The sequence below is a fragment of the Danio aesculapii genome, chromosome 8, assembly GCF_903798145.1.
Source record: "Danio aesculapii chromosome 8, fDanAes4.1, whole genome shotgun sequence".
Taxonomy (NCBI): domain Eukaryota; kingdom Metazoa; phylum Chordata; class Actinopteri; order Cypriniformes; family Danionidae; genus Danio; species Danio aesculapii.
The window spans coordinates 36,070,619-36,214,797 of NC_079442.1; the positions used below are offsets into that span (position 1 = coordinate 36,070,619).

General features: G+C 36.0%; 6 protein-coding genes and 1 long non-coding RNA gene across 10 annotated transcripts; 3 read left to right on the top strand and 4 right to left on the bottom strand.

Moving 5' to 3' along the window:
- Positions 1–29,778: 29,778 nt before the first annotated feature.
- On the bottom strand, positions 29,779–36,633 carry dimt1l (DIM1 dimethyladenosine transferase 1-like (S. cerevisiae)). Its single transcript, XM_056463853.1, has 12 exons — positions 36,455–36,633; positions 34,756–34,829; positions 34,530–34,616; positions 34,378–34,439; positions 34,197–34,290; positions 33,368–33,417; positions 32,917–33,040; positions 32,476–32,568; positions 32,333–32,397; positions 32,148–32,211; positions 30,946–31,052; positions 29,779–30,856 (listed from the first exon to the last, which is right to left on the bottom strand). Exons 1-12 carry the CDS (start codon positions 36,510–36,512, stop codon positions 30,814–30,816), a joined length of 921 nt encoding a protein of 306 aa, XP_056319828.1. The 5' UTR covers positions 36,513–36,633; the 3' UTR covers positions 29,779–30,813.
- A 93-nt stretch (positions 36,634–36,726) lies between these two features.
- pola2 (polymerase (DNA directed), alpha 2) lies at positions 36,727–50,113 on the top strand. Of its 2 annotated transcripts, none has more exons than XM_056463855.1 (19): positions 36,727–36,807; positions 37,020–37,161; positions 39,331–39,455; positions 39,573–39,658; positions 39,757–39,814; positions 41,615–41,724; positions 41,811–42,004; positions 44,702–44,790; positions 44,941–45,093; positions 45,642–45,704; positions 45,785–45,839; positions 45,918–46,042; positions 46,162–46,200; positions 48,717–48,790; positions 48,880–48,988; positions 49,191–49,297; positions 49,459–49,515; positions 49,628–49,754; positions 49,842–50,113. In XM_056463855.1, exons 2-19 carry the CDS (start codon positions 37,080–37,082, stop codon positions 49,992–49,994), a joined length of 1,806 nt encoding a protein of 601 aa, XP_056319830.1. In that variant the 5' UTR covers positions 36,727–36,807; positions 37,020–37,079; the 3' UTR covers positions 49,995–50,113. The 2 variants fall into 2 exon arrangements, with proteins under 2 accessions (XP_056319830.1, XP_056319829.1); XM_056463854.1 differs by having other exon boundaries at positions 37,035–37,161.
- A 1,280-nt stretch (positions 50,114–51,393) lies between these two features.
- On the bottom strand, positions 51,394–56,443 carry cenph (centromere protein H). Its single transcript, XM_056464410.1, has 10 exons — positions 56,364–56,443; positions 55,995–56,126; positions 54,294–54,349; positions 54,173–54,209; positions 53,993–54,061; positions 53,858–53,914; positions 53,708–53,771; positions 52,145–52,196; positions 51,794–51,951; positions 51,394–51,715 (listed from the first exon to the last, which is right to left on the bottom strand). The coding sequence occupies exons 2-10, from the start codon at positions 56,114–56,116 to the stop codon at positions 51,629–51,631; spliced, it is 702 nt and encodes a 233-aa protein (XP_056320385.1). The 5' UTR covers positions 56,117–56,126; positions 56,364–56,443; the 3' UTR covers positions 51,394–51,628.
- Positions 56,444–56,503: 60 nt separating this feature from the next.
- mrps36 (mitochondrial ribosomal protein S36) lies at positions 56,504–60,619 on the top strand. 2 transcript variants are annotated; one of them, XM_056464411.1, is made up of 5 exons: positions 56,504–56,632; positions 57,904–57,972; positions 58,353–58,416; positions 59,798–60,006; positions 60,231–60,619. In XM_056464411.1, the coding sequence occupies exons 2-5, from the start codon at positions 57,922–57,924 to the stop codon at positions 60,246–60,248; spliced, it is 342 nt and encodes a 113-aa protein (XP_056320386.1). In that variant the 5' UTR covers positions 56,504–56,632; positions 57,904–57,921; the 3' UTR covers positions 60,249–60,619. The 2 variants fall into 2 exon arrangements, with proteins under 2 accessions (XP_056320386.1, XP_056320387.1); XM_056464412.1 differs by having other exon boundaries at positions 57,907–57,972.
- Positions 60,620–65,123: 4,504 nt separating this feature from the next.
- Positions 65,124–106,630, bottom strand: mier3b (mesoderm induction early response 1, family member 3 b). Of its 2 annotated transcripts, none has more exons than XM_056463858.1 (13): positions 106,510–106,630; positions 76,275–76,299; positions 75,599–75,744; positions 74,394–74,528; positions 73,669–73,792; positions 73,381–73,454; positions 72,655–72,727; positions 72,416–72,561; positions 71,779–71,860; positions 71,607–71,698; positions 70,244–70,371; positions 70,016–70,167; positions 65,124–67,828 (listed from the first exon to the last, which is right to left on the bottom strand). In XM_056463858.1, the coding sequence occupies exons 1-13, from the start codon at positions 106,510–106,512 to the stop codon at positions 67,401–67,403; spliced, it is 1,608 nt and encodes a 535-aa protein (XP_056319833.1). In that variant the 5' UTR covers positions 106,513–106,630; the 3' UTR covers positions 65,124–67,400. The 2 variants fall into 2 exon arrangements, with proteins under 2 accessions (XP_056319833.1, XP_056319831.1); XM_056463856.1 differs by lacking the exon at positions 106,510–106,630 and adding an exon at positions 77,032–77,045.
- LOC130233969 (probable serine/threonine-protein kinase MARK-A) lies at positions 96,295–100,040 on the top strand. Its single transcript, XM_056464245.1, has 7 exons — positions 96,295–97,474; positions 98,377–98,471; positions 98,574–98,624; positions 98,716–99,094; positions 99,213–99,386; positions 99,501–99,589; positions 99,867–100,040. Exons 1-7 carry the CDS (start codon positions 96,415–96,417, stop codon positions 100,038–100,040), a joined length of 2,022 nt encoding a protein of 673 aa, XP_056320220.1. The 5' UTR covers positions 96,295–96,414.
- On the bottom strand, positions 100,343–102,949 carry LOC130233697 (uncharacterized). The gene is made up of 6 exons (XR_008838231.1): positions 102,913–102,949; positions 102,716–102,817; positions 102,369–102,510; positions 101,478–102,285; positions 100,940–101,203; positions 100,343–100,458 (listed from the first exon to the last, which is right to left on the bottom strand). It is a non-coding gene; the product is annotated as an uncharacterized LOC130233697 (long non-coding RNA).
- Positions 106,631–144,179: the final 37,549 nt, after the last annotated feature.

A 144,179-nucleotide genomic window follows, 5' to 3' on the forward strand; every position in this document is an offset into this window, starting at 1 on the left:
TGGTTGGTAATTCAGGGGTAATTTTTTACAAAAAATTATGGTGGACAAGAGGGCTTAACACGCTGCAATTTAAGAAAAGACATGCAATTACAAAACACCAGTAAATTAAAAAAAGATCTTGAGTGGTTTAACAGCAAACATGTTGCAAATCCTCACAACGGCAAAACATTGGGAACACTCGCTGCAAATTCTTGCATGCAAACAAATTAAGAAAACGCACTGCAATTTCTCACAACACATGCAAATTAAGGTGACGCAAATACGTGACGGACGCAGCTATGGGATCAAAATCCTGATAAATGTACGGTGGTCGCGGATTGAAAAATAAAAAGCGGAAATCAATAAATTGACATGGTACGTAAAATTATAACATGCAAAAGTGAAACTAAACGCAAAACAACCTGTATATAATGTTCATAGTACATCCATCTGTAAATATCACCATAGTTTTTCTATAACTGCACTTTATAACTTATACCTGTATCCTGCACTCGCTGCTATTGCACTGCTGGTTAGACCTAAACTGCATTTCATTGCCTTGTACATGTGTAATGACAATAAAGTTGAATCTAATCTAAATCTAAAAATAGAAAGAATAGGAAACTACGAAGACGAGTTCCGAAAGATAATGAGAAAAATGAAAACGTGTTTAGACAAAATCAGTTTTTCCGCTTTTATTTGAATGCTTTGTGTGCTTACGGTCTTTTCCCCTTCACTCTTGTTCCGACATTCTGCACTTGTGTTTTCAAAAGATGCGAGGTTCATTTAAATCAGGCGTGCTTCAGCGTCATCATTGGTCCACTTGTCGAGATTGACAGTTCTCCACTAGCCAGTCAGACGAAGGGGGAGTTGACATAACGCCAATGCAACTTGTTGCTGCTCTGGGGTAACAACGAAGTAACTAGTGGCTGAACTTTCATTGTACGATGCATCGTTTGGAAAAAGAACTATGTAGTGACGAGTGTTTCCCAAAACCCATAGTTTCTCTGTCGCAGATCCAAAGCTTGAACCATGTTAGTTTTAACGTAAAACACCCATTATGACACTCAAAACGGGGTGGAGTAACTACTTCTTTAGAGAAGAACCCCATCATTTCTTTGTGCAAATTATATTGTTTTACACAAACACGCATTTAAAATAAAATCCAATATTAGATTTGCTTTATAAATCCCTTATAAATCCAGCTGGTGGATTTACTCAAGAAGAGCAGGTGCGAATGGCACTCGAGAGAGATATTTGAGATCCCGAAAAGCGTACACAGCCATCTCTGGTGGATTCGCGAAAACAAAAACGGCAAACAAACATAGCTCCTGGGATGTATTTGGCACTCTACAGAAATGTATGTAGGGGTATGTTTTCAGAATGAGCCTGGGTTGTAACAAACAGTGTTCCCAACCCTGTTCCTGGAGGCACACCAACAGTAGACATTTTCAACAATAGTACATATTTTGGATGTCTCCCTTATCTGCCCCATTCATTTTAGGTTTTGGAGTTGATTCAGGTGTGTTTGATTAGGAAGAGGTTAAAAATGTCTACTGTTGGTGTGCCTTCAGGAACAGGGTTGGGAAACGCTGCTATAGAACTGATGCATGTTTATCTTTAGAACACCTATATTGTTATTAGCTCTGTTGATTTATTATAAAACATCAACATATTATAACAGAAGTAAATAGACATTTAACAATATACTGTAGGTCAAAATCTAAACATGTGGCAGTGTTTTTACAGTAAAGGCATTATTAGGCATTATTGGGCTAAATTATCTATAATAATTCAACTATGAAATAAATTTCTTCCCCTGCCTCATATTAGTAGCCCAATTAAATGCAATGTGTAACTCACGAATAGAAAAATACCTTTAAAATGATTTCCCAGATACGTTTTGTCATTGTGTGCCTGTACACGACAGCTTTCGGGTGTAAGTTGAGATTTTGTGTTTTGAATTTGCTTCTTTAGCTGTTGTGCAACCGCACGAGCACCAAAGGAGAGTCCGTAAGAGCAGTATGACCAAATAATGACTGACGTTAGAATTAGCCAGAAGCCTGTGTTTTTTTCGACCAGCACAGAGGATGACTAAACACTTCAAAACTGCAAAGACTCTTTCTCTCCGTGTGGCAAATAGTCGTCGTTATACCTTGACATCTATGATCTATTTTCAGCATGTATTATCAATAGTACAGAGACCTCTGAATACTTGTGTTACTCACAAGGACAGTGACTGTAATGAGATTTGCTATTGTGTTCAAAAAGAGCGAGAACATTCTCTTTTTTCCCCCATCATGTACCAGGTATTTTAGATTTGTGTGCAATGATTATATGCTAGATCTGTCTTCTCTTTCGGTCAGCGTACATTTTGTAAAGAAAGATTCGAGAAAGAGCTCTGAGATTTGACATTTCTATAATAATACTGGGGAAAAAATATTTTTGAGAACTTAAAAAAAGAACACTTTCAAAGGCTGTACATTGGAGTTGAGCAGAAGCTAAAGACCCACTGCTCACATTCATAATTCATTTATAGCCAAAAATGAAGGAGAAAAAAAAAAAATAAATAAAAAAGAAAATGGATGAAGGAATATGGTTGCTGTTTATTTGACCATATTTTGTTCTGGATCAATCCCTGTGAAATTCACACTGAATTTGAATTTTTTTTTTGTATGAAAAAAAGATTTAATGCACCAACAGAACATGTCAAAATGTTCTATAATAACAATGACATAAACAACAAATGTAATAAAACAAAACATTCAGGGGTGCATTTGCCGAACAACGGTGTAACTCGCAGCTGAACTATCACACGATGCATCATCTAGTAAAAGAACAATGTAGTGATGAGTGTTTCCCAAAACGCATAGTTTCTCTGTCGCAGATCCATCGTTTGAACCACGTTAGTTTTAACGTAAAATGCATATAATGACACTCTAAACGGGGTGGTAACAATTTCTTTAGAGAAGAACCTCATAATTTCTTTGTGCAAATTATATTGTTTTACACACACGCATTTAAAAAAAATCTAACATTAGTTTTGGCAAAAACATGCACTCGTTTTCCATATTAATTGAAATATATGTAAATGGCACAGATAGAGCCTATGTTTCCTTTACAAAGATTATTGGGAACATTACATATTCTATTCTAAAACATAAAATTACATTCAAAAGCTAACACGTATTCTAATTTCATATATAAATTATATAAATAAATAAATAAATTAATTAATTGATTAATTAAAATAAATAAATAAATAAATAAATATTGAGGCTATTTTTTAAGAAATGAAATTTAATAGTTATTATTAGGAAATGAAAAAATCATACTTTAATAATAATATTAATGATGATGATGATTATTATTATTAATTTTTTTTTAAGTCTACTTTTACAACATGCAAACCACTGCAGAAATGTTCTAACCAACAGGCCCAAGTCATACACTACAGATACGTAATAAATAACCAACTATAACTTAAAAGCATTAACGTATGCTATGTTTTTTGTTTTCACAAGCTTTGTAGATGTAAATTCCGCTTTTAAATAATAGGTCACCTATAGCTTTCGTCATGAGCCACGGCTGTGCTCAAAATGGCATAAATGTTTTCAAAGTGCACTACGAAGGGAACGCAACTGTAAACATGAAGATCGCCAAAACTGAACTGTACTTTTAAAGCAAATTACACCTAAGAGTGCTGACTTTAATGGGTTTTTTTTATGTTAGAATGTTCTAAATGAATAGGGCATAGTGGGGATAGTTGGGAATAGAACACAGCCAGGAACTAAATAGATGAAGGACAGAACAACTGATAAAGTGTTGGAGGAATTAACAAACAAACAAAAAGAATAGTAGATCAACAGTATGCACTAGAGAACAGACAACAGAACAAATACACATCATCAGACTAGTTATAAAACAAACAAATGAGAAAAGGAATGGATGGATGGACAGAAGGAAAAGAAAAAAGAACAAACAATAATACAAACAAAAAGAATGGTAAATCAACATTATGCACTATAGTACAGACAACAGAACAAATACACAAGAATAAACTAGTGATAGAACAAATAAAAGAAAAGGAACGGATGATGGACAGAAGGGAAACAAAAATGCATAAACAATAACGCAAACAAAAAAATGGAATGGTAGATTGATCAAAACATAAGATAAAATGAACAACAAAACAAATGATAACAATCAATAACAGACAGAAAGACAGAGTGATCAACAGAACCAACAACAGATGGAAAAACATATGGACAACAGCATGGATAATGAACCAACAATAGAAAGAGCTATAAAACAAACAACAAACAAACACACAATAAAATACTGAAAAGAATAGAATGATGGATATCAACAGAACGAACGGCAAAATGCATTAAAAAAAATGACAGATAAATATACTGTATGCATAGTCACATTGATGATTAGTTGATTTTACCTAAAGTGAGTAAACATGTTGCCTTAAAATTATGTAAATGAATTATGGGCATAATTATAAAAATTAAGTCAACTAAACAGTTCCAAGTTAGAATGGGTTTACTCACTTTTGTGTGTAGTCAGTTTGCCGCTTTTATGGCAACTAAAGTAACCCATTTACAGTGTAGTAAATGTACATCTATTTACTATATAGATAGATACAATCACCGGTCACTTTATTAGCTACACCTGCTCAACTGTTCGTTAACGTAAATTTATAATCAGTCAATCACATTGCAGCAATGTGCATGAGAATGGGGAAGAAAGGTGATTTATATGACTTTGAATGTGGCGTGGTTGTTGGAGCCAGACGGGCTGGTCTGAGTATTTAAGAAACTGCTGATCTACTGGGATTTTCACGCATAAACTTCCCTAGAGTGTACAGAGAATGGTCCGAAAAAGAAAAAATATCCAGTGAGTGGCTGTTCTGAGTGCGCAAATGCCTTGTTGATGCCAGAGGATAGAGGAGAATGGTCAGACTGGCTCGAGCTGATAAAAAGGCAACAGTAACTGAAATAACCACTCGTTACAACCGAGGTATGCAGAAGAGCATCTCTGAATGCACAACACATCCATCCTTGAGGCAGACGGGCTACAGCAGCAGAAGACCAACCCGGGTGCCACTCCTGTCAGCTAAAAACAGGTAACAGAGCCTACTATTCGCATAGGCTCACTAAAATTGGACAATAGAAAATTGGAAAAATGTTGCCTGGTCTGATGAGTCTCGATTTCTGCTGCGACATTTGGATGGTAGGGTCAGAATTTGGCATCAACAACATGAAAGCATGGATCCATCCTGCCTCATATCAATGGTTAGGCTGGTGGTGGTGTAATGCTTTGGGGGCTATTTTCTTGGCACACTTTGGGCCCATTAGTACCAAGCATCATGTCAACGTCACAGCCAACCTGAGTATTGTTGCTGACCATGTCCATCCCTTTATGACCACAGTTTACCTATCTTCTGATGGCTACTTCCAGCAGAATAACTCACCATGTCAAAGCGCGAATCATCTCAGACTGGTTTCATGAACATGACAATGAGTTCACTGTACTCAAATGACCTCCACAGTCACCAGATCCCAATCCAATAGAGCACCTTTGGGATGTGGTGGAACAGGAGATTCACATCATGGATGTTCAGCAGACAAATCAGCAGCCACTGGATGATGCTATCATGTCAATATGGACCAGAATCTCTGAGGAATATTTCCAGTACCTTGTTGAATCTATAACATGAAGGATTAAAGCAGTTCTGAAGACAAAAGTGGGTCCAACCCGGTACTAGTAAGGTGTACCTAATAAAGTATAGATAGATAGACGAACAGATAGACGGACAGATAGACGGACAGATGGACAGACAGATAGACAGATGGACAGACAGATAGACAGATAGACAGATAGATAGACAGATAGATAGATAGATAGATAGATAGATAGATAGATAGATAGATAGATAGATAGATAGATAGATAGATAGATAGATAGATAGATAGATAGATAGATAGATAGATAGATAGATAGATAGATAGATAGATAGATAGAGAAGACAGACAGACAGACAGACAGACAGACAGACAGACAGACAGACAGACAGACAGACAGACAGACAGACAGACAGACAGACAGACAGATAGATAGATAGATAGATAGATAGATAGATAGATAGATAGATAGATAGATAGATAGATAGATCTTTATTGGACACATGCTGTCAGTATGTGCATTAAAACATATGGGCGGATTAATAAGTCATGAAGGGAAGCTGGTAAGCAGAGTTCTGAGGGCAACCATCTGGCTCTCCTATTTTATCAACTCGTGAACGAAACATTTTACAAGCTTTAAATGCACGTTATGCTGATGCACGTCGCACCTCATTTGCAACAAGGGCATTTGAGTGATGAATCAAAGCTGATCTTCCAGCCAAAGCCAGGTAAAGAACAAGCAGAGGCAGGTCAGTGTGATGATGGGTGCTCAGTGTCTTAAATGGCAAGGGGAAAAAAACATGGCCCATTAATTTTCATATTACATATCAGCTTTACTGGAACTGCTTTTGTCCTTAGCGATAAAAGAAGTCAAATTTATGGCTTCTGTGTGGTCTCACTTTCTCCAACACACACACTCTCTAATTCTTTTTTTGACTTTCGCTCTCTCTGTCTTTTTCCCCACAGATTAAATGCCATTAACACACAGCCAATTACGGTTGGAAAGTTGTGAACGAGACTTCACCGGTATCTGCCCCAACCTGCCTGCTCATCCCAACCAGTTTATCTGAGCGTCACGCGAGGGCAAATGTGTTTGTGCTGAGTCCACGACACTTAACAACATCAACGCTTCCTTCATGCAAATTGTCTTGACAATGCAAAAACACACTGGCTAATTCAAACACAGCTGAGTCCAAGGAATTGTGCAGAACTCCAATTTGCTGGAGTTATAGTCTAAAATGAACGCTGGAGGCTGTAAAATGCTCGTTTATCTTCCTTTTCATGCAAATTATGAGAATGGTGGAGATTTTTAGCGAATGAAGACTTACCTCTGAGTGGTTTCTTGCTCAGTTGCTTTAAAAATTCATATTTATTGCATACCAAATAATTCAATTCATCTTTATTTCTATAGTACTTTTACAATGTAGATTGTGTCAAAGCAGCTTAACATAGAAGTTCTAGTAAATTGAAACCGTGTCAGTTCAGTTTTCAGAGTTGAAGTTCAGTTTAGTTCAGTGTTGTTTAAATTTCACCTCTGGAACTACAAACATTGAAGAGCAAATCCATCAATGAGCAGCTCCACAAGTTCCAAACATACTATACAAAAAATGATAACACAAAAATCACCAATTAATAGAAGTCCCCAGTGAAATGAATGAGCATGCCAACTTGCTTGATTGCTAATCTAGCATCCGTTTAAGTCATGACGCATGGAGTACCGTTTCCAGGTCCAAGTCGATACACATTCGAATTGAGAAAATATTAGTTTATGGTTTGACAAAGAGCTGGGCGATAATATCGGTATCAATATTTATTGACCGAACACCACTGTCAATATCATTTAAAAAAAAAAAGTCAGTATGTAGTTTCCAAATGAAGCGCTATAGTTTTATTAAATTGTGGCAGCTAAGCGCACCTTGGAAGCAGTGCCAATAAGCTTAGAGTGTATGTTTGTCATTTCCAGTGAAAGTCCACAACTTGCACGACGTGCATATGGGATCGACACGCACATGTTGTGCAAGCAGCACGCAGGTGAACCGTGTGCATTTTCCAGCCACACCTAGTTGAAAACATCAGAACTTTTCATTGCGATTCATGCAAGTAGAATTAACCAATCTGCTCAGTAATAACGGCAGACTAATTACCTCAGACAAACACAGCGCACCCAAACACTGCAGCGCTTTTTACTTAACTCCATAAACTTGCAATGGAGCTGCAGCAATGATTGTTTGTCATGCTCTGAGAAAATGGTTGATGGTCACCTTGTTACAAGAGACGCCAGGGGAATAACAACACATGCGAAAATGAGTGCCGTATAGCAGCAGTGAAAAGATTGTAAATAAAACAGGATGTTACCAGAGTGGCTTTTTGGTTTCTTTTCTTGTGCATCCCAGCCACTAGCTCCCCAAAAAGAATGATTTTTTTTAGCATAGGGGTATTGTAGTCATTCAACTTCACAATTTGTAATGTTGCAATATGTATTTGAATAATGATTGTTGGTTTCTTTACTTGAAAGCTCAGATTTGATTGTCGTAATTTGTGTTGTTTCCAGAGTTGGCGGTTTACTGTATCATTATATTGACACCTTAATTTTCTTTCATTGTTCAGTATTTACGCTTTACCATTGCACACACTTTGTAACATTTAATTATCAAGTTTAAGAGTCCCTTTAACACTTATTTTTATTTTATTATAAAGTGATCAGAAATTTTGTTTAAATATTTTTGTTTTTGACTATTAAAGTGGTTTGCCTTAGTAATGTTGGTAAATTTAAGTGGTTAAATAAAATATCCTAATATTCCTAAATGTATTGTTAAAAAATATTCAATAATTATCAATATTAAATTATATAAAACATGATATCGTGATAATTTTTTTTGCAATATCACCCAGCCCTAGTTCGACAAGCTCAAAACCAGGTGAAATAATAAATAAAGTAAAACGGCATGGTTTATCAAACAAATGACAAGGTAAAATGGCATGGTTGCTTCAACAAATGTTTATTTATTGCAATTTTTTGTGTAGGTGGCATTTAATTTTCAAGAGTGATAAAGTATTTAATCTTTTATCCTCACTCGTCATTTGAAAACTGAAAATTATTTCAAAACTGCTGCAGTTTGTTTAGTTTAACTCATACCTGACAACATATGTCTCTGAAATTCCAGGAGAAACACAGTTGAGAACCGGGTTAGTAACTGTACTGTGGTGTTAGTAACTGCACTATGAAACGGGTTTCGGTCGGCCGTTGCGATTGGACACTATACCAAAGTTGGCGACCCAGGGTTGTTACAGACTGTACCACAAAGGAGAACCGGGGGTGGGGTGAAATTGCGGAAGTTTTCAGGGAGAAATAACAAAATGGGAAGGTAGAAAGAGATGGGTCTGAAATACGGGAGCCTTCCGGGAATTATGGCAGTGTTGGCAGGTATCGCTTAACTTTGCAGGGACACTTTTGTATAAAAATTAATGGCAAAAAGTCAAGACAACAAATATTTTTTATGTTGCTTTAACTTATTTTAATAAGTTAATCAGTACGATCAGGTTTCTTAAAAATAACTTAAAAAAATTAAGCTATACCAAGTTTAAACTAAGCAATCTAAGGCAGCAAGAATTTTTTTTACAGTGACACTTTGCTTTTAAAGAACTGTGAACCGTGCAATAAGCAACGTAATATAATTTTGGTAAAAACACACCATGCTAACTTTTCTAGAAGACTGGGTTGCAACAACATGCTTGCAGAATCACAGCAAGGTGTTTTAAATTCAGAGTTTGTAATCCAGCATTTGAGTTGGACTGCAGCTCTGTGTCGGGGGAAAGAAAGGTGAAGGAGAAGATGAGAAGAGTCTACAGATGAGACGGGGTGACCTTGATGTTCTTGGAGGGGATCCTGTCCACACCCAGCTCATAAATTCAAGGCTGGGGCCTCCAGATAGTTTTGATGATCAATAAAACATAATTGAATTTCTTCACAGATTTTACTAAAACTGTTATTAAACCCAATGGAAACAGTAAATTCCGGGTTTTAATGCCGGTCAATGACACCTATGCTAAAATCAATCTTCTAAAGTAGGTGCAAATATTCTCACATGTGAAATTTTTGATTATTAAAAGTTGCTGAAGCTTACTATTGATTTTCCTTCATGATACTTTAAAAAAAGTGCTATAAGCAATTTCACACAAACTGCTACCATTGATCTGAGAAATCACATAAAGTGTGCAGTGATGGCCTTGTAAACAGTCAGAACACCAGGCAATCATAGACGTTCTGTGTCTGTCAATGATTTTGTGCATTAGGGAATGCTAACATGTATTTGGAGGTAGGGTGGATTACATTCCTGTAGCTTAGGTCATGGGTTCAATTCCCAGGGAGTCCATGAACTGAAAATAATTATACCTTGAATGCAATGAACTTTGTATGGAATAAAAGTGTCTGCCACCTGCAATAATTTATACTACAGTTTTGTAGTGTTGACTGCTTCATTCTGACTGGTTGATAAAAGGTGCGCAATTGCTTTCAGGGAAATGCAGATTATGACCGACTTACTATTCCACATAAATCTGCCAAATTATTTCATTTAATTGGAATCTCTTACAACCAAACAACCACATAATAAACACAAAAACACCAAGATGCTAATCTGTTTTCGTGTTTTTCCTTCAAAATATCTACTAAATATGCATTCATTCATTTTCTTTTCAGCTTAGTCCCTTTATTAATCAGGGGTCGCCACAGCGGAATGAACCGCCAACTTATCCAGCATGTGTTTTACGCCCTTCCAGCCGCAACCCAACACAGGGAAACACGCATACGCTCTTGCATTCGCACAAACTCACTACAGCAAATCTAGCTTATTCAATTTTCCTATAACGCATGTCTTTGGACTGCGGAGGAAACCGGAGCACCTGGAGGAAACCCACGCAAACACGAGGAGAACATGCAAACTCCACACAGAAATGCCAACTGACCCAGCCGGGGCTGGAACAAGCGACCTTCTTGCTGTGAGGCAATCGTGTTACCCACTGTGCCACTGTGCTGACTACTACTAAATATAATGCTCAAAAAAAATAAAGGAAACACTTAAACAATACAATGTAACTCTAAGTGTTCCCTTTATTTTTTTTGAGCATTATATTTAGACAGAAGACATGTAAAAACTGCTTATCAGTGAGCCATGTCTCCCTTACTAGCTCTAATCAATTACATATCGGGATTAGCGATGGAGGCTTGGGATGATATGTATAAGAAACATTTCTGAACATATACAGTGCTCAGCATAATTGAGTACATCGAATTTTGAAAATGAATATTTTTCACCATTTCTCAGTGAATACAGGCAATGTATTTTGGTCCATTCAAACAAAACTGATTTATTAAACAGATATATTTATTAAATTAATATTATAGTCACCAAAAATATTTAGAAAATAAAGGAAATAGCAATTAAACTCAAGGAAAATATTGCTAAATAAATTACAACATACTAAATTTCTAAAAAAATGTTCATTGTTTTGCTTGATTTTCCCTCTTTTTTAAATTTGTTTTTAGTATTTTTCTAAAAAATAAATTTGAGTGTATTAGTTTTTGGGTGTTATCATAAGTTATTTTGTTAGATTAGCTCCAGATTTGGCTTCAGTACTGATTAATCTAATATGCACAAATATATTATTGTATATTAACAATATGAATTTAATATAGATTTGTGAGGGGAGTACACAAATATATTGAGTACTGTATGTACAAACTGGACTTAAAACATCCAAAGAATGTATATGAATTATTATTATTATTACATTTATTAATCAATAACAATATAAGCATTAATATATTGTATATCTGTACTAAAATGTCAGATTGAAAGCCATCGAATTAAAGTGTTTTACTTAAAATAAATAATTCTCATCATGGCTCAAGATATAAAGAAGATCCGAGAGGTACTTTTTTATTCTGCTTGCTTTGGTACACTAATATCATTAGTTGCTGTCACATTTAAATGAGTTTAGTTTAGCTTAGTTTACTGCGATAAGCATTCTCCTCAATTCTTATCTGCAGCGTGTGCACTTTCTTAAATCATCTTACTGAATAAATTCACAATTTCATCCATGAAAAAAGTAGATAAATAGTTAAAATTTAATTCCAGTCCACAATATAGTCAAATCAATTTTTACTACTTCACAAACTTTTAAATTCATATTTAGACCATAAGCAACCGCAGCCAAGACAGACAGAGCTTAGCTAATGGATCATCTTCTAAGTTCACACTGCTTACGCCACACATTGGGCCTCAGTGTTTTTTGAACCTCAGAAAAGGTTAAAAAGCACTGCTCAAAAACTAGTAAACCCCTGCCGACAGTGAGAAAGAGGAAAAGCAGCTCTGGAAATCACGTCTGACAGAATTTGCTGACGGAACACAGTGATCAGAGACAGTAACGCCGTCTGCGCGTGGCGGCACGCTTTGTGTTTGCTTGCATGCTTGAGCGTGGGTTGAGACGCGCTTTAATGAAGCACCCCTGTGGGACAGACATCCTTCAGAAGTGGCAGCTGTCTGCATGTCATTAAAATAAAAAAGTCAGTGCAGGCAAGAGGAAATTAGCCTGAGGTCAACATGCACACAGTCGTGGGCCGATGGTGCGCAGTGATGGAGAGTTAACGAGGCGGCGGAGCAGGAGTTTGACCTTCACTCTTTGAACCTTCGGAGAAAACCTCCGATACGAGGCTTAGCAACCAAACACCTCTGCCTGATGAACGCCTGCCTTTGAACTCACAGAGGCCCAGACCACAGGCCTGACTCTAGCAGAGCCACCTTGAAGTGACATATGGGAAGTCTAAAGAGTCCAGCTGCAATAATTTTACCTGTATTATGAAGACCTTGGATACAAACTATGGTTGGAGAGCACACTGGATTTTATATGGAGTATAATAGCAAATTAAAGTGTGTTAAAGTGACTTTTGCGCACTTATATTGATGTGTCCGAGAAATCAAAATATGCATCTCAGCTCTCAGAACTACATGGAGTAAACAAAAACAAAGACTGTGTATTTATGCACCTTTAAATATGGTTATAATGGAAGTCAATGGGGCAAAAACAGCCACCAACAGTAAAAAAAAAAAAAGGAAAAAAAAACGAAAATCTAAAACTGCATCAAAGCCACTGTTGTTACTAAACGTTCAGATGTGCAAGACTGATAAAAGGTAAAAAAAATCCAGTCCACAACTACTTTTTATTTTGAAAATACGTCATTTTGTGTGCTTTTTCACCAAATCAGTGACATCGTTGATGAACTTGGCAATTAAAGAGTTCAAATCTTTTTTTTTTTACTTTAGTAGTTTTTAATCAGGACAGAGGTTGATTAACAGATATGCAAAAAAATAAAAAATATATATTTATCTGATGTATTTTTACAGCAGTTTAATTCAGTGGATGTGTTCATTCCTATAATAACAAATGGTAAAAGGGGTCCAACCTGGTACTAGTAAGGTGTACCTAAAAAAAGTGGCCGGTAAGTGTAAGTAAACATTAGCAAAGATAATGTAAAGCTGAACGAAGTTGTCGTTCACCATTAGTTCATATTAACTAAGGATTAACATGTTAATATGTTGTTTACAGTAACAAAAGTTAAGTAATGCTTATCAGATGAGTTGTTCTGCATTGTTAAATAATGCATTAACTAATCTTACCTTGTACAACCTTATTGTAAAGTGTTACCATTTTAATGATTTCTAAAGAATGCTTGAAGAAATGGCTGAAGAAAATGTATATTTCTTTAAATAATTAAATGTCGTTAAATATGAAAAGTATGAAAATTTTATTCATAAAAATGTAAATATAAAAAAGTCCCAATTTTTCGTTTATACTGACTTTATTTAAAAGATTCTCACCTAAATGGTTTTTTTAGATGTACTACAAACTTAGTCAACTTTTAGCACATTAATGGCCGCAGTGCTAATATACAAGAAGCAAAAGCCACATGGAGTAATTGGCGAAATTTACCTTGAACCATCCCACTCACGATTTTGTGAGATGTGGAACCGGTCCGATTACAGTAAGCACCCGCGCCACTATAGCAGCCTGACAGTCAATTAAATGAGCGAGATTCCTTTCCACTTGCTCTTCCGGAGACATAATTGGTAACTAACAGCCTAGACCTTGGCACTCAGCACTCCTGGAGTGGCTTTAATGGTGTTATTCAAGAAAAGAGCTGACATTCCTTCACACCTGAATTTTAAATTATTAAGAAGATGGCCCTGGCGCTCGTACAGACGAGGAAAAATGACAGCATTTGCATGTTTGCTCAAGTAAACTTACGTCAAAACAGAAGATTAATATCCTAGGATAAATAGCACGAGTAAAACACTATGGTGAGAAATCTTTTTATGCAGCATTGTAAATATACAATCAATATCATATTTATCTACTGTAATACTCTTAAAAAAAAAATGATTTACTATTTTTTTAAGGTAAGTGGTTGCAAATCATTTATATGGGCTAAATTTAAACTAACAAATGAAGTTGAACATTACTAAATTTTATTTGTTTATTTACATTCAGCCTACATATGGCTGAAATGGTTTGCAACCACTTAAATTCAAGGTTAAATTCATTGAATCTTTTTTTTCTCAGTGTAAGATGTGCTTTTTATTGAAAAAATTCAGTAAATAGCCTACACTGTAAATAGCCTAGTCTGTCTTATTTGACACGAAGCTTAAAAATCAAAGGAATTCTGGCTATAATGTGTCTGCATGTTCTGGTTTTACTAAATGGTTAATGTCCTGAATCAATATTTTGTACAGATTTTGTTTTGACTTTAATTTGAGAACAGTAAGACAGTAAAAACTCTCACATTACACTACCTGGCAAAAGTCTTGTCTTATCCAAGTTTTAGGAACAACAAATAATAACTTGACTTCTGGTTGATCATTTGGTATCAGAAGTGGCTAATATGAAAAGCAAAGGCCTCTAGATTATGCTTATTTTAGCAAAATAAAATATGCCTTTTACTTATTTAATTAGGACAGTAAGGTCTCACTTTGCTTAGACAAAAGTCTTGTCACTTAACAGAAATAATGTACATTATAGAATATAAAGTCATGGTACAGTAGAAAAAAGAATATATATTGTGAATGACTCCATGAGTTTGGAGGACTGCATCCATACATCTCTGCAATGACTCAAATAACTTATTAAGAAGTCATCTGATATGGCAAAGAAAGCGTTCTTGCCGGACACCCAGAGTTCATCAAGGTTCTTTGGATTCATCTTCAATGTTTTCTTAATCTTACCCCAGACATGCTCAATAAATGTTCATTTCTGGTGACTGGGCTGGCCAATCCTGGAGCACCTTGACCTTCTTTGCTTTTAGGAACTTTGATGTGGAGGCTGAAGTATGAGAAGGAGCGCTATCCTGCTGAAGAATTTGCCCTTTCCTGTGGTTTGTAATGTAATGGGCAGCACAAATGTCTTGATACCTTAGACTGTTGATGGTGTAGGTCCATGTAAGTTCCAATAGGTCTTCTGCAGTATTTGGGATGATTAGGATGCTGTTTAACAGATGATTCGCCAGAAAAATCTTTTCCAAATGATCAACTAGAAGTCAAGTTATTATTCATTGCTTTTACAACTGTGATCGACGACAAGACTTTTGTCAGGGGGTGTATTACTTCAACATAATCTCTTAGCCTCTTGAAGATCTCTTGAAGTCCAACTAAGATGTGTCCCAGTTTTGAATGAGCTGGAAATACCATGAGCATAAATTACATTTTACTTTAAATATGAATATAAAATTACCTAGTCTTTGCCATAGGGGAGAGATTACGCCCCTTAGATTTGCATTAAATGCATCTGATTCTGTATCAGATTCAACCCTGTGGCATTCCACAGTATTCTAGAACTTTTATTAGAGTGAGCGGTGTTCCGGCTGGTAGCGCAGGCCATTTCCCCAGACGTCTGTCCAGGCCCCTTAGAGGTACAGAGGAGGCCTGCACTGCAGCAGGATTTAACCACAGCTGGAGGCAGCTGGGCATCTAGAGGACAAGCTTTTAAAGCTCCTCGCCATCAAAGACGCAGCTCATTCATTCAAAACCACAGTGTGAAGAAGAGAAGAGAGGCAGGAGAGAGGAGTTTGCATGGCAGGTTAAATTTTACAGCTATTATTAAACGCTGCATGGAAGAGGGAATTAAGCTAAATGAAAAAAGCAGGGAAATTGTATGTTGTAGTCAAGTTATTAGGAATCACCCTCAATCCTTTGTCAAACATTTACAACTATAACAATTTAGCTCCGTACCACTGTAAAATCTTAGTAAATTATAATGGAATCTTTTAAAACATTAAAAAAAAAAGAATGAAACAATGCTAGATGTCAAAGTCAAGGAGCACAGACTTTGGGCAGTCATGATCACCACTGACCTTTTCAGGTTTTCAGATGATGATTTCAGGACACGTTTGATATTTAGGGGTGATTTTAGAAGACAAAACATTGTTTTTTGTATCATGTGTCTCCTAGCAACAAGGCAGACATTTCTGCATGCATTTGTTGTGTTTGAACCTGCTTAAAGGGCACCTATTTACCCACTTTTTAAGATTTAAGATGAGTCTTTTGTGTCTCCAGAATGTATCTGTAAAGTTTCAGCTCAAAACACCCATCAGACTATTATAGCTTTCAGAATATTGGATTTTTCTGCTCTCGACAACCATAGCGGTTTTTGTGGCCTATACCTTTAATGCTAGTTTTCCCTGCCCACTTGGGTGTGTGCCTCAATCTCCGCCTCAGCTGCGTCGGATAAACAGCACAGTGACAGGCATGAAAAAGGCAGATCTCACATAACGTTTGTGAGAAATACCACACAGTAAGAACTTGCCCAATGATTATTTGATGTATTTGTTTTGGAGTTAATGAGTTGATGAAAATGATGAGTCACACACAATGTCCTTACAAAATTCATATACACACACACACACACACACAGCACGTGTTTTTGCACACAAATGTAACAGGGTACATGTTAATATCCACTGCTGTATGGATATCCATTATGTTAATGTACAAAATAAACCTGATTTAATGTCCACAAACCGGGATTGAAGCATCTTATACAATTGTACTGACATTCGGCTGTGGTGATAAGTAAAGCTAAAGTATATTGCTGTAATTCATTACAAACATGCACTGTTTAAAAATGATTTAAACTTGTAAAACTCATTCTTGATCCCATTTGATGATGATTGATCATCACAGAGAGCTCAACTGATCTTGTAATCTCAGTTGCTTTGCGCACATCCTGTCTTGTTGATGTGATTATACACATTACTATGAAGGCATGTTAATACGTGGATGTGAATCAATTCGCTGGGCAGGGAAACCACACTCCTACGTCACGTTGTGGTCAAAATGGGAGGGATTTGGATCCTATTTTAATGTCAGGACTTATTGTGTTTCTACCACTCCAATATGACTGTGGACACACTATACCAACACACAGTTCTGTCCAAACAGATTCCAAAAGACGATTTTCATCATAGGTGCCCTTCAAAAGTCTATTAATTTGTCTATTAGATTGTGAGTGTCCACACTTAAAAATGCTTGGTTAACATGTTGGGTCAAACCCAACAGCTGGGTTAAAAAAAATTTATTTCCATTTTATTTGAAAAAGTTTACCCAATTTGTCCATATTTGACCCAACATTGGGTTAATACAACTGATGCCAGTTTCTCTCTAGCCATTTACAAACCAATAGGTTTAATATGGCAATGTAAAAAAAAAGAAAAGTTTTGTGATAATTCACCCAAAACCTTCACTCCTTTTGAGGAAAGATGGAAAATAGCAACTATTGACTTCAATAGTATTTGTTTTTCTTGTATGGACGGCAATGGTTTGCAGCTTTCTTTAAAAATACTTTTTAGGTTCAACATAATAAAGAAACTCAAAGGTTTAGGATAATTTAAGGGTGAATAAATAATGAGCACATTTTAATTTTTGGGTAAACTATCCCTTTAAAAAGGCATGTTGTGCATTCCAGCCTTTACTATGGACAATTTTCTACATTTTCAAACTTAATATCAAGTTATAACAACCCTGACCCAACTGTGATGATCTGATCAAATAATCAAAATCAAAAATGTCACTGCAAGTTGTATTTCTGGTACTGGAATGCTGGGGTCAAGTTGAACACAACAATATTACCATACACTACAAATGCATCCAGGTACTGGAGGTTTCCCCAAAACGACTTTACACGGCTACAGATAGTCTGCCTAAAGGTGAGCGATATTTAAATGATGAAAATGAAAGCTGCAGAATGCATTAAGTTAAGACCTGAAAACATTCTTTCTAAGGAGCGCAAGTATGTGTGTGTGCTAAGCTTCTCTGTCTCATATAAACCGTGCCTGTTCTAGTCAGAGGGGCGAGCGCAGGAAATACAGCTCTCCATTCAATCTGTCTTTCCCTCTCCCTCCCCCTGCGAGAGACGGCCATGCCACAGCCTCATGACATCCCTCAAACCTGCTTGAAAGGGGCTGCCCTGACAGGCTGCTGTGGAGAGGCCTGTCACAGCAAGGCTGGCTCTCAAAAACTCCAGATCATCGTCTCCCATGGGGAAGATCTTTCACACACATACACACTCTCACACACACACACACCTGTCAGGATCTCTTAACTGGTGTCTGGCTAACCTTGGGCAGCTGAAAAGGCTGAACAGCATTTTTTTCTCCCTCTCTCTCATGCCTCCCTGCGGACCATCAATAATGCAGCGTGAATCCCTCCCTTATATGATTTATCAGGAGCAGGAGGGGATGAGGCTGCCCTTTCTGTACATGAACATCTGCAGACATCAATATCCGACGGGGGGCCCGGGTCAGACCCCAGCCGCGCTCCTGTGCCACGTCCCGCTGCGCACGCAGGGAATACCTCAACATACATCCTCGCCCTGCGTTTCAAACAACCATCGGGCTGCAAGAGTCCGATAGGAAATATATGAAGAGCAGGCAGACTGTTGCAGGTTTAAGGCTCATACACACTATGAATGAAAATGTTACATAAACCGATAACAATATTTGTGTCTGTTTTTCAATTAAATTCATCTTAATTTCTACAGCGATTTTATAATGTAGATTGTGTTAAAGCAGTTCAACATAGAAGTTCATAGAATTGAAACTGTGTCAGTCCAGTTTAAGCCTGTTTATGCACTGCAGTATTCAAGTAAATGAATATAGATTTATAGTATGGGGCTGTTGAATGTTTGATTCTGATTAGATGAACATACTAATGGCCAATTTATACTTCTTTGTAAATTGCATGTGGCAGGTTTCCACTATAAAATAATATCTGTTAATTAACAGCTTCCGTATTTAAGGGTTCACAAGTGCTTTGTTTATTTTTGGTTGTGAATTGCATTATGGGAGCTTTATCTCTGCTCTGTACACTTTTGATGTTGAAAATTTAACTCTATGGTTTAACAAAGTGAATTTTATAGACTTTTTAGTAGTTTGAAATTAGACTTTGAGAAATAATATAGAGAAAAATAAGATAGAAAATGTTATAATAATAGATAAAAATAAATAATAGAAAATGTTTTTGTTTTCACAGGCCCGGTTCTTGTCAGCAATAGCAGAGTGGGTTGACAGATATTTCCGGTGGGCAATTGTTGGGGGACGAGTTTTACATTTAATTTTACATTCATGATAAAATTTTTATTTTATTATAATTTTTTTATTAAATATTATTATTATTATTATATTGTTCTGACAAAATCTTTTTACAGTTCACAAAAAAAAAAAAACAGAAAAACTCCCAAACGTGAATTTTCATCAAGCTGTTAGAGCAACTGGTTGTGGTATTGGTAACCTAGTAACAAAAAGTAAACAACGCAAGCATAATAGAGACAGCTACTTAGTCAGGTGGGTGTAATGTTTGCTACATCAGAGTTTATTTAGAAAATGTGTTTTCATCTCTCATTATTCACATTAAAGGTGCAGTAGGTGATTGTCTTCAGAAACATTTCTTGTTTCATCTAAATGTATTTATATGTATTTTATATTCTGGACAAGGCATAAGACTAAAAAAAAAATGTTCATCCAATTTAAATTTCCTGAGCCGACAGTTAAATCAATATTGGAGTTACTTTTGCACGCTGGAGGAAAGATGACGCCACGGCTGAAGTATTTCTGTTAGACAGGTAAGGTTCTGTTTTAAAAGTATTTTAGTCAGGCAAAGTTAATGTAGATTGTGTTTTTATGAATGGGTTATATGCACAGAAGTGTTGTTCAGCCACTGAAATCTTCCGGCGAAAGATTGATGTGTATTTTCAAGGGACCTTTTACAGCATCGATAACATAGATTTTTATTTATATTAACAACAAATTATAAGTAAATAGCACTATTCCGCCTAGCCTGTTTTACTGAGGTGAAGTTGTTTTTTTATTCACATTGGTTTATTTTTGAACAATGACAACATGTGACGCGCTCATTATTTTGTTTACCATGCTACTCTGAATATTCGGTCTGAAATCGCATCCAAGTATGGCTTAGTAATAAGTGTAATTCCTGTACCCCGCCAGCCAACCACTAAGCATACAGTAGTCGCTTTAGGACAAAGTGCGTAATTTTGCTCCAGCGATCCTTGCATGCAAGAAATATTGTACATTATGACAAGTTTTGCTTGCTACACAACTGAAAACTTACTAGATATAATACAGTTTTTTCGTTGTAATTGTAGTATTATAAAGTACTATAAAGTTTTCTAACTGGCAAATGACATGATCTAGTGTCATCTTTAATGTGTGCGTTCATGTTTTTCAGGAGACGTGGCTTTGGACGGCAGGGGAGCTACAGTGTTTTCTAAGCTATTATGCTATCAGTTAGCATTTTGGCAGATCATCTACTGCAACTAACCCAAGTCCAAGACCACCTCAAGTGAATGTAAAAACTTTATTGGAAATGAATGGATTTTTAAAAAAAACTCATTTACATCACTCTTTTCTTATGCGATACTTAATGTGCATTAACACAGAGTAATAGAAACCCAGCTAGTGCTTTATTGTTTATAAGCTGAAAAAAAACTCCTGAAATTGATCCCAAAAATATTGTTTCTCTACGCTTTTATCATTACAGCGGGGGTCTGAACTTTGCTGATGTTTTATATTTAGGATAATTTTAGGTATCATATCGTCATCTTTATAGTTATCGTTCCTGGTGTGAACGTCCTTTAATCATCAGTGTGAAAGCGGTTCAGAAATGTACTTGTACCAGGGGTATCATTAATTCAGGTCTAGCGTGAGATCACATCAAATTAACAGGGGAGTAACGTCAACAGCATTTAATATTAAAAATATATATTAAATATGTAGAAAGATGATAGCTACTCAATTTTTTTAGATACTGCAAAAAAAGACTTTGAGATGAGGTTTTAATGAGTCTTGTGTGACTGAATTTAAATTAAAAATAGTGAAACTCTTAAAAAAAAAAAAAAGACTTGAGAGGTAATACTGCACAGGGTATTTAGGCCTGTTCTTATATCTTAATACTCAGTGTGTTTAAGTCTGGCTGCACTGACATTCACACACTTGTTATTGGTAAAAAATGCTGTAAGAAAAACAAGTGTGTTATAGATCAGTTTTGTGAAAATGTTATAAGTATATTTTTGCTAGACAAATATGTAAATAAGTGTTAAGTGATTTATAGTGTATAAAATATATTTTGTTACACATTTTTAGTTTTTCAGTAAAATACCTGCTAAATCCTAAATAAAATTCCTACATTTACAGTGAAAAAAAATATATTTTTTTGTTAATAAAATACATTGTATTAATAACATTTAAACTAAAATCACGAAATGTATTTGCAAAAACTCTCTAGAAAGTCTTAAGTTCCATGAGGAATCTTTAACATCCACACAAATTTTATATTCCACAACATGATCTTTAGATTATTAAAGAGTTTTTCCACACCATGAAAAAATAAGGTTCACTAAAATGCTATTTAGGAAACCCAGAGTGCATGGTTGCTCTATGGAATCACTTCAAAAACTTTCAATTTTATAAATATTATATTATAGGTTTTAATTTAATGCCATGTCAGCAAAGGACATTTACTTGGCAGACAATTCATAAAAAACAAATGCAATTAAAGCTGCAAGCAGCGTTGAAAGGGTCTTCGTGTTCAGGCTCACCACCGCCCCAAAGACATTAGGATGATTGTGAACACTGAGCAATATTATTCTATTATATAAATATTTTTTAAACTTGACATCAGCAGTTTGTGCCATACTTTCTTCTCTCAGCAGGTGGCACTATGACTGTAACAATCTTCATTCATTAATTTTCCTTCGGCTCAGTCTTTATTTCAGAGGTTGCCACAGTTGAATGAACCGCCAACTACTCCACCATATGTTTTACACAGCCGCATCCCAGTATCGGGAAACACCCCCCCCCCCACCCCACACACACACATTCATACACTACTGACAATTTTAGCTCATCCAATTCATCTACTTTATAGCACATGTCTTTAGACTCTGGGGGACCTGAGCACCCAGAGGAAACCCATAAGAATACAGGGAGAACATCGTTTTTCACACCAAAAAAAAAAAAAAACAAGTTCACTAAAAGGTTCTTCAGGAAACATAGAGTGGTTCCTATGGCATCACCACGAAAACTTTTAATATTCTAAATATCATATCATACATGTATATATATATTCATTTAATGCCACGTCAACAAAGGGCTACTTTCTTGGCAAAGACAATTCATTAAAAACAAATGCAAATAAAGCTGCAAGAAGCATTACAGGGGACCTCGAATTCAGGCCTGGAGGCATAAGGATGACCGAGAACAGTCGGCAATATTATTATATTTTATAAATATTTAAAAAACCATGATGTCCATACCTTCTTCTGTCAGCAGGTGGCGCAATGACTGTAACTGAATATTGTCATGTAGATAACTTCAGGACAGTAGTCTTATCAAACTAGAATTTTAGGGTGAATCTGACATTTAATGCTCAACTTTGAACTTTGTCGGGTCGCCACAGACATGCCCTTTGGCAAAAACTCTTGAGATTTTTACAATTTGAAAAAAAAAATAAATAAATTTAAAAAAAAAATAATCACAAAGACCTTTGGAACACACTGACAAAACTAGGTTTAGATCTGACTTAAAGCAGGGGTGTCCAAACTCGGTCCTGGAGGGCCGGTAAGCTGGAGAGTTTAGCTCCAACCCAATCAAACACACCTGAACCAGCTTACCAAGCTCTTTCTAGATATACTAGAGACTTGCTAGCAGGTGTGTTGAAGCCAAACTATGCAGGACACCAGCCTTCCAGGACAGAGTTTGGACACTCCTGAGTAAAATGTTTGTTATCGATTAAAACATTTCATTTTATGTTGCCAGCCGGTGGCGCTATGACTAACTGAATATTGGCATGCAAATGGCTTCACGGGAGGACTCTTATTAAACGTGATTTTATTCAGGCAGATCTATATAAACACTTCATGTTTCTTGGGCGCTCAGCGCCCAATAAATATAATTAAAAACAACAAACAAACACAAGACAAATTAGTGAATATATGATAAAGGTAATATATGATAAATATTCTAAAATGTTTCCTTTAAGTGCATCTGCATTAATAAAAAATCTGCAGAAATTAAAAGTGGGAACATGTTTTACATTAAGAATTTTGTAAAACAGACACTTAGTGGGGTCGTCAATTTATATAAAACATATAAAAGTATAATATCATTAGTTGCGCAAATCTACAAAAGCACCCTTACGTTTTTTGAAGTACCCAATATGACTGAAGTAAAACATCACTGCCAAGCAGGAAATAAATTCAATACTGTGATGAGCTCCTCACCATGACCTTCTCGGTGAAGGACCTCATGATGAGCCACCGCAAGACAAGCTTATCACGGCATCAGTGTCTGAGGGTCATTAAAATGAGCCCCGCACCATTGACCCTGACAGCAGCTAAACGCTACACTGAGTATTTATAGGATACTTCCATGGTCTGCCGCAACCAGCCAATCAGAAACAGCCACCACGTTCAGCTAGACAACAAAACACAGAGGTCAGCGAAGGCAAGATGAACTTCAACTACAGCAGTCAGCAAAAGAAATGTCTCTATCTACATATTTTTTTAATAGTGGGGTTTTGCATTATAGGGGTTCTATTTTGATTTTTACACTACACAGTTTTTAGTGTGTAATGTTGTTTGTTCGTGAAAAAACACCGGCAAACTACAATGTCTCAAGTGTAGTCCTACTCTTTTTCCATCACAATATCCCAAATTTTCAGAGTCTACTTGAGTTGTGTTAGCAGTTACTCAAACTGATTTGAATGCATTTTCTTTCTCCATCTGTTCACATTCACCAACACAGTGAATGTGTGTTTTGTGAGTGCGCACGCCTTTGACATAACCTTGTGTGAATTTAAATGACAGCTCATATGCATCTAAAGTGACACGCATCAAAACTGTGCTTTTGGTTCCACCCAAAAAAAGAGGCGTTTACGGCTGTGGTTCCCTATTTCAGTCCTCCGGACCCCCCACCCTGCACATTTTGTATGACTTCCTTAATTAACACACCTGATTCAGATCATCAGCTTGTTAACAGAGGGATCCATGAACTTATCCTTGTGTGTCAAATAAGGAAGACAGACATCCAAAATGTGCAGGGAAGGGAGTACAGAGGACTGGAATTGGGAACCACTGGTTTACAACATGGCATGTAAATGAAGAGATTTGCGCTGAAATTATAGGACCACTTAAAAAAATAAAATGTACAAAAAGACCAGATGGAGCAAGACGACATGCAAACAAACTGCAATGGAAATAATTTTTTAAAAATCTCAATATACATCTTATGACTTGAACGGGGGTGGAATATTGTGGTTTTCCAGGTTACCAAATATAGAGGCCCAAACATGCACAAATAAAAGTGTGTAATTTATTTTATCTCTATCTATCTATCTATCTATCTATCTATCTATCTATCTATCTATCTATCTATCTATCTATCTATCTACATATATATATATATATATATATATATATATATATATATATATACACACACACAAATGCATACATATATACTGGCCACTTTATTAGGTACACCTTTCTACTATTGGGTTGGATTTCTTTTTGCCATGAGAACTGCCTTGATGCCTCATGGCACAGATTCAACAAGACACTGGAAATATTCGGCTGCACATCCATGATGTGAATCTCACATTCCACTACATCCCAAAGGTGCTCTATTGGATTGAGTACTGGTGACTGTGGAGGCCATTTGAGTACAGTAAACTCATTGTCATGTTCAAGAAACCAGTGTGAGATGATTCGCGCTTTATGACATGGCACTTTATTCTGCTGGAAGCAGCCATCAGAAGATGGGTACACTGTGGTCATAAAGGGATGGACATTGTCAGTAACAATACACAGGTAGGCTGTGGCATTAACATGATTCTCAATTGGTACTAATGGGTCCAAAGTGTGCCAAGAAAATATCCCCCACACCATTACACCACCACCGTGCCATGTGATTGGCTGATTAGAGATTTGTGTTAATGAGCAGATGACTATGAGTGTGTGTGTGTGTATTATATATATATATATATATATATATATATATATATATATATATATATATATATATATATATATATATATGTATGAATAAAAAATTAAGTAATACATGACTTGACATAATATATCTGTTTTACTTTCTTATTACCACAACCCATAGTAGCACTTGAGGCTATGAATTTGTGCTCGCAGCTATTATTATCTTAGAAAACTGTATTGTTCAGAGGAGCGGACTCTTCTATTCATGGGCCCTCAACCAATAATGTGCTGAAGCCACACAAAAACGGTCTCCCTCATTTCCATATTATAGACAGAAAAGTAAAAAGAAATCCAAGCAAGAATAAATAAGAAAATAAATTCAGAAATAAGTGCAGTAATAAACTTAATTTAAAAAATGAAAATTACATGCAGAAAATAAAGGAAAAAAATAATTAATTAATTTAGGTTTAAAGTTCAAATAGAATACATCTCATTTCTTAACTCAAATATTATTTTATCCATCCATGTATGCCTGTATACATTTATGCATTTATTTTTTATTTCAGGTTTGGTCGTCCTTTGCCTCCACTTTTTATAACTGATCATTAGCAGCAGTTGCTTAGTAAGTGACAGATCACATTGTGAAAACTTTGCTTTATTTTCCCTGACTATTTATGCAGTAATCTTATTTAATTTAAACTAAAATTCACAACTTTGCACACGAGTATCTAATGAACCATCAAATTAATCCTTGCAAAGGATGTCTGACCTGCAGGTTAAATATATGCCACGGCCTCTAGACTCTCACAGTCTCACAGAGAAACTAAGAACCCACAGAATCAGATACAGTAGATAAATAAATCCCAAAGTCAAACATGTTTGGCAGGATCAATGTGTAGATTCGGTTGGCTTGTCCTCCGGGTGCCAGACTCAAAAGCTCTCTCACTTTACTTCAAAGAAAAAAAGACATTTGAATTTCTAATCTCGATCCTATCAGCAGGCCCGAGGCACAGCGGCTGGCAAGAACCTGCATTTACAGGAAAACTAGGACAGTATCTGGGCACCATGAGAGGGATTCACACCTAAAGCCCAATTAATTATTTTCATCATGACTTCAGGAGCCAAACAGAGATTCTGCGCGAGGATAATTGAGCATTTGTGACTCAGCTGGAAAGTTTGTAATACTGCTGAAAGCATTTTGCTGTAAGGCCACATTCATTTCTCAGACAATTTCTTTCACACCTGCCACAAGATAAAGCGATAGGTCGCAAAACAGTTAGACAAGGTTGTGTTCAAATGAGCAGGTGTTGTGCAGAAAAAAAAAAAGCTGCACTGCAGGACGTCCTGCAATAAGAGATACACCTGTTCAGGTGACATTTAGCTCTGGAAATGTCAAATATGGCTGTTTGTGCTTCATAATTGCATGTATTATGCATCATTTTAAAATGTGCTATTTGTGAAAAAAAGTCAATGTGGGGAGTGTCATGAAATAGAAAATTGATCTGCATCTCCATGCAACTGATGAAAAAATAAAAAGGAACAAAATACTTTGACATTCGCCACTAAAGATTTCCTTTTTATACATACTGATTTATTGCAACCTTCTGCATGATTCCCACTTTAAGGCAAATATCAAATCCCTTGACTTTCACTGACTTACAAGCTGAATTTCCCTGACATTCAATTCATGTTTATTTCTATAGCACATTTACAATAGATTGTGCCAAAGTAGCTTAACATAGAAGTTTTAGTACATTAAACTGTATCCCAGAAACTCCATCACCCATGGAAACCCTGCTTGTTATTTTAAAATATCTGAACGAAAAACAAGCCAGGAGAGTCCAATGATATCAATCCATCAAATCAGCCTCATACTGTGCACGAGTGCTATCAGGCAGTCAACACACACTCAAGCATTGACTGACAGAAGAGGCCATTGTCACTCCTGCGAGGCTGTAAGCCTGTGGCGCTCCAACTCAAATCAATCCTTTCCAGTTCAGCATAGAGCAAGACACTTCACCCCAATATATACTGTATGAGTTCCTGCCATCTATCAGCCAGAGTGTCAATACAAACAAAACTTCAGCTCTTGCAGTGAGTTTTTGTTAGCAGAAGTGAAGAGTAAAAAAAAAAAAAAGTTTAACAACAACAAAACTGTCTAATGATATCCATGTCTAGATATCTGAATATATTAACATTATGCAAAGAAAGAGGTGGTGAAAGAACAACAAAGTAAAAGAAAAACATAAGGAAAGAAGATTTTTTTTTTAACTGAAGTAAAAAAAAAGATGAATATGAGAAAGAAAGTAAAACAAAAGGTTGACTGAAGGAACAGCTGCCTTGTTAACTAAACACAAAATAGTTGTCACGGTACTTGAGAGCCATCTAGTGCTCAAATAACGCAAGGGCAACGAGCGTTTGGGATGCAACGACTACAGGAACAATCCACTCAATTCATCCAACAATAACCATAACAGATTTTCCACTCATTTGGTCGTGTCATGTAAATAGCTAAATTACCATTTGATTCTGGAGAGTGTACTGAAAGAAAATAAGAGCAGAGCAGAGAAAAATATAATAAAATCTTGCCAGTGATCAGATCTTAAATTGGTTTAACTTTTTTTTTTCATTCAGGGTTTTAGTCAGTATCTGAAAGATGGTTTGGCAAGCAAAGGGGCCACACTGAAGTCATTTGTGTTCACTGAACCACTGCACAAAGGATAAGACAGATTTAAGGATTTCTTTAAAAAGCATACTATGATCAGTGGTAAATTTAAGTTTGTCAACAGAAGCATGAGTTTTTAATCAATTTAAATTCAATAATTCAAACTCCCATCTTCAATCTTCCTCTCACATCAAAAGATGAAGATCTGCTTCCCTGACAGCATTTAAAGGAACTCTCCAGATTGTTTTTAATGGGGGTGGGGGGGCTATAGTCTCATTAGAGGGCCCTAGAGTTAAACACATCAACATGGAAAAAGCAACTTTAGTACACGATGTAACTACAGAAGAGTCAAGCTTTAAACAGGAAAATTATTGAAACTTTTGAGCAAGCTAATAGTCTATTTAGATTCAATGATTCATGCTTAGCGAAGCTAAAAGTGCTCCCGCCAGACCTGGAGATTGGCTGAATGGATTCAAAAATTGTTAAAAACTGTTTAACTGTAGGCTACTAGTAAAAGGAGTAAAAAAAAGTGGTGTTACTGAGTAAAATAATTCAAGTGCAAGTAAATCATATTAGGAAAAACTAGACTCATCTCATAAAAAAAAAAAAGAACAAAGCAGTTTATTTTATAGCAGATCGGCTATAAAATAGCCACTGTACTGTACTGAACTGTACTGTACGACTTTTTGGGTTCCCTTTCGAAAGGGTACCTAGCACAACAAAAGGGTACCAAAAGGCAGGCAGCAAGACGAGCAGATGAACGTTATTGGTTTACAGAGATACATCAGCTTGTGCACAGGCCAGGAAAATTAAAACAAAGGAAGTGCCATTATTAAAAACACAGCTGAGACACTACATAATACTAATAATAATAATAATAATAATAATAATAATGAGCCATGGTCGACCAGAGCTTAAACAAACCTTGTCGTTGTCTTAATGAACAGCCACAAAGCCAAGAGCAGAATCTACCGTGCCCCGTTGTTGTTGTTTTACGAGGTCATCTAAAATCGCGAGCGGCTTCACTTTCTCCAGAGAGCTCGCCAGCGTCTATATTTGAAATAACGAACTTCTTGAGCTGATGATAATAACATGCATGTGCTTATTGAAGTGCTACTGACATCCTTTCAGAAACAGACAAACGCGAGAGTAAAGTGTGAGATAAAGATTAGATTTGTTTTTTTCAGAAAAAAACCAAAGGAGCAAATGACTCTTTCAGCAACCTAAAAGATGAACAAACTGCCATGTTTAACTATTATCATCACCTTTTGGACTATTATGAACTTGGAATGGTGGAATTACTTTCTAACAAGAGAACTGAAGATTAAAGATGCAGATGGGAGGTTACTGTGGGCTATATGTTGCGTGTTGTTTTTGAACCCAATTAAGGACTGAATGTATACTGTGTGTAGTTTTTCTGTAATTGGTAACATATTGGAGGGTCTGTATGTGTTCAAATATGTTGCATTTATTTATTTAATTTATATAAATGCAGACGTTACTGTAGGCTATTTTGCATCAGCAGATATAATCAAATCATGTTCATAGAAAGGTTAGTAATGAACATTTATACATAAGTATTTGTGGGTATAAAGCATCTGTTTTGTAAGTAGTGCTTCTCATAAGGTGTACGACCTGTACAGCTTTCCTTTGACATGTCCACAAGCTAGAATGATGTCAATTGAAACTTTGTTGTACACCACGCCCAAAAAAAGGGTACCATTTGTACCCTTTAGGCAGTGGAAACACAAGTCTGATGAAGGTGAACGGTAACGACCGTACTACTCAGTGGAAACGGGCCATTAAAGCCAGAAGACTTGTATTCAGATTTATGAAGAATCTGTTCTTAATTACTCTAAATAATAAGTCAACACATTTTCACACAAAACATTTTCTTTAAGATTTATTGACCTTGTACAACTAAGCCTTTCAAGGAAACGTGCCCTAAACGAATCGAGAGAATAGGTCAATAGTTTGCAATTATATTTACACACTTTACAAAGTACAGTTGTAATAACTGTATAAAGAATCCTAATAAAATTGTGTTTAATATATATATATTTGATATACTTACACATTTATTAAAGTTGATGGTCAATACTATAGATTCAATAATACATGTTTGACATCCAAGTTCTATAAATGAACTTAAAGTTTTGCTATTATTTTGCTAATACGTTTATCACCCTAGGCAAAATGTTCTGCTCATTGTTTGTATTTAAAGGGATAGTTCACCTAAAAATTAAAATTGACATCATTTACTCACCCTTCACCAGTTTCAAGTAGATATTTTGAAAAAAAGCTGAAAACCTGTAACCACTGACTTCCATAGTATTTGTTTTTCCTACTATAGAAGTCAATGGTTTAACTTTTCCTGATTTCTTCAAATATCTACTTTTGTGTTCAACAGAAGAAACTCACAAACATTGTAGAACAACTTGAGGGTGAGCAAATAGCAAGTCAATTAAGATTTTTGTGTGAATTATCCCTTTAATAATTTGTTCATGGCATTCCTTTACATTAACTAATGTAGATAAAAAAGCAACCTTGCTATAAAGTGTTAACAGCAATCATTTCTCACCTTGACAGTTCAGTAATGAGAAGTAAACAGCGCACAAGATGATGTTCGGTGCTGAGATTGACGGTAATGAAAACCCTCTTTTCTGTTAAGACAGCCTAATGTTGAGAGTAAAATCTCTTACCACACACATCCAAAGCTTTACCTCGCAAAAGAAGTCCATAATTATTTCCCCAATACAGGAAAGGCACAAAACATCCCAGCCTGAGTGATTAAGTGTCCCATTGCTTGTCCATTGAAAAGAAATGTCATTCATTTCTTCGCATGTATGAAAGCATCAACCACAATACGAGAAGACTGTGACATCACTTCTGTAAAGCTAGTAGCCGTTCCCCGTTCCTTAAATTTTAAGAGAAGTGTATCCCAGCAGAGTTGAACGCGTGAAGAAGCCTAGCGTAAAATATGGATGCAGAAAAAAAATGCTTAACAAAACACCCCCAAAAAACAATTGTACATGAAGTGAAGCGAGTTATACTTACACCATGAAATCATCTATGTCCATGGAACGTGCCCTTTTATCACTGATTTTGGACTCTTGAAGGATGCTTTCGATTTTCGGAGCAATGTTGAAATCCTCTGGTATTTCCTGCAATTCAATTTGGAAATGCATTTGAATATAATTGCATCTCAAGAAAAGTGCAATGAAAAGGTGCAGTTTACATCTGATAGCACAAGCTGATAAAGCTAAATACAGGTGTGAAAGGGGTCTAAAGAGTTTTGAGCTTTCCAGTTTAAGAGATGTTTGAAAATGATTTTGATTAGACTTCTTTTGTAGCATAAAAAGCTATAAAAGACACCCTCTCTCCACTTACTGACCAAAGAATGACTCCGATCAAGCTTGTATATACTAGTGGTGTTACGGATCACAAATCTCACGGTTCAGATCACGTTATGGTTTTTTTAGTCACACAACGGACCATTTTTCAGATCAGCCAAAAAGGAGACGACAAATGTCAGTTGCTTTCCATTTATTACAAAAACAGTTCTGCAAGACACTTTTGCTTTTAACAAACAGAACTTAGAACCTGTAATTTTTTTAAATAAATAAATAAATAATAATAATAAATAAATAAATAGTAAAATATTCAGTACTGTGTAAAATTTACTGTTACTATTACTGTTGCTGATAACGCTAAATGTAGAAATCTAACATTATAATTTGTACAACACAGATTTATTTTTGGTCTCATTTTCATTGCTAGTCGTATCATTTTTAAAGAATTATTCAGCTGCATATTTTTGATGACTGGTTGTCGCCACCTATAGTATAAATAATGTAATTGCTGGCTACAAATTTCATTTGAGCATCATTAAATGCATTAGATGGTTATTTTAATCTTTACCATAAACATCAGTAGTTTTTATCTAAACTATAAACTGTTATCCCTGTACCTCTGTGTTATTTGACTGTTTGTAACTAACTCATAAGACTAAAGACTCAATCTCTTTCTTGATTTTGCGTTTTCTTCGAATTGCTGCATTCAAATCTGGATTAATAAACATATGCAAATCACCATCATTTATAATGCACGTTGCATGGTTGTTGAGATCCTGATCTTTTAATAATTAATCGTGCAGCTTACATTGATGCAGGCTAAACAGGGAGTGACATAACCCCTAGTTACACCGCTAGTACATACCAAGTGTAAACAGGGCTGAAACCAATGTAAAGCAGACTTACTATATTGTGGATGGAGCAGTGGATTTTGTAGTTCTTCTCTAAAAGTTTCTCAACTGCAGTAGACCTGCGTTGACAAAAGCAACAATGTAAATTCCATATCATAAAGAACCAGATTGCTTAAAATATGTTTACAATGCTATATGTTTATACTTGCTCAACATAAAGAGCATTTAAAAAGGTCTTACTTGAAGGCAGCACTGAGCATTTTGTTCTTTCGAACAAATGCAATTCTGACCAGACCATCCCATTCCTATGAATGTAGGAAAACAGTGTTATATTATTTACAATAACCATACAGCCAGTTTATCATTTCATTGAGGACACATGCCTGAAAGTTGACAGGTGGAGGAGGATTTTTGGGCTCTATCCTCACCACACTGGACTCGACTTTTGGAGGTGGTCTAAAATTGTTCTTTCCCACCTGCAAAAAATAATAATAATAATAATAGTAGTAGTAATAATAATAATAATCATAATAATAATAATAATTTTACAGATGATGGTGTCAAACTATACTGGGGATTTATCCATTCAAGCAAGATTCATAACTTGACTGTGTATTTTAATATTCATAATAATAATAGTAATGGAAACTTGAGATATTAGAAATGTGTTTATCTCCATGTATCTCAGTTTCGATTTTTAAATGTAACGTGTTACAAATGTAAGGTGTGATCTCATTAGTCCAAAAGAGATCTAATTTTTCCCCTATAAGAAAAACAGAAATGGGTTTCCATGATCAGCTGGTGAACTGAGGGACTTTCCAAACCTTCATGAGGTGGTCCACACGGGCCAGCAGCTGTGTGTTTATGGACAGTCTGCAGTACAGCTTGTCTCCTGGTTTAGCCACCAAGCGCATAGCAAACTCCCTCTGAAACATCAACACAGCACACCTACACACACACAATAAAACTCAAACTGGGTCAAAGCACTAATAATACTGATATTGTGATAAACTTATCTACATCTAGTGTCATTTTCCACCAATTATGCTTCATTGTAAGTGTTTTGCATATTCATACACAGTACAAAACAGGCAAAAATGAGGCCTTATCTAACTTGTGTGAACATAAGACATCAATGATAAATAACAATTTAAAATATAATTAACTAAAAAAATAATGCTTCATCTTTTGTTTAAAGAATGAATCAACTTTGTGTTTTCTTCATCCTGCACTCACATTTACTAACACATCCTACAAAAAAAGCCAATTTCTTACCTAAAAAACGGCCTGTGGAGTAACAACTTAAACACAAAAGGTGATGAAATCTAAGGGAAAAATAAAGTCTGTGTGAATATCAGTGATTTTGTAACAATCTGCAGTAAACTTCAACTAACATGACCAACTAACATTTCTCTGAAGTTCTTTGTTACTCTGAGTTAAAAGGGCAATGAACAATTGAAATGAAATTGAATGCATTATTTAACAAAAATCCAGACCTGCTGACCATTCATACTGTAGAAAAGCACTGTTAGCACCACATTTTCTTTTAACTTGACCAGAAAAAGCCCACAAGTGGTGGGAAATCAAAGCAAATTAAAACACGACATAAAATTCAATGCCTGTACGTTCAAGTTATTGCATTCATCTGACAACCAGAGTTCCCATCTAGAGGAATTCATCTCAGTAAAAAAAACTATGCATATATTTTCAGGGATTTTCTTGGTATTGCGTATAATATTTTACATTTTGATTTATTCAAACAGTGAGTGAACTGCAGTGCTAATAGATTTTCATCAATGTACAGCCTCGCAGAAAAGACAAAGTCAAAATTTGTGTTAAATAATAGATTTTTTAATAATAATACATATTTTTTAATCTTAATGCTGGTCATTCACTGCAATTATATGGTTAAGAGTGAACAAGACATGTTTCTCTCTTTATAGTTACAGAATAAAAAAAGAAAACTATTCGGCATGAAAACCACATCAGGGTGAGCCATTTTAAGTATTTAAAATTAGCTTTAAGTACCTGTTCATTGCTGAACAGCAGATTTACTCAGAAATCAAATTCACAGCAACCAAGAGATAAATCCCCAAAACAATACCTGATAAGGCAGGTTAGCCACGCAGACATCAAAAAAGGGGAGTTCAGTCTTGAGGACGTCCCCGATGAGGATCTGAAGTTTGTTCTGCATTGGACTGTTCAATAAAAAAGATTTTTTAATTAAGCATGTGCTGAGGTTGTTGTCGGGGTAGAGATGATAAAGGTGTATGAAAAGTACTTACGTGCACTGGACTCTTTTCTGAAGCTCAGCAACAAGCCTGGTGTCCAACTCACAGGCAACCACCTTTAAGTAAGAAGTAAATAATGAAAGAAAGTTTGGTTGAGTTACAATAATATTTAAATTATACATAAACATCAATTGAAAGCTACTTACTTTCTTGGCTTTCTCCAGAAGTTTGACAGTCATGTTACCTGTTCCAGGACCAACTTCCAGAACCACGTCTGTTGGTCGCAGCGCTGCCTGAAAAGACATTTTGGTGATAAATAAGCATGCTGATTATGATGTGATGTACAATATAGTCGTGCACTGAGAAAGCTCATTCAGCCTTAAAAGGATATAGACAAACTTTCCAGAAAAACTCATAATCCCAATTACTGACCTTCTCTATGATGCCGTTGACAACCAAAGGGTTTTTCAAAATATGCTGACCGATACCAGTATTAAACATAATTCCTGAAATAAGGAACATGTGTTAATGTAATTCAATATTGATCAAAAAAAACAATGTCAAAGTCTTTTTTTTCTTAAATAAATAAATTGTGTAAATCATGGGAGAGAGTGAGATTAATTAAGGTAAAGTTATTTATATTGCCACATTCGAACTTTCACCTTCTTAATATAATTTCAGTAAAGTATTCTTTGCGAATTCTAAATAGTAAAATCATATTAGCAGCCAGTGACTATCAAAGTACAACACTGTTCACAGTTAATCAAATAGTACTAATGTTGTTTACAAGAAAAACTTACATGGAATTTCTTACTGAATATTCCAACTAGCTTGTCACAAATTGTCACTATTCAAAAATGAATGAATGTGCGAATATAAAACCTAATTTACCCCAATGTGAGATTAGGTTCAGCTTTATTGTCATTATAAACGTACAAGTACAAGGAAACAAAATGCAGTTTAGGTCTAACCAGGAGTGCAATAGCAGGCTATAGGTATAAAGTGCAACTATAGAAAAACTATGGTGATATTTACAGATGGATGTACTATGAACAATATATACCAGTTGTATTAACTATGATCAGAGGTTTCCAATAGATGAATATATGTACAAGTATGCAGTTATATATATATATATATATATATATATATATATATATATATATATATATATATATATATATATATATATATATATATATATGCACAATTACAAAATGTATATCTGCAGTGGAAATGTACAATTCAAGATGAATTAGTGCAACAAAGTGCAATGAATAAGCACAATTTTAAATGTGCAAATATTAAATAGTGCAGTGTTTATAGGGAGTATATGTTAGGACTGTTTTGCTTAGGGACATCAATGTGTTGATGTAAAGTTGGTTTTATATTCACATATTCTGAATTTGTCCTAAATATAATTTCAGAAAAGTATTCCCTGCTAATACTAAATAGGGAAATCATATTAGCAGCCAGTTACTACCAAAGAATACAACAATAATCAGTCGAATAAATAGTGCTAATGCTGTTTTAAAATCATATATTGAAAGAATATTCAAAGTATCATGGTAAACCATACGAACATAAAACCACTTTTACCTCACTCACCAGTGTTACGAGAACATTGAATATACACTAAACCTACATATACTGTACATTACCTAGTTTAATCTATAAATATTAATTAGTGCCCGACTAGTGCAAATATTCTATACAATAAAGCAAAACAACTGGGATTAATGATAGATAGATAGATAGATAGATAGATAGATAGATAGATAGATAGATAGATAGATAGATAGATAGATAGATAGATAGATAGATAGATAGATAGATAGATAGATAGATAGATAGATAGATAGATAGATAGATAGATAGATAGATAGATAGAAAGAAAGAAAGAAATGAGATGAGATGAATGGAAAATAAATATGTTGGTCCTAAAAATAGCTAGAATTTCTCCTCTTGTGTTTTGGAGTAAAAAGTGACCTGGACGTATTACTGGAAGATTCCAAAATGTTTAAACTATAATACATGTTAAATGTATTCCAGGTTTTACTTTGACTATTGGTCAATAAGAACACATTTGATAAAATCGTCTGACAGTATACAAAACATCCCAAGAACCAACCTTGACTCTTCACCTCCTGGTGTGTTCGAGATTTCTTCTCGGCCTTAACCTTCGGCATTTTGATAAATAATATCAGCGACTGCTAAGAGTAAGATGTAAAACACAAACGCGTTTAACGTTTACAGTGCCACAAACACGTGTAGCATATACAGGGTTTATTCTGTTTCCTTTCAGCTGATCTGGATGGAAATGCAGTTGTCAAGCTTGCGCTCCCTCTGCCGTTCTGGAGGACACGTGGAGGAACCGGAAGTGACCTTTCGGTGTGTTTTGCGGGTACATTTTCGCGGCAATCCGAACGTGATGCGAAGACTGCTGATGAATATGACAGCTGATTTTTGACGTTAATATAGAAGGTAATCTATTTATAAAAGTCATTTATCTGTGTTCATCATAACCGTCTTATTGTGAACTTGCTGTTTTGTTGAGTAAAACTGTTTATAAAGCTAAATGAATGAAGTTGCGATAGCGCCATTGTGTTTACGTTAGTATTTTGTGAGAGACTTAACATTTCGCACTGTTACAAGTCCGTTGTATAAATTGTGTGGTGTGAATTGTTTTGAAAAAGGTGTTTTTTTCTCAGGAGACCGAATTTTTTTTTACATTTGAACATCAGAGGACATTAACAATGGAATCAGTCACTGCAGAGGACATCAAGTCTGAGCTGGACACTTTCAACATAGCCTTCAACAATGACACCATCGACAAAAGTAAATGTCAAGTTTATTATTTGTGTGTGTTTTTTTCTGCGTGATTTTAGTATTGTTGACCTGATTTAATGCTCTAAAATATATCTCTTAATATTAAACACAAAAATACATGTACAGTGCTCAGCATATCTGAATACACCCCATTTTGAAAATGAATATTTTTCTCCATTTCTCAGTGAATATGGGTAATAAATTTTAGTGCATTTGAACAAAACAGATTTATTAAACAGATATATTTATTCAAATAATATTTTAGTCACCAAACATATTTAGAAATTGAAAGATAATACATTTAAATTCCTGCAAAATATTGAAAAAAATCACAAACTACAACATTTCAACAAAATTATAAATATTTTTTAGTTTCTCTTGATTTTTGCTATTTTTGAAAATGTTATTCAATATTTTTCTATAACATAAATTATGGCTACTACTTTTTGAACCATTATTTTAAGTCATTTTGTTAGATTAGCTCCAGATTTCGCTTCAGTACTGACTAATCTAATGTATATGCACAAATATAATATTGTAAATCATCCAATAGAAACCAATACTTAGGGTTAGGGTTAATAGATTTTAATACAATTAAGACAATATTTTTTTTGATTACCTTAATCCAACTAAAGTCATAATTGAACTAAACAGAAATGGAATCAAGAGGTGGAGTATACATATGTTAGTGGCATTATTGAAGTAAACACCGCAATCAAACTATTACCGTCATGTAGGACTTTTTTGCTATATTTTCTGATAAGATAACACACGTGGCTGTCAGTAAAGGACCACAGACATAAACATTGTGAAATGCAGATGTTTTCTTTCCATTCGGCGTGCGTTATTACATTCCATAACACTCTTCCACCTGTCCATACTCCTTATTTGCGTCTAATACCCCAGTTTTTGACAGGGGCATGAATTAAATGTTCTTGAGTAAAAGTGAAACTGCCGAAGTGCAGTTAAAGTCACTCAAAATTACATGAAACTCTTACATGAAAGCACTTCACGTAAACACCTTAATTAAATTATTCTATTGAGGCAAATAACTAGATTACTGATGTCTATGTAAATGTAGTCAGTAGTGTCTTCGAAGTAAGTAAAAGATCCAGAAGGACATCCTGCTGATTTGATTCAGATGGGCACTTTTTTGTCAGATGGCTCATCGGTTTTACTTTCATTCACCATCATTCATTTTAAAAAGCACCCGGTCCATTTTATTTGTATATGTTTTACTCGAACGCATTAACTCTACAGGTGTCTGATAGTTAGATGTGGAGCTAACATTAATCAGATTCACTCTAGTGAACACATAAAAATCGTCATCATAATTTACCCGAGTGCACGCCTCAATGTCTCGCGCCCCTCTCAATAGGTGCTGGTGCGCCCCACAGTTTGAAAACACCTGCATTAGGGTAAAGTTGGTTTTATGTTCACATATTCACACTTTCTCTTTAATACAATTTCAGAAAATTATTCTTTGCAAGTTCAAGTTCAATTTATTTATATGGCACGTTTCCAAAGGCCGCACAAAGTGCTTTACAGAGGAAATACAAACAAGCAGTATATGGGCATACTAAACAATAGGCACATAATATAAAAGAGTATAAAACATGTAAAATAGATTATACCAAAACTGTTTGGTTTCAATGCCTAAAACAAGAAAGTTATAGACCCTTTAAATAATTCCACCTAGTTAAAAGATGCTACCACAGTTGACCACACTAAAACAGGATTAAAAACGAGATTTGTTGCTCCCCCAAGGAGGGGACTTATGCTTCAAAAGACCTAGAAAAAAAGATGAGTCTTTAATTTAGGCTTAATAATGATCAGTGACGAAGCCATTTTTAATTCAAGCGGCAGCGCATTCTAAAGGCGAGGACCGGCGGTGGCAAATGCACGTTCGCCCCTGCATTTGAGGTGGGCCTTTGGGACTTTTAATAGAAACTGATCAGCGGAACGCAAGTGTCTGGATGAAGTGTACACCACAATCATTTATCAAATAATGGGGCCCAGGCTTTATACACGAATTATATGAATGTACGAATAAAAAAACAACTTTCATTCATTCATTTTTTCAGCTTAGTCCCTTTATTAGTCTGGGGTCGCCACAGCGGAAAACCAACTTTACCTCAATTAAATACACATGACTTTTGTTTTTTTCTTCTATTGCAGTGTTGGAGCAGTGTTTGTGTCACAGGCTGAAGGGTGAAGAGATTGTTTTCGAGTGGTTTGCTTTCAGCTCCACCAGAAAGCAGCTGCCGCTCACTCTCGAAAACCTGGACCAGTTTGAACAAGAAGTTAGTACAAGGACATTAAAAACACCAACTGAAATTGTGCAGTGCTTTGAGATGCCAAAAATAAGATCCACAATGTTTCTATGCTTCATTTGCATACTGCTTCTGCTCTCTTTACAGGTATTGAACAAGAAGAAAAAGCCTAAAAGCACCTCAAAGGGAAGCCAAATGAACAAAACCAGAGACATCAACTCCCTCCAGGAGCTGTATCCTCATAAAGCTCAACCTAAAGTTTAATGGCTGTAATTCAGTTTAATTTTCATCCATAAACGTTCAAAGTGATCTTCTTAACAGAGTCTTGCAGAATCCGAGCAGAAGAGGAAGAGGAGAACATGTTGGATTCCTATTCAACACCTGCCAAGGTGAGAATAATTGAAGATAGAATAATAGGAGGGATGTCGGAAGTGTTTAAGGATAGATAAAAATGCATTACAGGCTATATGCACAGCAAGTGTTTTTCAGCCACAGATAAACTTCTGGTGACTTTTTCAATTTCATGAAATTCCATTTACAGCATCAATAATGTAATTAAAATATAATCTATTAAATAGGCCTAAGTAGGGCTGCGCAATATTGGAAAAATCTGACATTGCGATATTTTGTTTTTCTACTATTTTTTTTTATTTTGATATGAATACAATTTCACCAGATGGCTTGAAAATCTCTATTTTGGGGGAAAACATTCATTTAGATTGATTGGGGTGATTTTGTAAGGGCTGAATCATGTATATAAAATATTAAAGAAATTGCAAGCAAAAATAATTACAATAAAGCAAATAAAAAAGTAAAATAAAAAGTGCTTTATCATTTTCAGGTCAAACTGTATTCAATTTCTGTACCTGAATAATCTAATAAAACAACACTGGGTCCTTATTGTAATAATGAGGGTATCTGCAGGGTATTAAAAATCTTAAAATGTCTTAAATTTCAAAAACTTTTAGGCCTTAAAAAGTTATAAATTCACTGAAATATTGTGTTGTATGTCTTAAATCATTTTAAACAGGTCTTAATTTTCCTCTGTCCAAATGAAGCTTCCCAATTGGTCTGACATCCATCCAAATCACCAACAATCCATCTCAATAAAATCAGGGAAAGAAAACTAAAAACAATTACAAAGTTCCTCGTGATAATAACAGAAATGCATTAGGTTGAATAGAAGTTATACTCAATCAATTTGGACCAAAAGCCAAATTTATGTAATTGCCTCCACAACAAATATACTTTTAATAATGTTAAAAGTGTCATTTAAAAAAAAAGAAATCTTATGTTGAAAAAACTGTACAACTAGAGCTTTTTCTAGTTTTCACACATTAAAGTATGTTGCTAAGAAATAGTTATTTATTTATTTTTGTGGCAAGCAAAAAAAAACCATTGGCTCAACCAGGCCATTAGAAATAATCATTAGTGTTTAGCCATTTATAAGTCTAAAATTTCATTCATAATGGTTTTAAAAAGGTCTTTAGAAGTCTTAAATTTGACTTGATGAAACATTCAGAAACCCTGATTAATAATTCAGGAAAATAATTCTTCAATAATTGTGCCTGAATGCTTTACACTCTCTTGAAATGCCTTTAAAACACATGCAAATGATGTTGTTTCACTCTGTTACGGTTATGCTTTACAGTGACTCCAAAAAATGTATTTTCAACTGTTGATCAGCTATTCCCAACTTAACATTGCAACTTATATATTGTGCAGGCCTAGACCTAAGCATTTATTTATTTGTTCAAGCATAAAACAAGATGAAAGATCGTTTAAACACAAGTACCATGAGGATCAGCAGGCGAGCATAAAAACTTCCTTGAAAATACTGTGGTAAAATAAATGTACATATTTTAAAGACATGGCACTAAACAAATAATAACAATGTACTCCACTTTTTAGCATATATCAATCAGGCAGTGAAGATTATTGATTTTTAAAGAAACAATGCAGTGATTTTTGTAATGGAATGACAGCGCTTGAGCTGGCTGACTGAAAATTAAAAGTCCCTCTCCATACTACCCTTTGATCCCAAATGAGAAAGTGGTGTAGAGATCAGACTTTAAATGGTTTCTTTCTTTCAGTCTTCTATCCCAACCTGTTTATTTGATACTGTAATTTACATTACATTAAAAACTTGATTGGTTAAAAAGCATGAATCAATGTCTGTGTGATCACAGGGGTCTCAAAAGCGAGCGCTGTCCACTCCTGAACATCCTCAGTCTAAGAGAGGTGTAGCCCGACTCGCAAGTCCCAGTCTAATGCTGTCACCTGCCAGCTTCTCACCAAGGTAAACAAACTGATTTGACATTTTTACTTTCAGAGAATTTGATGCATTTGTTCTATAATATAAAGATCGGTAATGTGTTTGTGTAGTGCAACCCCTTCTCAAAAGTACGGCATGCGTGGGGGGCGAGGAGAGGTGGTTTCCACATTTGGGGCAGTGCAGGGTCCACGCTGGATGGGTAAAGGACAGACTGCAGTGAGTGTGGAGATGCTGGACAGAGGGGAGAATTCACTCATCAGCAGCTACAAATACATGTTCCAGAGACTGAGGGATGTGCGGGACGGTGAGAACCATTTTAAGATCTTTGCACACTGAAGTCTGAAATTTTTATATGCCATGATTTCCACAACATTCATTCTTCCATGGCGGGGCGCCACGCCAAAATTCATCCCGCCACGGCTACATTACAGCTTCTCATTTAAAACATTTGATTTTTTAAATAGCGGGTGATAATCGCACCAAAACGTATTAAAGGGTAAGTGAATTATAACAGCGCAAACTTTTCTGTAATCGTAGTAGTTCTGTGCGTCATTTGTTTAACCCTTTAAGGTGACGTGCTGACAGGTGCGTGATTCGATAGGCTAGCAAACACAACGTATAGTCGCTTCACTTTACTTCAGGACGCATTAATACTGCTCTGTAGGTCTATTGAAGACATTCATAAATATTCCTAGCAAATCTAATAAATGCTGGAGACATACTCGTTACATAAACGCACTAAATTGTACTTCAGCAGCGTTTATTTGAGAGCGCACAACAAGCTTTGCACACTCTTGAAGCGGCTTATATTTGATGGGGCGTGCAAGAAGCTTTGTGCATGAGCAGAGGAAATCAGCGCGCAAGCTAAAAGATCCGTATGCTCGTAGGCTATTACATAAATGCGATCTCGACCTCTAATACTGCGCTTACGACATTTGTCATTGAAATAACGCCACAGGTAGTTGATAGATCTGTGTAAAAAAAAAAGGCCTGCCACCACAGCTGGAAAATATCCTAGAGGAAACACTGTATGCGGGTTTTTTTTCGTATTCATATCAAAAAAAGTTTTTCACGTAAACAAACCTTGCACACTGAATCTGATACGTATTAATTAATCCATTAGGAAAAAAACGCAAAAAACATTTTGTAGTCAGTTTAAGCAATGATACGTTCTCCTCTCTTCTCCAAAGTAGAAAAAGAAATATTCTACATATTGTGTTCATCCAATACTGCATAGAGAGGAAGGAGAGTTCAGCTCATTATTAAAGAGCTGTGCTGGATTATCCCCAAATGCAAAGTTTATTTTAGAAAAATCAGTGGAGATTTTGATACATTGCTCGTGATACTTCACACATTCACGCACATAAACAAATCCTGAACAGAGACTGGCAGTACCTATAGACAATTCAATTCAATTCACCTTTATTTGTATAGCGCTTATACAATGTAGATTGTGTCAAAGCAGCTTCACATAAAAGGTCACAGTAAATAGGAACAGTGTAGTTAAGTTTGTAGTGTTTAAGTTCAGTTCAGTTTAGACAGTATAATAGACGGCGGCCACGTTGACGTGTTGAAGCAACAAACCAAATGTGGACCTCAAGCCGCCAAGCTTTCTATTCTATGAGCAGTACATCAAATGTATGGACACACACCAAACAGCAGCAGGGCAGAGGTGTGCAACAGTCAATGAATTCAGCATAGGGGTTCTCAACTGTCTGCCACATTCTGTCTTTATTTTATGCACTGTGTTTGTCATAAAGTTATCTGTAGCTCAAGTGACCGCATTCTGTATTTAGCTTTTGTACGGTGGCTCTGAACTGTCAAAACAACTCTTAAAGCGCTTTTTCAGATGCGTAAAGCAGAAAAACATGAACCTGGTTCTTTTTTTATGGTAGCAAACGTTTTGTAGGCAGTGTGTCAATTTATTTTTTAACATGTGAAATTTACGGTCAAAAATTTCTGGTTCAGTGTGCCATACTCTGTATAACTAGTTTAATCTAGTCTTTGAATGTTAGTCTAAGGTTTGAAAAGTGCTTAGATTTTGAATAATGTGCCTGGAACTGCTTGAAAACTGCTTTCGTATTAATTTATATCACCAAATGGGTAATTATAATGAGTTAGATAAAATAAAAAAAATACATGTGGTTTATGCATAAAACTGCATGTGTTCCTGTAGTGTGATCTGCCTGTCTTTTTTTTTTATATATATATCTCCAGCCTTTGAAATTAAAATAAAAGTTAATTTAAGATGAACGTTGACATATTTAAGATGCAAGTAAATGACAGTTAAGAGAATGTATTTCAGTATTAGGCTTGGAGCAAACATGCAATCAAAAATGTTACTATTACTATAGAATCTGATATAATGTGATGAAAAAGTATACGTATGTAGATATGTAAAGTGCTAAAAAAGTTAGAAAATACACTAGGAAAGTGCTTGAAATATTATGAAAGGATATCCTGGACAGTTTTCAAATGCAAATAGGACCCTACGTTGAGTGTGCGTGTTGTCACTTCTGTATACACACATGCTCAATAAAGTAGTCCCACCCCTGTCCTTTGATTGACAGGTTTCTGTGTAGACATCGGAAGCTCAAATGCAAAAGGATTTGCGATTCAATTAGATTTTTGGCAGGTTACATAAACGACGCAGAGAAAAAGAAAAAGCCAATTAAGCAATTAACATTGCTATTTAGATATGTCAGGCTCGTAAGACTAGATGGGAAATCCATTACAAATGGACTTTTCTTTTTAATTTGAAATGTGGCAGTCATTTCACATTTGCGAAAATGCAAACGGTAATGCGGGATTTGCAATTGCATTTGGATTGTCACAATTTATGCATCCACATATTGAAAATGCAATTGCAAACCTTATTTATAATCCTGGAACCATTCCTTTGACATGATAGGACAGATTTGTGTTTGTATTATATGATGCATGCAGATTTCCTTTTTCCATATTTGTATACATTTGCAAATGTTCTTTACTTTGTTTGTAGTTCTGACTGAGAAGATTGAAGAGCTCGGAGAGGAATTGCGGAGTCACTTTAACATTGAAGAATTCGCTCCAGTTTCATTACCGGTTCAGGTACAACAAGAGTCATTATAAAAGCGAATTCTAAAAATGGGGCTGAAGACAGAACATGGTTATGGTTGGTGTGAAAAAGTTCATTTTGGAGTTTGTGTTTACCCATTTTGGCTGGTTTTGGTGTAAGTTCTCTTTGGTTCTCTCCTGCAGGACAGCATCACAGTACTGGGGCAGGTGTGCTGTGACAGCAACGGGAAGCTCAATGCCCAGTCTGTGCTTTTGGAGGCGGGACAGGAACAGGGAGGAAGACAAGTTCCCGTGGATCTGTCAGAGCTTAAAGAGTTTTCACTCTTCCCTGGACAGGTGAGATGCACACATGCAAGTGTCTTGAAAACACAGGGCTACATACTGTAATGTAGAGCTGGGTGATATGACAAAAATCTGATATAATGATACAAGTCATCTCATATCCTGATAATGAAATATACATCAATTAATTAGTTCATGTTGACCACATGTAATGGACTATTTCTTTTTTGCATTTTAGAGTATATACTCAGTAATTCACTCATCTGTATGTGATCATATTTCTTACTTTAACATTTCAGGGGAAATGTTTGATAAAATATAGAAACATTACATAAATATTAATAATATTAATAAAAGAACTCTGCAGTGGTGCGTTCTATTGCTCTCATATAAATGATAAAGTGTTACTATAGACAAGATAATTTTAAATACCTCAAAATAAACAATAAAGCATAATAAAACAATAGACTTTTTATTTTGTAATGTTTTAGGCATGCAGATTTTCGCATAAATTTCTTCACTGATATTGCTTTTACATGTCTATTTCACAAGCCAGAATAAATGTAAAAGTCAAAAAAAGATACTTTTCACTGTATTTGTAGGTTGTTGTCATGGAAGGTATGAATCCCTCGGGGGAGAAGTTTGTTGCTACCAAGCTGTACGAGGTAAGGTTCCTCAGTCGGTTAGGTTACATTTACACTTTGTTAAACTTCGATATTTATTTAGAAATGTATTTGTCCACCAGGGCATCCCCCTGCCTTTTTACTGTCCTTCTGAAGTGAAACAAGAAATGGATGAAGGTAGGGTAGCTGAACATGCCTCAACAAGATCCCTGCTGAGTGTTCACACTAAACCCTTCATAATGAACTTTATTTCAGTGTCTGAGCCTGTGATGGTCATGATGGCCTGTGGACCGTACACTCCTTCTGAATGTCTGACCTATGACCCTCTCCTCGACCTCATTACTATTATTAATAAAGATCGTCCTGATGTCTGCATTCTGGTGAGTTCAGCTTCATATCCAACATGCAATTATTACTTTTTTCTTTCCTTCCGTTTCTTCTTCTTCTTTTTTTTTCTGTGAATGTCTGGATAGTAATGAACTGCTTTTATCTTTCATAGTTTGGACCTTTTGTTGATTCCAAACACGAGCAGATTGAGGTAAAGCAAATTTTTCATTAAAGAGCCCACATGATGCCATTTTTAAAAGGTCATTATTTTGTTATTGTACTAGAATTGGTTAAGACAGGGGTGTCAACTCAGTCCTGGAGGGCCGGTGTCCTGCATATTTTAGTTCCAACCGCAATTAAACACCTGAATCAGCTAATCAAGCTCTTACTAGGTATACTAGAAACTTCCAGGGAGGTGTGTTGAAGGAAATTGGAGCTTAACTATGCAGGACACCGGCCCTCCAGGACCGAGTTTGGACACCCCTGGGTTAAGATGCTTAATTGCACATTACAACACCTCTACTTTATTTATTCTACATGAAATGCACTGATTTATGGTGCATTACAAATATATTGCACTTTAGAGTAAAAAAAACCATGGCCGCCCTGTTTGAAGAGTCATTCCAAACCAACGTGCTCAAACCTGGCCACTTCGAAGGGGCCTTTGAAATTAAGTATTATGAAAAATACAATTGATGGACACTTCAGGCCATCATGCTTTGAGAAGGGAAGCTGTTTGGTGTCACATAGGGTACTCAATTTAAAAAGTGCTCATGCCCTATGCTCTAATCCTTCAGAGGGACCCTCCGAAGGGAGTAGTGCATAGGGATGAGCGCTTTTGAACAGAACCAAGTGTATGTTTCCACAAAACTCCCAGTTTGCTTTGAATTAAACTTTGATTGATCAAACATCTCAAATAACACAAGGCTTTTAGATGACATGATGACAACAAATTAGGGCAATATGGCAAAAATCCGATCTCGCTAATTATTTTCCATATTGAACTAGGGCTGTGCGATTAATCACAATCGCAAAAAAATCATGATTTCTAAACCGCATAAGACTGCAATTTTATCTAGTAATTTATTTCGATTTTTATTCAGAATATGTTCTTGTGCACATGATTTTAATATGTTAACCAATAAGAGCTGAAGCAGCACACCGGGCAATTACAGCTAAGCTGAGCGGGAGAAGGATGTTAACCAGCTCACTCCGCAAACAACGAAGTTGAGCGGGAGAAGCGAATAGGCGAGCTGGAGGAAAGAACAAAAAATATGGATGCAGGTCAAAATAAAAATGATTCGGTGCCAAAGAGAAATTCAACATCAGCCGTTTGGGAGTATTTTGGATTCAGGAGAGAGGATGTGTCACAGAGCAAGGTCATTTACAAGACTTGTGAAATGATTAGTCCAAAGAAACGGAGCAATACTACAAATCTGTTCCAACACTTAAAACAGCGTCATAAAAAAACTGAATGATCAATGCGTGTCGACAAAGTCCATCGAAACAAGCAAAAGCACACATCAAAGCCAGCCTGAACGAACTGAACAAGTATCCATTGTTCAAGAATTGTGCAAGCGCTGTGTCGTATGAGAAAGAATTCAAACGGTACAAAGAAATTACAACGCAATCACCTATCATATATGCAAAGATATGATGCCTGTGCACATCGCCAGTAAAGATGGCTTCCGAAGACTAATACAAACACTTGACAAAAGAGACCAGCTGCCATCTCGCACTCATTTCACACGATTTGATTAGCTATTTCCAAAAAGTATGAGAAATGTAACGAAATGTTGAAATACTTCGCCACGACCACAGATATGTGGTCCAGCAGAACGATGGAGCGGAACATGAGTTTAACGATCCACTATATTAATGACAACTTTGAAAGTGTTGAAATGAAATTCTTCCCAGAAGATCACACAGGAAAATATCTAGCTGAAGGTTTAGAAGAAGATTTAGCATCATGGGGACTTTGTGAAGAGTCACAAGCGTCTATCAGCACATTTATTTTATGTTGTCTGTTTTAAAGACAGTTTTACTACAGTTTTGTTTATAAAACTTAATACCACGTTATTTCATTATGAAATGTTTTATGCACTTCTTGGTCATTTAGAATGGATGTATGATGTTTGAAAAAGCAAAAAGTTGCCAAAATCACAAATAAAATCGCAATTGCAATATTCATTTAAAAAAATGGCAATATGATTTTGTCCATATTGCACAGCCCTATATTGAACGATAACGATATATATGATTTGATATAAGTTGGTAATGCTTAATGCTTTAAAAGAGTATCCCAACAATCCCTGAAACCACAAAAATTAGAGGGTCCATTAAATGGCATTACATTTTCAGCTGATAAATATTTAGTAGACAAATTCGGTACATCTCTAATATCAACACACTTCTAGAATCCCATTGTTGCACATTTCTGCTGTGTGATTGGCTCTTAGATCAATATAGAGTTAAAAAGTCTAGAGCTTATCGTTGTTATTGACATAATTTTATCGCGATTCAATATAATATTGTTTATTGGCGCAGCCCTAGCTCAAATGTGATTGACATTAGAATAATTTCCAATCTTTAATTTGACCAGTGATCTTTTTTTTTAGATATGCTCAGGCAACCCTAGAGGAAAAGGAAAACATTACAAACCATCACATGACCTCTTTAACATTTTCAATTATGGAGACAAATTTAAACGCTCAACATTCTCAACAGAAAAACCAGGTGACCGAAACATTTGAGACCATCTTCAAGAGATGTATGGACGGCATAGTGGAAGGAACCAAAGGGTGTGTAGATCTTTTTTTTTCTCTACATCAACTACAAAGTACTACCACCGATTCTAACTGCTTTCTATGTACACTTTTTATTATTATAGTACAGCATGCAAGTTGGTGTTTGTTCCATCTCAGAGGGATGTCCATCATCATTACATTTATCCTCAGCCACCCTTCAACCTGACCAACATCAGCAAAGACGATACAGCGGTGAGATGATTAGCTAAACCTTGTTCATCTCAATGTAACTGGCCGTCCTCTTTCTTTGAATGGTGGTTATTAATATTTGATCTATTTGTGTGATTCAGGCCAAGCTTAACTATGAAGACATGGTTTTATTCAACACGTCATTGTCTTAAACTAGAGGATGTTTCAATTGCTTGTGTTGTTAATATTGTCTTTCCACTCTTAGCGAGTGACTTTAGCCCCTGACCCCTGCACGCTTCTCATTGGTAATGTGACTTTCGGCCTGACATCAACAGACATTCTGTTTCATATGGGAGCTGAAGAGATCAGCAGGTAATGCTACTCGCCTACAGCTGACATGTACACACAGTATGTGCTGTGGGTTATTTGGGAATGACAGTTTTGATAGTGGTTTCTGGTGATTTTCCTATTTAAAAATAATTACAGAAGAATGAGTGAACACAAGCATTCAGGTGACTTTTCTGTTATTGCAGTGGGACGGGGACAGAACGTTTCTCACGCATCATGAAACACATGTTGACCCAGAGGAGGTTTGTCAAACAAATTCATCTTAAAAATGACCCCATTTGAGAAATGGTAATGTGTGTACGCTTCTCTGCTATTCCTGACTGTTGTAAATCTTCAAATGAATTATTCCTTTAGCTACTATCCTCTGTATCCTCCTGCGGAAGAGGTTAATATGGATTATGAGAAGTTTCAGCAATTCAGCCAAATGAACCTCACGCCTGATATTCTTGTGGCTCCTTCTGAACTTCGGTATTTTATCAAGGTAAATCAGTCACATTTCAGAATAAAATGTTATTATATTTGTATAAAACAGGATGTCATTTTTAAATAATTTGCTATTATCTCTCAGGATGTGATTGGCTGTGTATGTGTCAATCCTGGCCGTCTCACTAAAGGACAGATAGGCGGGACTTACGGACGGTTACTCATTCAGCCAAACCCTGTGCTGGAGGAGGGCAAGAGAGTGAGCCCATGTATAGCAGGGCAGGTGGTCAAAATATGAGACCATAGAACGTCTTTTCAACTGTTTGAACTTTATTACATCATGTCTGTATTTTTATATCTCTATTAAATCTTTTCACTTAAAGTGACTGGAAAATAAAATACTTTGTAAAAAGGGAACCTATTGTGATTGTTTTTTTTTTTTTTTTTATTGCCTGCTTTACCAAGTGGTTGACCATATTTTGACTGTTTTTAAATAATGTCTAAGTCATTTAAAGACCGTTTTAAATAATGGTTTACACACACAGCATTGTTGGTTTACAAAAAAAAACAAACAAACATAATCCTGTTGCACTACTACACTTGATTTTTAGTTTTATTGTATGAAAGGAAACCTGTTAAATGAGAATCTGAAATATTTTGTCAAACTTCAAATAATTTTGATGATTTAGTATTCAAAAATGTTTTATTTTGATTGTTTTTAAATAAATTGGTCTTACACTTCATATTTTCTGATTTATTTTATAGTATGTGTGTTAATTCCAGTACTTTTACCATAAACTGACATATTAGCCATTTTGTACAGCTTGATATTTTAAAAATGATAGGATGTGTTGGAAAAAATGCATTGAGTGTGTTAACTAATGACATTAGGAGTTAAAAATGCTATCCAAAATGTTTGTTCTTGGCAGGGCAGTTAAAATATAATAGAAGTCTCAGTTGTCCCTCAGAATGTGCATTTAAAGATTTCGCTCAAAAGATCTCTTTTATGTAAATGAGGTAATTAAATTAACTTACATTTTCCTTTTATGAGAACAATTTATTTTCCAAAAGAAAAGGTATTGTCAAAAACATAATTTTTAAATCTGTATACTACTGATGTTATTTACACCACACAGACTGTTAGAGAATATTAACCAAAAGCCGATTACTAGGCCCACATGGAATCTACGCACACAGAAATCTGCAGATTTTTAACCCATCATTGAGTCTATTTATTTAGTTGTGTAAATGTGTGTAAATTAAATTTTATTCAGTTTTTAAAATAATTTAAGTAATATTATTGGCTAATATGAAAGTTTTCATTTGATTTATTTACAGTAAAGTCATATTTTCTTTCTTTTAGTAGATGTATTATATTATAGACTTGATTTATTTACCAAATAAGTAGATCTAATCGGATTTGCATTGTAAACATTAACTAAAAGTTAAAAAGCTATTTTTATTTCATATATATTACATTTTTAGCTACGAAACTCCTAAAATCATTCCGCATAAATCTGAAGATTTTTTACTAAAATCTTTGCAGAAATAGCAAAAAATGTCTGCAGATTCTGTCTGACCCTCCCAATAACCCGTTTAGAAATTCAACATTTGTTGTTGTTGTTGATGAATAGCTGGTTAAATCATGACATTACAGAAGTTTTATTGAACTTGGTTCCATGTTGACTTTTATTAAAGGATTAGTCTAAAATTAATTTTTTAAAATGTAAACTAAGCTTATATCACCTTTCTCACATTAAGGATGTTTTTGAAACTCTAGAGTTTATATATAAAATGAATATTGCTATAAAAAGCCTGAATATACAAGAAAAACATCCTTTCACATGACTTTACATAAATGTACAAAACATTACTCTGAATGTGGCAACCGTGCATATTTACATTGAAGAGCTGTGTTTAAAGGTTTCCTCTTTAGCTGGGTATGTGTTCCAGTTTCATCACAATGTCGCATAACTTAGGATCCTCTCTCCAGTTTACTTTACTGGCCAGTATAATTCCCTGTAAAAAAAAAAAGAAATCAATAAAATTACATAATAATGACAAGTATTCAAGCAAACACAAAAAGAAGCCACATACCCGGAGCACATTTTGTAAGATGGTGGTGATCCTCTGGTATTTCTGCAGAACAGCCTCAGCTCTTTCCTTGGTTTTCTGCTGAACCTCTCCTTGGTTTTCCTTCTCCTGCTTCAACTCATTTATCTCCTGCATCTTTTTCTTTATCTGTCCTTTCAGATCTATCAAACAGAAATAAGACCGTTATACTTTACTAGCCATCATACTAAAAATGTAAGTGCAAATGTGTTTTCTGTTTTAGTTTTCAAAAGCAACCATCACAACCTGTCAAAATAATACTAAAATTTAAGTCTTGAAAAACTTTAATAGATAGACTTTAGCTAATAAAAAAAGTCACATTAAAATATGAAGTACCAAGTCTTTGCTTTTGGACATCTGTGATCTGGTCCTGAAGCTCTCGTGTTTCCTAGAGAAAAAAAAGATCCACAATTAAGTATTCTGTGGCTATAATTATTCAAATTCAATCACTGGCCACTTTATTAGGTACACCTTACTAGTACTAGGTTGGACACACTTTTGCCTTTAGAACTACCTTAATCCTTCGTGGCATTTTGGTCTATATTAAAATCACGCAGTTGCACATCCATGATGCGAATCTTCTGTTTTACCATATCCCAAAGGTGCTCTATTGAATTACGATCTGGTGACTGTGGAGGCCATTTGAGTACAGTGAAAATTGTCATGTTCAAGAATCTAGTCTGAGATGATTCACGCTTTATGACATGGTGCGTTATCCTGCTGGAAGTAGCCATCAGAAGATGGGTACACTGTGGTCATAAAGGGATGGACATGGTCAGCAACAATACTCAGGTATAAATCCCAGTAGATTAACAGTTTCTGAGCAGTTTCTGAAATACTCAGACCAGCCCATCTGGCACCAACAACCATGCCACGTTCAAAGTCACTTAAATCACCTTTCTTCCCCATTCTGATGCTCAGTTTAAACTGCAGCAGATCATCTTGACTATGTCTACATACCTAAATGCATTGAGTTGCTGCCATGTGATTGGCTGATTACAACTTTGCGTTAACGAGCAGTTGGACAGGTGTACCTAACAAATTGAGATTTTGGATTTAACATTAAACTCAGAAAAGAGATTGTATTTACATAGTAAGCATATTAAATGCATATGCATAACTTGTGAAAATGCCCAAATTTGGGTGGAATTACGTTCTTGCTATTTAGCACAGCATATTAGCATTTAGCACAGCATATTACAGCATGTGTAAAAATTAACCTCACAATTTACGATAAGGATTCATTAGTTAATGTTTTGCTAAAATGAACTAATAATGAATAATACAGCATTTATTAATCATAGTTTAACATTTACTAATACATTATTAAAATCCAAAATCATGATTGTTAACATTAGTTAATACACTGAGTTAAACTAGCAATAAACCAATTTATTTCCATTAACTAGCATTAACAAACATGAATAAATGCTGTAATAAATTTATTTTTTACTGTTTGTTCATGTAACTAAATGCATTATAACCATTAACTAATACAACCCTATGGTAAAGTGCTAGCAATCTAAACATTGCTATTCAGACATGTACTTGAGAATACATAGTGCAACATTTTTATATTCTAGATTATAAAATAGATACTCTAGGATGTTAAAAGCTTGTTCCTGATAAATTGGTTAAACCCGGTGGTTTGAAGGATAGTGGGAAAATATATATTTTTAAAATGACAATTAGCTTTTTATTTGGCTGCTTAAACTACTTTCATACTGATGGCTTAATCACTGCAGGGAAATATATGTATGAAAGTATTTTTCCTTGGAAAGAAATAACAGGACATATTCTAATGTGCAGGGGAAAATGTAAAGCTATATAACACCTGCTTTGACCCATGTCATGGGCAAAAATTATTCTAAAACTGGCAAACCAAATGTCTACTCCTACCTTTAAAATTTGAATGGTCTTTTCACAGATCTCAGAGTTCTGATTAGTCAGTTCCTTTAGTTCCCTGTTTGATAAAAAATGAATTATTGTCATGAGAAGTGTAAATTAGACAACACATATTAAGCTGTGTTTAAATCAGGATTCACTCACTCAGCATCTGCACCATTCTGAATCATCTTTTCGATGACCGTGCTCCAAATCTGCATTCTAGAACACAGAATCACCTTAACATCAACAGCCACAGACTGTATTGCAAAAGAAAGTTTGATAACACAGAATCTTTACCTGTTTAACACCAGTGTTTTGTTGAAGTGTGAAAGTCTTGCTTGCTCTATTTCACTTTCATACTTGGATCTACACATTGTCACAAAGATGAATATTGGGTTACTTTATAACATGCAGTACACATATATAATAAATGTATATATAATACACAGATATATTAATAATTTTAGAAACACTTACAGATCTGCATCAGCTTCACATGACTCTCTGTGTTTTCCTAAGAAACAAACACTAGAATTAGCATTAGGTAAACTATAAGTGGTTAATAAATAAGTGTATTCAAATATAAATCTAAGCTTACCCATGCTGACCTTAACATTCATTTCAAAACACTGATTTTCCATTATTTCTTTCATCCTTGAGGAAAGAGGAAAAAAACATTGAATCAATTACTTAATGTATAAAAATACTCATTTGCTGCTTCATTTGGTAAACATGTTTACCTACTCTTTAATGCAAGTTTAGGCATGTTGACATGGTCAAAATGATCTGCTAAAGTAATAAGCAACTAACTGAAAGTACTACAACACACTGGATTTTGAATCAGGTGAGCTACAGCAGCAGAAGAGCACTCCTGACAGCTAACAACAGCAAACTGAGATTAACCAAAATTGACAATAAAAAAATTGTCTAGTCTAAAGACAATAATTGCTGCGACATTCAATGATAAAGTCAGAATTTGGCTTTAAAAAATATGCAAGAATGGATCTATGGTTAAAGCTGTCCTTGGTCAGTTAATTGAGTGATGGATATGTTGTATTGCCCATAGTAAACGTGCTCCCTGGACCGAAAACAGTTTTTACCATTTTCTTGTGCACAAAACTGTTCTTGGAGCTTCATATTATTACCATTCAACAACTGAATTCACATGGAATGTTTTGATGTTCTTTGCTCCTTTTCTGGGCTTTGAATGTCTCACGTCACAAGCTGATTTGGTTTGATTTATTTATTTAGAACAAAAAAAGCCATTCTTTAAACAAAATACATTTCATCATGGTCGAAAAAGAGCGGGATGAAGCACAAGCCCTTGCTGTTAATAGAGGGCCAGAAAGCTCTTGAATTTAAAAGGCACCTATGATGAAAATCATCTTTTGTAAGCTGTTTGGACAGAACTGTGTGTTGGTATAGTGTGTCCACAGTCATTGGAGAGATATAAACCCAACAAGTCTCTTTTTACATCTCTTGACGTTAAAAAAAGGACCCAAACACCAGTGATTTTAAACCCTTCTTTTAGCAAGAAACTGAGATTAAAATATCTGTTCCAACTCTGATTTTTAAAAGTTTAAAACGTTTTAAAACAGAGCATATTTGCATTAAAGAAAGTAAAATCGCTATCTAATTCCTAACCGCTATAATCACCACGACCGCATGGTATCAATAAACACTAATATCTGTGTGTGTGTGTGTACTGCTAACAGCATTTGTGTGACTCATAATTTCAGAAAGACTTGAATAAACTCCACCACAAATACATGAAATAAACTTACTTTGTATTTTTGACTAATGAGCTGTATTACAGCTTCATCTGTGTCTCTTTCTATCACTGACTGCTGTTTATCTGACGTAATGCAGGAAAAGCAGACACGCATATAGAAAAGGTGGGCGGGGAAAAGCAGCTCATTTGCATTTAAATCCACAGGCTACAAAAATAGCTACACTGTACTCAAACACCAAAATTGTGTTTTTCTGCATATTCTAGAGGCAATAATAAATAATCTGATGAGTATTTTGAGCTGAAACCTTACATCCACGTTCTGGAGAGACCCTTTTACATCTTGTATCTTTACATCTCTTATATCTTCATTTGTATTTTAAGATGAACAAAGGTCTCATGGATTTGAAACAACATAAGAGTAATTAAATACATACAATTGTCATTTTTGGGTGAACTAACCCTTTAATCCCAAAACATAAAATGTTATAAGCTGTTAATTGGTTATGTATATAGTTACGTTGTAAGCAGAGAACAACAACGTATACAAATAAAATAATGAAAAATTACTTTAATAAGCTTGTGGGTGTCACTCCTTCAGAGACTGAAGATGGATCAGCAAGACTGTTTTCCCTTCTAGGATTGTCAACATCTGAAGCGAGGACATCATGATTGACGTTACTGGAACTCATCTTTGTATGTCTGTGAAGAAAAAACATAGTTAATCGATTCAAATAGATGGTGTTATTATAAGATGAGTATACTTAAGATAACCTTTACATATAACGTCAGCACGTCACATCCCAGAAAACAGATTTGTGACACAAAACAGGGTTAAGCGCAAATAATCGTTTATAATTCGTTTCCAATTAACGTTACTGGATAGCAGTTTTTCGAAAGACAGCCATAAAGTGAACCTATAAATACAAGTCGCTTTACCTGCAGGGTTTGTTTACTGTTTTTTGTTGAAAGATTTCAAGTCGCGCGATTCCAATCCTGTCTGAAACTGCCGCCAGGAAGTGATGACATCACGTGACAGTCACGTGATCGGGGTTATATTGAAGCCACGCCTACTTGAATCAAACTAAGCATGAGCAGAAATAAAGGACTGGCCGCTACAGTGACAGTCAGGACTCCGTGTTTAGTGTGTTGTAGAGGTCAACATGGGGATATAAGGATATAGTAAACTACTAAATAACCTGTTGTTGGTAAGAATAATTGCTCGTTGTGCTTATTAGCATGCGTAGATCAGTAGGCTTTTAAAAAAGCTGTTATTATAAAAGCATGTTAGCATGGTGAGCCTAAGGGTACAGTGTATTCATCGTTTTACTGCAGTATTGTTTTATTAGTGTAGGATAAAGCTTATTAATTAGATGAATTCATATGTATGTGTCTATAGACTGACAGCCTGGTTCAAGCTCGTTCAGTATGCGTTATTAATGCAGATGTTTTGACAGCTTCTTCAGCTCAGTCTAGTCAACAAAATGATTGTAGTTATTTTGGATATTAATTATGCATTTATGCTGTAACTGTGTTTTATGACCATATACATGTTCTTTGGTTGCCAAATTTAAAATTATCCACTAGATTGAATCTTTTCACTGAGTCATTTGACTCGGTGCGCCAAATTGGTCTGAATTTAAAAGGCAAGATACTGCAGGTGAATTAGAAATGAGTGTTTGTAACTATACTTTCGCTTCCACAACTGATGGATTATATTATAATTGCAGATATTTTTGTATAACAAGTTTAATAAAATTGTTTAAATGTGTTAAATGTTATAAATAAATAATATATAAAATATTATTTGTTAAATTAAACTTACATGGAATAATGTAATATGTTAATAATATGTATAATATAATGTTAATTATTATACGAATTATTCATTGTTTAATTAAACGTGCATGTAATAATGATAATATGCATACATATCTTGCACAAACAAAATTTGAACATTGGAAGTCAGGTTAGTTTCTTGCTTCATTTTTCTTTTTACATATTAGAGTCAAACTTGTTTTTTCACAAAGGGAGAATTTAGAAATAATTTATCACTCCATAATTCCAAAAATAATGCAAAGAAATTACTCTTTGTATAATAAAACAATAAGGCAAATTATATATGAACAAATCCCTCTTAAAAAACAAAAACACGTATATTTGTGTATACACATAGACACGCACAAAAAATGTTTCCACTTTCCATTAGACTGAAAATACTTTATGGAAAGCCAAAAATGTGATGTTTTGCCTGTAGAGTGTCAGTTTGAGTCATATCCTATGGTTTAACGTAATTTTCTATTACTTTTAGTTTTGTTAGCTTTGATAATCATGGCTACAACAAACTGAATTGAGTTAAATAAACGTAATAATCGCGCTTTGTTCAAAAGAACCGAATCCCATTGCCATTTACTTATGTCCTTAACACCAGCGCCCTCCAATGGTTACTAATGTATTTACTTTGTGTTTGAACCGGAAGCAGTGATCGGATGTCGTCATGGGAAGCAAAGTGAGTGGCAAGATGGCAGCTGCCAGTCGGGTCGTGCAGGTAAACACTCTCCTCAGGCTGTAGACCGATTGTTTTGCTGTGACATCTCGTTTATTTCAGCTCATTGTGGAAATTCTGATCACTTATCCGCTCAGTCTATAGTATTCATTCTGAGTGTGTTTATTTGAGCAGAATGCATTGATTTCACTGGTTTGACAGATGCCCTTGTGGCAAACCAAGTTCCTCTCACTTTCATAATTTTTTTCATGTAAAACTCGATATCGTCTCCGCAACACCTTACACGAGGTGCATTTTTATTGTTTTAAACTCAATGCTATCCCTAAGTATTATAAGTGTGTTTGGTTGTTCGTCTCTTGATATCCAGAAATGAGTTTTTCTACAGAACTGATCTGTTTTGTTTTGTCCTGTTTTCACTGCAGGTTGTTCGGCCTCATGCACCTTTAATAAAATTTCCAGACCGAAAAGGCGTCTCTAGGCCGAATGGTCAGTCAAATCCACATTTTTCCAGAATCATATTTGTTTTACCAGACACTAATATCTTAATATTTTGTTAAAAAAATAAATAAATAATTATATATATATATATATATATATATATATATATATATATATATATATATATATATATATATATATATATATATATATATATATATATAGTAATCATCGTCTTCTTTTTGGGTTGATGTGGTACAAGGTTCAGAATTCTTCCATTTTCTTACTCTATTATTTTGTATTAACAAAAATGATTAAACAGTAATAATAAAGTAATTGAAAATTCTAATTACACATAAACCTAAAAAAAATAGTTTCATGTTTTGTCAATGTTAAAGAGAATCTTTCTTTGAACATATTACCAGTATTAACCTCCTTGAAATGAATGGAATAAAATTCTTTTGAATTTATATCTCATGATTTACTCCAGTTAAAGAGTTCGTGGTTCTGAAACCTACATGAACATTACAAAACAACTTAAATATTAGATTGAAATTATTAGAAACTTAATTGTATTTTTTTAAATTCAAGTTCTCTTTCATATAAGCACAATTCAGTCCCAAAAGTGTGTGAGAAATCGGGAAAAGGCAAACTATATATTTAAAAATGACTTTTGACATCGATTTATATTTGTAGATCATTTTACTAATATTTATTTCATCTAATGGTGCTTCATACTTATAAATCTTTTGTATGTTTTTATTTATTATTATTATTATTATTTTAACCTTTAGTTTACCAGGAAAAAGCAGATTGAGATTAAAAATTTCTTTTACAAGAGTGTCCTGCCCAAGATTAAACATTATACAGTTCACATGGGTTTAACAAATAAACAAAAGATTAACAGGTAACATCATTCATCCATTAAAACACGCATACAGTGAGAGTTAAAACTAGTCAAAACATCTACAGGCACAAGTTTGGAATTCCAAATCATTTCCGATCTTTTTAAAAGAATGTAGTGAAACCAACCCTTAAACTGCTACTTTGCTTGTAGGTTATTCCATGCAAGTGGTGCTGCATATTTAAAAAAAAAAAACTGTTTATAGTTATATCCTTCAATTATTTGTTTATTTATTTTTGCAAAGAAAAATGACATGATTCAAATGTCCATACTAATAATGTATAGCTTCATTAATGAACTTTAGAAAAATCGGTTCTATTTCTGTAGCTCTGTTTACAATGTAGATTGTGTCAAAGCAGCTTGGTATAGATGAAGTTCTAGTAAATTAAAACTGCTACAGTTCACTTGTCACAGTTGAAGGCCTTCTGTCTGAGAATTTCTCATTAAGGAAAAAAGGTATTTCTACCCCATAAGCTCAGCATTACTTGTTGGTAACCGTTTTCTTTCTTTGTGCTGCTTTTGCAGTACAAGAGGCTCTGAAGGTGCTCACAGCCAGCCTGCCACAGCTCTCTCAATCCACAGCTCCTTCTGCAGCATCAGTATCTCCTCCGCCAAGACCACCGGGACCCGTCAGCCGACTGCCCGGCACCCCTGACAGCATCGCTGCGGTTCGAGAGCTCCCTCAGAGATACCGCAGGAGAACCCTAGACTTAAATGAAATGGACTACATCCAGGTTAGTGCTCACCATTTTTAACTGATCAGTTCATTTCATATTTGAGACAATATGAGCCCTTCAGTTTAGACTAAATCTTCTATTGTAGCTTTAGCGGTGTGCATTATTGACTTTGTTTAATGAAATTTTTATTCGAGCATTTTCTTTGATTATGTTGTGATGTTTAGGGGAAAAATGAATATAATATGGATAAACTATTGACTATTTTCTTTATCTTGTTGCAGCGAGGAGGACCAGAATGACTGCAATCTGATCTGGTTTATTTAATCAGACTCCTTATTTGTGGGAATCTGTTGGCTGATGGTTTTTTTTTCTCCGTAAAAGAGGAGTTCAAAGCATGTCACACTTCAAACTTAATTAAATTATCTTGTACATACAAATCATTCTTTGACAGTTAGCCTGTTTCATTATTCAGGTGTTCAGCATTTACAGTACATTAACATTTTACCGCCATGCATTTATCAGTGGTTTACCAAATCAACACCGTTTATGGATTCATTAGTTTCTTCTTTGAAAGAGTACTGAATGGAGAGCCAGCATTTTATACAGGTCTCTGCTGAACTAAAGCAGTATTGTAGATCTGAGCGATTAAAATATTGACTCATTTTTGAAAGCTTGTGTTTGCCTTTTATTTTTACCTATCAATAACCATCATATTTTTATTTCCTTTTTTTTTTTTTTTTTTGAATTGTCGTTGAATAAAACTCACCACATTCTCACTGAACACGAGAAGCTATTTTGAAGAATGTTGGAAACTAGATCGTTGACTACGGCCAATGAATATGGAAATCAACTTTGACCATCGCCTGTTTGTTATCAACGTCTTGAAGAATCATATTTTATGTTCAGCGTAAAGAACTTCGAGGTCCTGTGAAGTTTGACGTAATCTCAACAGGAAGCGAAGGTGGGAAATAGAGTAGCTCCTCCCCCTTTAAAAGAAATAGCCAATAGTGTTTAGTTTTTATCTAAATGTCAGGGGCATGTCGGGGCATGTCAGATACTAGCTCAAGGGCATTGGATGAGAAGTGTCTTGAAGGGGGCGGGGCGGGGCATGTCAGATACTAGTGAGCATTCGATTGGTCGAGATTTGATTAGAAATTAAAGTATGAGGTTATGTGAAAAAATGTTGATTAATTTACGCAAAAGTGACAAACTACAAGCTGTAGATGTTTATATCGGATTGATGTCTTCTAAAATCAGGAGTGCCCAAACCTTTTCATATGAAGGGCCAAAAACCAAATATCATTGAGAGCTGTGGGCTCATTAAAGTTGCCAAGGGTAATTTTCTAATTTATTTTAAAACAAATAGAAAACAATAATTTAAATGGTATTAACTAATGCAGTATAACTTTTAATTATAACTTACTGCAATAAAAACAATCACATTTAAAAACACAGTTAAGTTCAATGCTGAATACACTGATCAAGCCAAATCGGCCTTTGACTTGATTTGCTCACCAAAGATAATCTGATTAATTTACACCATTTAATTTCAGTTAGCTTTTAACAATAAAACAAACAAACAAGGGTTACATTAAATTAGAATTGACAATCTCAAACCCCATCCCCATCATTCTCCCTCTCTTCTCAGATGGGATGGCTGGCCAAATGCAACACCGGCTTCAGGGCCATTCCTGTGTAAACTCTGGCCACCCCAATATGATTTTGCTGTTGATATTAGTAATTTAAATGTACGTGCGTAAATTCACAACATTTCAATAAATAAAGAGCAGCCACTAAATTATTGTTGATTGATTGGTGACAGTGATGTAGCTCATTCACTGCCCCTCCCCAATCGTCATTGACAGCACACACACATACACACACAGCTTCAATAGATAGCAATGGCACATTAATATTTACCTTAAGGTACATTAATAGAAGAAGCTGTATTAATAATATTGTGGCTCAAAAAGGAATATGGATAAATGATATTATTAGAGTCTGTATAGTGTGTGTGTGTGTGTGTGTGTGTGTCTACAGTTATTATTGTGTTACAGTTGTATTTGTTTGTTTTATTCATTAATCTTCATTAATTTGAGACATGGCATATACTGTATGCTGTACAATAAAAGTATGTGAAAAATAACTAAAAAAATATTTATAAATATGAAAAGTGTTTTTAAACTAAATATTGGTTTTTATTTGGTTTGCACATGTGCTTGCTGAATTATTTCAAGGAATAAATTGCGATATTTCAGGAGTAATGATTCTGAATTCAGTATTTTTTTGTGTGTGTGTGCCACCCCAATATTTGGCATGGCCTCTTCTGGCCACCCTTAAAAACATTTTCTGGGGGCGCCACTGACAGGCTCATTCTGAAAACAGCCCTAGCGGTATATACATTTCTGGAGATCGAAAGGTATGAAGTCATAGCTACACAAAAAAAAAATACCTAATCTTACGGTTTATTTCCGGCAGCTGGGGTGCCGGAAAAAAAATATAAATTACAGAAATTTATAGTAAAATAACAGTTGAAGAGGTTGAATTACAGAAATTTACCAGAAATTTAAATTTAAGCAAAATTTTCTGTAATTTGATGTCCGCTATTTTATGGTAAATTTCTGTAATTTAACAGCCGTTATTTTAAGTTTTTTTAAGGTACCCCAGCTGCCGGAAATAAACCATATATTTTTTTACAGTGTATGTATGGCTGCACTTTGTCTTTAAAACGAATGCCACACAGCGGTATGACGCCATTCTTTTTCTCGCTTACCAGCCGACCGCTTTCCGCAGTTACGAGTTTGCCCTGTAGCTCGAGCGGACTTGAGACGCAGAGAGGAGTTGACTACAACGATAGTGTTCGAGTCTGGAGAAGAAAGTTTCAAGAAAGCAGGTTAGACAAAGACAGAAGCCAAAAATACAATAAACAAGTAAATAACAGGGTGAGAATATGCTAAAATCTGAAAATGTGGTAAAAATTAGCCGAGGGCTTTTCTTTTTCTGAATTGCTTTTTATAACAGTGTGGTTGTGTTTAGGGAATTTGATCAGTCAGTTATTCTGTCGACAGCGGCCTCTGGTGGATTTACGTGAGTACAGCAGGCGTGAATGGCACTCGTGAGAGAAATTTAAGATCTCAAAAAGCGTACACATCAGTCTCTGACGGATTTGCAAAAAAAAAAAAAAAAAATGTAGCTCCTCGTATTTTGATCTCTCCAGAAACGTATATAGGGGTACGTAATCAGAATAAGCCTGGGTGGGCCAAATCAAAGGTTGCCATTAGTTTGTCTGTTTTGTGACTAACTTGTATGCGCACTAGCTTATAGATATCCTAAAAACTAACTTATACTAACATCTAAATGTATTTTAATGTCAGTGGACCTTCAAGTTTGGAGCAAGTGCATTAGGTGATTAATATTCATATTTCGATGAAAAATTCCCTTATTTCCAATCAAAATGAACACACATTTGTTTCCAGAGCTTTTATTTCTGGAGCTTTTTACACCAAGTAATAAAGTACAACAAAAATACAAAATAATGAAAAAGAAAAGAAGCAATACAATCATATGTACAGATTTTAGAAACAATAGAGATATCTGAATAATTCTGTCATTAAATGTTATGATTGTCTGTATATATGGATTTACATTTATAGGATTTGTTGGGCGATTTTCTTATTCACAAGCTTTACCATAGCCTTCCTCTCCGCGGTCGAACGTAAAAACCTCTATTGAATATATATTTATATATATTTGAAAATTTCTAAATTAAATACATAAAACATACACACATCCACTTTACCAAACTCTTCTCAATATATTTAAGCTGTAAAATGTTTACTTTTATAGGTCAAAGCAACCTGTACATTCTGGAATTCGAGTTAATCGTTTTTAATATGTAAAACACTTTGGGGGTAAATGACCGTCAATTCACTGAATCATTTATAAAGTACTAATACAGAAGAATAAAAGCATTTTAAGGTATGAAAATAAAAACAAATGATATGAGCACCAAGTACTACATTTGTTGATGTAAGTCGAGCATTTTTGAGCAACAACAACAGAATGTAGTGCTTTCTAATCATTCATGAATAATGGCATTCATTTGAATCAACATCAGTAATCACAGCTCAAACATGCTCAATGGAGATGCACAGAACTCTCTCAACTCATAATTGCAAACGCAGTGCATTCTATGGAAAATTGACTCTTCACATTACTAATAGCAGCCGTTAAGAATCAAGAATCGAATTAAACTATTGATGAATGAATGGGTTTACATGGGAGTGTCCATAAAACACAATCGCTCAAATAAAAACTAAAGAAACGCTTTTTTAGCAAGCAACCATAATCAGCATGCATTTGACGTCTGTCACTGCAGTAAACAAAAGTGAAAATAAGCTATGAATATTGTAAGACTTTCAACAATCTGTACATATCTACACATTATTGCTATAAACACTATTTTTTTTCTTCACATTTTTGCTTTTCCCTAATTAAAATCAGGGATTTTAGTATACAAACAAATAAAGTAAATGTTTTTAAATGCAAAACTGCAGGAAGGACTCGAGCTCGGAGGCAGTATCGGTTTTGATACAGTGCGTCAAGCTGATTGCTTTTTTGGCATGTAATATTAATCAGCTTGAAATATGTCAAAGGATCAACAAGAGTCCCGTCTGCTTCATGCATACAATACACAACATAGGAGGTCAAGAGTGATTAACAATTAGCTCAATTAACATTCAGGTGTTCTCTGTACCCCTGGCAGCTACAAAATATACATAATGCATAGCTGAAAAATTAACACTGGTTTATATGGTACTAAAGTTGAGCACCAGCAAAAGTTACGCTCAGTAAAAATGACCTTTGTTAAGGGAATAAATGTACAGACTCAAAAGGGAAATCATAAATGTTCTGCACACTCATGGACTAATATTTATACACTAGTCAGTCTAATACTGTCAAATGCATATGACGATCTCATAAATGTCATATGTTGCATCTGAGTGCCAAATCCTAAACAAAAAACTAAATTCATACAAGCACAGCACAATTCACATTTACAAAATCCAATGGGATGCGTGTACTTTTGAATCATGTTTTGAATTTACAAATGGGATGTGTATTTTTTAATCGTCTTTTGAATTTACGAATGGGATTTGTGTAGTTTAGAATCGTGTTTTGAATTTACGAATGGGATTTGTGTATCTTAGAATCGTGTTTTGAATTTACGAATGAGATTTGCGAATGTTGGAATTTACGAATGGGATTTGTGTATCTTAGAATCGTGTTTTGAATTTACGAATGAGATTTGCAAATGTTGGAATTTACGAATGGGATTTGCGAATTTTTGAATTTACGAATGGGATTTGCGAATGTTTGAATTTACGAATGGGATTTGCGTATTTTAGAATCGTGTTTTGAATTTACGAATGGGATTTGCGTATTTTTGAATCATGTTTTGAATTTACGAATGGGATTTGCAAATTTTTAAATTTACTAATGGGATTTGCCTATTTTAGAATCATGTTTTGAATTTACGAATGGAATTTGCCTATTTTAGAATCGTGTTTTGAATTTACTAATGGGATTTGCATATTTTAGAATCATGTTTTGAATTTACGAATGGAATTTGCCTATTTTAGAATCGTGTTTTGAATTAACGAATGGAATTTGCCTATTTTAGAATCGTGTTTTGAATTTACGAGTGGGATTTGCGTATTTTAGAATCTTGTTTTGAATTTACGAGTGGGATTTGCCTATTTTTGAATCGTGTTTTGAATTTATGAATGGGATTTGCGTATTTTTGAATCGTGTTTTCAATTTACTAAAGGGATGTGTATTTTTTTATCGTATTTTGAATTTACGAATGAGATTTGTGTGTTTGAATCGTGTTTTGAATTAACAAATTGGATGTGTGTATTTTTGAAACGTGTTTTGAATTTACGAATAAGATTTGGGTGTGTTTGAATTGTGTTTTGAATTTACGAATTGGATTTGTGTATTTTTGAATCGTGTTTTGAATTTACGAATGGGATTTGCGTATTTGAATCGTTTTGAATTTACAAATTGGAGTTGCATATTTTTGAATAGTGTTTTGAATTTGCGTACTTTTGAATAGTGTTTTAAAAATACAAAGTGGAGTTGTGTATTTTTGAATTGTGTTTTGAAAATATAAACTGGATTAGTGTATTTTTTAATCATGTTTTGATTTTCCGATTTGGATTCGCGTATTTATGAATCGTGTTTTGAATTTACGAATGGGATTTGTGTATTTCTTTTTTTTTTGTATTATTATTTAGGGGTTTTTACCTTTAATAGACAGGACAGTAGAGAGTACTGACAGGAAAGCGGGGGGAGCAGAGAGAGGGGAAGAATCGGAATGAATTTACGAATTGGATGTGTATTTTTAATAGTGTTTTGAATTTACAAATTGAAGTTGTATTTTTAAATCACCTTTTGAAATTACGAACTGGATGTGTATTTTTGAAACGTGTTTTAAATGAGAGAATTGAAGTTGTATTTTTGAATCATGTATTGAATTTTCTAATTGGATTTGTGCATTTACAAATTGAACTTTGTAAATGTGAATAGTGTTGTGAATGTATGAATTATATTTTGTAAAAATATCATTTTTGAGACTGATCTGGCTCTAACAGTGCGCAGCTGAGAAAGATTCAGTCAATAATGATACTTCAATTTAGGCCAAAAAAAAAGGAACCTATTAAATGTTTAAATGACTACAATAAATTGACTTATTAAAGCTTAGATCTACAAATATCTCAACTGGAACACTAACCATTTACAAGACTTTTTTTTTCATAAAACAAACACTTCGACATCTCAAAGAAAAAGTGGGCCAATACACTGGAAACATCTCATGGACTGTAAGTGCTCTTTGTTTAAACATGTAATTCTTTCACTCTAAAGAAATCACTATTCTCAATTACAAAAGCCAGTTTCCTGATCTACAAAATGCTACATTTCCCAAGGCGTAGCCTATCTTGGGCGGTGTAAACACTGAAAAAAAAGTACCATTTTCAGAAACAAAGGTGTTTGTGAAAAATCCTAAAACAACGACAACGAAAAATGCAGTTTCAGAGGCAGCAACAAAAAACAAAAAAAATCAAAGTGAAAGAGGCAGATGTTGGGATGATACAGTAAGAGACCACGGTTCTCTGCTCCAGCATTTAGGTTTAACTGTATTTCACCGAAGACAAAAAGGATATTAAATATCTGAAGGACCAGAAAAATAAATGGCTATTTAAACTCTTGAGAAATCAAGATTTCTTATTTCTGTACAATAAAGACATCACTGATGTCATATTACAAAACAAAACAAAAAAGACCAAAAAGTATATTCATATATTTATATATAGATATCATTTTTTAATTTAAAAAAGAACTAATAGTCAGTGAGCGGATGAAGGTATGTGGATGTCAGAACTAGAGAATCAGTCGGACTGAAGTGCAGTGTGTTGGTGATGTCGTGAATGAGAGCTGATGAAAGCGTTTGCTTCGCTCCCGATGCCACTGAAGTCTGTGACTGAAACCGCCATTGTGGCACCTGTAATGCGATGTGCTCTTCTGCCCTCGAAGTCCACGTCGTTGATGAAGGACTCTGAAAGGCCCATCTTGAGCCTCTTGGAGGGCCGTTCGCAGTCTTTGGTGCTGCACATGCTGAGTTGGCCCAGGTCAGAGCGGTAAAAGCCTGAATCCAGCATGTTGAGGCAAACGCCGTCTCCATTCGTACCGTAGCTGAGCTGATCGTCATGGTTCAGGGCTGCTCGGTGCAAACTCTCCAGAGGGGGGAAGAACGGAGAATCCAAACAGCTCATCTCTGCTGGACCGTTGCACACAGTCGCTACACTGTTACTAAGAGCTGCAAGAAAGAGGAGATCAAACTGAGATGAAAACCTACAATTTGCCAGATTTTGTGTCTCTGCTTATGTTGGTTTGCTGGGTTCCACACAATAGACTTGTGTTGGCAGAAACTCAAGGAATTAAGTTAAATAATTAGTTTTTACACATTTAAATAAGTAGAACAATCAGCAAATGTCATTTGAGTGTATTGTAATGTTCACATTATAAAAACTTGTGATATAAATGTGATATAAAAATAAAGATTGATCAGATTTAGAGAACTCTTTGAGAATGGTGCCATAGCCCTCTCCAGCAGCATGAACCTGGGGTTAGTTTAGAGCTAGTTAATCTGACAAGCCAAGGACGGCTTTGCTTTTCCATGGGATAGATTAAAAAGCCACCATAAAGTCAAGTCTGACATCAATGTATACATAGCATTTCCTAGCAATGCATACGCAGAATTGGCTAATTCAAGCACACTGTCAATAGCCGTTTTCAGCCAAAGATGCAAATTAAATTTATGCACAAAACTGCAACACCAATAAAAGATTTGCAAATAATGTTGTGGGTCAAAGAGAATAAAATAGTCACTTCCTGATAAACTAGCACCAAATAACAAGAAAAAGAATATGGCTGAGGCAGAAGCTGTGCGAGTCTATTTTTTTAATGTAATAATTTACTTGCACCTCAGAAAATGAAATGCAATGAACACGTGAATTTTGATGCATGAGACACCTTTGGGAGCAGAGATGCTCAAGGTAGTTCTGGAGGTTGAACCACTGGGTGACCGTCGCCCTGCTGGTTTGCCTATTAATGCTATTTTTATCATTCCATGATCTCTTATAACCAAATCCCATTTTTTAAATCTGCATACTGAAATTTGTTTTGGTAAAGAGTGTTTCCATTGCAGTTTATGCACTTTTTTCTTATCTTATATATTTTTTATGTAATATATTCTTATATTTCTTCTAAGTTGTGTGCATAAGTTTTTTTTATGCCCATTTTCAAAATGTATGCACATCTTGGCATTTCCATCAAGGATTTTATTATGCAATGGTGTGATATTCCAAAATGCACATAAAAATAGATGGACGGAAACATAATGTTGCATTGCTATTAATGTTAACTGCTTTGTGAATTCCCAACATTCAAAGACAGCAAATCTGACAAGTTCAAACAGTGTACCGTAGTTTGTACAGAGATTACAAGCGAATACTGAGGTCACTTTTCACGGCTTCGCAGTTTTGCAGATTTTTTTTCGCGTAATTTGACATCCTGTTTTTTTTCATAGCGCATTGTGTTCTGCATCCTGATCAGCACATCGTGTTCTACATCCTGACTGTCTGTAGACCATTGTCAATCAATCTCCTGTACAGTACAAAATGAATTGAGCTCGCCAAATTTACATAAATCTTTGATCGCTAGCAGGGCGACTCTGAAGTGCTGTACTGTACGTTTGCAAGTTTCCTCCCCACAATGTCGATGAAACAAAGGCACCTGTAAAAGCACCCAAAAGGCAGTGGAAGATCACACAAAAAGTTGAACTTCTGGACATGCTAAAGGAAGATAGAAGTTATGCGGCTGTAGGACACCATTAAATAATAAATAAATGAAGATCAAATGGTTTTGATCTTGGGTTTTATTCTATGATACTGGACTTATTTTTCAACAAAAGCTTGAATTTTGAAAGTGTTTAAACACGTGAAAAAAGTGTGAAAATGCTAAAGCCTGTCTGAGAAAAGTGCTTAAAGTGTGTAGTGAGGGGGTTTACAGCCTTTAAACATCTACAATAATTGTAAAATATAAAGCTGACTACTTTAAAGATTTCGCCTATAGAGGTTATTTTTAGAACGTAACTTCTGCGAACAACAAGGGACCACTGTATAACAAAAAAATAAACTAATTATAACAATAAATTATAACTAATTATTATTAGAATTATTCAGTCACAAGATGGCACCAAACTGTTAAAAAGAACAGCATATTTCCCTAATTGTGCTCATTTCTGAACTTATGCATTAACTGAACTTATGCAGTTTTCACTGACTTCACAAGATGGTAAGCTGTTCTAAAGTGACCGAAACCATTGACAGAAGGTTCTCCAGATGATGTGCTGTGAGAGACTAGGGATGCCCTCTGGTTGCTAATATAAAATAGCCAGGATATGTTGATAAGAATACATTTTTGTGCATCAAACAGTTGTTACCTGTGAGGTCACTGGCAGTGATGGAGTTGAGCAGTCCGAGCTGTTGCTCTGCTGATGCCTCTAGTCTTCCTCCTGCTCCAGCTGAACACACCGGTGAAGAACCGTCCACTGCCAGACCCTCGGCCTCGTCCACCAGCCGATCCATCAAGTCCCTGAGGACAAAACACACATACACAGTGAACCCAGCGCTTGCTCTGAAACAGAGACAAGAACCATCCCAATACTTACGTCACACCAGGATAACAGCTGTATTTCTTCTTGCCAAATCGGTTCTGTTGAGCAAAGTAGTCAAAACGTTCCGACTTTTTCCACATGTAGTAAAAAGCCACACATTCTGCTACAGTCCGTGTTTGAACCTGAAATTAAAAAAGCAATGACAATATAGTATTTAGTTACTGTATACTGTATTTATTAACAAGATTAGTTACTGTACAGATCTGTCAACCACAAATGTTTATGACTTGTGCAAATTATTAATAGGAAAAATTATTAGGAATTAATGATGGGTCGTTCTTGAACAATTCGTTTATTTTGAACGAATCTTTTTTGTGACTCAAGAACGATGTGTCCTCTCATGGAGTAATTTATTTATTCGCACATGCGCACGTTTTTGCAGGTGGAGGAGAAGATTGGTTCCTTTTTCCCAAGTCCTCTGTCGGGTTTGAGTCATTCGTTCATCACGTGAAAGACAGAAGCCAATCATATGCAGTCAGAGTTGAAAAAAGATTTGATCCGTTAATCTCGAGTCCTCGGTCGAGTTGTTTGTTCATCACGTGAAAGACGGAAACCAATCATATGCATTTAGAGCTAGAAAAAGATTTGATTCATTAATTTCTTGAGTCCTCTTCTTTTGAGTAATCTCTTTACATGCAGTAACATGATGAACGAACAACTAAAAACCCAAAGACTCAAAAGGATAACTAATCATGGGTGTTTCCGGCTCAGACTGTATGCATTGATTAAGCTCATATGCAACTGTCAGGTGAACAAATGACTCAAATTTGAAGACATGCCAGATAAGGTGATCACAGTTAATCAGACAAAACACCAGGTAAACAATGAAGGACTATTTTCTTAGTATAGTAGCATTCTAGTTATAACTAGTTTGTAGTGTGATCAATGTTTGGTCTGGTTGTAGATGTGTTTGGAAGCATCTCGTAACATTGTAATGTTATTTTGGCAAAATGAACAAAATGACTCAAAAAAAGATTCATTCATTCATTTTGATGAACGAGACTCAAAGGTCTGAGTCAGTAAAATTTTCCAAACTTCCCATCACCACTAGGAAAGTATTTTTGAAATGTATTACAATAAAATAATAAAGTACAATATATTGAACAGCACTGTTTTTGAATATAATGAAGAAAAAACTTCCCAAAGCAAAAACATTCTGATAGATACTTAGAAAATGTACTTAAGTACAAGAATAAAGTAAAACTATTTAGTTACGTTTCATCACAAGCTTTTGAATAATTGCATAGATATAACAATTATTTACTTGTTTATAAATATAGATTAGTTTAATATAGCTAAAAAAACATTAAGTAATATTTTCTACCAACTAATGAGCTCAGTGGATAACAATACTTGCCTTGTGTTTCTGAATAAGATGGAAGTTTTTCTCATAAATCTGCAGAGCATGTTCAAAGTTCCTACATTCCTCCTCTGACCAAGGTGGTGATTCTTCAATCAAAACATGAGATGTGATTATTAATGGCATCACTGTGCAGAAAAGGTTTTTGCTCCTGTACCGAACAGCCTACCTTTTGAGGTCTTCACATTACTGCAGTATCGAACCAGCGCCTCACGAGTGTCATAATTACATTTCAAAAGCTCAAACAAAGCCTGGAAATAAGACCAGAGAAAGACTTTTCATTTATGGAAAGACACTACAGATGAACACAGTAAAATAAATAAAATAATAATAATAATTATTATTATTATTATTAAACTAAATGTATTAATAATAATAGTTATTGCCACATTTTTCCAGTTGACAAAAATTGCAAGTTTTTTTTATATTACAAGGCCTCTAAAAGTTATTTTAAAACATGCAAATAAGGCATTATTTAATTAAATACATGCTTATCTGCATACATTTCTAACAAATAAATCTGAACACTGGATCAAACTTTTTAAATACAATTTTAATCATTAGAAGGACAATTTACTTAGAAGAAAATGTAGTTTATATTCAGGTAAAATATGCATAAACACATCCCTTAGTAAAACCTTCTTAAAACTCTACTTTGAATGTTTTTATACTAGAGTAAAAATCTTTTTTGAAAAGTCAAAAGGTCCAAAAATCAACATTTATAGGTGCATGAAAATAGTATTTTTGCCTGCAGTGTCAATAACCTTAACTATTAGTATGAATGAGAGCAAGTGCAGAACACAGACCTGCTCGTTGTCTCGTATGTGTTCAGATGTAGAATAATGCGTGCTGTCATCTGTAGACTGTGACAGTGCTTCTCTGAGGTAGTCTTTCACTTTATACTCTGACAGCTCGTCTGGACACCACAGCAGCTGATCTTCCTCCTCGTACACTGCAAACATAATACACATTCAAATTGGTGTCATTCATAATGTATTCTATTTCATTTAATAGCAGAATCACTTTAAACAACTCAAACACTCACCTTTTTCATCATCATTATAGTGGCTGAGCCCCACTGGGACTTCTGCTTGATATTGAGATCCCACCATTATTTCCTGTGTTTAAGGAAATGGAATTAATATTAGTTCAATCTATTACTTCTATTATCTTAATCTATTAGATAAAACTATTTTACTTTTTAAAACTATCATAGGGCATTACAGAATCCCAAATTCCATTTATGGTTCAAATTCAATTTTAGCAATAGAAAGAGACAATTTAATGGGGGAAAAATATCAAAGGAATCAGTGTTTTTTTTTTTTATTTCTTTAATTTACACTGAAATTATTTTTGACAGGTTGAGTTTCTGTGTGTACATGATGACATTTTGTCTCAAATAAACCGGTAATATACATTTATACACGCTTTAAAGAGTTTCTATTTTAAATTTAAAAAGCAGTTCATTTGAACTTTCTATTCATCAAACAACCCAGCAAAAAAGAAACAAAAAGTTTCTTGAGCACAAAACCTGTATATAATAATAATTTCCCAAGTTTACAGTGAAAACTTGAATAATGGCTGCAGAAAATTCTTATGAAATATCCTAAAATACTTAATTATTTTTTATTATTGCAATTTTTCCCTCACAGAATTACAGACTTGTTTTTGATCCAATAAATGCAGCCTTGCCACAAAGCTTGTCAAATTGAACAACAGTATATTTAAAAATATATAATAATAATAATAATAATATTATTATGAAACTAACCTTTCTAGAATCTTCACTGTTCACACCGTCCTCCTCCCCCTCAGATTCTTTATCACCGTCATATGTTACATTGGCTGAGGAAAAAAACAAATTCAGAGGATTAAATAAACTTGCACATCACTTTACAAAAGATTCTTGGTGGGGTGATATTGCATTTTTAATTTGTACACTTTCTATACAGTGTCTTATAATAAACTATAAAACACCTTTATTCACAATGAAAACCACTTATCATTATGTACAATTATTAAAACTATACTAATAGGAGAATATCATTTTTCTTCTTACATCTGAGAGTTCTGGGGAAGAAGTCTGTGGCCTCATGGGAAGTGACAGAAGGGGTCAGATCATCAGCAGACGACTGGGTCTCCTCCTCATAATCTCCTGACAGAAGATCTTTAGCAATCTCCTCCTACAGCAGAAGACCATTAGTGACTTCATCTTAGAACTTCTGTTCTGTTGTTCTGACATTAGTAATGTTTCTCTCCACCTATTTGTATGCACATTTTGAAAAGTAGCATAAAAATTCTTTCTTAAAATGCCAAATTGCCAATACAATGCACATACACTTTGAAATTGTGCATAAAGAAACATAAATGAGTAGGATGACCTAAAAAGAAAAAAAAAATGAACACACTACAAATGGAGCCACGTTTACAGAATAAAGTAAAGCATCCACATCAAAAAAAAAGGCACATGATTTTGTTTTACCAGATAATGTCAAGAAAAAAAATGGGCATTAAACATGGTACAGCATTAAATGGACAAACCAACCACATTATAAAACATCTGAAATGATGTCTTGATCTTTCTAATATCTTTTTTAGAAAGCCAAAGTCTGTCATCAAAGTGGTTAAGTATTATTCAGTGACAACTTTGTTCTCTTTGACTCATTGGACTCATTCTTCGCAAATGTTTCATGCAATGAATTTACATAAATATAATTTCACATAAATTTAATTTTCCTTTTGGATGGAAACATCCTGACACTGAATCAAATTCATAGCAGTTACCTTATCCAGGGTCATGTCGGGCAGATCATCTGCTAGTTCAACAGAGGAACTGTCAATGCTTGATCCTGCACCGGTACTGACTGACGCCTCGTAACGATAAATGGCCAACAGCTCCTCGATCGGCATATTCCCCTCCTGACCATGTTAAAAACAAATACGTCACGCTACAGAAACAAAGCCTTTATTTTACAGAGACTGTAATAATAAAAATGCACACTAATAAGCCTACATATATTCTAGGAAATAAATTTAGTGTTGCTTGAGCAGAACAGAACTTAATTTAAAAAGCTTTAAGAACTTAGCTTCAGATTTCAAGTATGTCTTGACATTGATTCTTGACAATGAACAATTAATAATGTTTAACTATATTTTAGTAATATATACTATATATTTTATAACAACTGCAATTTAGATGCTTTGTTTTATTTTTGTAAAGCAGAAATTGATTATTTTAAAAAGTGCATTTACGATTACAGTGTATTTGTACAACGTGAGGGGTCTCTATTGATACTGAACAAAAATTACAACAATATTTTGCTATGTGTATTTGCTTGGCTCCTTTAGACCTGTAATGTTTTTAAATATATGAAATAACCTTAAAACTAAAAGTAGGTTGCGATAAGTCACTGTTAATGAGGCATCCAATGAATCATTCTTTTGTAGGTTAAAAGTGTCTGTCTGTATTGACTCAATTAACTCGAAACTATTTTATTATCAAAACAGAAACATAATAAAGCATCTACTGCATACCTCACACAATACAATCTACTAACTTGTGAGAAAAAAAACAATAGTTTGTGATTGGTCTCACACATTGACATATGAGGAAACTTCAATATGACTCCTATTATGCATAAACATGAAAAAGAAAAGCCATAGAGGTATATTTTTTGCACTATTTGAATTACAGTGGCTTCTAACAGTAGTTTATTAGCATTCATCACACAGGAAGTGCTTTCTAACTAAAAACTTTTTCTTGCTTTTTTCCCCAAAGGCTACACAACAATTACTATTAGAATTTTCATAAAAAGTTAGTTTTTTAGTAAACCACCATTTAACAAAATCAAAATAAAAACATAATTCTGCTCAAAATATGACTTCAAACCACAGGGATGTAACCAAACATATTCCATCATTTTTGTGTTTTCCCCTAATTCATGCCGTTTTGAATAAGGAAAAAAATAGGTGCCACAAATGCACGTTACCCTCTCCAAATCGGACAGTTCCGCACTGAAATTTTTCTCTCCTTCCAAAAGCTCTTCCTCCTCCAAAGTTCTCTCATCATCATACTCATGAATCAACATCTCAGCTGTTGGATCAAAGTCGTGATCCTCTGAAGACAAAGAGCCAACTACAAGAGAAGAAATTACTGTTAGCTGTTAGGAAACATTGTTACTGTTTGCACACATTTGAGTTAATTCCCTAAAAATAAATATATAATACCAGATCTGGGGTGTTGTCGTTTAAAATAAAAAATGATATTTTTAAATTAAGAATTGTCAAATAAATGCTGACTTAATTTGACTTTTAGTTCATACTAGGCATGGGACAATAACCGTTTTCAAAGTATACTGTGGTTCGGAAAAGTCAAGGTTTACTTCTATACCGTTCCTAAGGTATATGTACGATTTTTATTTTTAGGACAACGGTATCTCCAGCAGAAAAGATAATTAAAGACGATATTTTTAATTGTAAAGAAATCTGTAAACTATTTTAAAATATGTATACTATTACTTATTTCTCTAAAATAACAGTTAACGTATAGTAGTAGTAAAATAAAATAATAATTACTATAACAACAATAATAAGCTAACAACACACCACATATACAATAAATATATAATAACAAAACACATTGAAATAATAAATTAAGAAACCTACCAGGGCTCGAACTCCCTAAGGAAGCCTGAGAAGACATGTTAAAAAAAGGGGGAGAGAGAGAGAGAGAGAGAGATAGAGGAAGACAAAAACAAATGGGTTATTGCAAGCAAAATTCATTACAGCGCACTCATCATATACATCATACAAAACTAAACGAACATGCATTTCAGGCGCAAACCCGACAATTCCTGCGACGGTAAAGGTGCAATGTGAATTCAAGCCTATTTTCTCACAGATAAAAACACCATAACATTTTAAACGTAGTAATGCAGAGACACCACGTAAAAACGACATAAACCAAATAGCCATCAACTTCACAGCGATGCTGTCATCCTCTCCAAACAGTACAAAAACCCATATACCACACACCATAAACAAACATCTCGCGCACGTTAACAGCACACAATTATTCGCTAAATATATTTAAAACACGATTAGCCCTAAAAAACAAAGCAATGCGTCACGAAAAAGACGATTATATCGAGTAAAGTATCAATTATAGGCGCCGATTTCTTGTTTGTTTTTTCCTGAGAGCTAACGGAGATGAGATTCAGAGGCCTCCGCCGATCCAGGGAGATCACTCTTGACTTAAATCGTTTTTTCACCGTCAGTTTAACACAGTTATAACTAAAAACCTCAGCGTAAACACACCAGCATCTACTCTACGCATAAATATCAACGAAAGCCATCATCACTGCACCGAATCGTTAAAGACGTGGATTTAAAACCGAGTAGTTTTTCCAGCTATCCAGCTTACCTCCGCCATATTGGTGTCTTTGGCCTCATAGGCTGCTGCGCCGCGATACCCGTATGAACGCAGGAAGCCAATGGCGGGCGCAGGAATTTGGCTCGCTTTTCAAACAGGTTTTCAGGAAAAAGGGGTTTTATTTGAGATGTTAAGTTGCCGTCTTGGGTTTTAGTTTGCTGTGATGTTTACACGTTCTTATAGAAGTAAAAAGTGAACTTCTGCAAATCCACAAAATACATTAACAAGTTAAAAAATGTAAATAAAGGGTATAAAAAGTCTTGGTCAAATTCTGTTGAAAAAAAAAAACCTTTTTAACAATATGAAAAACTTAAATGATTTAAAATAATACAAATGAATTCCAAATAAAATGAAAACTAAATATGTGATGATGCCGTGCAATTAGATGTTTATGTATACAGAATAATTGGTTTATTATTTGTATGCACATGCCAACAGTGACGTTAACAATGGCAATAGACTAGATTATAATAGGGCAATAGACCAAGTCCAAAAACATGTGCTATAGGTGAAATGGGTAAGCTAAATTGTCCTTAGTGTATTTGTGTGAATGAGAGTGTATGGGTGTTTCCCAGTGATGGGTTGCATCTGGAAGCCCAGCTAACAGGGAACGTTCCCAGAACATTCACTAACGTTCTTTAAAAGTTGTGGAAATGTTAGCACAAAACGTTATCAATAGAACGTTTTTAGAATGTTCTCATAACGTTGTTAACGTTCTTGTAACGTTGTTAAAAAAACGTTCTTAGAACAATGTTTTTGGAACGTCTTCAGGACGTTATTTGTACTTGATGAACGTTCTCAAAATGTTGATGAAAAACGTTCTTAGGACAAAGTTCTTGGAACGTCTTTAGGACGTTATTTGTACTTGATGAATGTTCTCATAATGTTGATATAAAACGTTCTTAGAGCAAAGTTCTTGGAACGTTTTCAGGACGTTATTTGTACTTGATGAACGTTCTCATAATGTTAATATAAAACGTTCTTAGAACAAAGTTCTTGGAACGTGTTCAGGACGTTATTTGTACTTGATGAACGTTGTCACAATGTTGATAAAAAACGTTTTTAGAACAAAGTTCTTGAAATGTCTTCAGGACGTTATTTGTACTTGATGAACGTTCTCATAAAGTTGATGGAAAACGTTCTTAGGACAAAGTTCTTTGAACATCTTCAGGACGTTATTTCTACTTGATGAACGTTCTCAAAATGTTGATGTAAAACGTTCTTAGAACAAAGTCCTTGGAACGTCGTCAGGACGTTATTTGTACTTGATGAATGTTGTCACAATGTTGATAAAAAACGTTCTTAGAACAAAGTTCTTGGAACGTCTCTATGATGTTATTTGTACTTGATGAACGTTCTCATAAAGTTGATGGAAAACGTTCTCAGGACAAAGTACTTTGAACATCTTCAGGACGTTATTTGTACTTGATGAACGTTCTCATAATGTTAATATAAAACGTTCTTAGAACAAAGTTCTTGGAACGTGTTCAGGACGTTATTTGTACTTGATGAACGTTGTCACAATGTTGATAAAAAAACGTTTTTAGAACAAAGTTCTTGAAATGTCATCAGAACGTTATTTCTACTTGATGAATGTTCTCAAAATGTTGATGGAAAACGTTCTTAGAACAAAGTCCTTTGAACGTCGTCAGGATGTTATTTGTACTTGATGAACGTTGTCACAATGTTGATATAAAACATTCTTAGAACAAAGTTCTTGGAACTTATTTAGGACGTTATTTGTATTTGATGAATGTTGTCACAATGTTGATAAAAACGTTCTTAGAACAAAGTTCTTGGAACGTCTCTATGACGTTATTTGTACTTGATGAACGTTCTCATAAAGTTGATGGAAAACGTTCTCAGGACAAAGTTCTTTGAACATCTTCAGGACGTTATTTGTACTTGATGAACGTTCTCATAATGTTAATATAAAACGTTCTTAGAACAAAGTTCTTGGAACGTGTTCAGGACGTTATTTGTACTTGATGAACGTTGTCACAATGTTGATAAAAAAACGTTTTTAGAACAAAGTTCTTGAAATGTCATCAGAACGTTATTTCTACTTGATGAATGTTCTCAAAATGTTGATGGAAAACGTTCTTAGAACAAAGTCCTTGGAACGTCGTCAGGACGTTATTTGTACTTTATGAACGTTGTCACAATGTTGATATAAAACATTCTTAGAACAAAGTTCTTGGAACGTATTTAGGACGTTATTTGTATTTGATGAATGTTGTCACAATGTTGATAAAAAAGTTCTTAGAACAAAGTTCTTGCAACATCTCTATGACGTTATTTGTACTTGATGAACGTTCTCATAATGTTGATGGAAAACGTTCTTAGGACAAAGTTCTTTGAACATCTTCAGGACGTTATTTGTACTTGATGAACGTTCTCATGAAGTTAATATAAAACGTTCTTAGAACAAAGTTCTTGGAACGTGTTCAGGACGTTATTTGTACTTGATGAACGTTGTCACAATGTTGATAAAAAAACGTTTTTAGAACAAAGTTCTTGAAATGTCATCAGAACGTTATTTCTACTTGATGAATGTTCTCAAAATGTTGATGGAAAACGTTCTTAGAACAAAGTCCTTGGAACGTCGTCAGGACGTTATTTGTACTTTCTGAACGTTGTCACAATGTTGATATAAAACATTCTTAGAACAAAGTTCTTGGAACGTATTTAGGACGTTATTTGTATTTGATGAATGTTGTCACAATGTTGATAAAAAAAGTTCTTAGAACAAAGTTCTTGCAACATCTCTATGACGTTATTTGTACTTGATGAACGTTCTCATAATGTTGATGGAAAACGTTCTTAGGACAAAGTTCTTTGAACATCTTCAGGACGTTATTTGTACTTGATGAACGTTCTCATGAAGTTGATGGAAAACATTCTTACGACAAAGTTCTTGAAACGTCTTCAGGACGTTATTTCTACTTGATGAATGTTCTCAAAATGTTGATAGAAAACGTTTTTAGAACAAAGTTCTTGGAACGTCTCTATGACATTATTTGTACTTGATGAACGTTCTCAAAATGTTGATGGAAAACGTTCTTAGGACAAAGTTCTTTGAACATCTTCAGAACGTTATTTGTACTTGATGAACGTTGTCACAATGTTGATAAAAAACATTTTTAAAATAAAGTTCTTGAAACGTCTTGAGGACGTTATTTGTACTTGATGAACGTTGTCACAATGTTGATAAAAAACATTTTTAAAACAAAGTTCTTGAAACGTCTTGAGGACGTTATTTGTACTTGATGAACGTTCTCATAAAGTTGATGGAAAACGTTCTTAGAACAAAGTTCTTGGAACGTCGTCAGGACGTTATTTGTACTTGATGAATGTTGTCACAATGTTGTTAAAAAAACGTTCTTAGAACAAAATTCTTGAAACGTCTTCAGGACGTTATTTGTACTTGATGAACATTCTCATAAAGTTGGTGGAAAACGTTCTTAGGACAAAGTTCTTGAAACGTCTTCAGGACGTTATTTCTACTTGATGAATGTTCTCAAAATGTTGATGGAAAACGTTCTTAGAACAAAGTTCTTTGAACATCTTCAGGACGTTATTTGTACTTGATGAACGTTCTCATAATGTCAATATAAAACGTTCTTAGAACAAAGTTCTTGGAACGTGTTCACGACATTATTTGTACTTGATGAACGTTGTCACAATGTTGATAAAAAAGGTTTTTAGAACAAAGTTCTTGGAACGTCTTCAGGACGTTATTTGTACTTGATGAACGTTGTTACAATGTTGATATAAAACGTTCTTATAACAAAGTTCTTGGAACGTGTTCAGGATGTTATTTGTACTTGATGAAAGTTGTCATAATGTTGATATAAAACATTCTTAGAACAAAGTCTTTTTGCTCTTAGCGATGGGCATAAAATTTTGTATTGAAATACTTCAGTGTCTTGTATTTTTGTCATTTCAAAATACTGTAAAATACTTTCCAAGATGTCTACAGTACATGATGACATCTTAAAAAGGAGGCCTCTGATTATTTGTCTAAGCTTGAAATTTGAACAGAAAACTGGTTTATTTTTAAGGTGGTCAATGATTCAAGTATGGATGGAAATTATTCTTAAAGAAAGTAACAGACAAATGGTGAGGAGTGTATATTCAGGAGCAAGTCACCAACCATTGAAAATAGCTGCTGAGCAATGCTGAGACCAGAGATTATGGCTGTATAGTGTACAATTCAGCATCGTTGCTTAAGAAATGAGATGGAATAATATATATCTTAAGAACAGGATGTGGAGCTTCAGAACGTCATCAATCAGTCTCAATAATCATATTAAACATAATCTGACACCGTGCTTTATATTCATACTATACACATTTATGTGCTGTGCGTAGTTGTACATTTGCGCATACAAGTATGTTTAGCACCATGATCTGTTCACACTGGAAATCTGATATAGTGAATAGTTATGCAAAAATATCAGATCTGAGAAAAAATCTGATTTGAACACACCTTGCTGTGTGAACCTGAGCCTGAGACTTGTCTAGTTACAGAAGAACTGAAAAAATCTTGGGAGAATGAGTATACTGTACACATGATAGATGGTTTACTGATGTAGATGGCAAGAAAATAAGACAAACAACATTAAAATAAGTCCTACACTGACGATACTTACAATGCATCTTTGTTTCAAATGCCAGTTGACCTACAGCTGCACTGTCTAGTTAATGAAGATGAAATCATTGGTCATAGTGTATGTGTGAATGCAAGAGTGTATTGGTGTTTCCCAGTATTAGGTTGCGGCTGAAAGGGCATCCGCTGCGTAAAACATATATGGGATAAGTTGGTGGTTCATTCCATTGTGGCGACCCCTGATTAATAAAGAGACTAACCCGAAAAAAAAAAAAAATGAATGATCAACTTCAAAACGGGACTTTCTTTATGAAAAGTTGTACAAATATTATACTGAACTCAAAGAGAAGCACAGTTCTCTTTAAGTTACAAGTCCAACTCACTATTAGGCCACAACTTCCCCTATAGGTGGACAAAGTGGCAGAGAAAATTTGTTGTTATCAAACAGTTTAATGGTAAAGGGATTGATCCAATAGGTCTGTTGATAAAAGGTTGCAAAGAAAGTTTACGCTACTATTTAAAAGTTTTTGTAGTATTTTTTAAAATACAAAAACACAAGACATTCTACCAGAAACATACATTTTTACTAATAAAAATGTGACCGTTAAGCTTGTCGTCCTCAAAAAATCATACAAAAGCAAGCATAAAATCATACAATTCAATGATAGAACACCTCCGTTAAATGATGTCACTTCAAGGTCAAAGGTGTATTGCATGCATTTTATGTTAAATTTACCGCAAATGTGAGAGGACTGACCAACCCGGGAACAATTGTAAATTATTTGTAGTATTTATTTGTAGAATTTATTTATAATTTCATGTTTTTAATCAATTAATGTGAATGATAACAACTTAAAGTTTTTAGCATAACAGAAATTGAGCTGAGGACAAGGACGACAGGGTTTGCACATTTGTAAAGTGTTTTTAATAAAGAACAAAAATCTGAAAACCAAATGACTGACATATATTCCTTTACAGAACAACTCACAGAAATCAACCATCAGCCCATTTTATAAATGTTTGTGATGAAACACTTTTTATTCACTGTATTTATGTTTTTATTTCATGGACAGATAATGTTCATTTCTGCTAGAATGTCCCATACATTTTATTTTGAAACGCATAAAATTTATGTATTTGATATTGTATGTTAAAATACATTTCAATGTATTTTGCCCATCCCTGTTTGTAGTTGAAAGTTCTTATAATGTGGATTAAAAATGTTCTTAGAACAAAGTCTTACCAACATTTTGTAAATAGTTTGAAAAAAAAAATCAATACAGATTTTAAAATGGCATGAACATTAGTAAATTGGAAAAAACAAATTAAGTTCAGTGTTTACTTTTGACTGTAAAGATCATTACTAAAGAGCTTAGAATCACCTTGATTCTTTGCTCTTTGCTGTCAGTCACCAATCGTCACGTTGAACCAGTGTTTAGTTTTCGTGGTTACCATGGTACCGTTGGAGGACTGGGCGCGCGCGTGCACGCAGCCACCTGCCTTATTTGAAGTTTGAATCGCAACGGACACTTGCAGTGCAATGGACTTCAGAGGTAAGCAAATTTTAGATGCTTTATATGTTTTATTTATTCTTCAAATTTAGTTTTACCCACAATTAATGTGAAACGTGAATTTTGAGGTGTAATGTTTCGAATCTTGAAGCATTTAATACTTAATACAGCTTGTGTTTTTCCGTCTTGTTTGGGCGCGCTTCGGTAACGCAGCAGCAACTCGAGGTACATGTTTAACGACACGATGTCTAACGTTGATGTTAGTCTAATTTAGTGTTTTTAACTGTGTGTAATTGGCATTCAACTCGATAAAGTACATTTTCTGTCTTGCAAGTAGTCTAAAAATCTGGCTCCACCGCGGCTAGCTAACTATGAGAAGCACGTTTTAAAGTTTACATTAGTAACAGTGGGGTAGCGCAGGGGCCCGCATGACCGTCACAGAGCGTCACCCTCTGTGTGATATATTATTATTAATATTTTGTTGTGATGTTATGCTACGCTGTATGTAACAATATTATGGTACAAATATGGATTAAGTTAAAAATGAATGTTTGAATTACACTGCATAGCAGATACCAGCTGTAATGGCTTTTAAATTTTGTATTATTTGGAAGCTCGAGTTGAGGGCATCAAGAACATACCGATGGCCCAAACCAGTATCAGCCTGGACAGACATCTATTGCAGTACTGATAAACCACACCAATGCTTTTGTATAGATGGCTGACTACTACAGTGTTCTCTGAAGGTATGGAGCAAAATAACAGCACTTGTTACAGGGAAATTTGTGTTCATAAAGAATAGTGATGTACTGTACCAGGTCAAGTACATTTGATGTTATTGAGAAAAAATATTTTTTTTCTAGGATTTTTTAGGACTTCCCTTCTCTATCTAAATCAAATATGGCATTAAAACAAACAAATAAATTAACATGCTATTTTAAAAATTTAAATATTAAAAACTTTTGAGGATTTAAGATGCTGGTGACAATTGAAATGCATCATCTCCATCTTGTGAAAAGGTCTCTAAAAGATGTATACTATCTGTGTTTTCAAAATTAATGGGATAGTTCTCCCAAAAATGACAATTTACTCACTATTTACTCTCCTAAGTGGTGGCTAAAGACTTTCTGACGATTTTACACCTAATTTTTCACTTAGTCTCTTACAGGTAATATATTTTATTCTTAACCTTTTTTGTTTGCTTGTTGCAAATTTAACTTAATACATTTCATGTATAACTAGGAATTAGCCTAAAAGAATATGGCTACAGATTGCGACTTTGAGAAACAGCAAATAATGTTATATTTGGCTGAGCAATGTTAAAAACTATCTTTTAATACGCAATATAATGGTTATTACAAACTGAACTACTGTTGATTTACCTTTGTTGTGGTTGTTAACTTTTACTTTTAGAGATGTACTCCTAACCAGAGGTGCTCTACGCAGCAGTGAATGGAAAATGCTTTGCCCATGTGTAAGTTTGCTAAGTTATTTATTTGTCAAGATTCTTTTTGCTTTGGTTAGTAATGTTCTGTTTATAAATACCTGTGTTCACAAACCATCTTTTGTCCTTGTTTGTTTTTTTGATTGTTATACTATGTTCTGGTATGTTCTTTGTTTTTCTCCATGTCTTCATTCCTCTTCCTTGGATTACTGCAATTTACTCGTAGCAGCACCTAATTGGGTGTGGTTTGTATGTGCGTGCAATTAAAAATAGATGTTTTACATCAATAATCTTATAAAAATGAAATGTAAATGAAACCCTAACAAGATCAATGAATTAGAAATATTCAGAGGTAGGAGTCAAAATTATTGAATGTGACAATATTATTGTACAAATATGGATTGGGTTAAAAATAAATGTTTGAATTTCACTTCGCATAATAGCAGATACCAGGTGTAATTGGTAATTTCATTTATTGCAGGTTTTCTGGAAGCTCGAGTTGAGGGCATCAAGAACATACCGATGGTCTAAACCAGTGTCACCCAGGACAGACATCCACTGCAGTTCTTTTACACCACACCAATCTCTCTGCTTTTGAATGGTTCCCTGACTACTACGGTGTTTTTTGAAGGTATTACTGGAGCAAAACAACAGCAGTGAAATTTGTGGTTATAAAGGGTGATTGTGATATATGTGTAACAGGTCCAGTACATTTGTCATAAAGTTTGTCGTAGAAAAAAGTTATTTTTATAATTTGCAAAAGTTTTTTTGTTTTCCCTTCTCTATCCAAACCAAACATTGGTTTGTGCTCGTTTTGATGATTTTGATGGGATATTTGGCTCATTTGCCATAAAGGTATAGCTCCCTCTTCCTCAATACACAGCAATGGTCTCAAGATTTTCAAAGTCCAGAAAAGTAACTAAAAAATAAAAAATATTTTTGTGCATCAAAAATATTGTAGAAAAAACGAAAGGTCAGGGTGTGTGCTTGCTGCTCATAGGAAATACAAACCCTGATCTGATGCGAGAGAGATATAGGCAAACAAATTAGTATTTACCTTTTTGTTTTCCTCACTAAAGTGGTGTTAGAGCTTGGTATGCTCACAGTTAAACCACTGAAGTCACTGAAACCTTTTTAATAACCGGCATAGGCTATTTTTTCATAGTTTTTTTCCCTTAATTCAAATCAATTGCTCCACAGAAAATAAGCGCTTGTAATGATCCGCCGTAATGCTTATATCACAGACCTTTATCAATATTTTTAATACAAGTCATTATTTTAAAGACTATGACTGGAGAATCTGATTTTACCTCAGCGCTGCACTTTCATTTTCTCCGTCTCACTCACGGTAAATTCAGGTGCTGGTGTGTTTTAAATTAGATAAACTATCCTCAGTTTACCCAAAAGGCTAATAACATTTGAGATGAAGTGAAGTGTGCAGGGTCTGCTATTTTTCCGCAGCACAACACAATCTAGTTTGCTAAATACAATTACAATACAAATAAAATAAAAGTGAAATATTCAGTTTTGGAAAATGCATTTTTTGTTACCTTTTTTGAAAAAAAAAAAAAAAAATTGTCTCTATTAAACTGTTTTCACTGTTTATGACAAAATCATCCATTGATCCGGTCAGTTTCGCTTTCATTTAATCAAATCGTATTCAACATTTTAAACAAAGTAGTTAAAAGATTGCATTAACTAATGATTGATCTTAGCCATCCATGACCCACTCATAAACATCATGTAGTCTACTTTTTGATTACCTGACCTGCGTATTAAAGGCAGCACCAGCGGATATAACAGGATTTGCTCGTAACAGTTATGCATCCCCAATATCAAGAGAGTGACTCCATAAGGTAAAGTAAATGCACACGTGATTATTATTACCTAATGCACAAAGTCGTGGATGCGTGTCTCACAGCACCAAGCATAACATATCCTTTAAAGGGAAAATGAAGCACTTAGTCAAGTTTACATTATTTTGCACATTGGATTCCACTTTAATGAAAATATATTAAACAAACTCGATTAATGTAACCATTTACCAGAAAGAAGCATGTTTTACTATAGATTTTAGACCTAGGGCGCCGCCATCTTGCAATGTCGCGGTGTCTGACATCACAGGTTGGCTCCGTTCCCTCGGCTGAACAGATACAGCGGAAGTAATGGACTGAATACGGAGACTGGACAGCCTAATTTAACCCAATGCATGATGTGGATGTGGAGCTGGTGCAAATACAAGCATCAGATGTGTGTCTAATATAAAATATATATATATATTTTTTTTTATTCTATTTTTTAATTTTTCCCTTTTAATTACTGATCATTTGATGCGCTTTGATCCACTCTCTGTATTACGCTGCATGACTGGCTATCTGGGTTACAACCAGTCATTGGTTTCAACCAGGTCCGGTGCTACCATGCAACTATGGTAGTAACGGACTGAACACTGGACAGCCTAATTTAACCCAACGCATGAAGTTGTGGATGTGCATCGCAGAGCTGGTGCAAATACAACAAATACAAGCATTTAAGTGTCTTAAGTTGCGCATTTTTCTTATTTTAATACCTCTCGTTTGATGCGCTGTGGTCAACTCTCATGCTGCTCCAGCGCTGCCTAATGAGGGCATTTACATTCAGACTAATGCAATTATTAAACTGATAAATTACTTTACGCTTTATTAAGTCACTTCTTTGTGGATTGTCAAAACATATTCCCTTTTTAAGTTAATCAACTTGATCTCTCAACATGTATGAAGGACGTAACTTGCCATGTGAAAAACCGTGCTGATCTTAGTTTGGTTTGAACACGAAAAGAGGTGATGGGTTGTAGTTGTGAAAAGTGAAAGTACCCGACCCCATTACATCAGCACCGGACCTGGTTGAAACCAATGGCTGGTTGAAACCCAGACAGGCAGTCAGGCAGCGTGATACAGAGAGTGGATCAAAGCAAGTCAAATGTTTGGTAGTTAAAAGGGAAAAAAGAAAAATAGAATAAATGTATTTTTTTATTAGACACACATTTGATGCTTGTATTTGCACCAGCTCCACGTCCACAACTTAACGCATTGGGTTAAATTAGGCTTTGCAGTCTTCGTGTTCAGTCCTTTACTTCCACTGTATCTGTTCAGCTGAGGGAACGGAACCAACCCTGTAATGTCAGGAACAGCCAAATTCCAAGATGGCGGTGCCCTAGGTCTAAAAGCTATAGTAAAACATACTGTTTTCTGCTAAATGGTTACATTTAATTGAGTTTAATGTATTATCAATAAAGTGGAAATCAATTTACAAAATAATGTAAACTTGACTGAGTGCTTCTATTCCCCTTTAAATGTCCATGCTTAATCGGTCATTGATAAGGTCTATCGATTAAAAGGGTTGTGGACAATCAATTGATCATAGAGGAATCTTAACATCTATATAGACCTATGTAGGTAGAGCTGCACGATTCTAGCTAAAAGGAGAATAGATTTTTTTTTTGCTTAAAATAAAGATCACTATTTTCTCACGATTCTATAGATGTAAAATAAAGATTAGTATGAGTGGGCTATCATTGCTTTTTCTCAAACATATGGTAAAAAAAAACAATAATAATATTATGTGTAGCTCTACTGTTGGTTTAGAATAAATTTTGAATAGACTTTATTTTTGTCCTAATCATTAATGCACAATAAAGTGATGACATCAGAATACAACTACTCATAATTCTGATGTTGAATTATTATGTTTGAGACATGCTTGCAATCTGTCATTGACAACATTATTAGACCATTTTATTCTGCTGGTAAAATTAGACATTTGTCATTAACAAGATTCCCTTTTGCATTATATTCAACATTTTATAGGCTAGAGTAGTTATACTGAACCAGTAAACATTTATTCTCATGCACAACACTCTGTATTTGCTACGAAGGAAAATATATTAAATGCTTGTCGCAATCATAACTCTAAAATACAATATGATTGTTTAAATGATGTGCAATTTCGTTTTAATTTTCACTGCTAAGTGCGGTTCATACTTCCAACGTGGCTCCCAAACGATCACTCTGCCACAAACTGAATGTTATTTACAACTTTGTTACCTGTTATTCACAGCCTATTCAGGTTCTGTTTACTAAAGTACACTTTACAGGCGCGCACCCGCCATCTCTGTGGTAACAGCTTACAGTCAGCTCACGTCACAAGTGATTTCGCGGTCGCGAATACTTCATTACATGAAGACAGAAATTACATTTTTGGGTGAATTATACCTTATTTAACGAGGTTTAATTATTGAATATATTTGCTTCTCTCCAGAACTTGAAAATATGATTGGTAGAATTGTAGAAATGCTGGATTAAGATCGTCTAGGGGGTCGAATCGAGATTGTGATCTTTTTTCGATTATTCGTGCAGCTCTCTGTAAGTATATGTTAACCGACATACCGCTTGATTTCTTGCTTTATCACCACTGTAACAAAAAATCGGTTACTGTCACAGACCTGCTTTGTCTCGGGACCATAGCTGTCTCTGGAGGATGAGGAGCTCTCACATTTCATCCTAGTTTGTGTTCTGAAGATGAAAAGGTCTCCGGGAATTGTAATGATACAAGAAAATACTTAATAACAGAGTTCATGTTTCTGGGTGAATTTAACACTTAATGTGAATTTTTTTTTAAAGACCACAATGTAATTGCTAAATTTAATGACTAGGTGATAAATAGTCTTGCTTCCACAATTATGGACCATCATGCTAGGACCCCTGGCAATAACAGCATTAGCATAAACGTGTAATTTTAATTTTACTAATAATGATTTAATAACAAACTGCTGTCACTGTTGTAACGTGATTTAAGTTATAGGCTATAATAATATAATAGGCCTGAACATGTCAAGATGTAACTTGTGTTTGTGAGAGAGAATCAAATCATACATTCTGCTCTTAATATTTGTCTACGTTTCACTGTCACAGGTGCTCAGTTTTGCTCCAGTAATGCTAAACACAATAAATGTATCAATCAGCCAATGAGTGTAAGGCACAATTTAACGTGATACGCCCAGTTGACACGAGTCCATAATCATAATTAAAACAAATGATTGTACAGTAATAACTGATTGTTGATGAGGGATTATGAGACACTGCTTGCTGCAGAGCCATTTGAGCTCCAGCGAGCGGAGCAGTGGGTGTACGGTTTTAATGTGTACACTCACCCCAACCCCCAGTGACATCACTCGCAGAAGAAGTGCAAGGAAGGAGGAGCTGGAGCTCAAGTTCCCCCTTGCTGGAGCTCAGCTCTGCCCAAGTGGCTCTGCAGTAAACACCACTTGGGGGATTATTAGCTCAGCTTTACATTTCGGGGTGATTCAGGTGACATATTTAATCTACGTGAATTTGACTTCATGTAGGCTATAACAGCTTTGCGTAGTCACAAGTTAACACAAAACCACAACCATAACAAATTAAAGAAAACCTTGATTTTTTTTTTTTTCAGAATGTTCAGGCAATTTTTGCATTTGATCATCTCACCTTGATAATCCAGTATTGGCTTTGGCAATACCTTTCTCTCTGAAACTGCTGTTTTCTTTGAAGTCAACTGTTTTTATGTTGTCTGGTTTATTGTCTTTTGTTTTTAAGATTTTTTTGTTGTATAGTTTACTGGAATTTCATTGTGAATTCTATTCCTTTTTTACTGTTTGATGTTCTATTGTAATTAACATTAATTGTTATGAAAATTAAAGTGCTAATGTAATGTAAGTCATAAGTGTATTAAATATTTTAAAATATTGAATTAAAGTGAATATAATTAGCCTTAAATACGGGACTATCAATTTCAATGCCTAATTTAAATGCCAGATTTGAAAAGGATGGTTCAAAGATTTGGTACAAGATTTAATTAACGAAATCCACAAAATAACAATAGTAATAAATAACTCTAATAATTATTATGGGTTAGGTTAAAGTTTACATAATTTCTGTAATTTACATTATTGTTACATATTGTTAGAATGGTTGAAGAGTTCAGAGAATCTCAGGAAAAAAAATGTGACCTTAAATTAACTTTAAAGAATGTGGCCATTTTAATGTTCTTGGAACGTTTACTTGTAACATTCTTAGAATGATATATTTTAACTGAATTGTTGTTTTTTAGAATGCTGTAAGAATGTTATTCTAACCATAAAAACCATTCTAACAATGTTAAGCAAACTGGACATTTCAACGTTCTTGGAACGTTCAAATTAAACGTTCTTAGAACATTATATTTTGGTGGAATTTTAGGTTTTGAAAACGTTGTGAGAATGTTATGCTAACCTTATTAAAACGTTCTAGCAACATTAAGCAAAATGGACATTTCAACGTTCTTGTAACGTTCCAAATAAACGTTCTTAGAATGTTATATTTTGGTGGAATTTTAGGTTTTGAAAATGTTATGAGAACGTTATGCTAACCTTATAAAAACGTTCTAGCAACATTAAGCAAACTGGACATTTCAACGTTCTCGGAACGTTCCAAATTAACGTTCTTAGAACATTATATTTTGGTGGAATTTTAGGTTTTGAAAACGTTATGAGAACATTATGCTAACCTTATTAAAACGTTCTAGCAACATTAAGCAAACTGGACATTTCAACGTTCTTGGAACGTTCCAAATAAACGTTCTTAGAACATTATATTTTAGTGGAATTTTAGGTTTTGAAAACGTTTTGAGAACGTTATGCTAACCATGTAAAAACGTTCTAGCAACATTAAGCAAACTGGACATTTCAACGTTCTTGGAACGTTCTAAATAAACATTCTTAGAACATTATATTTTGGTGGAATTTTAGGTTTTGAAAACGTTATGAGAACGTTATGCTAACCATGTAAAAACGTTCTAGCAACATTAAGCAAACTGGACATTTCAACGTTCTTGGAACGTTCCAAATAAACGTTCTTAGAATGTTATATTTTGGTGGAATGTAGGTTTTGAAAACGTTGTGAGAACGTTATGCTAACCATATAAAAACGTTCTAGCAACATTAAGCAAACTGGACATTTCAACGTTCTTAGAACGTTCCAAATAAACGTTCTTAGAACATTATATTTTGGTGGAATTTTGGGTTTTGAAAACGTTGTAAGAACGTTATGCTAACCATATAAAAACGTTCTAGCAACATTAAGCAAACTGGACATTTCAACATTTTTAGAACGTTATAGATAACGTTATGAAAACGTTCTCACAACCTAAATTTGTTAGCTGGGAGGGCATCCGCTGCGTAAAACTTATGCTGGATAAGTTGGCGATTCATTCCGCTTTGATTCCAACCCCTGTTTAATAAAGGGACTAAGCCGAAAAGAAAATGAATGAATGAAGGAATCTTCTTTTGTTTCAACAGAAAAAAGAAACATAAAGTTGTAAGACCATTGAAGGCAAGTAAACGATGAACAGACTTTCATTTGGTATCCCGTTAAAATTTAATGTAATTATTGTGTACATTGATATAAAAATAAAAAATAGCATTATGAAGTGCATTAAATATTACTTCACACCATGGTTTTCTATGATAATTTTGCTAGGCTATAATGATTAATTATAATTTTTATTGAATAGTCTTTCACATTATGACCGTCGGCCAATATGCTGGGAAAAATTGATATATTTTAAACATATTTTTGTCTCTTTTTCTTTTCATAAAACAATTGTATTTGTATTGCTTAAAGGTGATATATTAACTGAACTGCTTCTGCTGAGTGTGATATGCTTTGCATACTAATGATGAATTTTTGCAGAAAAAGCTAATAGAAATGCAAAGGCCTGATTGTCTAAAATTAACTTGAGCTCTGCAGCTAAAGTTTCTGAACACATATGATTGAACACACATGAAATTGATTATACATTCCAACATATAACATTTTAGTATCTTATTCAGCTTAGAATGCAATTAATGAGGTTAACTAGGCAAGTTAGCTTAATAGTAATTGGATTAAATATATAGTTTCACATTTCTAAAAATGACAAAAGTTGCATTGTTCTGTTCTACATGAAAAGTTATAGGGGCAGGGATCAGCATCTCATAATGGAATTCAAAAACACAAATGAACAGAAAACATCCAAGAATCACAAAATATGGGAAACTATAAAATAAGAGATCATTTTAACAGGTTACGTATAATAATTTATCATATACATCATACAAAACTAAACGAACATGCATTTCAGGCGCAAACCCGACAATTCCTGCGACGGTAAAGGTGCAATGTGAATTCAAGCCTATTTTCTCACAGATAAAAAACACCATAACATTTTAAACGTAGTAATGCAGAGACACCACGTAAAAACGACATAAACCAAATAGCCATCAACTTCACAGCGATGCTGTCATCCTCTCCAAACAGTACAAAAACCCATATACCACACACCATAAACAAACCTCTCGCGCACGTTAACAGCACACAATTATTCGCTAAATATATTTAAAACACGATTAGCCCTAAAAAACAAAGCAATGCGTCACGAAAAAGACGATTATATCGAGTAAAGTATCAATTATAGGCGCCGATTTCTTGTTTGTTTTTTCCTGAGAGCTAACGGAGATGAGATTCAGAGGCCTCCGCCGATCCAGGGAGATCACTCTTGACTTAAATCGTTTTTTCACCGTCAGTTTAACACAGTTATAACTAAAAACCTCAGCGTAAACACACCAGCATCTACTCTACGCATAAATATCAACGAAAGCCATCACCACTGCACCGAAAAATGACAAAAGTTGCATTGTTCTGTTCTACATAAAAAGTTATACACTGAAAAAAGTATTGCATGCAAAACTGTTGCAAACAATTTGTGTTGAATTTAAACAAACAAATTAAATTGAGCAATTTTCAACTTAATTTGTCTGTTTAAATTCAACTCAAATAAATTGTTTACAACCACTTTATGTAAAAAAATTGAGTAAATCGAAGGAATCATCTTTGAATAATTTTTTTTCAGTGTAGGGGCAGGGATCAGCATCTCATAATGGAATTCAAAAACACAAATGAACAGAAAACATCCAAGAATCACAAAATATGGGAAACTATAAAATAAGAGATCATTTTAACAGGTTACGTGTAATAATTTACTGCCCAGCACTACAAACATTCTAGCTATACATTAAGTAGCACAGCTGCTGTTAATTTACTCATTTTCAGGCCACCCAAGGCATACAGTAGACTTTTTTCTTCAGCTAAACATTAAAAAATTAAAAATTTCTTTTATTTTGAATTATGTGAACACAAAACATGCCGTAAATGATCAGTATATAGAAGTGTGCATAAAAAATACATGTAAATACAAAATATAGGTTGCTAAATATTAATATTGATAATAATGCCAGCAACAACAATAGTGACAATAAAAAGGAAAAGCCTTAGCCCCCCTTTATTAGCCCCCCTGTTTATTTTTTTCAGCAATTTCTGTTTAACGGATAGAAGATTTATTCAACACATTTCTAAACATAATAGTTTTAATAACTCATTTCTAATTACTGATTTATTTTATCTTTGCCATGATGACAGTAAATAATATTTGACTAGATATTTTTCAAGACACTTCTATACAGCTTAAAGTGATATTTAAAGGCTTAACTGCTCTCTAAACAAAATCTGACAAGTGTCTCTCATACATATTCAGAATAAGCATGTGTAAGTAATATGAAACGTTCACATATCTTTAACGAGTTTGTTGTTTGAGATGTAGAACGCAGGGAAAGCATCCGCATAGAGAGACACGCATAGAAATACAATGCAGCGCTGCTGAAGATTGTGGGTGTTTACAGGGGTTTGACGGATAAATATGAATTTGTAGCTAAATTCTTAGCGGTGCCAAACATCATTTCCTGTTGTTTAGGTTCCTGTTGTCCTTGCTACTGTGCATGTCATAGATCAATTTAAACAAATAAAAATTCTTATAGGCTGTAGCTCACAATCCACAGCTTTGTCTATTATTATTGTTGAAGATGCTGAAATATTTTTTTAATTCTCTGGAACATAATTAAAATTAAACTGTGAGCACTTCTGTCTTTGTGTCATGTCCTTTAAAAGCCCAAATACAGAAACAGAAGAAGCTCTGTGGAAATAGCAGCGTTTGGACAGCATTTTAGATTTCTCTGCTACATTAACAGCGCCTCTGGCCACCCCCCTTCACTGCACGGGGTGTATACGAAGCCTGAAGTGTTTATGATCTCACTAACCTGGATGAATTGTTTTGTAGTCCCAAAACTTCATTCGCTGTAGGCTTTGCTAAGCTAACTCTGTAAAAGCCAATGTCTCCCTTTGCATTGAACTCTGAGCGTATTACATTCAGAGATGTTGTTTACGTTCACACAGCTACATTACACATCAACTAAAGTTTAAAATATGACATCGTAGTGAACCACCACTTTAAGTAAAACATACACACACAACATACACTGAAACTTGTGGTATTAGTTATATTTCATCATGTGAGCTCCTGTAAAGCTTAGCGCATGGATGTTTGGTCAAGTAAACTTAATATAAAGTTAATTATGTGTGTATTATACATCACTATAGACACATTACTTGTAGTGAGACAACTACAAGTAATGTGACTTTTACATTAACAAGCAGTTGGACAGGTGTACCTAATAAAGTGGCCGGTGAGTGTGCAGTACACATACATTTCTTAATAAATAGCTTAGGCTACTATAAAATAAAACCATTAATGTACCCTATGTTTTTTTCACAAGCCTTGGAAACCTAAAGTAGATTCTTCTTTTCAAAGGTCGTCGTAAAAAAATGAACGAATAACCAAGTTTTGTCATGAGCTACGGCTGCGTTCAAAATGGCATATTTACACGCAAATTACATGTAACAGAGATGGCTTTAATGTTATTTTTTAAAATCATTCTGAGTTTAAATGTTGTAATGTTCTAAAGGAATAGGGCATAGGGCAGATTATTGGAAACAGAACAGCTCTAGAGGTGTAGTTTGCGAATGTTCGTTGAATGGATTTGGATATGGATTTAAAAGGGCTAATAAATTTGACCTTAAAATGATTCATAAAAAATTCACAACTGCTTTTATTCTAGCCAAAATAAAACAAATAAGACTTTCTCCAGAACAAAAAATATTATCAGAAATACTGTGAAAACATTTCCTTGCTCTGTTAAACATCATTTGTGAAATATTTAAAAAATAAAAAAATTCAAAGGTGGGCTAATAATTCTGACTTTAACTGTATATAATGGCAATATTTCTTTATTATATAATAACAACATCATAATAAAAATAAGAATATAATATATAATAATATTTAATTATGTTATTTGCTCCAAAGCAAATAGGTTTGACTGCAATGTTAAGCTTTACAGCGTAATAATAAATGCAATATGAAAACGTTGTTGTTTTGAATCATTTATTCAACATCTTTATATTGTTGTTAGTTTAATGTTATTGTTGAGTAAATGACAAATTTATATTAAATTATTAACATTATTATTATTATTATTCACGATACAGATAAGAGCAAACTTCCCCACTGTTTAAAGCGCTAATATAGCTTTTCTGTAAATCGCCATTTTCTTTAGAATGATGCTTTTTCTCCTGTGTGCTGTATGCAAATGAGCCATTACGTCAAACGTTCGAAAAGTTCCGTCATAGTTCCATAGAATTACATGGAATGCAGAGTAGAAGCACACTCATTTACAAGACGACCATTGTTGAATCAAGTCTGAATTGTATTTTATCACTGGATCGACGTTTTATATCTGATTTATTCAGTTTCAGTTGATCGTGTTACAGAAAATTCAGTTTTCCCCATTGATACTGTCGATTTTGAAAAAAATATATAGCACAATGGGACGAGTTGGAAAGAAATTTAAAAAGTTCTGTAACTGGGCCTTTTCTCGGAAATCCGGGAAAATCCAGCAGAACCAGTGCACAACCGAGGGCGACCTCGGGCCCCAGAGATGTTCTGATGGCGAAGCTGGACCAAGTAACGCCGCGTTCATCTCTCACATTTATACTGGAGCAGATGGTGTTTCACCATGCCCAGCACCACAGAAAGCGGAGAAGAAACTTAAGAGGTTACGGAAATGGTTTTCTCGTAAATTCAAGAAAACTACAACCGGAGCCCAACAGACCCAGCCGAGCAGCCCACAGACTCAGGGATCCCCTGATAGTGGAGCTGCCAGTGTGTTGCAGAGGCCGGTTCAGGACGAGCGGGTCAACAACAGGTGCGTGTCTATCCAGACCCCTGTGAAGACCCCGTCAACAGAAACCGAACAGCACGACGACACTGAATGCTGGCACTTGTGTGTATCTTCTCTGACCACCGCGGATATCAGCGAATCTGACCGCGCTTCACTGCAAAGCTGGCTCACCTGTGCGTCTTCGCTTGGCACCGCGGAGAACAGCGAATCTGACCGCGCTTCAGTGCAAAGTTGGCACTCTTGTGCGTCTTCGCTTAGCACCTCAGAGAACAGCGAATCTGACTACGCTTCACTGGACAGTAGGCACTGTTGTGGATCTTCGACTAGCAACGCGGAGGACAGCGAATCTGACTGCGATTCAGTGCACAGTAGGCACTGTTGTGGGTCTTCGCCTGGCACCGCGGAGGACAGCGAATCTGACCGCGATTCAGTGCACAGTAGGCACTGTTGTGGGTCTTCGCCTGGCACCGCGGAGAACGGCGAATCTGACCGCGATTCAGTGCACAGTAGGCACTGTTGTGGGTCTTCGCCTGGCACCGCGGAGAACGGCGAATCTGACCGCGCTTCAGTGCATAGTGGGCACCCTTGCACGTCTTCGCCGACCCCTGACCCCAGTGTGTCCGAGAAAAGCACCGCTTCCTCATCGAATGACGCTTTTTGGAAGACAGAAAGGCAAATCCCAGTGAATTTGGAGGGGAAAACAGGTCAGTTGATTAAGTGTTATTTTTTATTTACTCCATTGCATTTGACAAATGTAATTACCCAAGTTAAAGTACAGATAGTAAATGCAGGTGGATATAACACCAAGTTAAAATATGTATATTATTATGAATTTGTTGTAGCTATACTTGAGATGTTCTGAAGTGCAAAACTGAGATCTGTAGGTTTTATTTCAAGAATTGCACTTATTAGTGTTTATCTTGATCTGATTTATTTTGTGAATCAAAGCCCTGATTTATATATCAGCAGGTATTTGTTAAGTGTTAATTAGCATATTTGAGTTTATTTAGACCACTGAATTGACCCATCCATGCCAGCTAAAACGTTCAACTGTAAAAGATTATGGCTGCACAGTACATCAAAAACTTATCGATATCACAATACTAGTGTATATTGCAGAAAGTTGAGCTTAAGGCCTCAGAGCAGAGAGCTGAAAATGAATAGTAATGGCAGGAGAAGACAAGAGAGGAAAGTGACAACAGCAAATATGAACTATGAATCAGAACATCTGCTGATACATATATAAAATCATATATTTTACCATGAGCGATACATAAATACATATGTCACAACATCATCTATTTTACCACAATTGTGCAGCCCTAGCTAAAGATGTACAAAAAATAAAGATAAGACAAGTGTTATAAATACTTAAACACAACTAAATGTTAAGGAGTAAAAGTACTGTTGTTCCTTTCTTCAGGAATGTACTCAAGGTAAAATAGCGGTTGCCAGTTTAAACTGTAATTGAGTAAAAATCCTCCAAAATAATATTTAAGGACAGTAATCTAATAGCTTCCTAATAAATATTCTAAAGCAATCTTCAATCAGCGTTTTGATGGTTTAGAAATGTACTTCATTATTTGTTTCACTGATTTTTTTACAGGTGACATCAATGAGGAATATCAAGTCAAGAGGGTTTTAGGTCGTGGAGGGTTTGGAGCTGTCTATGCTGGAATTCGTCGGTCGGATTCACAAAAGGTTTGTTTCAAACATTAAAAAGTGCTTTCTTGTCATTTAAATTTGATGAATGTTACACGACAGGATCGTGTGAATTAACTGTCGCTTTCACTTGGTCAACAGGTGGCAATCAAAAATGTGAACAAGGATGAAGCAGGAAGAACCATGAAGATTGTAAGTACACCGTGATAAAATTGTTAAAATACTGACCTCAACTTCAGTCCAATCACATCTCACTATCATATGTCTATTATCTCTCCTGTAGCTACCATATCAGAAGACTGTTCCACAAGAAGTCGGTTTGATGTATTTGATGAGCAGAGGTCCTTATGTTCCTCAAATAATACAGCTGCTGGATTGGTATGAGACGCCAAGCCAATACAAACTGGTGCTAGAGCGTCCCAAATCCTGCATGGACCTGCAGAAGTTTGTATGGCGGCGTCGTAAGAAAATGAGTGAATCGATAGCACGACTGGTGATGCACCAGGTGGTCACTGCTGCAAACGCATGCTGTGAAAGGGATGTCTACCACAGCGACATCAAGCCGGAAAACGTGCTCATCAACCCCCACACCTTTCAGATCAAACTAATAGACTTTGGTGTTGGAAGACTCATCACCAGCTCTGGTTATTCAACATTCTGTGGTATGTATTATAATAAAGACAAGTTATATTGAGCCTTCCAGGCAAAGCCAAAGAGATCAGCAGATCAGTTTTTTTGTTAATATGATAAATATCTAACTGTTCTTGATCTTTCTTCCAGGCACAATGCCTTATGCTCCTCCGGAGTATTACGACTGTGAAAGGTTTCACGCCAAGCCTGCAACGGTGTACTCTATAGGTGTAATGTTGTTCAGGATGCTGCATAGAAAATACCCTCGAAGAGAGCTCAGTAGAATTGTCGCCAGAACCTGGCAGTGTGACAGACTATCCAAAGGTGAGAGAGCATGTGGATGATGAAACAACAACTTAAAACAATGTGATCGTTCACACCAACCGTAAGGTTTGTGGCAATCTAATAACCTGACATCTGTTCCTTCTTTCTTCACAGAATGCATAGATCTGATCTGTTCATGTCTGCAAAGTGATCCAGACGAGCGAATTCCTCTTGAAGACATCCTCCTCCATGACTGGTTCCAGGTCTTGATCCTGAAGCCAAGCAAAGAGAAGAAAACATTCAGAGAAAAAATACAGTCTATATTGAAATTCAGGTCAGTTTAATAACAACAAAAACCCAACATGACTCATGAAATATACAAAATATTCTACTTAAATGTTTGTCACAAATCGTCACTTGTTAATCTGTGAACTGGCCAAATTGAAACTGGTCTTCTTACGCAGGTCTTGTTTCAGTTTTTGTGTTCAAATGTTCATCTTACATGAAACTAATATTGCACATTTTCTACTTTCCAACCAGATAAGAGCACAGCTGAAGAAGATCCTGGGACATGAAGAAGATAACACCAAGCTCCTTCTCTTCATCCAGCTTCTAACACCAAACTCCTCCTCTTCATCGAGCAACCTAACACCAAACTCCTCCTCCTCATTGAGCAACCTAACACCAAGCTCCTCCCCTTCATCAAGCCATTAACACCAAGCTCCACTTCTATATTCAGCTACAAAAATTCGTCAAGCCACAAACATGGGGCAGTTTGTGGCTTGACGAAAAGAAAGAGCTGAATGGGGCTGGTGTTTGTGTGCTTGTGTAAAGAGGAGGAGCTAATTGGGGCTGGTGTTTGTGGTTGCACGACAAGGAGGAGCTAATTGGGGCTGGTGTGTTGGTTGCACGAAAAGGAGCTGAATGGAGCAGGCGTTTGTGTCTGGATGAAGAGAAGGAGGGGCGGCACGGTGGCCCAGTGGTTAGCACTGTCGCCTCACAGCAAGAAGGTCGCTGGTTCCAGTCCCGGCTGGGCCAGTTGGCGTTTCTGTGTGGAGTTTGCTTATTCTCCCTGTGTTCGCGTGGGTTTCCTCCGGGTGCTCCGGTTTCCCCCACAGTCTAAAGACATGTCCTGTAGGAGAATTGAGTAAATTGCTCTTTGTAAATACATTTTTTGTTGAGATTGTGTATGTATGTTTGCTCTTTAATGAATAAAAATGAGCACATTTCAAATATAAAGTGTTTTTCATTTCATTCAATAATAACTTCATGCACTGCTATAGTTAAAGTGTTGAACTGTCCTCAGCTAGCAGTTAATGTTGCAAAACAATTTGCCTTAAATATATGGTGACATTGTTTCAGGTTTTATGAAATGGTATGGTGATGTCTGTATACTTTACAACTTATTAAATTAAATTCATCTTTATTTCTATAGCACTTTTTACAATGTAGATCAGGTCAAAGCAGCTTAACATAGTTCTAGTAAATTAAAACTGCTTCAGTTGAGTTGTCACAGTTAAAGTTCAGTTCAGTTCAGTGTAATGTAAATGTCCCAAACCAAGCCAGTGATGAGGAATAAACTTTACCAATGGATGTGAGTAAAGTAAAAATACCTTGAGAGAAACCAGGCTCAGCCGGGCATGACCAGCTCTCCTCTGGCCAAACATCTTGTGCAGACCTGCAGTCTGGGCGCCTGAGACTTCCAACATGGAGAGAATCTGCAAGTCTGAGTAGGTCAGCGGCAGGTGGCCCACGGGATCAGTGAGGAGACTCGGCTGTCACCGGGGTCTTTCAGGAATCAGTCTCATGTTCTCGACTCATCCATGATCATGACAGCCATCTGCTCAGGATACTGGTTGGATCCAAGCTTATAAAGACTTTGGGATAAAAAGAAACAGACTAATATAAGTATTTTTGGAGAAGTGTTGCCAGTTCAGGTTGTCCTAAATAATGCAGCCTAACAATCCTTTATTTGGGTTTCAAAAGTTATACATTTGTATTTTATGTGTATGTATGTACTACTACAAAGCAACTGAAATACTACTACAACACAACTGGAGTTCTACTGTAATACACCTGCAGTAGGACTACAGTAGCACTGCAATACAGCTCCAATACTACAACACAAAAACTAAAGTGATTTACACTCACCGGCCATTTTATTAGGTACAACTTACTAGTAGCGGGTTGGACCCCTTTTGCCTTCAGAACTGCGTTAATCTTTTGTGACGTAGATTCAACAAGGTACTGGAAATATTCCTCAGAAATTTTGGTCCATATTGACATGATAGCATCACGCAGTTGCTGCAGATTTGTCAGTTGCACATCCATGACGCAAATCTCCCAAACGTGCTCTATTTGAAACAGTTCTGGTGAATGTGGAGGCCAGCAACAATACTCAGATAGGCTGTGGCGTTGACACGATGCTCAATTGGTACTACTGGGCCCAAAGTGTGCCAAGAAAATATCCCCCACACCATTACACCACCATCACCAGCCTGAACCATTGATACAAGGTAGGATGGATCCATGCTTCATGTTGTTGACGCCAAATTCTGACCCTACCATCTCGACTCATCAGACCAGGCAATGTTTTTCCAACCCAAAGTCACTTAAAACCCCTTTCTTCAACATTCTGATGCTCGGTTTGAACTGCAGCAGATCATCTTGACCATGTCTGCATGCCTCAATACATTGAGTTGCTGCCATGTGATTGGCTGATTAGAACAGTGGTGGAATCCTCCAGATAGAAACAGACTGATGTTTCCTATGTGTAGCTGTCCAATCCACAACTGAACGAGACCCATGCAGTTGAACATGTCCTCAGCCAAGTGGACCTCCAGTTATGGACTGGATCTGATAGAGGGTGTTGTTGAATTATTTTTCTTGAGCTGAAGTCTGTGACATAAACCTGCAGAGATGAAATTGCCGGCTGACCCAGAGTCGAGGAGGGCATACACTGTAACAGTATAAAAGAGTAGTGATTTCTACAATTGTGGTCCATGGATGTACATGGATAGGGGAATCAGTAACCACACTCACTGCAAGTTGTGGAAGACGAATGGTCTGTATTACATGTCTACCTTGTCTACAGTAGAGACACAGTTTGGCTGCATGATGATTACACTGTTTCCTGAGACGTGCAGAGATCTATTGCCTCCCCTTGTAAAATTGTCTCTGCAAACTGAACAAAACAAAACATGATGAGCTGTAGTGCATAAGGAATGCAAGGTTACAAAAAACACATTTAATTTGAATTCTTAGATAAACAATGTTATTTTTGTTGGATTAGTACATTTAATAAAACTATCCATCTGCAATTAACCCCCTTCTTCATAAAACCAGGTCACATTCTTTACTTATTGACAATAATTATATTTTACACTCACTTTTAAGACCAGGACCCCACAAGACGTTCCATCTTTCTGGCATCTATAAGGGAAAGTGCTGAGTGTCCACATTGAAACGTTGCAGTCTTCCTCATAAATGCTCTGTGACCAATAGCAAGTGTGCAGTATGTAGCACATCATTAAACAACTTTGTTGTACCAGACAAAATACAATGAAATAAAAAAATACAATTTTACCTTGTTGATTCCAAACATGTCTTAATTTTTCTGTGTTCTTCTCATGTGGGTACATGACCTTTAAAGGGGTGGTCCAGAGTGTATTTAAAAGGCTTAGTATCTTACTTTGATTATATACAGCTACTCTGCTAACATGAAAACGTCATATTTCCTAATTTCCTCCGAAAGGCCCGCTATCGAGAGGCTCTGATTGGTCAGCTAACATAATGTGCTGTGATTCACAGTGTCACTCCTCTACTAGCATGAGCTTTGCCTCTGCTTTGTAAACACCATCAGTCAGAGTAGCTGTTAGTCGCAGTGGTGTAGTCCTTGCTATACGCACGTATACGCCGTATGCCTATTTTTTCCATGAGCTGTTTGGGTATTACCACTTCTGCGTATGCCCTCGGTATACTCACTTGTTTTGCTGATTAGACTTCCCTAAATTGCACGTATTCACGTCCCCTTTAACTGTATACCAACTGTTTTTTTAACTCTCATCTTAATTTGTTACGATAGGTGCATTTTGTATAAATTGCGCAAATCTCCGCCCCCTGACGAGCACAGCAGCTGTGAGAAAATTTCGTGAGTTTGACCACGACAAGTCAACTGAATGATGATGTCTCGCTGAAACGCTCAGGTAAAATTATAATACAGCATGGACTTCGCGCTTTAGCCCTCCTATATTTATTTATATCTATTCAGCCCTCCTAAAAGCTTTGCGATTAGCTCATACGGTACACTATATTATCGCCTCAGTCCCCGTTAATTTTGATATGAAAACGGCAGACTTCAGCCGCTCCGTTTTCGGCTAGTTTTATATTTAATCAGCAAATCACAGCTATGCAGTGCGAGAGCACAAGGTGTGTGTTTATCGAAAGATTGTTATAATATCTGCATATACAGAAACACTTGTATCACTTGTGCCCCAATGGGTCATGGAGGAGCAATCGGGTTCCCCCATCTACTGTTTCCACCGCGCTCGATCCCCTCATCATCACAGCTGCTTCCTCCAGCGAAAATGCAGCTCTTAACGAACATTTCGCTATGTTTATTTCAAAATTAACTGTGAAAATAAAACGCATTACAGTGCATGTGGCATAACTATAGCATACATTCATGCACAGGATTAAACACAGTGACAAAACCACTCAATGTACTCATTTCAACTGCATAGCAGAGTGAAACATCACGTGTTGTATCTTAATATTTATTTTTCCTATTATGACTTATATTGATAGTGAAATATATAAAATAGCATGTACATTTTTATGTTCTTATTTATGCTATTTTGAATTTATAAAGTGGCCGTTTTATTTAATATATGGAAAAAATTAATTCAATATAGAAAATGATTTGTACTACGGTAAACAGGTATGTTGAGCATATTTGGCTCATTCAGAACTCAAATGGCTTTGCCCGTCTATGAAATACAGTTTGGTATACAACCCTACCATATTAGTCAAACATTTTTAAGTGTATTATTTTAAATTCTTACTTACACGCGTAACAATATGCGATTTAAAAGGGAAACTACTAGTATACAATAGCGACAGCAGAGGACAGACTCCTAATAGTTTGGTTTAAAACAACAAGCATTCACAAATGTGACAATCAAACATGCTTTTTGCTGATTGATGTTTAAAGAAACCTATTAAATGTAAAGTAATAAGCCAATAAAGAAAGTAAGTTTCAATATTAAAATGATTAAATAAGCTACATACTGCATTTTTGAAGAAGTGTGCTTTGCCTTTGTTTTCCTGATTTTATTTTTTTATTTTAAATGTACAGTTTATGTTAAAAACATACAGTACTTAATATAGCTGTCTTGATTTTTTGTACAGTATTTACATTTTTACAAGTCCCTTTAGAGTTAAACAGTTGGGTTTTACCACAGCGTAATATATTCAGCCAATCTCTGGGTTTGCTGGGGGCACTATTAGCTAAACATAAATCACTGAATAGGATTAGATTATTAGAGCATCTCCCTTTAAAACGAACAAATTTGTTTTTTGTTTTTTTTTTCTTTTTAAATGGGTAGTTTTCTCCAAAAATTTAAATTTCCATCATTTACTCAACCTTTACTTGTTCCAAACCGGTTTGTCATTTTCCCCTCTGTTGAACACAAAAGAAGATATTTTGAAGAAAGCTGGAAATCTGTAACCATTTACAACATTGGCATAGTATTTGTTTTTCCTTTCGTGGAAGTTAATAGTTACAGGTAGCTGATGTTAAATATATATATATATATATATATATATATATATATATATATATATATATATATATATATATATAGCTAATGAATCAAAGAAACATTGACTTTTATCGTTTATTTGCCTACTTTCATTTAAAATTTGGGTTGGGTGCAATAGTACACCACCTTTTTTTTAGGACTACACCACTGGTTAGTCGCATCAGTTTGAGCCTGAATCAGACACAGCTGAACCTCACGCCTACTCTGTAAACAAAATCTGACAAGTGTCTCTCATACATATTCAGAAAAAGCATGTGTAGGTAATATGAAACGTTTACATATCTTTCACGAGTTTGTTGTTTGAGATGTAGAACGCAGGGAAAGCATCCGCATAGAGAGACACGCATAGAGATACACTGCAGCGCTGCTGAAGATTGTGGCTGTTTACAGGGGTTTGACGGATAAATATGAATTTGTAGCTAAATTTTTAGCGGTGCCAAACATCATTTCCTGTTGTTTAGGTTCCTGTTGTCCTTGCTACTGTGCATGTCATAGATCAATTTAAACAAATAAAAATTCTTACAGGCTGTAGCTCACAATCCACAGCTTTGTCTATTATTATTGTTGAAGATGCTGAAATAATTTTTTAATTCTCTGGAACATAATTAAAATTAAACTGTGAGCATTTCTGTCTTTGTGCCGTATTCTTTAAAAGTCCAAATACAGAAACAGAAGAAGCTCTGTGGAAATAGCAGCGTTTGAACAGCATTTTAGATTCCGCTGCTACATTAACAGCGCCTCTGGCCACCCCCCTTCACTGCGCGGGGTGTATAAGAAGCCTGAAGCGTTTATGATCTCACTAACCTGGATAAATTGTTTTGTAGTCCCCAAACTTTGTTCGCTGTAGGCTTTGCTAAGCTAACTCTGTAAAAGCCAATGTCTCCCTTTGCATTGAACCCTATGTTTTTTTTCACAAGCCTTGGAAACCTAAAGTAGATTCTTCTTTTCAAAGGTCGTCATAAGAAAATGAACGAATAACCAAGTTTCGTCATGAGCCACGGCTGCGTTCAAAATGGCATATTTACACGCAAATTACATGTAACAGAGATGGCTTTAATGTTATTTTTTTTTAAATCATTCTGAGTTTAAATGTTGTAATGTTCAAAAGGAATAGGGCATAGGGCAGATTATTGGAAATAGAACAGCTCTAGAGGTGTAGTTTGCGAATGTTCGTTGAATGGATTTGGGAAACACCAAATCAACAAACTATGTTTGTAACGACAGAGCTTGTGACCTTAGTTGGCTAATGATGGTTTTCAAAAACGCACGCCAGATTGATTTCTTACAATTATTGCCTCATTTGCATTTGCTGCTATCAATGAAATATTGACTGACTGTCTTGAATAAACCTTCTGGCTTACCATTGTATGGTGTCATTCATCCTCTCTACCAACCTGCTGGGTTTCAGAATAGTACGGTGACCAAAGGCTCCTCTTTATCCCCGGCTTGGCACAGACATTCTTGCTGATCTGTTTACATTTACATTTACATTTAGTCATTTAGCAGACGCTTTTATCCAAAGCGACTTACAAATGAGGACAAGGAAGCAATTTACACAACTATAAGAGCAGCAGTGAACAAGTGCTATAGACAAGTTTCAGGTGTGTAAAGTCTAAGAAGCAAAGCATTAGTAAAATTTTTTTTTTTTTTTTTTTTTTTTTTGAGAGAGAGAGAGAGGGCACAGTTAGTGGTATAGCCAGAGAGGCAGTTGCAGATTAGGAAGGAAAGTGGAGACTAAACAGTTGCGTTTTTAGTCTTTTCTTGAAGACAGCAAGTGACTCTGCTGTTCTGATGTAGTTAGGGAGTTCATTCCACCAACTGGGCAGATTGAATGTGAGAGTTCGGGAAAGTGATTTCTTCCCTCTTCGGGATGGAACAACGAGGCAACGTTCATTCACAGAACGCAAGTTTCTGGAGGGCACATATATCTGCAGAAGTGAGAGCAGATACGAAGGAGCAAAGCCAGAGGTCGCTTTGTAAGCAAACATCAGAGCTTTGTATTTGATGCGGGCAGCAACTGGCAGCCAGTGCAAACGGGTGAGTAGCGGAGTGACATGTGCTCTTTTGGGTTCATCATAGACCACTCGTGCTGCTGCGTTCTGAAGCAGCTGAAGAGGTTTGATAGAACTAGCTGGTAGCCCGGCTAGCAGAGAGTTGCAATAGTCCAGTTTGGAGAGAACAAGAGCTTGAACAATGAGTTGAGCTGTATGTTCAGATAGGAAGAGTCGGACCTTTCTGATGTTGTAGAGTGCGAATCTGCAAGATCGAGCAGTTCTAGAAATGTGGTCAGAGAAGTTCAGTTGTTCATCAATCGTTACTCCAAGGCTTTTTACCATTTTGGATGCAGTGATGGTTGCTCCGTCCATCTGGATTGAAAAGTTATGGTGAAGAGTCGGGTTGGCAGAAACTTCAAGCATTTCCGTTTTCGTGAGGTTAAGCTGCAGATGATGATCTTTCTTCCAGTGTGAAATGTCTGACAGGCAGGCTGAAATGCGAGCTGGAACCGAGGGATCATCAGGGTGAAAAGAGAGGTATAGCTGGGTGTCATCAGCATAGCAGTGGTAGGAAAAACTATGTTTCTGGATGACTGTTCCTAAAGATGCCGTGTAGATAGAGAAGAGAAGTGGCCCGAGAACAGAGCCCTGAGGTACCCCAGTGTTTAGATGCTCAGATCAGAGAGCCAGGGTGCAGGAGGACTGGCCCGGGTTGGCCTGGATGTAAGAGGGCATAGTCTGTCTAGACATGATGTTAGCGTGGAGCAGAGTGTATCAGTGGCACTGTTCGTATCAATAGCAGAGAGTTTGCAAGATGGAGGAAGAGAGTTAGAAACAATGGTGGATAGTCTATTGGGTGAGAGAGAGCGTAGGTTTGTTAATACCTGTTAGTATTAGTATCTGTTAATATATAAACATATTGCAAGATAAATTATAGTCAAGTCACATTTATGTGTACCATACAGAGTGTGTCAAACCAGCTATACAGAGATAAACACAGTAGACTATCTCAAAATATATCTTCTTGATGTGCTGAGAACTCTCTGCCTTGGTACTATAAGATCCTTTATGGAGCCTCAAAATTGTGAAAGAATTTTGTAAACACATTCAGCCACCTCTGCTTCTGTTGAGTTCAGATGGGTGTTATCTGAGAAATAGAACAAATGTATTTTATTTATAATGAAAATTATAAATGATATAAAATGATGAGCAAATGTTTGTGAGCCTGCTGTAAAGATATAAAATGTTCAGTATAATAAAACAAAACTATTTGTAGCAGTTTCCACTACAAACAGCATTATTACTCAACCAGAAACGCTTTTAATAGCTATTAGAAATGACTTTGTATACATTTGCTCTATTAAATATTACATACATTTATACTACAGCTACACACAGACAGTTTTGATTGTGTCAACAGTAGTTCTCTTTATCGGTGTGTTCAACCTCCTGTATTATCATTTGACTGGCACACTGAACATTCTGACACCTATTTAAAACATATTTTACTTAAAATTAATCACTATTTCTGAGGCTTTTCTGCCCTTTAATAACGATTCAGTTCCTGTATACTTTCTTCTTTAGTGTATGAAACTACAAAATGTGTCTGGGGATTGACATTTCAAAACAGACACTTCTTTTTAATGTTGGTATTCCATACATTTATATCATCTTCATTCATTCATTTTCCTTCAGTTGAGTCCCTTATTTATCAGGGGTCACCACAGCAGACTGAACCACCAACTATTCCAGTGTATGTTTTTCACAGTGAATGACCTTTTAGACACCACCCAGTACTGGGAAACACCCATACTGTTTAAACACATTTCTGAACAGAATAGTTTTAATAACTCATTTCTAATAACTGATTTATTTTATCTTTGTCATGATGACACTAAGATAGATATTTTTCAAGACACTTCTATACAGCTTAAAGTGACATTTAAAGACTTAACTAGGTTAATTAGGTTAACTAGGCAGGTTAGGGTAATTAGGCAAGGTATTGTATAATGATGGTTTGTTCTGTAGCCAATCAAAAACAAAATTCAGCTTAAATGGGTTAATAATTTCGATCTTAAAATGTCTTTAAAAAAATTAAAACTGCTTTTATTCTAGGCGAAATAAAACAAATAAGACTTTCTCCAGAAGAATAAATATTATTAGACATACTGTGAAAATTGCCTTGTTCTATTAAAGAGCCCATATTATGGGTTTTTGAAAATGCCCTTCCATATAGTGTGTAACACAGCTCTAAGTGAAGTGAAATATCCAGCTAAGGCTTAAATCTGTAAGTGTACAGTGTTTAAAGCTATTGATTCATCTATAAAAGAGTCAACTCATAGTGCTTCAAACGAGTCGTCTTGATAACAAGTCATTAGGTGTTTCGTGATGACGCGGCTACGAAACACAAGTAGTTGCGCGCAAACCCGGGAGATTTGAAACCTGCGGCCCCGCCCACTAACAGAAAAAAAAAATCACACACACACACACACAGAGACACACACAGACATTGGTCGAATGAAGTCACGCTGTGCAGATGGATATTATTGACAGTTCACCCGAAGATGAAACCTCAGCAATATAGCCCAGCCTTGAGCAGATCGAGTGCTTCTGGAAACTACATGCTTACAAAGAAGACTTCATCAGTTTGTTAAAAGGAAGGATCAGTAAATACTGTCAGAACATGGATCAGTGCATCATGGATCAGTTTCTTCCCCCATTTCAAAAGTCTAAGTACGTGCGATTAAAATTATTGCCTCATTTACTCTAGTTTGCAAATGATGTATTTAGTTGTGTTTTGTTACTTGTAACCGCGTGTGCTGTATCAGGTTAACTCTTTATATTCTCATATCGCGTGTAAAGCCACGTTGAAATCGCGACGCGTGCCGCTTTGTTTACGGCTCGTCAGCTGTTTCTATACACATGCAACGGTCAAGTTTCAAAATAGTTCAACTCAGGTTCGAGGTGAGGTGTCTAAATTGCACCCAGCAAGCTGAACTGGCGCTCTAGGCGTGTGTGTCGTGTCCTCGGAGAGTAGTGTAATGTGTGTGTGTGTGTCTCCTCTGAGGAGGTTCGTGTGTGTGAGTGTCTCCTCTTAGGAGGTTAATGTGAGTGTGTGTGTGTGTGTGTGTGTGTGTGTGTGTGTGTGTGTCTTCTTTGAGGAGGGTAACGCTCTAGGCAAAGATGATCACGCCGCCCTCAACCGATAGTGAAAACGAAAGGGACCCGTTAGTAAAGTTAGGACCGGGGGGTGTCGCGGTTGAGGGGGGGGGGTATTCGCGGATATAACTGAGGACGCGGGTGGTAAGGGAGATGTCGCCGCCGCGCCGTCTCTGTTCTGGACGCACCGGCCCTGTGTGTGTGCGTGTGTGTGTGTGTGTGTGTGTGTGTGTGTGTGTGTGTGTGTGTGTGTGTGTGTGTGTGTGTGAAAAGATCCACTATGAAACGTGTATGCACTGTGACTACTTTTATATTGTTGATTAGCAGCTGGCCATTTCACCCTGTCTAGCGCTGAAGCCTGTCAGTGTCGTCGACCAATCGCAGCAGGCTGTCATCGGTCCAATCAGCGCAGATTAGCTTCGCGCTGAGGAGTGGTTTGGGAACAAATGAATCGCTGAACGATTCATATGGGAGTCGCTGGGATAATTAGGTAAAAATAAATGCAGATTATAAGACCATCAAATTGTTTTTTGACCTTGCATGCATATTAGCCTGTTGTTGGAGACCCTTACAACCAAAATATGACCCTATTTCATGTATAATATGGGCTCTTTAAACAGAAAGAAAAAAGAAAAAAAAAATCAAAGGGGGGCTAATAATTCTGACTTCAACTGTGTGTGTTTATATATATATATATATATATATATATATATATATATATATATATATATATATATATATATAAACACATACATACACATACACACATACATACACGCGCACATATCCATTCAAATATATACACACACATACACATACATACACATATTCAGACATACATACATACATACATACATACATACATACATACATACATACATACATACATACATACATACATACATACATACATACATACATACATACATACATACATACATGCATACATACATACATACATACATACATACATGCATACATACATACATACATACATACATACATACATACATACACATACATGAACATACAATGAAGATTTTTACTTGAAACCGTGGTCCCTAGGCATTTTTTTTTATCAATGGCTATATGTACTTTTTGGTTAGTTTATTGCATAGACCAATCGTTTATCTTCGTAAGACGTCGATGTGTCATCAGGAACCATGAATAATATGTTCATTTTGACTCATAGGTCTGCCGATAGATCACGTTTTCAGCAAGATTTTTCAACAATTTTATATTTGTAATTTCCAAAGATTAAACCTAACAGTAAATATTTGTGGGATGAAGAGCTTTTTAAATAACTATTATTTTAAACTATTTTAATACAGCATGTTTGTAATTTGAAAAACAAATATCTTTCCAAAAAAATAAGGTTTTTAATTTTAAATAGTTAAGTCTAAATAACTATTTTATCTCAGTAATATAGCAATGCTTTATAATAGTAACTAGTCATGGCAGTCTTAAACCTGCATTATTCCACAGGATGGCAGTAGTAGCCAACACTACATCTAGCACAATCACAGTGATTTCCATGGTTGGATGTGTTCTTTGAGAAGACAAGCTTCCTCTTTCCTCTTTTTTTCATCCACCTAAGTTGTAGGACTGATTGTTGATGAGTAAAATAATCTGAGAACATTTTTCATCTGTTAGGAAAGGGCGCAGCTTCATTCTGCTTTTATATAACTGTTGTACAGTCTTCAGATCACTGTAATTCATGTCTGCCTGGACTGTTGTCTGTGATTACTCTGACCTTCTGTTCACAGGAACTGGCTCAATATGTTTTTCTGCTCTGCGATGACGTTAGTCCCAGACTGTATTAGTACAAGGTCATGCATATTTAATGCTGAATTATTGTTCAGTTGAGCATGACATTGATTGCTGAAATCACAATCCGCTGAGAATTAAAGTGCTGCTTCCTCTGCAGTGTTAGACCTGGAAATGTGTGTCAGAGGTTTTGGCTTGATGGAAAATTAAAATGATTTATTTGTTCAAATTGACTTGCACTGGCGGTCACATGTCATGTGACTGTATATTCATAGAAAGCATATTAGAGAATCAATTTTAATATATTCAATGTGACACTGGACCACAAAAGCAGTCTTACGTTGCACAGGAATTTTCGGGCAATATCTAAAATGGTTGATTTTTCTTTTGTGCAAAAAACGTAGAGAGTACGCAAGACATTTTCTCAATTTCCTACTGTGCATGAACTCAATCTTTGTGTAATGTGCATTGTTAGGCACTTCATTTTTACAAATTTAGAAGTGATTTTCTCAGTATTTTGATATTTCTGAACTCTCAGATTCAGATTTTTAAATAGCTGTATCTCAGCCAATATATCCTAATAAACCATCAATGGAAAGCTTGTTGTGCAGGTTTCAGACATATGCATGTTAGTTAAAAAATAAAAAGCCACTTAAACCAGGACCCATGATCACAACTGATTTTTGTGTAAATATAATGTGAAACAATTTTTTTATTATGAGTATTACAGTTATTAACAATATTTGCTGCATGAATATTAGTAAAGTATTAAGATTTAAGATGACAGTTAGTATTTAAGGCTGCACTATGGCCCTGAAAAGTCTGTTTGACACATATTTTGATTCAGGTTTTACACCAAGTTTTTACACTTAATGACATTCACATTCATGCACATGAAAAAATCTGTATTGTTTAAAAACTATGGAACCAGATCAGTCTCAAAAATAATATATTTGCAAAATATAATTCATACATCCACAACACTATTCACATTTACTAAATCCAATTCGTAAATTCAAAACACAATTCAAAAATACATAAATCTCATTCGTAAATTCAAAACATGATTCAAAGTACACAAATCCCATTCGTAAATTCTAAACACAATTAAAAATTCATAAATCCCATTCGTAAATTCTAAACACGATTAAAAAATGAATAAATCCCTTTCGGAAATTTAAAAAACAATTCATAGAATGCACAAATGACATTCATTTAGCAAAAATATATAATGTATAATATATATATATATAATATATTTACTTAAATTCACAACATGTGTGTTGTATATATGAATGTTGTATTTATTATGTTTGAATTTCAAATTAGATTTTGTACAGGTGAATTGTGCTGTGCTTGTATGAATTTTATTTGAGACTGATCTGACTCCATAAAAAACACTATTGCATCTTTGACAAATATATATATTCTGAATATCTATGTAGAAACTTATATCAAAAGTTTATCCATGCAACCTAAAATCCAAATCATCCATATAAGTAAGTATGTCCAATATCTGCATAAAAAACTTCAAAAGGACACACAGACATTACATTCAACCCTCATGTAGGGCATGCATCTGTATATCAGCTAGGAAAATCAGACAATTTAGCTTCAGACGCGCTAAATATAGACCATGCCCTCCCTTATCCGTGAGAAACAGGAGGTCTTTATTTTAGCATCATGCTCCGCTCACCGGGTTTAGACACTAATTGCTAGTTTTTGTGCACATTTCCTCTCTCACTATTTGTTTATATTTTGTGCTGGCATACGAGCACAACTGGGTTTGTAAGCAGAACATTTAAAAGAACTTTAACCTACTGGAAAGACCAGAATCAGTTTCCATTGAGGATTTCTACTTATGCAACGGATAGTTTGCCCAAAAGTTATAATTCTGTCATCATTTATTCAGCCTTGTTTTAAACCTATTTGAGTTTCTTTCTTCTGTTGAACACAAAGGAAAATATACTAAAGAATGCAACAAAAATAAGCTGCCATTGACTACTATGGCTGCATTTTCCCAACATTACATCTTAATATATTATTCTGTGTTCAACAGAAGAATGAAATTCATAAACGTTGGAGGCGTCACTCCACTGGAGACATACTGGGCAAGCAGTTTGGTTGTCCAAATAAGATTTTTTTTAAAAGCCTGGTATAGAGACATCTGTGCATCCAAACACAGGATGCACCTTAAATCAGCCTTTAGGCCCAATCCCAATTCTATTTTGGTACCCCTATCCCTACCCCTTCAAAGGAAGGGCTTCAAAATTTACCCCTAAGAAATGGGACAGCACTACAACACCTGCACTGGTCATTATATGTCATCGAGATCTCTTGCTTCATACGAGATCAGACGATCACGACTGCTGTAGTTAAAACAGTTGCTTTATTTTTCACCAGGGAAGCCTTTAATACAACAGTTTCACATACGCATCAACTGAGAGGTATCATTCATACATGGGACAAAGATAAACCATGGGTTTTTTTTTTGGTGTCCACATCAGTTTTAGCTAAATTGTTTTCTATCTGAATTAAAACCTGATTTGTTGCTCAAGGAACAAATTCCTATTATTTTCTATGTTGATAATCTTAAAAGCTGCTTAAAAGGTTTTTGGAAACTGTTGTTTTCTGTATTCTTTGATTAATAGAGAGTTAAAGGTGCAGTATGTAAGTTTACACCCAGTGGTTGAACTAGGTGTTGCACCCCTTGTTCAAAACACATGCAAGCGCAGGTTGCCTGATTGACAACATCAACAGCGTGCCTGACTATCGAGACTAAAGTCCAATCTCAATTCTACCCCTTAGCCTGTCCTCTAACCCCTTTCTCTTTAGCTTGAAGATGTAGTGCTAAGGGGAAGGGCCAGATACCCCTCGAAAGGGAGATTTTTCAGAAAGAAAATTTCTTAGAATACACCAGCCACAACGGCAGCATAGCTCAGAAGTCAGGAGATGCACAAATTAGTATTTTTTGTCATTATTACTAATTTTTACAAGCATATGCTTTAATACTTTCATAAGCGCTTTCGCGTTTTACCGTCATGCTTTAAAAAAAAAACGCTAAAATAAAAAAAGCTAAATTTCACTATCTATAATCCTTAATAATAACTCCTGTATAGCTGTCCCACAACATTCAATAATAGAATTGGGATTGGGCCTAAAGGCTGATTTAACTTTGATTGAAATCGTGTTCCAAATAAAAGCAATGGTACACGATAGAAGTCATATTCTCCATATTAAAAGAAGTTTTTTTTTCTTAACCAACACCTGAAATTTACATTTTAGAAATGGCTTATATTTCTTGCATCTGAACAACAGAAAACTGTTATAAATGTAAGGAATTATTAATATTAATCATACTACTGAAAGCAACAGCAGATAGTTCACCTCAGATCTTGAAAATAAAATAAACCATTTGAAATTAAACTTCAGAACTGTTACTAAGTGCAAGCCAAGACAAATCAGTGATTCGGCATCTACATTTAATTATGTTAAAGTTGGTTTAATATGTATTAATTAGGCTATAAATCTTACCATTTTGTTAGAGTGCAGTAAGTGCACTATTCTGTGCTTCTGAATGAATTGAATGGAATTCTGAATGGAAACCTGAATGTATTTAGATTTCTGTTGTTCTGCACCTGATGCAAACAGCCAAATCTCGTCACAGTAGTATACATTAGTACACGGGTTACATTGTAAACTGCTCACGCTTATGTTTACGGGTTACATTTTAACCTTCTCATGTTTACTTTTGTAATATTTATTTTATTTGCTAATTAATAAACACATCATGTGGAACTCTGAATCTGTATCTCATTTCGGAGACTGTTCACCGGAGGTCAGACTTCGGTCACGACTGCATGCTTTGAGAACCTTACTGACTGAATGAATGAAATACACTGTTTTCCAGCAAGGCAATTCAGGGTGCTGAAATATAATTGGCTAAACTGGCAGTGGCTGGGTTAAAAGATCCAAAACAAAGACAAACGTTCCAGCATGGAAAACACATTTTCAAAGGCGAATATCTGACTTCAGCATAGTTTTTCAGATAAACAAGAATGTTTACTTAGCATGTTTCTTTAATATCTGCGAACATATTATTGTATTTTTATGCTAGAGAGCAGTCAAAAACAGAACAGCATATTTTTTAATCAAATAAAGGTCTTTATAATCACCTTTAATCAATTGAATGCACTTTGATTGCATAAAAATGTATAAGCTGCTTTGCTCACTATAATGGCCCATGAATGCATCCAAAGCAAGATCTGGGTGTTGGTTACATTTCACACTATTGTGCTGTTCCTTGCGGAAACTAGGAAGTCCTGCTCAATATTTCACACTGACCTGAGCTTGTGCCCCGTTGTCTCAAGACCCTGCTGTTGATGACCTCCAAAGGCAGGAAAATGCAGAAACACCCTGCCTCAGCTGCGCTTATCAGCATCATGTGTGTCAAAGTGTCACATCTGGTCCATCAAGCTTTCCGGTAAAACTACAGCAGCCCCTATAAAATAAACGGCAAAATATTTATACTGGCTATTGTTTTGATTTGATTTATTTATTTCAAACAGAAAAATCACATATTTTGCAGTGTTTGTATGTCTTCTACAGCATAGAATTCCTTAAAAAAATAATAGTGGAAAAATAGAAATAAAATTAAAATAAAATACCGTTCATTACAATTTTTTTTAAAAGCACCTAAAATGTTTTGCAGTTTGTGATTTTTATTCAGTTGAATAAAAATTTATTTTCCATTAATATACTAGCAAATAATTTGCCAATATTTAAATTGTATATAAAAAGACAATTTTCTATTCATGTAGGCTTAGCAAAATATTTTGCAGTGTTTGCATGTCCATTACTGTAAAGACTTTATTAAAATAGAAGTTATATAACATTTATTAATGTTATTATTAATGTTAATAAGTTGATTTAAAAAAGCACCTAAATAGTTTTGCAATTAGTGTTTTTTTTTCAATTGAATAAAAGACTATTTTTCATTCATATATTTCATCATTGAAGATTTCTTAAAAATAGTGTAAAAATCTTGTCTCGTCTCATTCTCATGAACCCATTCTCGTGAACCCATTCTCGTGTCTCGTCTCATCTCGTGGAGTAAGCGTCTCATCACACCCATAGAAGGTGCTGTTAAATCCCATGGGTGTATTTTATAACTCTGTTTACTAAAATCAGAACATCTGAAGACATTGCAGCATCTTAAGTCTCCACTTATTTGCAACATCTACACTAAATAATATTTTTTTAAATTAAAAAAGTAGTCAATTGTAATTTTTTTTTTACTTAAAAAAGTAAAATAAAAAAAGATAAATAAACAATTAAATAAAAAACTACTGAAACATGCCATGTGCATGTGTTAATTGCTGTTTCTGAGCAATTTCTGAGCAAAATTCTGAGTGAATCATGCACATAAAAATGTATGGAAAATCCATGTAACGTTTCTTTCATAATGGTTTCCTAGATTATTGTTATTAATGATGTTCATCATACTAAAAACAAATGGTTATTTTAATTCTTAATTGAAAGGTTTTAAAATGGTTCTTCTATATGGCATCACTGCAAAATTCAGTATGAATATGTTATTTTTGCAAAAATTATAAATGAAATGCATTTATTTTTGTCAATTGCATCAAAATAAACTACTTACATTAATATAGTGCACACTGAAGATAAATTAATAATATTATTTTAATTTAAACTTTTTATGGCATTAAAAGCCATGAATCCAAGCAACTAGATACAGGAATCACACCATAACACCACAATTGTGTCTTTTATTCAAATTAAAACTACACTGTAAAACCCAAAAAGTTAAGGTAACTCAAACCATTTGAGGAAATCGATTAAAACAAACCATTTAAGTTCAAAAACTAATGAATACTGTGAACTTAATCCATTTGAGTAAATGAAGCAATTTGAGCACAGTAAAACCCAATAAATGAAGAGAACTCAAACAAACTGAGTACTGTAAAGCCCAATAAGTTAACGCAACTTAAACTGTTTGAGTTAAAAAAAAACTCATTTATATTTCTGAGTTCTGTGAGCTTACTCCATTTAAGTTGAAGTAATGAGGTATTTACTTAACTCATTACCTTCAACACTGAGTTCAAAACTCTTTTCAAATGAGTAAAATTAACTTTCAATTTTGAGTTAACTACACTCATTTCATTTGATAAAGCTGACTGTTGGGTTTTATAGAGTAATATTTAAGTTTATAGTAGCTTTACAGTATCATTTACAGCATTCTTGGTGTAATTAGAGATGAACTCACTTATGTCAAATCTCAGGTGTTGAGTTCATTGAGAGGTTCTATTCCTGTTCTAACACATTTCACACGGCAACAGACAAAACAAAAATTCAGATACTTATGTTTGAAGGTCTACAGTGAAGTACCGGAAAACATCAGTGCTATGGTGGTCGGCTTCTTTTAAATTGACTCAGTCAGAAACCCGCTATATACAACCCCGAAATCATGCATAATGATCTAGTTCAGTCAAGTATATCCATTCCCATGGTATAACTTTAGCAGCATGATGAAAGGAAGTGAGGTTTTAGTGGTACAATTTTACTGCACTTTCTAGAGACAAGATGACGCAAGGATGATTTGTAGTCCTAACACTCAGAGCTCTGAGCTTAAAATAGGGTCTGCCTCACAGCGAGAAAACATCAACAGATTGTCACTTGCTTCCTGTTTGACAGTTTCTCATCCCTTATCTTCCCAAAGCTGTCTCAATTCATTGTGTTGATAAATGTGGCTGTGGCCCAGATAAAGCTTTTGTGACCGATTTACCCCTAGATAATGCTTACAAACAACAGCAAATCCCAAGCCCAGAAAACATCTTTATAACAATATGACAACTACATCACATACACAAAAATGTTTTGTAAAAAGGATGGACAGATGGATGGATGGATAGATAGAATGATAGAATGATAGACAGACAGACAGATAGATAGATAGATAGATAGACGGACGGACGGACGGACGGACGGACGGACAGACGGACAGACGGACAGACAGATAGATAGATAGATAGATAGATAGATAAATAGATAGATAGATAGATAGATAGATAGATAGATAGATAGATGGATAGATGGATAGATGGACAGACAGACAGACAGACAGACAGACAGACAGACAGACAGACAGACAGACAGACAGACAGACAGACAGACAGACAGATAGATAGATAGATAGATAGATAGATAGATAGATAGATAGATAGATAGATAGATGGATAGATGGATGGATAGATGGACAGACGGACAGACAGATAGACAGATAGATAGATAGATAGATAGATAGATAGATAGATAGATAGATAGATAGATAGATAGATAGATAGATAGATAGATAGATAGATAGATAGACAGCAACAGACGGACAGACAGACAGACAGACAGACAGACAGACAGACAGACAGACAGACAGACAGACAGACAGACAGACAGACAGACAGACAGACCGACCGACCGACCGACCGACCGATCGATCGATCGATAGATAACGATAGAACGATGAAAGATTTTTTTTATTGGACCAAAAATTAGTCTTCTACCTACTTTTGAAACCAATTTTAAAAATGTAGATAGATATTGTGTACTGTAGGTTTTCCTAATGCATCTGATGAGAGTCAGTACAGGCATTGACGTGGTTTCTTTTAACTTATTTCGACCTCAGCACATGAGGAACTTCCTCCAGATTTCCGTTCCTCCATTTCACTGAGGAAGGATGCCACACATTTCCTCTGCAGATGCTTCCAGCTTCCTTTAGTCGCTTTCAGCTTGACGGAGAATGTGTCAGTTTGCATGATTGTGTGTGAGGCAATTACAGAATAATAGAAACTCCCACTTCCTGTCATCAATGCATAAACAAGGTCTGCAACACAAAAAGCAGATTTGTGCATTTTCCCAGAATCCAATTAGGCAAATGTGGTTATTAAACTGCAAAAGACTATGTTGCGTTTTTCCATTGTCCATTAGTCATTACCTGTTCTTTATTGGCCTCCTGGAGTTATTCATATTATCCAGGGATGTAGAGCTATTCAATCTTGACGACAATTTGTAGCCCACCTTGATCCATAATTCACCATGGATTCCCTGAGCTGTCTAATATTGTTCAGTGCTTTTGGGTTTACTTATGAAATAAGGTCTAAGGTTATAGCATTAAGAGAATTTGGCACTGAAATAATTCATCAGATTATGTAAATGAATTATGCTCACAGGGTTGCATTTGAATGAAGAAATTTTCATTTACAATATTCCTTTTTGGTGGCACAGTGGGTCAGTGGTTAGCACTGTAAATTGGGTAAACAAAATTGGCCTTAGTAAATGAGTGCATGTGTGAATGCGGGAGTGTATAGGGTGTTTCCCAGTACTGGGTTGCAGCTGGAAGGGCATCCACTGCGTAAAACATGTCAGAATAGTTGGCGGTTCATTATGCTGTGGCGACCCCTGATAAAATTTATAAATTAATATTCCTTTTGCTCAAGTTTCCCAAAAAAACACCTCAAGCCAGTATAAAAACAAGTTTTTTTATAATTGACACATTTAAATTTGAAGTATTTGAAATTGGTCATTAATGGAAATGTGGATTATATTGATGATATTTTTAAGTTCCAAATGTCTGAGTAAATCACTGGCTTGGAATTTAAAAATATAAAAATAAATGTCACAACAACAGCTGTTTCTATCGGTTTCAATACATATTTGTTTGCCATGTTGCAACCATCAAAGCCAGTTAGTGAACACTCGAGAGCAAGTACTGCACACCAGAATATATATATGTATATATATTTTTTAACAGAACTATGATCTTCCTAAACTAACTCAATACAAAAAAGCATTAGGTGATGCAACATTAGAGAATTACTGTCATTTAATAACCTGTGACATTAAAAGGTGCCCTATATTGAAAATCTTAGTATACCAAGGCATAGTAAAATAATAAAAGATCAATATATGGAAATGGGCAAACTATGAGCCTCAGACACCACTGTTTCCTTGCTCTCATGTAAATTCCACAAGTGTAAAACTCTGGTGGACAATGGGCCAATCAGAAGACAAAACAAAAACTGTGACGAGGGCCATGCCCTCTTCATATGCATGTATGCCAAATTTGGGTCGTTCATCCGGACCTGACAAGCAGCTATGTCATCAAGCTCTGAGATCATAAAAAAGCTCTGAGATCATTAATATGCACGTCTAATGCTGCATTTAATAAGCAACACCTTTTTTAGTGAGACAACAGTGATAATTTTCCTCCCTTAGTTATTTTTAAGTGTACATTTCACTTATTATATATGTGGGACATTTAGAATATGCGAGCGACAAATTGTTTACTGTGCGTTATTTGGTAATGACAGCAAGAGACATGTTTTAAACTCGCCTCAGGATGCAAAATACAAGATTTACAGAGTATACATTTATTCATCTCCACTCTGAAAAGGCATATGGTATGTTTAGTTACCTATTTTGTTAATTTGATGCGTGTTTCAACAAACACTCTGCTCAAATGTCATCTCTTCATGCAGAGGTTGATAATAATTCCTGGCTGTGTTTTTCTTTGACTGTAGCTTCAAAATATAACACCATGCATCTCTATCCCTCTTGTCACAGCAGAGCTCATTAATATTCATGACACAAGCCATATATGGTTAATCATGGACCTTCTGATTCTATGGATATTTTATGGAGTAATAAATGAGCTTATAAAACCATTTCTGGGTATTTTTTGAACTTACCGAAGCCATAAACCTGATATCAGAGAACAATTTAACTTATTAAACCAATGCAGTATATGACACCTTTAAAATCCCAAACCATCACATTGTCTGCAGTGAAAGAATATCAAATGTGGACATTTTGGTTTGGACAAGTTTTTACAACAACAGCCTGCTCAATGTTCTGCTCATTAGAAGAATACGTTTACTGTGACAGTGGATAAAGAGCTCAAATGTGTCATCTATACATATATGGCTTAAAACTGGTGACACTTACATTAAAGCTTGTCCCAGATCAAATGAATTTAACCAAAAGCTGCAATAAAGCAAGAATAGTTGAGACTTGATGAAGAAGTTGAAGAAGAGTGAAAGGGTTACCGGGTTTTTTATCTGATTCAGTAGAACATCAGAGAGTATGTGGGCTGGTGAATCTCCCTGTTGTCTCCATAGAGATCAGATCCCTGTTAAAACCCAAGTTTACAACGGTGGCCTGCGGTTTCCAAAGTCTGTACTGCTGCTCTCAGCCCAGCCTTTATGAATCACACCACTGCGGGCTACAGCTGGGAAATTCATATCTGGATGAACTGTGAGTCTATGTACTTGTGCCCATGTAGGTGGAGGAATGCCTATTTGCACATGTTGTACCATTTTAAAAACCTTAATGCTGAGAGAGTTGAAAATGGATCCCCAGATATCACATTTACGGCAGGGTTAATTGTACTTTAAAGGAACAGATGGCTCCAAACCTGCATTAATTTCTTCAGTGGAACAACAATGAACTCAACTGTTTTTGTTTCAGCATTTAGACTTACACAGGTCTTGTAAAAATATAGTGTCTGGTTATCAAAAGAGAGACAGACAGATAGATAAATGTTTTTTTTTTCTTGCAGAGTAAATTAGAATGCATCATGTATTTTTCTTAACAAAACAAAATAAATGCCAGACAAACAGACAAATACATTAGATAGGCAGACAGACAGACGACAGATGAACAAACAAACTGACTGATAGATGTCTAAGATATAAGAGTTATTCAGATTTTCATTCATGTGAAGGATAAATTTGCAGCTAAAGTTTCAAACACATTTGTAAAGATCAGCCATCTGTGCTCCTGCTGTGGCCTCACGTATGTGGGAATGTCCTGAGAAAGCACCATGCAGAAACCTGGGACTGAACTGAAAGTGTACGCACACGGGTTAGTCATCATCACTTTCCCAGCGCAAAGCGGGGAAGCCGTTAATGCACTGATGTCATCTATTCACGCAGGCTTGTTGTTTTGCATATATTTACTGGCTTGTGTTGAAACGAGAGGAAAACATGTCTAGCTGAGATGAAAGTTGAAGATTTTCAATTAACTGACTCAAGATTGCAGCAGAAAGCACAAAGCTTCTCCTCTCTTTGATCAGAAGTTAAGCCGATACTCAAAATGGGAAATGAAAAACGACTGTTACACTTAGCCACTAGTACAGGCATCATAGGTATGTTCTCACAAACAGGGTCGTGAATTACAATGACTGCTCTGTACTGAAGGAATGTGGCTTAACTTGATTAAGAGTAGTTTGCAATCCATCAGATGAGTTTACTGTAACCTTAAACAATGCAGCTGATTTATAAGTAGCAGCTATGTGGATAGAAACTAGCATGAATGCTTTTAATTGTTTAAATAATTGCGATTCCATTCATTTCCTATTTGACAGAAGCATCCGGTAAACTGTTTTTGTTTTGTCCACATCTATTTCGGCTAAAATTCTTAAATTGCATTTAATTTTTAGGAGTTGTAGCTGTACAACTAGGATGTATTGTAGATGCTGTTAAATCCAATGGGTGTATTTTATAACTCTATGTTTACTAAAGGCAGAACATCTGAATACATTGCAGTATCTTAAATGTCTAATTATTTGCAAAATCTACACTACATTTTTTAATTAAAAAGTCAAGTACTCAACTTTTACTTTAAAAAGTAAAATAAAAAGATCAATAAATAATGAAATTCAACTCAAAAGTCCACTGAAACTTAAAGTTTACTGAAAAAAATAACCCATTTTCAGTATAAATAATTTATTTTTGCAAAATTGGAACTGCATCATGCCATTTATTGTTTATTTGTTTTTTCAATTGTACCAAATTAAACTTCTTATATTGGTATACTGCACACTGGATAAAAAATCATTAATTATTTTTAAAGTGCTTAGAATGTAAGTTTGTTGTAAATAAAATATAAATGATTGAATCATGCATATTTTTTGTTCTAATTCAAGATTAATCCAACGAGTTTCTTATGCTTTTGCAATAATTTTATTTACTGGCAATTTTGGAGAGAATATTTTTGTATTTTGTCTTTCTGATTTGATGCGTATTCTGAAGTGCTTTACTTGTTAAAGATCATATACAAAGTGAATTGAGAAATATTTGTGTTCATGTGGCTGATATTTAAGCAAATTAATAATTTCAGAACATTAAAAAGAAAAGATTTGAACAGAAACTGTGATTCTTATGGGGCTGCATGATGGCTCAGTGGCTAGCACTGTCACCTCACAGCAAGAAGGTCGCTGGTTTGAGTCCTGACTGGGCCAGTTGGCATTTCTGTGTAAAGTTTGCATGTTTGATGTAATCTCAACCGAAACACGAAGAGAGGGGGGGACATATTGTAGCTCCTCCCCTTTACAAAACAGCCAATAATGTTTTGTTTTCATCACCACTATGCCAGTGAGAGTGGTTGAGCTCAAGCGCATCAAATGAAAAGCAAGGGCATGTCAGATACTAGAGAGCATCTGACTGGTCAGGATTTGAAGAAACTTAAGTATGAGGTAACGTGAAAAAAATCGTTGCCCCATATAGGCAGAGGTGACTACAAGCTTTACATGTTAATATCAGTAAATATCTTCTAAATGCAAATTTTGTCACTGTTTTTGGTCACACTAGCTTAGAGATACTCTAAAAACTAACAATACTGATTCTAACATAAAAAAACTTTATTTTGATTTCATGGGACCTTTAAAAAGATTTTAGCTGAAACTGTGGTCTTTAGTGATTCATGAAATGCAAGTCAAAGGCTACCAGCACTTTGAGAGTCAAACAAAAATATAAAGGCAAAACAAAATGACCACGTGATGTTTTATAAACAAATTTCGGGAGGAGCACGCGCAGAAGTTTCAGTATCAAATACGTCATTTGACAATTATTCTATTATCCAATCAGTTCTTGACCAAACCCCTATATATACCAAAGCTGTCTTACCTGCAGCATCTTACGACTTTAGCATCCCTCCACCACCCCGTCACCTCACCTCTTAAGCATTACAATCCCGGGAGGAGCATTCTGGGGCCGGGCTAGATACTTCGCTCGAATCCCAATTCCTCTCTGTTTCCTGATAAAAGGAATAACTCGAGTTTGGGTGTCTTCCCCGAGCTCAGAGCCCTCTCCCCAGACAGCACGCCAAATATGCTTTATTCTGAAACTATTGCAAGTGTGAACTCGTGAAACATGGCTCCTGGTGGTGCACTGAGGTCTTAATTAGCAAAATGCTCAGTCTGTGCGAAAACAACATCAAATACAACAAAAGGATATACATATACATGTGTTTGTGAGTTTTGTTTCTGACAGCGCTAGATTTTGCACACCAAAATCCATGCAGCTTTTATTTTTTAGCAGCAAGGCAAACGAGGACGTCACCTTTGTGTTCAGTGTGTTTGAATGTGAGGTGGAACAATAGGTGAGGTCACTTCAGCCAGGCAATGTTCCGAGTGCTGGGAAAAGAAGGCCAGGCCACGGTGAGACCTCCTGACCATCCAGCATGACCGCCTGCTTCTGCAAACAATGCTGTGAATTGAAAAAGAGGAAAACAGGATCCAGAGTTTGGGAACTCCCTTTGCCTGCAATTACAACATGGTTATCTGGGTTACAGGCCTTTGGTGGGAAAAAACAATGACACCAGATCACAACAGCTCAGTGTTTATCTCAGCACAAAATACACAGATTATATTTTACAGGTAAATTATTTGACATATTTAGTATATGCATTTATGCTAATAGATTTGCATTCCCATTGCATATATATTTATTCATTCATTTCCTTCGGCTTAGTCCATATATTCACCACAGCGGGATGAACCACCTACTTATCCAGCATAAGTTTTACACAGCAGATGCCCTTCCAGCTGCAACCCAGTACTGGGAAACACCAATAAACTCTCGCATTTAAACACACGCTCATACACTATGTCCAATTTAGTTTTATTCAATTCACAGTAGAAACCGGAGCACCCGGAACCACCATTGCATATATGAAGGGTGTTAATAAGTTAGGGGAAAGCTAGGGAGAGGAATAGCTCACCCAAAACTAAACATTCTGTCATCATTTACTCACTTTTTTCCTACTGAACACAAATTTTTTTTTGAAAAGCACTGTTAAACACAAAAGAAGATTATTTGAAAAATGTTATAAACCTGTAACTATTGACTGCCGTAGTATTTGTTTTTTCTACTATGGAAGTCAACGATTGCAGGTTTCTAACAATTTTTAAATTATCTTCTTTTGTGTTTAACAGAAAAAGGAAACTCAAAGGTTTGGAACCAAATGAGGGAGAGTAAATGATGAGAACGTTTACATTTTAGGATGAACTATCACTTTAACAAAGTAAGTGGGATTATAATCTAAATGCTTGTTATTTTGTCTGACCTTACACATCTGATCCTGTTCAAAAGTACAGTGTGCCATTATCTGGATGATCCATGACTATTTTTATGATTTGTGATAGCCATCCACAAGGCCCTTGTTTGTTTGGAGCACTCAAACAGTACACTGTTCATCAGTAAAACCCTTCAGGGCTCTTTTAAACTAGTACTCAAGTTCAATCCTCCAAAGTAAAATAATATGTTTAGCAGAAGAGTTCAAAATTCCAAGAGCACAAAGTTTTCAACACGCATATGCACATATTCTGCTAAAAGATAGACAAATATGACATTTGATCTGGGATCTCAATTGTCTTTAAAGGAACACTTTTTTTAAAAATAGGTTTATTTCATGGTCTCTCCTATATTACCACTTTTGGATCCATTTAGCTGATCTACATGTCTAATACTTAGCTTAGCTTAGCATAGGTCATTGAATCAGAGGCTATTAGCATATTGCTAAAACATGACCAAAGAGCTCTGATAAATGCAAGACTTTACAACAGCCTAGACCTATTGAAAACAGACTTGTGCAAAACTTATCCAGAGTTCTATATCAGTAATCTGTGATGGCTGTGGCTCCACATGCTGTAGCGTTCAGTGCATTAAGCAACAGATAAAATCGTGGCTAGCAAAATAAAACTATTGTATATGATTGTTTCCCAGTGATGGTTGGAGCTTGAAGGGCATCCGCTGGATAAGTTGGTGGTTCATTCTGCTGTGGCAACCCCTGATTAATAAAGGGACTAAGCCAAAAAGAAAATGAATGATTGAATGAATAAATGAATAATTGCGCAATCAGGTAATGTGATTTGATATTTTGGAAGTCAAACTGCAGGATTATGCCTCAAAACGGAAAAAAAGTCTGCTGGCCATCCGCAATATATGTACAATATTTCATTAGACATACAGATATTGGTTGATAAGTGCTGCATTAGCTCTTATTTACTGTAAATAGATATCAGTACTTTGTATAAGTGTCACTTCTGTATACTTCTTTATGATGAGTTGCTTATTGCCTTCCTCATTTGTAAATCACATCTGCTGAATGACTACAAGTAACAGTAATTGAACATTTTTAATGTTATTATTATCATCTCTATAAGAAAAATGAACGATCAGACAATAAATTATGGATTATTTACATCTTTTCAATGTGTGCTGCTGTCCATGAGGGTTATGCCTGGTGCATTTCACATGATGTGACTCAGCAGACACTTTAGTTTATGCTCCAGTAAAGACATGATGTCATCAGTGTAGGAGGCAAAAAAAAAAGAGAATTTCAGAGTTGCAGTTTGGAAATATTTTATAGCAATGAAAGATCTTTTTTGCATTAATATGTATGCATTTTGTTTTTGTAATCAGGCTTAGAAAAATAAATATCAAATAAAATAAATATTTGCATTTATCAGTTTACTCTATATATATTAGCAGCTTCCAAATAGAAGAATAGGTCAAAATATAAATATGATCCTGGCCTAAAATCTTTCTCAAATTTGTATTTTTGTATTTGACACATTTGATAATGAAAATCTAAAATATTTGGTGGCTAACTGCATGATTTTCAAAGTAGTCGTGTCACGGATGTTTTCACACTGCATGACTATCTGGGTTAGCGTTCTGTCGGTGCTGTGTTTACACTGTAGGATGGATCGGCGACAGGAGAGTTCACACTGCATGACTTTAAAATAGGAAGAATCACAGAAAACTTTGTCCAAACTACTTCTCACAACCAAACAAACGCGAGAAGTGACAAACAATGCAAGGTCACGTAATATATCTTTCGTTATTAACTACATAATAGAAAAAGAAGGCTTTAGCTTTAGAAACTTGTGCTGCTCACCTGGCCCTCACCTGCGATTCTTTCATATCGTGTCCTTGATAGTTCATACTGTGCGACTGTCACTCACGTGAAAGAGCACCGATTTGCCTGTGATTTCAGGCATTTGTCAGCGATTTCTAAAATCCTGTCGGCGAGTCAAAAATCAGGATTAAAATCATGCAGTCTGAACTCGGCATAAATCATGCAAAAATCTTACACCTGATTTCTAGATCAGACATTAATATAGATGAAAACAACAAACTCTCTTGACCATTTCCACTGCACTAATCTTCAAGTTTAAGTGCCGAACGTTGCATGACGATGTGTAATTCACACTGGTTCCTCATTGGCACCTCCTTCTCATGCTGACACTTCTCTCTCACACACAGATCTATGTGCAATTCACCACTGACTCAGCAGCGCTGAGCTAAACTTTTCTCCCTCTGCCTGTTCCGGCCTGTACACTGTGATGAACACTAATCAATACTGCAGCCAGGAGAACACTTTATTTTAACAGGTAGGGGTTTTGCAGTGTGTGAAGAACATTTCATCATCAGCTCTGTATTCAGTACATGCATATGCACTACAGTACTACAGTATGTTCAATGTCTCACAAACACATTGCAGATACATCTTTCAGATGAAAACAAAAACAATAAATATACATCTCTGTAATAAGCAAGTTAGCATAAATTAGTTTACATGTTAATAACATACTTTATCAATTAACATGATGTAATAGCCTTTGTTTCTAACATGCTTCAACCAGATTAACATCTACGCACTGCATGATGTAGTATTGGCAACACTGTGGCTCAGTGGTTAGCACTGGTTCGAGTCCCTGCTGGGTCAGTTGGTATTTCTGTGTGGAGTTGTGTGGAGTTGAAGTTTTTAGCAGTGCCGGTTCCCTCGTCTCAAAGTCAATGGGTTTTTTGAATGGGATTTCGGTTAAACCGCTAAGATAAGGTCCGTGGCTGACACAAACTCAAGATACTTTCACGCTTTATTCTACGACATAAAACACATCAGTTACACCACACTCTTGATTTTTTAATTGATTACACTTCTTTAAAAAGACGGTCATTATTAAGTTGCTAAATGGGACTATAGGCGGTGTCGGAGACATTATACGTCATTTAAGCTGAACTGGTCTGGAACGCAGCCCACTTGCGTTGGGCATTTGGATTTGTCTGTTATTTAGGTATTTTCATGAATAGTATTTTATAGTTTGTAGTATTTTTCTTTTGTGCATTCATATTGTGTGTAGATAATGCCTTCACTTGTAAAGACTGTAAAGATTAATTTGTTGATCATTTATTTTAATTAAACTATATTAGGAAGATAATGCTTACCAGTGCAGCCTGTCTCTTTTCTGCTCCCAGTAATGCAAATGTGTGAATGAATGTGTAAAAAATACATGTACATGTTAACTGTAATTTTAAGGTGATCAATTGATTTTTCGTCAGTTTTCAACACATTTAATTTTTTGTCATAACTGCAATATTTACACTCCTCCTTTAAATCTTATAGCATATGTGACTGTATGAGCTGCTTTTCGCTGTACTTCGTGACAAAAAAAGAATATTGAGTGTTCTGTGTCCATGATGGAACTTGCAGGCATATAGACTGGTCCCTCACGCCTCATTTCTGTCGTCTGTTACTAAGGTAAGCAGGCTGTGTGCACACGAGCGATACACTAATTTAGACTTATGATAATACTATGTAGGCACATTTATACATATAGTTTTAAAACTTTTACTACAACCGTAAAGCAAAACAAGATGTATTTCCCACATAAAAACTATCCAAAAGGCACATTGGTCTATGTGTTTTTGCCTATTTATTTGTTTATAATATACAGGGTGGATTATAATATAATAAACCGAGAGAATAAATCTTTGTCATGGAGCATATTTCTAAAAATAAGCTTGAAAAGTTGTCTGTAGCAGGGTGGTGCTGACGTCACAGGCGAGCGCCCCGAAGGCACTGTAGTCCGTTTATAGTCTAATGTTAGCTTTTCAGTTCTTGCGTTTAAAATCCAAAAGTGCTAAAAGATGTATTTTCGTGTAATGAACAGTGTTTGAACACAGAGATTATTATTTGCAATCTTCAAAAGCCTACAGGAAAATCCTATGGGGATTTTATCGAGGGAACCAGTTTTATGCTATCAGCTGATTAGCATACAATGTAATGTCATAATTCCTCCACTCTATAAACAAAACATGTTTCTGATGTTTTGACTGATTGAATAACAATATCACTGCCATGTTAAGCATGTCCTTACCATAAATTAGCACGTTTCTAATCATTTTCACCACATATCTAACATGTTTTAACATGCTGATTGCTTTCATTAACATGTTTTAACCTGTTTAACAAGCATTGTGTTATGAAGCGGACAGGAGACAGAGGTAAGGAAACGTTAGGGTGTTTATTAAATGACAACAAGGAGCACATGAAGGATAGCCAGGAGGATCAGGAATGATGTTGGGGTCTTTTCCTCCGTGGCTGGGTAACAGGAATACACGAGGATGGACAGCACACACCAGATACAGCTGACAGAGGATGACACAGACTTGGAAGGACTGGAAGACAGGACGATTCGGGAGGACCAGGAAGACTAGGAGGAATACAAAGAGAACAGGTAAGTAAATCGTTTGTTTTAGCTGAGGATGACTACGCTGAGTGGTCGCTCAGTTGTCCGCTTTCGTCGAGACGAGCCCGGACAATGAGCGACTGGAGTGCTGTGCTTTTATCTGGTGCTCGTGAATGTGATGCAGCTGTGTGCTCATTAGAAGTCAGGTGATGGTAATCTTCGTGAGTGGGGGTCGTGAGAGCCTGACCAATCCATGACAGTACCCCCCTCCCCAGGGCCCGCTCCTGAGGGCCGACACCTCCGACGCCGTGGTGGTCTCCCTCTGCCTCTAGGCGCTGGGAACTCAGGGTGGCTCTCATGAAACTCCACCATGAGACTAGGATCGAGAATATCAGCTCTGGGAACCCATGTCCTTTCTTCGGGGCCGTACCCTTCCCAGTCCACCAGGTACTCCAACTGGCCACCACGACGTCGGGAACGCAAGATCTCCTTCACTGCGTAGACGGCTCCTTCTTCTAGGAGCAGTGGAGGAGGGGGTTCCTCTTCGTGGTCAGGCTCTGTGGAGGGAAGAACAGGATCGTGATAGGGTTTCAGGAGTGATACGTGGAATGTAGGGTGAATACGGTAGTGAGAGGGTAATTGTAGTTTGTAGGTGACGGGGTTAACCTGTTCCACGATGGTGAAGGGACCAACAAATCGGGGACTTAACTTGCGAGAGGGCAGTCGCATGCGTATGTCCCGGGTGGATAGCCACACCTTTTGTCCGGGTGTGTATCTGGGTTCTTCAGACCTTCTCCTATCGGCGGTTACCTTGCTTCGACGGACTGCCCTCTGCAGATGTTGATGAGCCTCGTCCCAGACTCTCTCGCTCTCCCGGAACCAGTGATCCACTGCGGGGACATCAGATGGTTCGCCATCCCAGGGAAAGAGCGGTGGTTGGAAGCCCAGGACGCACTGGAATGGCGTGAGTCCGGTGGAGGGTTGCCGCAGTGAATTTTGGGCATATTCTGCCCAGCCCAAATACTGGCTCCAGGAGTTCTGGTGACCACTGCAGAAGGTCCTCAGGAACCGTCCCACCTCCTGAATCTTCCTCTCTGTCTGCCCGTTGGTTTGGGGATGATATCCAGAAGAGAGGCTGACGGCCACACCTAGGAGCTTGAAGAAGGCTTTCCATAGACGTGAGATGAACTGTGGACCTCTGTCCGACACCATATCTTCTGGAATACCAAATGACCTGAAGACTTGATTAAAGATATTGTCGGCAGTTTCAAAGGCTGTGGGAAGACCTTTCAGAGGGATTAGTTTGACAAACTTTGAGAATCTATCTACTATGACTAGAATACAGGTATTACCTTCTGACGAAGGGAGGTCAGTGATAAAGTCCACTCCTAGGTGTGACCAGGGACGGTTCGGAATCGGCAAGGGATGGAGCTTTCCAGCGGGTAGATGACGTGGGCTCTTGGATTGGGCACAGTCCTTACAGCCCTGAACATATTGCCTCACATCCCTTGCCATGTTTGGCCACCAGAATCGTTGGGATACTAGCGAGAGAGTATTGTTGATCCCTGGATGTCCAGTGCCTAGCGAGGTATGTAAGGAGTGGATCAGATCTACCCGGTGTTCAGGTGGTATGAACTGCCGATGAGGAGGGCATCCCGGCGGAGCAGGGGCTTCCGGAGTGGCAACGACTGGAGGAGCGTTCCAGGTGATCGGACAAATGGAGATGTGTTCGGGAAGAATCTTCGTTGGGAGTTCTTCATGATCATGATGCTCGTGTAAACGAGAGAGAGCGTCTGCTCTTAGATTCTTGGGTCCTGGACGATAGGAAATGGAGAAATCAAAACGTGAGAAGAAAAGTGACCATCTGGCTTGACGTGGACATAGTCTCTTGGCCTCTTTGATGTATTGGAGGTTTTTGTGATCTGTGATCACCTGGAACGGATGTTTGGCTCCCTCCAACCAGTGACGCCACTCCTCCAAGGCTAGCTTGATTGCTAGAAGCTCCCTGTCTCCTATGCTGTAATTCTGCTCCGCCGGGCTCAACTTCCGAGAGAAATAGGCACAGGGATGCAGTCGGGGCGGTGTATCATGATGTTGAGATAATACTGCCCCGACGCCGGTGGTGGATGCGTCCACTTCCACCACGAAAGGAAGATTTGGGTCAGGATGAGTCAGGAGTGGGGCCCTTGTGAACTCCTTCTTAAGAAGGCGGAAGGCTGCGGCTGCTTCTTTGGTCCACTCCAGTCCTTTGGGTTTACCCTTGAGGAGATTAGTGAGAGGTGATGTAATCCTGCTGTAGTCCTTGATAAACCGTCTATAAAAGTTAGCAAACCCAAGAAACCTCTGGAGCTCCTTAATGGAAGTGGGTTCTGACCAGGATAGAACAGCCTCAATTTTCTTCCCATCCATACGTATACCGGTTTGGTCAATGATGTATCCCAAGAAATGAATCGACTTCTGGTGGAATGAGCATTTCTCCGCTTTGAGGTAGAGGTGATGTTCTCTCAATGTGTGTAGGACCTCCGCAACGTGTTGGCGATGTTCGGCCTCACTCCGGGAGTAAATGAGGATGTCATCTATGTACACTATTACACAGTGGTGAAGAAACTCCCGGAGGACTTCATGAATGAAGTTTTGGAATACGGAGGGGGCGTTGACCAGACCGTAAGGCATGACCTCATATTCATAGTGGCCAGTAGGGGTCACGAATGCTGTCTTCCATTGGTCCCCCTCACGTATTCTTATCAGATTATACGCGCTGCGGAGGTCCAATTTAGTGAAGACTTTAGCTTCTCGGAGCTGTTCCAAAGCGGCTGGTACCAGAGGAAGGGGATATCGGTATTTTACTGTACCGTTATTTAGGACCCTGTAGTCGATGCATGGACGCAGCCCTCCGTCCTTCTTGGCCACAAAGAAGAAGCTTGAGGCGGCTGGTGATTTTGAGTGACGTATGTACCCCTGACTCAGAGCCTCCCTTATGTAATCTTCCATTGCCTGATTCTCTGGAAGCGAGAGCGGGTAGATCCTACCTCTTGGCAACTGGGCATCTGGAACTAGGTCGATCGCGCAGTCCCATGGCCGATGCGGCGGTAGCTGGGAAGCTCTCTTGGGGCAGAAGACATCATGAAAGGAGCTGTACTCCTTAGGAATGTGGATAGACTGCTTCTCAGGAGGGCTCTCGACCGATGTTGCAAACAAAGAAATGGGGTTCCGACCTTGAAGAGGGAGATTTGGAAAACAGGCAGGTGTACATCCAGATCCCCATTTCTTTATCTCTCCTGTGCCCCAAGAGATGATGGGATCGTGCTTCACCAGCCACGGGCGCCCTAGAATGATGTCCATATTTGCACCCTCCAGAACCAGAAATTGAATCCTCTCTTGATGTAACAACCCCACTTGAAGAAGGATGTCTTCGCATTGTCGATGGATACGGGTCGAAGATCGAGTGCACTGGGTTATCGGTTGTATCTGGTATATATGCGAGGACGCCTCAGTACGGAGGTGGAGTTGACGACAGAGGGATTGGGAGATGAAGTTCCCTGCTGACCCGGAGTCGATGAGGGCTGTGACAAGGAGAGAAATAGAGGCAGTAGTTATTTGTACGGTGGTAGTAAGTGGTTTACATTGTTCAATATTCGTACTGAATACACTCACTGAAGTCCGAATGGGACGAAGGGGACACTCCATACGGGTGTGTCCACTGACACCGCAGTATAGACACAGACCCCGGGTCAGCCTCCTCTGTCGTTCCGCTGATGTCAGTCTTCCAGACTCTATTATCATGGGTTCTGGTTCTGGAGAGGCTGTTGACTCAGGCGATTGGAGGAGTGCAGACGAGGGGGTGATGGTGTCCTGTTGATAGGAACGGAGACGATCGGAACATCGGAGAGAATGTTGGATGAATCTCTCCAGACCCATTGTATCATCTAATGTGGCCAGTTGGATTCGGAGAGTGGGTTCCAAGCCGAGCCGGTACGTGGTCAACAACGATCTCTCATTCCATCCACTTGCAGCTGCTAGAGTGCGAAACCGGAGAGCATATTCCTGTGTAGATAGAGTACCTTGCTTTAGATGATACAGCTGCTCTCCAGCGGCTACTTCCCCATCAGAACGTCCAAACACCTCTTTGAAATACTCCGTGAAGGTAGTGATGGAATTCATGACCGGCCCGGCTTGGTTCCAGATCGTCTCAGCCCATTTAAGTGCAGGTCCAGAGAGTAGAGATACGATGTAGGCGATCTTCGACTTATCTGTGGGATATAGAGAAGGTTGCATTTCGAATATGAGGGAACATTGTAACAGAAAACCATTGCACTCCCCCGCTCCGCCTGAGTAGGGCGCTGGTCGGGCCATGGGACTGGAAGGAAGGGCCGAAGAAGAAACTGTGGAGGCGGAAGTGCTCGGTGCTGGTGGTGCGTTGGAAAGTGGAGCTGGTGGCTGTAGAATCCGCTTCAACTGGTCCACCAGCTCTTGAAGGTGATCGGGGGTGCTCATGTTGTCGTCGTTATGGGTCCGGGCTTCTGTTATGAAGCGGACAGGAGACAGAGGTAAGGAAACGTTAGGGTGTTTATTAAATGACAACAAGGAGCACATGAAGGATAGCCAGGAGGATCAGGAATGATGTTGGGGTCTTTTCCTCCGTGGCTGGGTAACAGGAATACACGAGGATGGACAGCACACACCAGATACAGCTGACAGAGGATGACACAGACTTGGAAGGACTGGAAGACAGGACGATTCGGGAGGACCAGGAAGACTAGGAGGAATACAAAGAGAACAGGTAAGTAAATCGTTTGTTTTAGCTGAGGATGACTACGCTGAGTGGTCGCTCAGTTGTCCGCTTTCGTCGAGACGAGCCCGGACAATGAGCGACTGGAGTGCTGTGCTTTTATCTGGTGCTCGTGAATGTGATGCAGCTGTGTGCTCATTAGAAGTCAGGTGATGGTGATCTTCGTGAGTGGGGGTCGTGAGAGCCTGACCAATCCATGACACATTGTCATGTTCACAAGTTTCTAACATAATTTATGGTACGATATGGTATTATGTTGGTATGATTCTGCTATTATGTTTATAAAATGTTTTGACACATGCCTAACTCTAACAATTTAACATGTTGATAGTATACATCAACATGTTTTAATATTTGGCAAGAAGGTTTAAACATATGGCTTGCATGTTTCAGCACATTGCTAGCATGAATTAACATGTTGCTAGCATGTAAAGTAATTTACTAGAATGATTTGACATATTATTAGAATATTTCATGGTCAGCATATATGCTACATGTATGTCCTTCTCACAAATCTAATTTAGTCAAAACATCCTGAAGGTTTGACCCGAGTTTGGTGTTCATAGCTTAAATGTTTAGAAATTGGTCTCAGAGAGAAGCATTAAGAAGTCCTACAAAGTCCTAAAAATAGTTTTTGTGGTAAAAAAGTGGTGCAGAAATGCTAAATTATTGTTTTGAAAAATCTTGGTTCTCCACTGTACGTAACCATATTATGAATAGGAAAATGACTGTGAACTTGAATTTAAAGCTGTTTAAATAACAGTAGGGCAAACAGGAACCAGCTGCAGTAATGCATAACACAAGAAAACAATGTCATTGTTGAGAAAATCTGTCCATCATCTGTCAACATGATGGCAAAAGGAAAACATAAAACAGCTTTTTCTTATGTAATATTCCACACAGCTTTGTTTGTATAAAAGCTTGTATATAGTGTATGAAGCCAGTAATTAACAATACAGTAGGAAAAGAATCAGCTGATCAGCATCAGTCATCCTCATATCTGAAAAATGCCATGACCAATTATAAAACAAAGCATGCCATCGTGGTCCTACCAACACAACAACGTTATCCAGAACCTGATGCGTCAAGCACGATGCTGCTAGAACATCAATTACCAAGACCAAGCTCAGAACATTTTGTTCTCTGGACTTGTTACTGGTCTCAGCACTTGAGACATGGCTCAGTTTATCTGAGGAACATTAAAGATACAGACAGTGTCTCTCTTGTATCTCTGAGCTCAGCTTTTTTCTCCTTCTTGTGAAAACCACATTTGTATTCAAGTGCAGTATTCTCTAAAAACACAACATAAAGGAGTAATTTTCTTTGCAGGCCAGTGATTAAATGATCTGAATGAAAGGTTCAAGCTGATATCCTATAATTGCAGAGAGCAAATGGGTCACATTAGGTTGTTATCCAGGTTTTATGAAGACGGCAAAAAAATTATAATAGAAAAAAGATGTAAAAACAATTTTCACTTAGAAATTGCTATTCTATTGTATCATACCAGACTGTAAGTAATGCAAGCTGTAAATGTATTGTAGATGCAAACAATAGTACAAACATAATGAAAAGCATAAGATCAGAGCTCTCTCCTAAACACAGAAAAACCACACACATTCTGAACAGAGTCTGCAAATCACCACAAGAGAGACGGGTTGAATGAATTATGTTTGCCTTATGCTTCATTTCCTTGTGGGACAACACTACTGCACAAAGCACATCAAATTTCAATAATAATGAACAACATAAGCTATATAAGCTAAATACTTTATTACATTAGCCAAATCCATCAAAACCAAATCAACCATGTACTTGTTTACAAGCAAGACTCATGGCATATATATATAGGAAAAAGCTGAATATATAAAAATATATATACACTCACAAGCCACTTTATTAGGTACACCTGTCCAACTGCTCGTTAATGCTAATTTTTATTCAGCCAATCACATGGCAGCAACTCAATGTATTTAGGTATTTAGACATGGTCAAGACGATCTGCTGCAGTTCAAACTGAGCATCAGATTAGGGAAGAACCATGATTAAAGTCACTTTGAAAGTGGCAAGGGTGTTGATGACAGGCGGGCTGGTCTGAGTATTTCAGAAACTGCTGATCTTCTGGGTTTTCACGCACAACCATCTCTAGAGTTTACAGAGAAAGAGAAAATAACCAGTGAGCAGCAGATCTGTGGGCGCAAATGCCTTGATGCCAGAAGTCAGGGGAGAATGGTCTCAAGCTGATAGAAAGGCAACAGTAACTCAAATAACCACTTGTTACAACCGAGGTATGCAGAAGAGCATTTCTGAATGCACAACACGTCCAAACTTGAGGCGAATGGGCTACAGCAGCAGAAGACCACACCGGGTGCCACTCCTGTCAGCTAAAAACAGGAAACTGAGGCTACAATTCACACAGGCTCACCTAAATTGGACAATAGAAGATTGGAAAAATGTTGCCTGGTCTGATGAGTCTTGATTTCTGCTGTGACATTTGGATGTAGGGTCAGAATTTGGCATCAACAACATGAAAGCAAGGATCCATCCTGCCTTGTTTCAACGGTTAGGCTGCTGGTGGTGTAATGGTGTGGGGGATATTTTGTTGGCACACTTTACGCTCATTACTATCTGCAACTGCATGATGATATCCTGTCAATATGGACAAAAATATCCGAGAATATTTCCAGTACCTTGTTGAAGCTATGCCACAAAGGATTAAGGCAGTTCTGAAGGCAAAAGGGGGCCAACCTGGTACTAGTAAGGTGTACCTAAAATAGTGGCCAGTGAGTGTTTATATGATTTTCTGCAACAAAATAATGGTAAAACATAGTTTTTTGTTGGTTAAATAGTTAGTATTTCAGTATTAACCATTTAATACATACGATCACACCAATGTAATAATTATTCTTAAACAGAATCGGACAGTGTGTGCTATTCGATACAAGCTGTTCAGATTACTAGAACATTTACTCCATCTTCTCCCAGGTAAAAAGCCACTTTCTTCCTTGTATTTTGGGAGAAACTGATCTATTAAAATTGTAAATGAAGCAGATCTGATCCCTCCACTTTAGCAGAGGCTAACATGGTGGCACATCACCCATCACACGTTCTTACATATATTTGAGAATTGGAATATTAGATATTTCAGAACATAATTAGGATGTTTGTAATGTATTTTAAATGAGCATCACATTAAAAAAAAAGTCATGCAAGGGTCACCACAAACGGGCATTTAAAACGTGTATGTGAAAAGGATAAAATAATAATAATATTATTGGGAAAAAGCATTATGAAAAATCAGCCAGATAGGCCTATATTTAATCATTTACATCTACGTGAAATAAACTGTGATGTACTTCCTACACCGTACAGTGCATTAGTCTTGTACTGAATTAACAATTCTCTCCTCACCTGGTCTTTGATATGCAAATATCTCCCAGTGGCTTTGCTGCTAATCCTCATAATGGCGTATACATGAATGATGAAAGCCAGGGAATCGGCTGTTCAAAGCAGTCCTCATTAATATAGGCGGATCATAGTTCAAGAAGTTGAAGAGCAGGCCTGATGTCTTCATCATCTCAAACTGACAGAAGCACAAACAAACCTCTCCACATTTAACGTGACTCTTCCTATTCTTATGTAACGGATTGCAGCCAGGTTACAGACATCGTGTCCTTATGTAATGTTGGAAGGAAGGGAGAGACGATTGAAAGGGCCTGCATAAATGTGCCCTGCGCCCTTTCCTTTCAAGTTTGATTATTAATTTAACAAGACCAAAGACAAAGAGAAAGAACATGAGGGCAGGAAAATTTTTCAATTTGAACAAATATTAAAGATTCTGTTATTGTAGGTCTGAGTGAAATGTAATGGTCATGTTCTTGATGAAAGTACATTTGGTTCTTTTTATTGACCAAGAAAAACTAATATGAAACTAATTTGATGTAACTATTAAAGAAACCCTTCATACAGATGATGAATAATCATTTACTTGCCTCGCAATGAGGTTCATTTAAGTGTTCGGTCTAGCAAGGCTTGGATAGGGTGGAGGGATGGTTAAAAATATACACTCATTTATTAGGTACACCTTACTAGTACTGGGTTGGACCCACTTTTGCTTTTAGAACTGCCTTAATCCTTCGTGGCATAGATTCAACAACGTACTGGAAATATTCCTCAGAGATTTTGGTCCATATTGACATGATAGCATCACACAGTTGCTGCTGATTTGTTGGCTGCACATCCATGATGTGAATCTCCCATTCCACCACATCCCAAAGGTGCTCTATTGGATTGGGATCTGGTGACTGTGGAGGCCATTTGAGTACAGTGAGTACTCATTGTCATATTCAAGAAACCAGTCTGAGGTGATTCGCGCTTTGTGACTCTGTGCATTATCCTGCTGGAAGTAGCCATCAGAAGATGGGTACACTGTGGTCATAAAGGGATGGACCTGGTCAGCAACAATACTCAGGTTGGCGGTGGCATTGATACAATACTCAATTGGTACTAATGGGCCCAAAGAGTGTGCCAAGAAAATATCCCCCATCACGATTACACCACCAGCAGCCTGAACCACTGATACAAGGCAGGATGGATCCTTGCTTTCATGTTGTTGATGCCAAATTCTGACCCTACCATCCAAATGTTGCAGCAGAAATCGAGACTCATTCGACCAGGCAACAATTTTCCAATCTTCTATTGTCAAATTTTGATGAGCCTTTGTGAATTGTAGCCTCAGTTTCCTGTTCTTAGATGACAGGAGTGGCACCCGGTATGGTCTTCTGCTGCTTTACACATAGAAGGGAATCTCCTCATCCACCACCAGTGTGCAACATCCACCTGGATGACGTGAGGGCAGCCATTTTGCACCAGATCGCACACCACCAGCTGGCAGAGGTGGGTAGAGTATCAAAAATCTATACTTAAGTAAAAGTACAAGTACTTGCAGAAATTTTTACTCAAGTAAAAGTAATAATCTTAAAAGTTACTCGAGTAATTGTAAAAAAGTACCTTTTAAAAAAATTTCAAGTAAATAGTTACTAGTTACTTTTGATTTTATACACACACACACACACATTTTTTTCTTTTTCAAATATTTCCCAAATTATGTGTTAACAGGTTCAGGAATTTTTCACAGTATTTCCTATAATATTTTATAATATAAAGTTATATTTGTTTTATTTCGGCTAGAATAAAAGCAGTTTTAAATTTTTAAAACCCATTTTAAGGTCAATTAGCCCCCTTCAGCAATATTTTTTTGATTGTCTACAGAAAAAACATCCTTAATGACTTGCCTAATTACCCTAACTTTAACCTAATTAACCTAGTTAAATGTCACGTTAAGCTAAATACTAGTGTCTTGAAAAATATCTAGTAAAATATTATGTGCTGTCATCATGACAAAGATAAATGAAATCAATTATTAGAAATGAGTTATTAAAACTATTATATTTAGATAAAATTGTCGATTTTCAAAACTCTAGACACAAAATTCACAACCATTGCCAAAATTGCACATTTTTGCAAAACTCAGAACTCTTTTTTTCCAAATGCTTGGATACAATACACACAAGTCAAAAATACTTTGTTCATTAAACTAAGATCACCTTTTCAATAGAATACAATTAAACATCAAATTGATCCCATTTCTAAATGCAACTCAAACATTACATTTAAAATAAATGTGTATTCATTTATTTAACATGATGTTATTATCAACTCATACAAGTGCTCAAAATGACAAATAACTGTTGCATTACTCTGAAACTGATGTACAATATTACATGTTTAGATGATGAAAGTTTTAGGATAGATCAAATGACATCAGTTACCACAGAAGATGACCCAACTGGACTACATTATCTATAGATTTCATCTTTATTCATCCTTATTCCATATTTATGGTTTCTTTGTTCCATGTACCACTTTTACAGACAATGCTTTCATATTTGAGATTACTGTACTGTATGTAACAAAGCCCAATCACAGCAGACCAATGTCAGGCCTGGATTCACATTGACGGAAGGTTCTTTCCAAGATTTTTGAGTAATGAAAACACCACTGTGATGTAGAGGAGAACCTGTGACCAAATCCACAAGACCAGACTGATGGATAACACAGATCCCAAAATAGAAATCTGATATATAGAAATATATGCAAATTACATATGTGACATAATAGTTCATATGAATTATACATATATAAAATATGTCATACATGCCAAAATATTGCCATTTTTTAAACTATTAGATTTACAGATATGTATGTTACGTAAATATATTATCTATTATGTTATATATTTTACCCCTACAAATATATAACCTATATTTTTATAGGTGTCCACATGGCTGTATATGAACACACACACACACACACACACACACACACACACACACACACACACACACACACGTATATGTATGATTTGGTTAAAAAAAGGGATTTTTGCACTATTTTGACAAATTATTGACTATTATGAGATTTTATATACAGTATGTGGAATCCAATTGTAATTTGCATATGTTGCCATATATCATCTATATGGGGATGTACAGTGAGAAACAAATTACAGTAAACCCATTATGATGGAATGAATAAAACTAGTTCAGTGTATCCACCATCTATACTGTTCCCTTTACACTTATGTATAAACCATAATGAAACCTGTATCATATATTTTAAACAACAATATTTAATGATGGTTAAAGATTGTTTATTGAAACGATGTGCATCTTGTGTGCTGGTGATCTATAGTTCTGTTCCTTTAGTATTTGTATGATAAAAGGATCATGTGAACCAATGATCCTGCAAATGCAAGACTTCTTTAAGATAATGTACATAATGAGCATGCAGAGTTTTGAACACTGGAGAGTCTGAGTTAGAAGTAGTGACTGTTTAGAGTTTTGTGTCTAGAGTTTTGAAAATTGACATCAGGGTTTTGAAATTTGTCGCAAAACAATTGAAAAAACTGTAACTGGGAACTGATGATTTTCTGGAGGGATTTTTGTGTTATAATGTGGCTTTTTGTAACACACCTATGAAAAGGAGAATTGAAGGACAATGTAATTTCCTCATTATCTTCACCATGGATTATTAACTGTGCAACAGAAATGTCTTATTATTGCTGCTAATGTAACTGTTGCAAATAAATACACTTTTATTATGACGTTTTAAAAACATCCATTAAATAAATGCGTGCATGTACTCTCAGCTTGCCATTGCTACTTTGAACATTGCAGGTGGTCATAATAATGTGTCTACTGTAAAAGACATTACATCTTTCCAAACACTGTAGTACTTTTGGATCTGAACTGCTCCACTGGTGAAAGCTGTAATTTGGTATCATTTTAGGACAAGAAGATTCCATTTGTTTTTTTGTGACTTTTACAGCCTTTATAAAAACAAGAATGGAACTTCAGTTTGCCTGCACAGATGTGCTACAAGAATAATGTGCTATTAGAATAAGGTACTCCATGGAGCGTCACTAAACATAACGCATGAAAACAATGTTTCCATGGCATGATCTAATAAAAACCCTCTGTTAGCTTGCCTGTAGCAAAGTAAAATCAAGACTGTTTAATGAAATGTATGTTTAATGTAAGTAAAGAAATTGTTCACCAAAACACAAAAGAACACAAAAGAAGATATTTTGAAGAATGTTGGAAACCTGTAACCTTTGTCTGCCAGAGTATTTACTTTTCCTACTTTGGATGGTTACAAGTTTCCAACATTCTTTAATATATCTTAATAATAATAATAATAATAATAATACCTAACATTTATACAGCAGTTTTCTGGACACTCAAAGCGCTTTACACATGTTTAGGGGAATCTCCTCATCCACCACCAGTGTGCAGCATCTGCCTGGATGACACAATGGCAGCAATATTGCACCAGACCGCACACCACACACCAGCTGATTGGTGGAGAGGAGACAGTGATGAAGCCAATTATGATATGGGGATGGTTAGTAGGCCATGATTAACAGCGGCCAGTGTGCAAATTTGGCCAGGATGCCGGAGCTAACCCCTACTCTTTTTTTGAAGGATATCCTGGGATTTTTAATGACTAGGCCATTTCCTGAGCTGATGCTATGCTGGTCATGGAGGAGCGGAGAGCATGGAACAGAAAAGACCTCAGTGACAGACGAGTCTCCGCATTGATCCTGTGGGCCAGCCTGAACAACCTGGCACCTCTGCCACCTGCAGTTCTCCACGATGGACGTCCAGCCTCCGGAGCCTAGACTGCAGCTCTTCACAAGAAGTTTGGCTAGAGGAGAAATTGTTGTGCCCAACAGAGCCTGGTTCCTCTTGAGTTTTTCCCCCTTCACTTTTGTCAATTGGTGAAGTTTGTTCCTCGCCACTGGCTTGCTTGGTTATGCTGCGCATAGATGGATTTGCTCTTCAGTGTTTGGACTCTCTGTAGTGAAAACTAAAGCACACTGAACTGAACTGACCTGAACTTCAACTCTGAAAACTGCACTGACACATTTTTAAT

Coding starts and splice junctions, on each gene's coding strand:
- mrps36 (XM_056464411.1), top strand. CDS start 57,922: ATGGGAAGCAAAGTGAGTGGCAAGATGGCAGCTGCCAGTCGGGTCGTG. Junction 57,973..58,352: donor CTGCCAGTCGGGTCGTGCAG/GTAAACACTCTC, acceptor TTTTCACTGCAG/GTTGTTCGGCCTCATGCACC. Junction 58,417..59,797: donor AGGCGTCTCTAGGCCGAATG/GTCAGTCAAATC, acceptor CTGCTTTTGCAG/TACAAGAGGCTCTGAAGGTG.
- pola2 (XM_056463855.1), top strand. CDS start 37,080: ATGGAATCAGTCACTGCAGAGGACATCAAGTCTGAGCTGGACACTTTC. Junction 39,815..41,614: donor CCTATTCAACACCTGCCAAG/GTGAGAATAATT, acceptor GTGTGATCACAG/GGGTCTCAAAAGCGAGCGCT. Junction 44,791..44,940: donor CAGTTTCATTACCGGTTCAG/GTACAACAAGAG, acceptor TCTCTCCTGCAG/GACAGCATCACAGTACTGGG.
- cenph (XM_056464410.1), bottom strand. CDS start 56,116: ATGAGTTCCAGTAACGTCAATCATGATGTCCTCGCTTCAGATGTTGAC. Junction 54,350..55,994: donor ACACCCACAAGCTTATTAAA/GTAATTTTTCAT, acceptor TCTTTCCTCAAG/GATGAAAGAAATAATGGAAA. Junction 53,772..53,857: donor CAGAATGGTGCAGATGCTGA/GTGAGTGAATCC, acceptor TTTATCAAACAG/GGAACTAAAGGAACTGACTA.
- dimt1l (XM_056463853.1), bottom strand. CDS start 36,512: ATGCCGAAGGTTAAGGCCGAGAAGAAATCTCGAACACACCAGGAGGTG. Junction 34,830..36,454: donor CCAGGAGGTGAAGAGTCAAG/GTTGGTTCTTGG, acceptor TCCTTATTTCAG/GAATTATGTTTAATACTGGT. Junction 34,617..34,755: donor TCAACGGCATCATAGAGAAG/GTCAGTAATTGG, acceptor ATGTCTTTTCAG/GCAGCGCTGCGACCAACAGA.
- mier3b (XM_056463856.1), bottom strand. Junction 72,728..73,380: donor ACAGTGAAGATTCTAGAAAG/GTTAGTTTCATA, acceptor CCTTAAACACAG/GAAATAATGGTGGGATCTCA. Junction 71,699..71,778: donor TAATGTGAAGACCTCAAAAG/GTAGGCTGTTCG, acceptor TTTTGATTGAAG/AATCACCACCTTGGTCAGAG.
- LOC130233969 (XM_056464245.1), top strand. CDS start 96,415: ATGGGACGAGTTGGAAAGAAATTTAAAAAGTTCTGTAACTGGGCCTTT. Junction 98,625..98,715: donor CAGGAAGAACCATGAAGATT/GTAAGTACACCG, acceptor TCTCTCCTGTAG/CTACCATATCAGAAGACTGT. Junction 99,590..99,866: donor TCCTCCATGACTGGTTCCAG/GTCTTGATCCTG, acceptor CTTTCCAACCAG/ATAAGAGCACAGCTGAAGAA.